The sequence below is a fragment of the Lycium ferocissimum genome, chromosome 7 (genome assembly GCF_029784015.1).
Source record: "Lycium ferocissimum isolate CSIRO_LF1 chromosome 7, AGI_CSIRO_Lferr_CH_V1, whole genome shotgun sequence".
NCBI classification, from domain to species: Eukaryota; Viridiplantae; Streptophyta; class Magnoliopsida; order Solanales; family Solanaceae; genus Lycium; species Lycium ferocissimum.
Genome location: NC_081348.1, coordinates 24,828,949 through 24,950,539, shown reverse-complemented (window position 1 = coordinate 24,950,539; position 121,591 = coordinate 24,828,949). Strand labels below are relative to the sequence as shown.

General features: G+C 35.1%; 7 protein-coding genes across 20 annotated transcripts; 4 read left to right on the top strand and 3 right to left on the bottom strand.

Annotated features, from left to right (window-relative positions):
- Positions 1–1,398: 1,398 nt before the first annotated feature.
- On the top strand, positions 1,399–6,127 carry LOC132063983 (peroxisome biogenesis protein 16). Of its 3 annotated transcripts, none has more exons than XM_059456796.1 (8): positions 1,399–1,697; positions 3,493–3,550; positions 3,849–4,065; positions 4,166–4,440; positions 4,529–4,797; positions 5,409–5,476; positions 5,586–5,647; positions 5,760–6,127. In XM_059456796.1, the coding sequence occupies exons 1-8, from the start codon at positions 1,629–1,631 to the stop codon at positions 5,819–5,821; spliced, it is 1,080 nt and encodes a 359-aa protein (XP_059312779.1). In that variant the 5' UTR covers positions 1,399–1,628; the 3' UTR covers positions 5,822–6,127. The 3 variants fall into 3 exon arrangements, with proteins under 3 accessions (XP_059312779.1, XP_059312781.1, XP_059312780.1); XM_059456798.1 differs by having other exon boundaries at positions 1,606–1,697; positions 3,493–3,567; XM_059456797.1 differs by having other exon boundaries at positions 1,618–1,701.
- A 682-nt stretch (positions 6,128–6,809) lies between these two features.
- Positions 6,810–21,735, bottom strand: LOC132063982 (phospholipase D gamma 1-like). Its single transcript, XM_059456795.1, has 10 exons — positions 19,733–21,735; positions 16,436–16,552; positions 15,588–15,782; positions 14,191–14,439; positions 14,026–14,094; positions 13,147–13,294; positions 11,034–11,182; positions 10,667–10,831; positions 10,126–10,323; positions 6,810–7,383 (listed from the first exon to the last, which is right to left on the bottom strand). The coding sequence occupies exons 1-10, from the start codon at positions 21,344–21,346 to the stop codon at positions 7,090–7,092; spliced, it is 3,198 nt and encodes a 1,065-aa protein (XP_059312778.1). The 5' UTR covers positions 21,347–21,735; the 3' UTR covers positions 6,810–7,089.
- A 1,763-nt stretch (positions 21,736–23,498) lies between these two features.
- LOC132063981 (subtilisin-like protease SBT1.1) lies at positions 23,499–27,181 on the bottom strand. The gene is made up of 2 exons (XM_059456793.1): positions 26,869–27,181; positions 23,499–26,037 (listed from the first exon to the last, which is right to left on the bottom strand). Exon 2 carries the CDS (start codon positions 26,030–26,032, stop codon positions 23,723–23,725), a length of 2,310 nt encoding a protein of 769 aa, XP_059312776.1. The 5' UTR covers positions 26,033–26,037; positions 26,869–27,181; the 3' UTR covers positions 23,499–23,722.
- A 5,075-nt stretch (positions 27,182–32,256) lies between these two features.
- On the bottom strand, positions 32,257–37,014 carry LOC132063980 (subtilisin-like protease SBT4.14). Of its 3 annotated transcripts, XM_059456791.1 has the most exons (12): positions 36,271–37,011; positions 36,079–36,173; positions 35,880–35,971; positions 35,647–35,790; positions 35,463–35,568; positions 34,795–35,015; positions 34,502–34,719; positions 34,262–34,359; positions 33,965–34,189; positions 33,765–33,873; positions 33,472–33,685; positions 32,257–33,014 (listed from the first exon to the last, which is right to left on the bottom strand). In XM_059456791.1, exons 1-12 carry the CDS (start codon positions 36,367–36,369, stop codon positions 32,470–32,472), a joined length of 2,166 nt encoding a protein of 721 aa, XP_059312774.1. In that variant the 5' UTR covers positions 36,370–37,011; the 3' UTR covers positions 32,257–32,469. The 3 variants fall into 3 exon arrangements, with proteins under 3 accessions (XP_059312774.1, XP_059312773.1, XP_059312775.1); XM_059456790.1 differs by having other exon boundaries at positions 34,502–35,015; XM_059456792.1 differs by having other exon boundaries at positions 32,872–33,010; positions 34,502–35,015; positions 36,271–37,014.
- A 2,985-nt stretch (positions 37,015–39,999) lies between these two features.
- Positions 40,000–46,204, top strand: LOC132063978 (CRS2-associated factor 1, mitochondrial). 7 transcript variants are annotated; one of them, XR_009416477.1, is made up of 6 exons: positions 40,000–40,596; positions 42,488–42,615; positions 42,832–43,057; positions 43,129–43,256; positions 44,856–45,179; positions 45,824–46,204. XR_009416477.1 is itself a non-coding variant. In XM_059456789.1 (5 exons), exons 1-5 carry the CDS (start codon positions 40,050–40,052, stop codon positions 45,884–45,886), a joined length of 1,092 nt encoding a protein of 363 aa, XP_059312772.1. In that variant the 5' UTR covers positions 40,000–40,049; the 3' UTR covers positions 45,887–46,204. The 7 variants fall into 7 exon arrangements, 3 of the variants coding, with proteins under 3 accessions (XP_059312772.1, XP_059312771.1, XP_059312770.1); XR_009416476.1 differs by having other exon boundaries at positions 45,821–46,204; XR_009416474.1 differs by having other exon boundaries at positions 45,741–46,204.
- Positions 46,205–51,021: 4,817 nt separating this feature from the next.
- On the top strand, positions 51,022–62,665 carry LOC132063984 (lysophospholipid acyltransferase LPEAT2). Of its 2 annotated transcripts, none has more exons than XM_059456799.1 (14): positions 51,022–51,586; positions 52,812–52,992; positions 53,214–53,273; positions 54,202–54,365; positions 54,455–54,518; positions 55,281–55,349; positions 56,532–56,627; positions 57,339–57,383; positions 58,468–58,538; positions 59,776–59,842; positions 61,356–61,406; positions 61,635–61,745; positions 61,839–61,886; positions 62,193–62,665. In XM_059456799.1, the coding sequence occupies exons 1-14, from the start codon at positions 51,135–51,137 to the stop codon at positions 62,328–62,330; spliced, it is 1,617 nt and encodes a 538-aa protein (XP_059312782.1). In that variant the 5' UTR covers positions 51,022–51,134; the 3' UTR covers positions 62,331–62,665. The 2 variants fall into 2 exon arrangements, with proteins under 2 accessions (XP_059312782.1, XP_059312783.1); XM_059456800.1 differs by lacking the exon at positions 51,022–51,586 and adding an exon at positions 51,646–51,780.
- Positions 62,666–81,107: 18,442 nt separating this feature from the next.
- Positions 81,108–86,365, top strand: LOC132063977 (MADS-box protein SOC1-like). 3 transcript variants are annotated; one of them, XM_059456785.1, is made up of 8 exons: positions 81,108–81,327; positions 81,592–81,788; positions 84,733–84,817; positions 84,915–84,976; positions 85,057–85,159; positions 85,261–85,302; positions 85,710–85,751; positions 86,001–86,365. In XM_059456785.1, exons 2-8 carry the CDS (start codon positions 81,607–81,609, stop codon positions 86,127–86,129), a joined length of 645 nt encoding a protein of 214 aa, XP_059312768.1. In that variant the 5' UTR covers positions 81,108–81,327; positions 81,592–81,606; the 3' UTR covers positions 86,130–86,365. The 3 variants fall into 3 exon arrangements, with proteins under 3 accessions (XP_059312768.1, XP_059312767.1, XP_059312769.1); XM_059456784.1 differs by having other exon boundaries at positions 81,109–81,342; XM_059456786.1 differs by lacking the exon at positions 81,108–81,327 and adding an exon at positions 81,468–81,486.
- The last annotated feature ends 35,226 nt before the right edge of the window (positions 86,366–121,591 follow it).

Here is a 121,591-nt window from a genome sequence, read left to right as displayed (position 1 = left end):
GGGCATACTTTTAATTAAAGCATAACCAAAAGTATCCTTAACTAAAAGTGTGCTTGAAAAGTTAAAAAAAAAAAAAAAAAAAAATGTCTCAAGGCAAAGTTTTCCTATAACTTTGGTTTTCCTTAAATTGTATCTTGATCCGGCATACCACTCTCCCGGCCACTGTCTTGCGAAATTATTTTTTTATGTTATGCCCGAGCGGGGGTTCGAAAGAAGTGGTGGATTTGCTCGTGTATCCAAGCAAGCGGCAAAACTTAAATCAAACGATGAAATATGATGAAAATTTAAAGACCACCCCAAAAGAAGGGCAATCCGTGCAAAAAAATGGTACTAAAAGGGCATTAAATTACTTAAAAAAAATAATGTGAATTCAGTTGATCCGTATTTATTTTTGCTCTCTCCATTATATTTTACTTTGTTTGTTTAGTTTCCAGAAATAATATTTTTGAATGTAGAAAGAATTTTCATGTTTTTAGATGGGCGTTGACATTCCATTAAAATTGACTGGCATATTCTAATCAACAATTATAAGTGATTAAAGTAAAATTAATCTATTCACATAACAAGCTCAACTTGTTTTAAATTGAGACATAATCGTTATTATTATTTTTATAAAAATATAACTGTTTGAATAAATATTTTAAAACTTCACAATAAATTTGTCAAAACAAAAAGAATTTTAAACCACAATTTATTTAAATAAATGTAACACACAGCACATAAAAATATTACTATACGACAAGTATTTAATAGTATTTCTTCTAGTTCTAAATAAGTGTTCACTAAGAAAATATTAACTCCCATAAATAAATTGGTATTTTGACTAATTTATCTTTAATTAAAATTTACATATAACTATTAGGATCTAGCTGCTTAGTATTCTCTGTGTCCATTTTTACTTATCATGTATTGATTTGGCCATAGATAAAATGACAATTTTCCTATATAACCCCTAATTATTACTAAGTTATCCAATAATCGAAATCAATCAAACATGCTTTAAAAGTTGTGCAGCACTAACATTTAGTTAAAGTTTCTCATTCAACAATTAATAATAAGGGTAAAATAAGTATGGAATGATAATTGTCTTTTGATTTTCTAAATTGGACAAGTACAAGTAAATATTTTTTAATTTTAGTATACTGAAAAAGTAAAAATAAACCGAAGGAGTACTTATTTAATAAGAATAAATCTGAAAAATAAAATTAATCTTGTCGATTACGTAAGTGAACACTTATTTTTCGAATCAAAATGAAAAGTGTAAGTGACCACTTAATAGGCACGAGAGGGAGTATTCAATTCAATATTGTTTTAAAAAATAAAAGAAATCAAAGAGGAAATAATAATTAAAAAAAAAAAAAAAAAAAAAAAAAAAAAAAGGTCATAACAAAACGACATTTCTCATCACAAATTTCTTATTTTCTTGCCAAGTTCTTGTTCATCCGTTCGAGACGCGGTTTTCTGTGTAGGCTCTTTATAACCATACTGTCATTTGCAGTAAATTTCAGCACAAAGGGACAATTCTTGAAAGACTTTTTTTTTTTCTTTTTCTTTTTTGTGTCAATTGAGTGCTGCTAAATTTAGCTACAACTTTTTTGTTGGAGTAAAGATTCAAACTTTCTGGCTATATGGAGGCTTACAAGAGATGGGTTAGAAGGAATCGTGATTATGTTCGTCAATTGAGTTCTCTAGCCAGTGTATGTATGCCCCTTCTTATTACAGTCTTTCAGATTTATTGTTTTTTTAATGGAGTTAGTTATTTGGAATTTGTCAAATTGCAATCTTGATAATAGTTTTGTTAGTGGGAATTGTGTGTGTGAGAGCTGTTCTTGATTCTGATTCAGTTTGGGATGATACTTTCAAGATTGGAACTGATTGTGGTATATGACTAGTTACATAGCTAACTTATATTTTATGATGATTATTGATGAACCATTTGTTTTTTTTTATTATTGGAATGACATGGTTTGAATAGAAGGAATGGATATAGATGAGCTGACCCCAACTAGTTAGGGATTGAGCAGAGTTGAATATTCTTAATTTAGCCAAAATACTTGTATTAAAAGTTGCAGGCTTCTTTAACTTTTCTTTGGGGGTTAGATGTTTCTTTTGAATATTCTTCTTTTGCTTTACCCTACCTCTCCTTCCCTCTATTTTGGGGCTGATCCAATCATCAAAAATTAAATGAATAGCATATATTTGTGCTGCCCCTATGTTTGGGATTGAGAAACTCAACATTGTAAAGACTATCATTTGCTCAAAAGTTTTTGGGTTTCTGCAGCTCAGATCTTGAATAGTTAAAGTAGAATTTGAAATAGGAAAGACGTACCTTTGTGGAAATTATTAGGAGCAATAGTTTGAACTGTGTTATGTTATTCAAAAAGAAAAAAGCAGCCAAAAGGAGCTGTCCATAATTATTTTTTTTTAGATATTATCATAGGTATAAGATTGAGAATCTTATCTTTAATGAAAGAGGGGTTCTGATGCCCTGGTCTTATTACATTTGTCTTTTCCTAAGACAAAATATGGGGAGAATTACTTAGGCTCTGATTTTTCAAATGGCAATGAAACAGTCCAAAGCTCACACCCAGCATGCTCCTAAGGATTTTAACGCTTATCATGCAGCACAAGTCTCATGCTTTTATCCATTCTTGTTGATGCTCATCTGCTTAATGGGATTTTAGCCTGAACCAACATAAAAGTCTTATTGTCTTACACCCCCCCCCCCCCCCCCCGAAAAAAAAAAAAAAAAAAACTGAAGTAGTGTTGGATCATCTTTGGTAAATTAGACTATTGGTCTATCAACAACAACCACTATCGGTCTATCATACTGAAGAAATATATCACAACATGTCAATTTTTTTGCTAAGGCAATATTATCATTTTTCTGCACTACTCTCCTATGATGAGAAAGGAAATTGAGCATGCATCCTGTCAGTCGTGACAGTTATGACACTTCTGTTATATGCCTTTCACTGATAACTACTTTTTGCGCTAAACCTTCACCATTAACAGGTGGTATGAAGAAAGGGCCAGAGAGGTGGCAAACATGGGACCCCTATCTCTGCTCCATTCTTTTTATAGATTTTCCTTGTGCACAAAGGAAGCAAATGTTTTCTTTCTTAATCTTTTACCAAAACATATACTTTAGCATTAAGACAATCATTAACAAATGATATGTATTCTCGCACTTTACTTGTTCCATTAGATTGGATGGAAGGCTTACTATGCTCCAATTTTGTGTATTACAGTTTCCTGATCAGAACAGAATGAAGAGATGACCAAAATTTGCCTAGCCTCCCTTTTTAAAAACATTTGTTTGTTTTTTACTTTTGGTTCCTGCAATGATACATGTAGTTTTTTTCATTATTGTCATTCACTTTTACTGATGAAAAAAGGTTTGTCATTACCTTCACTAGCAAGTTTGATCATCAATTTGATGAAATCTAGTAGGTGTTGATAAATGATAATCTGGTTTGCAATGTTGACCAGGGAATGACATGGCTTCTTCCAGAGCGGTTTGCTGCATCAGAAATCGGGCCAGAAGCAGGTTTATTTGAAATTTTGGTAACATTGAGCTTCTTCTTGCTGCTTATAAAACTCAGAATAATACCATTTTTTCTTTTTTAACTACGTCTACCATTCTTATCTTCTTAGAAAGTAATGCACAAAAGTATTGGCAGTAGTTAATCTCTCTGCTTCTGTTTTGTGAAAGTTTTGCAATTTTAACCAATCAAATTGAATATTGGGTTTTCTGACTCGCATAATATATTGAAGTATTTGTTTAGCTATGTTGGTTTTCCAACCCAGCATGGTTATGTTTATTCATTGCGCCCTATTTTTGGCAGTCTCCTCGATCCTTGGAATGGTTACCACCGTAAATGAGCATATTATAGATACAGCTCCAACTTTGGTGCATACAAGTTCTGCGGAGACTTCTTTTCTCCCTTTGTCATTGTGCCTTACTTTGTTGAGAGACCTGGAAACGTTAATTGAAGTAGTAGCTGAGCAGCTTTATGGCGAAGACAAAAAATGGAATTTGATTGCTCTTACAGAGGCTGCCAAGTAAGTGATATATTTAACTACAACGCAACTTATTTACCTAAACATTCGGTAATTCATGACTAAATATTTGTACCACAATTTGTTTGTCAATGGATGCCAGGGTGTGCGTTAGGCTGGCTGTTTTCAGAAGTAAAGGATATAAAATGCTTTTGCAAGGTGGGGAGACTGAGAACTTGGAAGATTCAGATGATTTGAGTCCCCAAGAAAGCATGGGGCAGTTAAGGAAGCCTATCCAAAATCCAGGACTGGGTCCCAATCACCTTCAAGGTAGGGCGATGTCTGCCTTAAGTAGCTTTGGTCAGAATGCTAGGACGGTTTCTGAGCCAACTTGGTTGCGCAGGGTTCAACAGCAGCAAGCAATTTTGGAACCTCCAGGTAATTGTTGGTTTCAGCTAAATTAAAACCTTTTACTTCTGATGATGAGTCATTTTCTAATTATGTTAGCTTCCTTATGTTATTACAGCTAAGGTGATCAGAAATCCCAGTCTTTCAACCTTCTTATCTGAGAAGGGTATTCGTGGAGGGTTATTTGTGACTGGGGAGGCTATGTTTGTTCTAAGACCTCTTATTTACGTCTTGTTGGTAAGGAAGTATGGAACACGATCGTGGTTTCCTTGGTTCATCTCCTTGGCTGTGGATCTCATAGGAAACAGCATTCTCTCAGTCATAACAACGTCCCAAGATAGCGGGAAAGATCAGCATTTTCAATTTTCTAAATCCGAGAAGGATGAGGTTAGAATATTATAGATCATTGCACAAAATCTATGAAGTAGTTTTGAGGTTCACTTCTATTATCGTAACAGTACCTCACCCCCCCCCCCCCAACCCCCACCCCCACATAAAAAAAGCCTCTATCCCCTTAAAAAGGAAAATAAGAGGTGTACTATCCCGTTACCAAATCTCATATTAAGCATTTTGCATTGTGGCTTGATACACGTTTCTTTCAATGCTACATGGACCAGTGTGTTATTTGGTATCTCTCACTCTTTGTCTTGAGCCTCTTGGAAATCACAGTTCGTGAACCAATTTGCATATCTTATGTTTTTGATATGGCAAATACCCCACCTCACTGGGGCCTAAAAGTGGCTTTTTTCCAATCCCCCTTGGTGACTCGCACATCCAACTGGGGTGGAGGGCCCTTTCCACTAGGAATCCATCACTCGTCAATCTGCATTTATATTTTGTCTTGTGGAAATGTGGATTCTCATTCCATTTCTTGCTTTCTTTCAGACTAGTTCCCCCCCTTCATGATTCATCTGATTTGTCCAATAGCTTTTGAATTTATCTATGCAGCAATAAAATTTTGAATCATTAAATGATATGTTTTACTCCAAACACTGCAGTTAAAAAGGAGGAAGCTGTTGTGGGTGCTTTACCTCATGCGAGATCCATTTTTCTCCAAATACACCCGGTAAAGATACACTTTTTCTGTCATTTTCTGTTAAGTGCTTCATATAAGAAACGCAGGAAAGAGAATTAACAGAGATCATAGCAATGCTAATGCCTTAAAATTGTTTCAGGCGCAGACTTGAAAGCACTCAAAAGATTGTAGAACCTGTTCCTGTAGTTGGATTTTTCGCAGGTATTTTTTAACGCATTTTTGTACCTAGTTTCAAGAGTTGCTTCATTTGACATTGTTGATGTGAATTTTGACATTTTCCTTCCTTACCACAAAAAATTCCTTTGATGTGCAGAAAAACTTATTGAACTCCTTATTGGAGCCCAGACTAGATATACCTACATGTCTGGTTCTTGAGGGGAAGCAACTGAATGTTTGATACATTCTTTGTTATTTGACAATGGAGATCAATCTTTTTCTCTTTTTTCAGTTGTAGCATTTTGATATCATAATCAAGAAAAGGTTAGCATTTCGAAATAGAATTAAGAAAGGTGTATAATTTTTGTTTTTATCCAAAAGTGCATTGAGGTTCAATGCATCAGATGTAGCAGTAATTAAAGCCCAGTGCTGGCTGTCTATTTAATAAGGATATAAACTATATAGACCTGAAGTCTGAAATATATCTATAAGATCAGTAGTAACTTAGCTTATTTTTCTGTTAAATTCCATTTATTATAGACGGGTCATCTGTAATTATTTTTTTAGTGATTTGATAGTGTAAAATAACTTTTTACGCTATGCATTAGACTCAATTAATGAAGGGGTGAAATTCATTTCTTATATCAACATAATATATAACCAAACAGATTTTGAAAAAAATGTAAAACAAAGCAAGAATTTCTTATCTTATATCAAGGTGGACCCTAAGTACGTCCAAGTTTGAGTTTGGTATTGTTTCACCATGGGTGGGTACCTTGGAATAGCCCGACTGGTTAATTAAGAAGCAGCTTAACCGTGCGAATGTTGTTTACATTGTTATAATCTGTAATAACATGCAACTGTTCAGGCACGCATTGCATAAAATCTAATTTTTCATAGAAATTGATTGTCACTTTATTCGAGAAAAGTTGCAATCCCGGATATTGTGACTGCATTTGTTAGTTCAAATGATCAACAGGCTGCTATAACATCCAGCTTGTTACAAATATATTCCACTCTACATTTAAAGAAAGTCATATCTATACATAGAAATCATATACAGTTGCGATTAGGATAGGCTAAGAAAATTATTGTATAAACCGCTGACAAACAGGAGACTCGGTGAAAAAGTGAGAAGGTGGTCGTTAAATCTGAAATTAGAAAGCCCTCCAATTCTTATGTACAGAATAAAAGAAGTTGGAGCCACTTTTTCATGAAAGATGCACTTATTTCCTCATATTGAATAGTCCAATCTATGGCCAAAATACACAAACTGTTGTGAGCTTATACAGACTCAAAATCATCAAAAAGAAGTAGCAACTGTACAAATTTCTACTATACTCAATGTTGTAACCGTCTTCCTCTGCCTAACTGTTAACTGTATGAATGGATCGAAAACTGCTTAAGATACCAATCAAGGATGTATAATTTCCTCAGGGTTCAAATAATCTCTACGTACGGATGATATAAAGAAAAAAAATGGGAAATCAAATGGTAAGATTTTCTTGAATTGCTAAGAATGATCCTATTATGTTTCCACCAACATCTGGGAAATTTGTACATCCCGGAAGATTCTTCACCTTGCCTTTGCAATCGACTTTAACTGGGTATTTTAAGAGGTGCCCTCTCATTTCTGTTACTTCATCAGCTGCGAATTGCTTCCAGTTATATTCACCCATGGACCTAACTCGTCTTACACATTCTAACGACTCCGGCTGTCTGAAGCAATCCTCAACAACTCCAAGATGCTCAGCCCACAGAGACATTCTATATCCATGAATCTGCAGAAGATAAATTTGCACAGACGAAGGCAAATGGATCAGATGCCCGCGCGCACACACAACCAAAAAAAAAAAAAGTTTTAAGCTTCCTAGTATACATATACATATAAGCTGTCATAGGGAGTGCGAATGCATATGCAATCACTGCTTATATGTTGAATCCGGCTCGAGGTGATTTTATCGAAGTAGTAAATACTCCTAGTAGCATGTAATTACGTTTTCTAGAGCACAAATATTGCAACAAAAATTTACTCAAGGTAATGCGCAGAATAAGAAAATGTAGGAGAGATGGAGCAGCTTAAGCTTTGTTCCACATGTTAAAAAGCAAAGCAGAAGTCCAAAGGCTTGGCCTAGTAAAGAAACGCTAGCAGATACATCTTTTTTGTCTCAGTTTGATATTGGCATGGCAGAAGAAATGGGCACTTTACAGAAAACTGGATCATTTATTTAGCAATTAAATTTGCACTATGCAAGAGAGATGAGATTGTGGGCGGTTAATGCAGACAACATATCCATACTCAGTTATTTTTTCCAGGAGAATGGCATATTAGACTAACACGTAACACAAAAGTAAAATAGAGAAGATGAAAAAGTCAAATGCTATGAGAGTGCTATGTGGTAGGAAGATACTACTAAAGAGAAAGGCAAATTTTGAAAAACGGTTATGGCAAATGTTACATTGTAATCAATGTTGGACCTCTACGACTCAAAACATCCACAAGATGAGTGTCGTTGAATGAAACATTAATATGAATGAGGCAATGAGCAGTCACGAAAGATTTCGACAAAATTAGATGATCACACCCGATAGAGAATGCAAGTAACACGCATAGAGGATAACATGGAGAAAGTCACCCAAGAACGAGCAAGTCTAGTTTCAAGATATTTCTAATAGTCGGTGTATAGTTTATGAGTGAAGGAAAGCCCAGCTATATATGGAATATACCAGCTGCTAGCAAGGCGAGTGCCCTATCAAGCTTACCTGCTCAAGAGCAAGGGTAGAAAGAAGATATAGAAGAACAAACCCCCTCCCCATTTCTCCCACTCCCAGTGGTTGGTCGACTGTCCAGGATAAGTTTCGTTATGCCCTAAGTGTACCTCCAAATGCACCAGTTCATAAGTGCAATACCATGATGATTTTGTTTTATGCGCTGCTACTAAATTTCATTACTGTCATGTCTTAAAAAGAATAGCATAACAACCAATATTATGATGATTCTAAAAAGGGAAGATTCACATGAAAGGAAATTGTTTCAAAAGACGTTTAATCTCTTAGAATCTATCTGGATTTAGTTAAGGACAAAAAGTCAAACTTCTTGAGCAGCCGAGATATTGAACAACGAACATTTGAAGCAATTCCTTGCCTCGCCCTGAGATGAGAGGGAAAGTCGATTTGACACGAATCCTGGACCTGATCGTGAACCCGACACTGGTTGATGATGCGATGGGGGAAGTTTTTCTTTTTTCTAAATACACTGGAAGCAAAAGTTGGCTCTATATATGATACATAAAAAAAAAAAAAAAAAAAAAAAGGGCAGCCCGGTGCACTAAGCTCCCGCTATGCGCGGGGTCCGGGGAAGGGCCGGACCACAAGGGTCTATTGTACGCAGCCTTACCTTGCATTTCTGCAAGAGGCTGTTTCCACGGCTCGAACCCGTGACCTCCTGGTCACGAGATTAATATGTATATATGATACATATTAATCGGAATTAGGATAAATTCTTGTCGTTACACTTACATTAAATCTCGTGTTTGCCAGAAGTCTTTTTAGAGTGACAGATATTTGTATGTCAATGTAGGAATATTGTGAGATACAAGAAAACCTCTAGTTTCATAGAACACTTAATTCGTCGAGAAAGATAAATTTTGGGTCATTATATTGAAAGGACCAAAATAGAGCACAAGCCGACCCCAACTATTTTAGGTCAAGTATAGTTGATTGATTGATTGATTGAAACTAGTAGTTGACTGATTGGTACTAAGGCACATAAGCAAGCACTGTTGCAATTCCTCTTTCTTTCTCAGAGTGCATATGCTGGCTCATTTCTATCTACAATATTAGCTAGCACACAAATCAACAAAGTATCATGTGACGTTTAGGTCAATGTTTTTCCTGGATTAATAATGTAACCAAATTATTCAGCACATATATCGAATTTGCTAATCACCGGTCCATATGGGCTTGACTGTTTTCTTGCACATGTATGATGAGGTTGGTATAGTTAATTGATTGATTGATTGAAACTAGTAGTTGACTGATTGGTACTAAGGCACATAAGCAAGCACTGTTGCAATTCCTCTTTCTTTCTAAGAGTGCATATGCTGGCTCATTTCTATCTACAATATTAGCTAGCACACAAATCAACAAAGTATCATGTGATGTTTAGGTCAATGTTTTTCCTGGATTAATAATGCAACCAAATTATTCAGCACATAGATCGAATTTGCTAATCACCAGTCCATATGGGCTTGACTGTTTTCTTGCACATGTATGATGAGGTTGATATAGTTAATTGATTGATTGATTGAAACTAGTAGTTGAATGATTGGTACTAAGGCACATAAGCAAGCACTGTTGCAATTCCTCTTTCTTTCTCAGAGTGCATATGCTGGCTCATTTCTATCTACAATATTAGCTAGCACACAAATCAACAAAGTATCATGTGATGTTTAGGTCAATGTTTTTCCTGGATTAATAATGTAACCAAATTATTCAGCACATATATCGAATTTGCTAATCACCTGTCCATATGGGCTTGACTGTTTTCTTGCACATGTATGATGAGGTTGATATGCTCCCATTGCGATCTCAGTGTCCCTAGTACCCTCCAGAGAGCGCTGGTTGATGTTTGCAGATCCCAATATCACATACTCATCATCCACAATCATGCCTTTAGAATGAACATAAATCATGAATCTACGGTGTTTTCGACTGAACGCCTGCAACAAGATAGTCAAACCATTAAGTCTGTAAGTGATCAATAATTTGCAGTGCATGACAAATCGAGGGCACAGTTTTACAACATAGGAGGAAACTTAACAGACAAAACTGGTTACCTAGTAATTTGTTTTTAAACAAAACCAGTCCTTCAAAAAAAAAAAAAAAAAAAAAAACAGAACCATCTTGCAAAGGCACAACTAGGAAAAAGAAAAGAAAATTTTAACAATTACGAAAATAGAGAGAAACTTCAAAGAATAGGTAAGTGGAATAACTGGTAGACATAAATAGAATTTCGGAATTCTTCAGATTCTTTTTTAGGAGAATGGAGGTAATTGCAAGTACCTGAGGAGTGTTTGCAGTGCCTGGACTCTCATTTTCAACCTTACCAGCCTCACGGTTACCAAGACAGAAGAAGTTTAAATAATCTTCTGGAGAGTATGAATTCTCAAGCCCAACCTCCTCTAAAGCCTTGTAAATAGTTTCATACATCATTTGCATTGTCTTGTTCTGCAAACCAACGTAGAGACGTGAGGTTTCACTTATACAACTTGTAACAATTTGAAAACAGTTGATTATTCGATAAGCTGGAAAGAATATATATCCACGCTTTGTTTGTCCAAAAACACTTCAATCGCTTATGAAGATATGTTGGCATACTTAGTATGGCCCGATTTTTTGCCATCAATTCAAGCAGTTTAACTAGCTTTACCTGCCAATAAAGAATTCTCTGTGTAGCAGCCCCAGTTGGATTACCCTCTGGCCACATAGGGACGACAATGTATGCTGCAAATCTCTCATGCGCTCTTATCTTTTCAGCTATTTTAAGTGCAATTTCCATGGGAATTAGATTATTTGCACCTGCAGCAGACAGATAATTTAGGTATTGGAATTGCTTTGACTACCAGAAGATAGCTATATAACTATCCAAGATATGTAAAACTGTTAAAAAGGTAGAATCAATTTTCCAAATAAAGATGCACCATTAGTGTTGGAATAGCGGATTACCACCTTTTTTATGACGAGAAATCTGTCTGGGGACAACTCTTAGGACCAACCGCAGCCTTCGAAACTCAGGGTAATGGCCCCACCCCTGTACCCTTCTCCATTTAAATACCAGGCTTAGTTCACATGGCGCAGGGCTCGAACCAGTGACCTAAGTCACAAGTCCCTCAACCTTTGCCACTTGAACTAAGCCCTGGTGGATTAGCGGAACACCACAATACTCTCTTTAAAGTTTTTCATAATAAATGAATGGTCAAAAATGTAAGATAATTAACGGGATAAGGAATGCCACTATGTTGTATTTAAAAGACTTCAAGAACCTAACCTAGGGCTAACTAAACCCTCCTCCAACTCCCCACCCACCCAAAAAGGCATATGCCTCTTATCATGTTTCATTCATCTATACTGGAATGCCTTCTCAGTTGTCTTTCCAGAAAATATTACTTCCCTGTCTTTAGGATTATGCTCAAATTGCTAAGTTATATACATATATGAATCACAAATTTCATAAATAGAGTACCAAGGAGGTACTCCAACAAGGAGTTAGAGCATTGCTTGTTACAACTACACTCCCAAAAAGTCAAGAAAATCAAAATAATGAGTCAGACTATGTATCATACTACCGCTACACCAAAAGTATGGATTCCATACGCATCTGCCTTATAAAAAAAAAAAAAAAGATGATGTTTTTGATCTTCAAAGCATCTCTTATTCCTCTCTAACCAAATTGTCCAAATGTTGCAAAGAGGAATGGTCTTCCAGATCTGTTTCCACCTTTTTTTTTTTTTTTTTTTTTTTTTTTTTCCAATCTTATGTTCATACCAACATTCCATCACACCTCTTATACTTTGTGGCTTCACCCAATGCACCCTGCAAATGCTTTCGTATAATTCCCAAATGTTAAGTTATATCCTTATATGTGTCTTTCACTTAGATACGGGGAAGCCTGAAATTCTATTTAACATGTTAATCTATCTGATCAGATTCTCACAGGTATCCGGAATTTTTGTCACTTCCAGAACTCCCTCAGCCCAACCCTTCCCAGCCCGTCAAAATAAAGAAGACAAAGTATACAAAAGGATTAGGAAGAAGATGATATACTAACCATAACATAGACCTGGTTATATCAAACCCAAGGACATAAGTTATTTATGTGATTCATGCAGGTGTGTCCATAAGTAATCTTAGTGGATCTAAATGAACTACCAAAAAGAGAGAACTAGTGTATATGGACAGTTAGACGCATAAGAATTTACTGCGCATAACCGTCTTTCTGCAACATCAGAGAAAAAAGTTGTGGAACCTATGCACGAACCCTCCTTGCAGTGTCCAAAGGGCCTGTATCTCCCACATAGAGAGCTTCCTTCCCAAAGAATCCCTTATATGCAGTTGGTTGGACTCAAAACTCAGAAATGAGCTTGACATTGAATCCATTAGCGGGTAACAAGGATGTAAAGGTACCATAAAAGCTATTGTGGCAAAGAAGGTCTGGCCAGAGATGCAAATAGGCCATGAGTGGTACTCTTTTTCTTTTTTGATTACAGTAGTGTCCGGGCCAGCTTGCATGCACCTCGACTATTCTATTGAGTGCCTGCTACCTCCACCAGCACAAGTACCGAGTAACTCTGCCCACCAAGGCATGGGCAGATGGGAAGAATTTACCTTGTATTGTTGCCTCTGTTGGGCATGTATGGTAAATTTTTAAATCTACTCCGACAGGCTTTTCTATAGCAAGTAGCAAATGACAATTATGGATCTGCTTATTCTATGTATTCAGACAATGACAAATGTTTATACATTGCATGAAAATAGCTTCTCACCAACATCTTTATGTTGACTCCAATTGTACGAGGAGCCAATGAAATATTGATTTTCAATGTAAATGAAGTGTTGTGCAGCACGAATCGCCTTCACATATGCTGTGTGTATGCTCATATCAATAAGTACATTTTTCCCACACACTAGGTTCTGCAAAAAAAAAAAAAAAAATGAGTATACTTTAAATAAGTAAACAAGTAATGCCTCCGTCCCATTTTATGTGATACACTTTGACTGCGCAGGGGAGTTTAAGAAAGAAAGACTTTTGGAATTTGTGGTCTAAAACAAGCCATAGATACTTGTGTGGCTATAAATCATCTCATTAAGGGTAAAACGTAAAATTTTAAGTTAACTTGTTTCTAATATATAACGAAATCGTTCTTGAAAGAGTTGGTTTTTGGTTATGTGATAGAAAAACTCATGTGCCAATTTTAGTTGGATGATTTTCTACCACTTGGAGACAAAGAATGCTCAATTACTTGGAGCCAAAGGATGCTAAGATGTGGAGGAGAACTGAAAGAATGCACACTTGGAGCCCAAGTCACTGCTTGCCTATAAAAGAAGAGGCAATTCTTCTTTGTTCATCATCCAAAAAATTCATAAATCCTTTGTAGTGAGTAGAGAGTTGAGAGAGCAATTCTCTTAGGTGTAATTGGGATCTCTCCCCTTTCTTTGTTAATAATATAAAGGCAACTGTTCTCTGGTGGACGTAGGATCATTTTGATCCGAACCACGTTAAATCTTGTGTTCTTTCTTTTACGTTTCCGCTAACATTTCTTTTTGGGACACACTAAAAAGGAAAGTGCATCACATAAATTGGTACAGAGGGAGCATATGTTTTGGAGCAGACAAAACACTCCCCCTCCATCTATCTTTCTCACCTTCATTGTAGCTTCTTTAGGATCCTTTGGAAAGCCTTTGACCGAGTTTGAGTCGATCGAACGAAATATCTGTTATAGTGATTGGAAAAGAACGTATTACTCTAAGATCAAGGACAACACACGAATTAAATTTCTAAACTGTTGATATTAAGTTAATCATTCAACCTGTACATGCCAACCGTTAGGGTCATCACCGCTCACAGATGGAGCCTCAGAAATACCAAGAATTTCAGGCATTCTTTCAATTCGGAGCAAATCATCATCATATGACGTCTTCAACTTCTTAATGCCATGAGGCTTTGAAGCCTTCAACCAGCGCTCCTCAAAGTTTGTGAGAACATCATATGCTGCTGGACCATCAATTTTAGAGTGCAAGTCATGCCACGGCTCTCTTGGACAACCAGCTGTACTCCCCTGTTAAGTAAAGATAAGGATTACTATCTAAGAAACATTTTACTTGTAGGAAGGAAAAAGTTCATTGATGAGAAGAACTTCTTCACCCAAGAATATCCGGGGGGAAAAAAAAACAACGAAAGGTAAGTAACAATTCAAAAATTTCATCTGAAGATGCATTTTTCAACTTTAAGAATGTGATTGTAAGCCTAAAATAAATTAAGTTGATACAGTTCACTAATGATCAGTATGTAAAATCTTCTCCTGGTGCAAAATTCAATTATGTAAGCTAAGGATAAGTACTAAGGCAAGAAACTGAATGTCAACGGAGGAAACAAGTCTCATTCTCTTCTTTTGGCCAAATTTTTTAGTCTGTTCCAAAGGTTGAAAATGGTATAAGCTGGTCAACAGTATTGGTCTAAATCACAGTCTTCCAGTTTCAAAACTCTACACCGTACTTTGACCAGATAAGGTTATTAAGATGATAGTCGAAAATGTGTTTCTAATATTATTCAGAAATAAAGACGAAGAGTCAGATCTTGAATCATTCCAGTGAAAATGGGTTCTCATTTAACTTGTTGAACAGGGGCATCAAAATAAGGGAACATTGATTTTCATTTCGAAATCAGGAAAGAGATTCTCCACTAGATGGGAACAGTACAGGAACCACAAATGACAATAACCTGCTCTCTGATCATTATCAGAATTTATATCAATTCATATCTTTTAATAAGCTTTTAAAGAAGACGAGACTCACTAGTTGATAACCTAAACTGCTTCAGTTTCACACAAAACACACACACACACACACACAAAAAAAAATAAAAAATACACACACAAAATAAGGGAAGTTCCAACTATTGTAGATGTGTATAGCCATTATTCTACACTAGCTAAGGTCGGCAAGCTCAAAGATATTGAAGAAAAGGTACTACTGATACCTCGGGGTAAGAGAATCCTAAAGAACTCAAAAGTAACCAAGTTTTATACTGTACATGTTTCTGACAAGTCACATATACTTAGAAATTGCAAGTAATCAAGAAAAAATCATTGCGAAGATTGTCATACTAGTTTATATAACTACTATATGTGGTGGAAAATCAGAAAATTAACAACTGCAGGCAATGTCTCTGAAAACAAGCTAAGAGATATTAAGGAGGATAAGTTACAGCATAAGTAGGGTTATGATAGTCCTCAGAGTGCACTGTCTTCAGTGATCGAAATAGAGGATGCTCCGGAGTATCATATCGCCCGTCACACAAGTCAAGTCCTCCAACAAATGCCATGATTTTTCTTCGATTGTTGCCAGCATCAGCATCCACTATCACAGTTTTCTGATGATGTGTATAAATTACTCCAACTTCCTGCATACCAGAACTCACAAGACGTTAGGCTTATGGAGTATTTTAAAAAAATTAACTTAATTTTAGTAGTCTAGCAATAACAGTATAATGTAAAAGTTTTGCACTAAACACGTCATCAAATGTACCTTAGTGGTAAGGAGCAAAAGTTTTCAACTCTTTGGACATACTTAGAAGAGGCATGTCATAGTCATACAAAAAAGAATCAACAAAACTGTTCTACCCACATGATAAGGGGCTCGGGGCATTCAATGATTGGTAGACATGATAGCAAAGAAACATAGTGGGAAGGCAGAAATGAAATGCAGACAATGAGATTTAATGTCTGAACAAACTTTACTTTGTGGGGATCATTACTTAAATGGTCCTCGCATAGAAAAGGCATATATGGGATTGATACTAGGACAAACTATAAGCTCAGTAAAAACTGTATTGCAAAAGGAAGTTATCCATCCACTGTACAAGGAAAGCTAATTCAAAAATAATATGCAAGTATAAGAATTTATAAATGTATTAAAACAGTGAATGATGCTCAATGGAAAGAATTCTAATCTAGAATTCTCGCAGGGTTACTGATCTCAAGTAACTCTTTTTGATAACCGGTCTCAAATTATCACATAAAGAACTATAGCAAGAAATGTCAAAATCTAACTTACCCTCTGCTTGACCCAACTGAGACGTTTCCCTGCCACTCGAGGACAAAGCAGCACTTTCACGGAAGAATGTTTGAAAAACCTACGAGTCTCTTCATCATGGGTTGCCATAACACCATCCTGAAGCTCAAAGTTAAACATAAAAAACTACATTTACATGATGCCTTTGGGCAATCTAGAACAAATAACAAGAAGATAAAAACAGAATTTGGCTAGAGTGCCACCATCTATTAGCACTGCAGAAGAATGCTAAAATAGAAGTCTGTATGAGTTAATCTTATTGAAATAAATGGATATCAAGATATGCATAAGCCGTAAGTATAACAGAATCACAAGCAATCTTGCACGTACAGGACATGGATTCTTTCTAGTTGTCTTAGTTGACGCACTAGTTTTACAGGCTACAAGGAGAGTTCAGAGTTACTGAAGAGGAAAATGTTTGGCTACAGAGAGACTTTGAAGAACAAGAGGTGCTCGACTGTCTGAAATCATGTGCAGCTGACAAAGCTCCGGGTCCAGATGGCTATTCTATGGGATTTTTCCATTGCTGCTGGGAGATTGTGAAAGAGGATCTGATGAACACTGTTAGGAATTTCCATAGAAGTGAATTCTTTGAAAAGAGCTTTAATGCAACTTATATTGCATTAATCCCTCAGAAGAATGGTGCCAAGAGACTAAAAGACTTCAGACCCATTAGCCTGATTGGGAGTGTGTATAAAATCATCTCTAAGTTGCTCACAGAGAGGCTTAAGAGAGTGATCAACAAGTTGGTAAATGGACACCAAATGGCTTTCATAAGAGGCAGACAAATTATGGATGCAGCTTTGTTAGCAAATGAATGTGTTGATTCTAGACTTAAAGGACAGAAAGCAGGCATATTATGCAAACTTGATATTGAGAAGGCATATGACCACGTTAATTGGAACTATCTACTTAAAGTTCTAAAAGACATGGGTTTTGGGGTGAAGTGGATTAAATGGATTTCTTTTTGCATAAAGACAGTAAAATTTTCAGTTTTGGTGAATGGTTCACCAGAAGGTTTTTTTGCCTCAGAAAGAGGTTTGAGGCAGGGTGACCCTCTTTCACCTTTCCTCTTTCTCATTGCCATGGAGGGTATAAATCAGATGTTTCAGGTAGCAAAGGACAGGAGTTTTGTGAAGGGGTTTAGAGCTGCAGTTGGGGGGAACAATGGCACTGAGATCACACATTTACTATATGCAGATGATTCACTGGTTTTTTGTGATGCAGATATCAGCCAGGTGGAATATTTGAGGTCTATTTTGGTGATTTTTGAAGCAGTATCAGGGCTACATGTTAACTGGAATAAGAGTATGTTGTTTCCAGTCAATAAAGTGGATAATATTCAAGTGCTAGCAGAAATTCTAGGGTGTGAGGTGGGAGCCTTACCCACCATTTACCTAGGACTCTCCTTGGGTGCAAAAAGTAAAGCTCTGGAAATTTGGAATCGTGTTTTGGAAAGGTGTGAAAAGAGGCTTGCTAGTTGGAAGGGGCAGTATTTATCATTGGGCGGCAGAGTCATTTTAGTCAACAGTGTACTGGATGCCCTCCCCACATATGTCATGTCTCTGTTTCCTATCCCATCTAATGTTCTGAAAAGAATAGATTCATTGAGGAGAAATTTCATTTGGCAAGGCAACAAAGAAAGGAAAGCAATTCATTTGGTTAAATGGGACTGCCTCATCACCAGTAAGAAGGATGGAGGACTTGGCATTAGGGATCTCAAAATCCATAATCAAAGCTTACTTATGAAGTGGTTGTGGAGATATAACATGGAGGCCAATGCATTATGGAGGAGGTTTGTGCATGATAAATATGGCCAAGAAGAAGAGTGGTGCTCTAATACAGTTAATAGCCCCTTTGGAGTTGGTGTTTGGAAAGCTATTAGATCATTGGGGCCATCTCTGGCTGAAAATATCAGTATAAAAGTGGGCAATGGAAGGAAAATTCTCTTGTGGCATGACAACTGGCTTGGGCATGGATCCTTAAAAGATTTGTTTCCTGAGTTCTATAATATTGTTACTCTTCCAGATGCAAAACTTGAATCAGCTAAAGGAGTACATGGATGGAATATTACTTTCAGAAGATTACTTACTACATGACTGGGAATTGGAAAGAGCTGTGGAATTATTCAAGACCTTGGAACAATTTCAAGGTTTTAAAGAATCTGAGGATTCTTTGTACTGGAACCATGGCAATAATGGTGTTTTTACTGTCAAATCAGCATACAATTATCAGCTTAGGCAATATACACAATCCGATCAGTGGCCATGGAAATCCATTTGGAAGACTAAGGCCCTGTATAAGGTTTCATGTTTCTCTTGGCTGGTAGCAAGAGAAGCATGTCTCACCCAGGAAAACTTAAGGAGAAGGGGTTTTCATCTATGTACTAGATGTGTTCTGTGTGATGCAGCCAGAGAAACTAACTCCCATTTATTTATACATTGTCCTTTCACTATACAATTGCGGCAATTTTTCTTGAACATGGTAGGACTAAGTTGGACTATGCCGGCAAACAGCTGTGAGCTATTGAAGTGCTGGAACTATAATGGGGGAGCAATAAGACAAAAGAGTTGGTGGAAACTTGTCCCAGCAGTTATTTGGTGGATAATTTGGAAGGAGAGGAACAATAGAGTTTTTGAAGACAAATGCAATTCTGTGCAGAAAATCAAGATGAATTGTGTCATTTTGTTTCACTTTTGGTGTAAAGAAATCTATGTAGAGGAGGCTGAATCACTAGTTAATATGATAGGTTCCTTGTGAAACAGTAGTCCTAAGCATGGTGGGGTTTTTGTAAGTATGGCTGCACTGTTATGGTGCAGGTTTAATATATATATATATATAAATATACATGTTACCAGTCTCAAAAAAAAAAAAAAGATAAACTTACCCTTGACTGTAATTTGAGGTGGCAGTCATAGAAAATTAACTTAAAGCAGGCTTCTGATTTACTTTATTAATAAATTGTCTATTAATGTATATATTGGTACTTTAACTGATAAATGATTGGAAGTCTGAGTAGAAGTGTTCAATAAATGAGTAACCAACAACATATCTGCAGATGATGTGTGTATGAGAGATATATGTACGATTTCACATAAAATTTTCTCCAGATATTTTATATGATCATTTGGAAAAGGAAAAAACACAAACCTATATTTGAGGCATGTTTTTAACAACACCTAAGACACTGAAATTTAATTTATATCTTAAATGATGCTCGAGTATTCATTTTATGCACATAAAGAAGTCAAAAGTTCATTGAAATTATATATCATTTACCGTTTTATAGCCAAGGATGCTTCTTGATGTAGGGTCATCCCATATTAGAAGCAGCACTCTAACACCTTCTTGTGACTTTGACTTTAAAAGATCCCCTAGAGTGTAACCATCAACAGAAGCATCATCTCGAACAAGTTTGACTTTGTGCCACACTGACCAACCTGTAATGTAGATCAAGCGTCGGGCTTGGCGTATGGCATCAAAGATGTCACGCCAGCACTTTCCATGTACATATGGCATTCCGGAGTCAAGCATCAAATTTGGAAGGCATCCATCAGGCACATGAGCATCTTGATACAGAGTAACTGTTCCACCCATCCTCAGTGGAAAATAAGTTCCAGGAACCCCATAATACTCAGGACCAGCACCAACTCCATGATGGTAAATACTTAATTTATCCATTGGATAATATTGGACTGATATCCTCAAAACTGCTCCAGCCTTGCAAGGTCTTCCACTACTGTTCAAGATCGGAAAGAACCCCTCTACTTTACCCCCTCCATATATCTGTTCTAGCGGGACAGCCACTGTCCCCATAAGCTGAGAACCTACTATATCATCGTCCTTGACAAGAAACTGTACTTCCGCAGCATAGTGTGCTACGGGTACATTAAAATGTTGCATCCACACGGGATTTTCATTATTTCCTATGACATAAGTCCGGCCAATCACTGCATCAGCTACAGTAATTGAGACGTAAGGATCACTTGTGATCTTATTACTCATTTGCCCAAACATATCCCCAATGGTCTTGTGGAACATGTCCATGTTTGGCAGATCTTTCGCTTCGTATACCCAAATATCCAGATTTCCGTGTAAGAGCAAAACCTTTAAGGAGCTTTTAGAAGGCGAGAATGGCACAACCTGCATAGCCTGATTATTACTCTGTGGTTCAGCACAAGGAGTTGGATAGGTTGGTTTTGGAGACTCCGATTCCCACCTTGAAAAGGAATTAGGGTGCCCATAGGGAACAGGATTTGGCCCTGGGTGATAAGTTGCAGGGGCAGGAGGAGAAGCCGGTGCAGAAGGGTTATTATCAGACAAATTCATGTTCGCTACCAGATCATGGATTGGTGGATAAGCTGAAGGGCGAGTGGAAGAGTCACTACTAAACGACGAAGCACTATCTTGGTGATGGAGAGAGTTGGATGATTGGCTCTCCAAAGGCCTTTCTGGCCAGGAATGTTGATAATGCTGAGGAGGTGCAGCAGCATATCCAAAACTGCCTTGATGTTCAGGAGTAGGGACAGTACTAGAAGATGTCGGGGGAGGCGGATATGCATGGGGTGGACAGGGACCGTGTGATGGTGGAGGGTACCCATAGTCTAAAGAGCTGGAATGGTGAAGAGTCGGTGCTGGTGGTGCCGATGGAGCTGATGGAACTGGTGGATAGGGTTGATAGTTATAATGACCAGAATGTTGAGTGTTGTAAGGTGGAGGATATTGAGGGGATTGATGAGGAGGATATTGAGGGTATGCACCACCAGAACCTGGTGGAGGATATGCACCAGAACCTGGTGGAGGGGGGTATGGTTGATTTGAATTAGGTGGTGGAGGGTAACCATAACCAGTGTTATATGGATATGGATATGAAGAATTGTTATAATTGTCCATTAGTATGCACTACCAGAATTGCAACTATTCTTATTCTTTGGTGAACATTAACATGCAAACTGATCAAACCTAACAAACAAATCAAGAGGGTCTGTCCAAGATCCTGAATTTTACCTAAATTCAACACACCTCTAAAAGAAACAACCTTTAACAATGCAAAAGGATAGATGTTCTAGAGGAAACATACAAAATTGATCATGTTAAGAAGACGATAACAAATAGGGTCATTGAATGTTGAAATATATTCATAATCTGAAAGAAAAATAGTGGCTAGGAAATGCAAAAAGATCAAGAAAAGAAAGTACCTTATAGAGGGTGATGACTAAATACTTAAAAAAGAAAAAGATCACAGAGAATAACTGGATCAGGTGACAAGAAGGAGATTCCAAATTGAACTTTTGTATTACAAAAATGGCAAAATTGTGTGTGAATGTAACGCATTTAAGGTAGAAAAATGACAGAGCCATTATCTTGACGGAAATAGAAAGCTGTTTTGACGGTGACGGACTATAACTCCCTCCGTCCCAGTACCAATTTATTGTGATATAATTTGATTAAGCCTGAAGTTTAAGAAATAAAAGAAATTTGGGGAGTTTTAAGTTAATTTATTTTTAAATATAGAAATGTATTATTATTCTGGAGATAGCCTAAAAATGAGAGTGTATTATATAAATTGGTACAAAGAGGAGAATGCAACTTTGCAGATTCCATTTACTTAACGGCGTCTATTTCCAAACTTTTTTTGCTGGCAGTTTAATATAATAAGAAATTACAGACGATTAAAAAATTAAAAATCAAAGATATTTTAGATTTTTCTATGAGTTTGAGATTTTGGCACGGTATGTAAAATCTTTGGTTTGTCTTGTAATGGCGTCACTTGCTCAAGAATCTGGTAAACCACTCTAACGTTAGTGTGCCAAATATAGCTAACAATAATATAATCCGTTTAATTCATCTTGAACTCAATAAAAAAAGTTAGATTATATAGTCATTTTGTTGATTCAAACCTGTTTTAGACTTTTAGCTCGTACTTTTGGTAATAAAATTGTTAAGAGTGTGGTGTAATAGAAACGTTACTCTATGAATTGTATTTATTTTAGTCTAATCATCGGTCAATGTGATAAAGAAAAATAGTTGTAAAAGCTAAACTAACGTGAATTAGGCTCTGTTTTTTTTTTCTTTTCTTTTTAAAGATTAAAGATGTAGGAGTCTAAATACATATCTAATATTGAGATGTTTAAGATTTAAACTAAAGAAATAAGATCGTTTATTTTCTCAATTAAAAAAAAGTTATTTAAAATTAACAAATAAAAAATTTAAATAAAATACTAATTAATCTAATCCTATATCAACAACAAAAAAAAAAATTAGAAAAAATTAATTTATATGGCAGTTGGTGGTGGTAATGGCTAATAATGGTAGTTGTCAGTGCTGACTAGCAATGGTAGCTAGTAGACATTGTGGCTGATGATGGTGGTTGTGGGTAATAGTGGTGATGGTGGCTAATGGTGGTAATTGTTGGTGACGACTAACAATTATAGTGGATGATGGGCAATGGAGATTGATAGGAGTGGTGGCCTGATGGTGATTAGTGGTGATAATTGTAAATGGTGGCTAGTGGTGGTGAGTAATGTCGATTATGGTGATTGGCGGCGGTGGCCTGATGGTGATAATTATAAATGATGACAAGTAGTGATGAATATGACTGACTTGGTAACCGATAATGGTGGTGGTTGTGGTCATATAGCAGAGGCAGGATTTTCACCAAAGGAATTAGCCAATTGTTAAATGAATTCAGGGAATAGTTTGCGAATGATCATTCAACTTTTACTTTACTGCACCAAAATTACTAAATTATCTTTTGCTAAGAAAATATCGCCCAACTTAGCCTAAATATGTGGAAAATGTCTCATTTGTTTTTTCCTAGTAACTCTCTATGATACTTGGCAAAATTATATCTTTTTTATAAAAATTACTCCAGTTTAGTAATTTCTGCGATACTTAGATTAAATAGAGTGACCATACAGTGAAATGGTAGGAGCTCTGATGTCAAAAATAGAAAAAAGAAAATCCCTTGTATTTTCAAGAGGTTAGATTCCTTCTTTGGCCAGTAAGGTCAGTATTTTTCTTTCTTTGAAACTGAAACACAATATTTGCTTAACAGCTCAAACATCTCTCCAAGGAGACTCATCTATTCAATATTTATGCTCTTCTTGAAACAAGGGAAAACAAGAGTAATGACTAATGAGGCCTATGAACTCAAAAGTAGTTAAAGCAAATAATATTTTGATTCAACTAGCTAGTTTATTCAGAAGAATACATTCTAGTAGACAATTTCAAGAATTGGATGCTGTCACCAAATTTACCCTCTTTGATTCACTGCCATGTGATAGCAATGGGACTTCTAACTATATGTGTTCTTGAAATCCAAATCAGTGATCCAAATATTGAATCACCAGCACTCCTTTTTCCCTTTGCAACAAACCTCACTTTATACCTCAGTTTCTGACCTTGTTTCTGAAATTTCAGAATTTTTGGCTTCACAGTGACTGATACTCCATAAGGTGCCTTCGCTTGTACAATATAAGTACCCCTAGGGGTTCCAACATTTGTCACAGTTCTTTTAAATGTCTGGATCATATTTCGACTCTTGCTGTCAAAAAGTACAGCAAAAGAAGGGTAGTTTAGATCACCAGGTGATCGAAATGAATGACTAGTAGGACAAGTAAAATTTTCTCTCAACAAAAGGGCTATTTGGGTAGAGTTGTAGTTTAGGCTACAGATATAATGCAGGTAATCCTTGGTTGAGATATCGTAGATAAGGCCTGGATCAGAAGCCCTTTCAGGATTAACATGTCCCGAGCCAAAGACAAATGGTGTAGCCGATATTGAAGTCTCTGAAACAGCATCTGCAATTGGAGTTCTTTCTTTGTCAAGGGTATAAGCAGTTGTCATTAGTGCTGACTTGATTGCTGCTGGTGACCAATCTCTATGGACAGATTTAAGCAATGCAGCTAGTCCACTGACATGAGGGCAAGACATGGAAGTGCCAGAAAGAATGTTGAATTGCACGCTTCTTTTATCGCTCTTTAGCATTGACGGGCTGATATTTGGAGGCCAGGCAGCTAATATGTCCACTCCTGGAGCAGTGACATCCGGCTTGATAATATCCGGTCCAGCTGCACTAGGTCCTCTAGAGGAAAATGCAGCTACTATTGGTGCGCGATTGCCATAAACTGTCACCTCAAATTTGATTGAAGCTGTGGCTATTTTTGTTGAGTTAATGTAACCTTTGATAGCAATTCCAGCTGAAGCAGCCAAGGATGTGGCAGGCAAGACATGAGCATCGGCATAAAGTTCGTCGCCTTCTTCTTCTCGATTTACCATAATCATTCCAGCTCCACCAGCTATTTTCACTTGCTCTCCCTTTTCAGCTCTGGCATTGATTCCTTTGTCACATACAACAATCTTGCCTTTGACTAGTCTTGAAGAGAGTGTCCCATTGGTGCATAACTCAGCTCCTTCCACACCTGCTGTTCTGCCATAAACAAGTGGCAATTGCTTTGTAGGTTTTCCTGTGTACAATGAAGCCCCCTTAAAAACATGTCCATTTCCAAGCTGGACAGTAGTTGGAAAGCTCCTGTCCAACGAGCTAGCGCCAACTGTCATAATCCAAGGTGCTGCATTTCCAACACTTGAATTCAAAGGCCCTGAATTTCCTGCTGAGCATGTAACAAAGACCCCATGTTGGACTGCACCAAATGCAGCAATAGCTATATTATCTACATAAAATGGCTTTGGGAATCCTCCTAAAGAAAGTGACAATACATCCACCCCATCAATAACGGCTTGATCAATAGCTGCTAAAACGTCAGAGCTTGAGCAGCCTAACATGAAACATGCTTTGTAAACTGCAATTCTTGATCCATAGCTCATACCACCAGCCATGCCTTTACCCAAACCGAAAAGGTTAGCACCATTAACATGATTTCCAGCAGCTGTTGAGGCAGTATGTGTTCCGTGACCTTGTGAGTCACGCGGCGATCTATAATCCTCTTTTTCATTGATTTTCCCTGCAGCAGCTTCGTAGGCTTTTGAAAAAATCCTTGCACCAATAATCTTCTTATTACAATTTGATGGCGCGAATTTTGTTCCAGCCTCACATGTTCCTTTCCAACGAGAAGGCACTGGTGGCATGCCAGAATCGCGGAAACTTACATGTTCAGGCCAAATTCCAGTGTCGATCACGCCAACGATCACATCAGAGGTCAAATTTTGAGCACTCCATAGTCCTCTTCCACTTTTCAGCCCAAGAAACTGAGGTGAATGAGTTGTGTGTAGGCTTAGCATTTCATCTGGCACAGCTGTGAGGAACCCATCAACTTGTTTTAGTGATTCGAGCTGTTTTTTGGAGAGTTTTACTGAAAAACCGGAAATGGCCTTTTCATATACATAGAGAAGTTGAGGAGATTTTTGTTCTTGTTCCTCTTCACCATCAGCAGAGAGTACAGTTATAGAACTAATAACATCTTCATACCATCTTTTGGAAATTCCAAGATTAGTACTGTCTAATGATCTGACTTTGGTATTGTCCATGTGAACCACATATATGTCTTGTTCTGCTAAAGTAGATGAAATAAATGCAGCTATACATGCTAACAAAAACATGCAGTTCCTGGAGTTCATCTTCACTGCCAAAACAGGGGCAAAAAATAAAGTAAACAAATGAGGGAAAAAAAAAATCTTGCTCTTTTTTTTTCTTTCTAGTAAAATAACTAAAGTACGTACATGGAACACTTCATTTTTAACATGTTATGGATACTAGTGGGGATTTTACTGAACAAAGGTTGGGAGAAATGGCAGATGGAAAAATTAAATACTCCGTACCATAGCATTAATATACTTGAAGGATTTACATGGACAGGCTAAAACTGTGCACTCTAAAAGTGACATGACAATGACACCATCTGAATATCCGTGACAAATTTTAATACGAGGAACTACGTGGGGGAAAGGTTACCCAATTCTTGTACCGTTATGATGAAGCCATACTCGTGAAGCGATAACTACAGGTACCATGGGAGCCAACCACAAACCACTACATCAAGACTTCTAGCTAGCTATTTAAAATTAAAGCTCATATCTGAGGCTGGAAATGTTAATCCATTAAAGCAAACCAAGTTGTACAGTACTAACTATAAGGTGAAACATTTTATATTTTACGTATTTTAGACCATAAAAGAAACTGCTACCTGTATTTCTACCTAAAAGGTCTATCTAAAGTTGTGTACCTTGGTGAATCTAGAGTAGATGCAAGTGTGCAACGAGCTAGCTTATATTTGTGTGTGAAAAAGCTATATATAAAATTTGGTACATACAAAATAACAGAACCCACTCATTTTAAATTTTGAATCTGCCACTAGTACTCGTGTACATATGTTGAGTTGCTATAATGTTCATGGTGTTGTAAACATACACAGAGAGGAAGAAATTATTATAAAGAGTATAAGGAGAAGACATACCTCTGTGTTGGGATTCAGCCCAAGTGAAAGAATTAACACTGAGGAATGGCTAAAGGTTGATGGAGAATTTAAATAGGCCAAGAGAAAGAGTGTGACAAATTATGGCACTTCATTTACTAGTTATAGCAACAAAGAAAAAAAGAAAAACAATCTTCCCATTCCCACTAATAATTAGTTGCCTTTTTTGTTCCCAAGAATATGCACGCCTCCTAAGATAGCATACATAAAAGAAGAGGGAAGAGTATTTTTAATAGAAAGAAAGATAGAAAAGCTGCATAAACAATTGAGAACAAAGAGAGATATGATGGTGTAATGCTAGCTTTTAGGAACTGCTAGAGTGCTATATATATAGACATGATGCAATGGAAGTGGTTTTGGACGATAGCTTTCGTGCAATCATAGTTCAAAGAAGTTGTATTTCTTATTCATTGGGTCACTTAAAAATGGTGATTCAAACATAATTAATAATTACACTCCACCAAAAAAATGTTACTTCATCTTGATCATGTTATTGACTTTTAAGATTCTTGCACATTACTTAAGAAAGACGTTAATAGTTTTAAGGCATAATAGATATATATTTCTGAACTTGACACCTTTTATTCAGTATATAATTAAATTATCGATAGCTAATTATTCGCTATACTTCACTATTTGGTGGTTTTCACCCCTGGACACTTTGACATGACAAAGTGAGTGGATACACTATCTTTTTGGGTGTGTCAAGTTGATGAACAATTGACAAATTAGCTTCCAAGTGGAGTATTTTTCAGCTGTTAATTGTCACATAATCAAATAAACTGTGTATTTGTTCTTACTTCTTCTTAATATACTACATGTATTTTACCTCAGCTTGTATTTTTTATTTGTTCTTTAGACATGGCGACTATTTATTCCCAATTATATGTCTTTTCTTGAACAACGAGGCTAGATTTGGAAGCACAGTAAGTAATAAATAATCTTGTTTTTCTAACGTCAATCATGACTAATATTTAAGGCCGGATGTAGTACTGTCTTGAACATGGGTTAATTAACAGTAGTATGATCTTTTTGCTTAATGACCAGAAACATTCAGTGACGGCCCTCATAAATGTGGCGATCTAATTGCTGTTTCGTAACTGTATGTGTTTGACTTAGAGGTGTTGCTTCTTTTTTCTTTGTTTTTCCTTGCGTTGTGACCAACCAAAATGTGAGATATAATCATGTGCGGTGGCAAATGCTTTTAATGTTAGCTTGGCGGAATTTAGGTATTGGTCAGCTCCCAATAACTTGCATTCTTACTTGTACCAATTTATCAGGCTGAAAATGTGAACAATAATTGTTGACCTCTGTTGCTTGAATTGTATTTTAATATCTTTTGTGTGGAATTAATGGTGATTTCAAGATTTCAATTATATGGACAGCAAGCAACAAACCGTGTTGCCTGCCTCTTTGGGTTGGTCAAAATTTGTTGTGATGCTTTAATAGTAATTTATGCATATGCTAGCTATTAACTGTGACTCTGTAGATTGTTTTGCACAAATATATCTATATCATTTTTATGCTAGTGGACAATTCCTGAAATTTACAAAATTTCTACTAAGAGTGAGTTTGGTCGTCAACCCACTCTTCCATAATAGTAATTGAAAAAAAATTAAAAAATAAGGTGAGATCCACGTAAATAATTAGAAGACAATTGCAAAAAAATAAAATAAAAAAATAAGGTGGGGTCCACATGAAGAAGTAGGAGGCAACTGCAAAAAATAAAAAATAGGGCATTTAAATAACGATAATAAGTTCATAAAATAGTAAAGGTCCGCTTAGAGAAAATTTAAAGAAGAGAAATTCAAGAAAAAAGAAATAACGATTTAAATTGAACACAAAAACCGCTGAAGAAGTCATAAAACCAAAAGATTTAAAACTTATACCTTTGGGTAAGGATAAAAATGCACTAATTTTAGACACATACATCTCACACAGATAATTAGGAATAACATCAAGAAGACCAACCCACTCTTCTATAATAGTTTAAAAAAAAAAAAAAACTAAGGTGGGGTCCACGTGAAGAATTAGGAGACAATTGCAAAAAAAAAAGGACATTTAAATAATGATAATAAGTTCAGAAAATGGTAAAAGTACGCTTAGAGAAAATTTAAAGAAGAAAAATTCATGAAAAAAGAAATAACAATTTAAATTGAACACAAAAATCGCTAAAGAAGTCATAAGACCAAAAGATTTAAAACTTATACCTTTGGGTAAGGATAAAAATGCTCTAATTTTGGACACATACATCTCACACAAATAATGAGGAATAACATCAAGAAGACGAAATATAAACAGTCAAGAAAAGTATACACATATTTTCTGAAAATGATGAAGTTGGTCTATACTTAAAAATTTAAGACTACAACAGATGCTAACACATGAAAGCGCTTTTCATTGTTGTTGAGTAGAAAGAGATGCTAACACATAAAAGCGCTTTTCAGTGTTGTTGAGTAGAAAGAGATGATGGCATAAGCTCAGTAGGAAAAGGTGTATTTCAAATCTTTCAATTGGAGAACCAAACCAGGAAAGTCATATATGGGAGAAGCGGACTAAGTAAAATAATTTATTGATATATTTAGTTAATTGAATTATAATACTTTCTATAATAAAAATTCCATAATTATATTACTAAAAGGTACTCTCTCTATCCTAATTAATGTGACATAGTTTGACTAGGCACGAAGTTTAAAAAAAAAAGGAAAGATCTTTGAAACTTATGGCCTAAAACAAGTCATAGATATTTGTGTGGATTTAAATCATTTCATTAAAGGTAAAAGGGAAAGTTTCAAGTTAAATGATTTCTAAACATAAAAATATATCATTCTTTTTTAGACAGACTGAAAAGAAAAATGTGATACTATTTTTTGTGTTGGGTCCGTGCTAGCACGGACTTTCATCATCTAGTTTCTATATACATATGAGTAGTATTTGGATACGCTTGCCACACTAATAAATGAATTTGTGCAATAGTAGCAGAATAAAAGCAACCTTAATATGAATTGAAGTCGGAGTTGTTACTCCTACAAATGGTTGAAACAGCTGTCAAGCGAAACTATGTGAAGGGAGTCACAAAGACAAATTTTAAATGCAGAGTTAATGTTCAAAATAGGGTCTTTTTACTATATACATGCATAGGCGAATTCAGAATTTAAATTTTAGGGGTTCAACTTTTAATATTCTTGGTATTGATTATTTTAAAGTTATGAGTTTATATCTATCATTTGCTACAATTTATTTAAGTTTTTACACATATATCTATGCTTCGCGTTAAAAGTACTGGTTCAACTGAACCTGGTAACATAATGTTGCATTCGCCCCATACATGCATTCCTTCTAATTTTCTACATATATAGACGTGTTTATTCTAACCGTTTAGTGGGTCCAGGCACACTTAAACAGCCAATTTTTTCACAAAATAATATACTCCACATAATATTCATTATGAAATGATCGGTAACAACCAACCAAACAAGCTGTTAATTAACTTTTGATGATCGCATGGTTCAGCTCAATCAGAAGAAGATTTCTTCAAAATTAAGTGTGAACTCTAAGGCGTTCTATCACCTTCACATAAGAATTCTTTTTAATTCCCTGTTTAGATTTCTAGCTCCGCCACCGACTCTAGCATAGAGATCTTGTAAACACGTTAGGACTACCCTTTCTTATATTAGAGAAATTAGCCTTCTAACACCCACTAGCTGTTATCAGCTAATACTAAAAGATAGATAGAAAGTTGCTTAATCACCATGGTGATTATTCTTATTATATGCCTAATGCTGCCTAATGCAAACCTCCCATGGCTTGGTATTGATTGGCCTTTTGGCACCGAAAAAGGTTGTAGGATAAAGTACAAAATTAACGCATGCTTGTTCGGTTACTCTGGAGTTGATAATTTGAGTGCTGCCAAAATGAAAAGAAGTGTCTTGATTTTTGGACCATAATTTTGTTTGTGCACCTAAACCTAACCCTGCTTTTGTTTTCATCATTTGCATGCTATCTTTGGCACTTTTCTTGCACTACACCGGTGCCAAAGCATGTCACCCTTTCTGCCTTTCCTGGGGACCAAAATTATAGCTCATCAAGGGAATATCCATAAAGAAAGTACTAACTAATTATATGCTATATATACTAGTGTAATGAATTACATGTATAAACTAGTGTAATGAGTTTTTACAATATTGTCAGCGTACTTTTGTTAGTTCTAACAGGCAGTCTACCTTATTTCTCAGGTTATTAGTTTCATTTATTATGGGCAGTTACTCGTAGTTATCTTTTCATAGTGTGAAAATGTAAAAATTCTTTTACACTGTCAGTGTATATAGGTAAATTTAATTTACTATAAAATACTCCCACTTTCCTTTTTTATAAAACACACTTTCCTTTTTAGTCACCAAAAAGAATGACACTTTTTTTTATTTGGCAACAATTTAACTTTTAACTTTATTTTTTATGCTTAACGAAATATCTATAACCACATAAATATCTTTAGCTTGTTTTAGATCACAAGATTCAAAAGTTTTCTTTTACTTTTTAAACTTCATGCCCAGTCAAACTACATTATATAAATTGGGACGGAAGGAGTAGCGTATAGATGATACCTAGCACTAGACATCATAGTGGGCTAGCTTGTTTAGTGTTGCGCATTTGGACACAATCATTCTGTTCAGGCCACTTTGAAATATTCCCATTCTTTTATGCTGAAAAGAATCTACACAAACTTTGTTGCGTTCAAAAGATGTGCTGAGCAAAGAAAAGCATAGAATTGGATTAATGTTCAAAATTCAGTATTGGTTGTGGTGGCCTATCAGCTGTGCAATTGCTCTCATCCTTTTTTTTTTTTGGTCCGTCCATTTATTTTTGTTGAGATTGTTGGGAGGGGGATGTGGAAAAGTTGAGTATAAGTCCATAATTGATTTGATTAGTTACTTGTCATGTTCGCTTTCCGAAAGTCAAGTGGACTAATACTCAGAGCTAACTTAGATTAAATTAATTCAATATTTTATAATTAAAATTAGAATATTGAAAAATTATACGAAAAGTACTCTAAGTTGCAATATTCTCATATCAATATATGATGGAAAAACACATCTAAAAAAGTTGGTCAAAGTTCATGTAGTTTATAAGTATTTTGGGATGGAGGGAGTATCTCTTAATATATACTCAATCGGAGTCGGCTATACGAATTTTCTATATTCATTTATTCAGGTCTTGTATAGATACAAGATTTATTGTAGGAAAGGGATCATGCGCAACTTCAAATTGTCTATTATATCCTTTAAGGAAATCACAAACTGGTTGAATGAAATTTTGACACGGACTTATTTCTTGAAGTCATTAGTAACTAGGAGTATAATGTTGCAGAAGTGCTGATAAAATTAATTAAGTATATGAAATGAATATACATGTAGATTATTTATTCACAGATGTAACATTCTGCTGTTCTTCAAATTCAATTCTTGTGCACCCCTACCCTGCCTTCACCTGTACATAAATTAATTTCATCAATCATCTCTATTTTTTTGATGTTCTTTTGTGCCTCTTCTGTATCATATTCATTGGAGGCTATCATATTAACAATTAGTCAAAGACCTTTGGATCATATATGACGATAGGACTTCTTACAATGTGCCTGGAGCTTTTCCAAATGAGTGAACCTGACAATATTATAGCATTTGACATTGGTTTAGCCTTAACAACAACCTTGAAGCTTCTCTTCTGCATCACGCGCGTGAATGAAAGTGTCATCGGTTTTACTGTGATATCCACTCCCTTAGGAGCTCTGATAGTGGCATTATAAACAGACTTAGCTTGGCCAACATTGGTAATTCTCCTCCTGAAAACGCCTACGGTTGGTTCTTGATCACTCTTTATGCCAAGCTGCATTGTGGGATAGTTGATAGCATCTTCTCCATTTGCAGGAATCAGTGTGGAGCAATTTACCCGTTGTCGAAGTAAACTGGACACTGATGATGAATTGTAACCTTCATGACATAAGAATTGGATATATGACATATCATCCATGTCATAAATTAATCCAGGGCTTCTGGCTCTCGTCGGATTAACTTGTCCAGCACCATAAGCGAACTCTCCCTCCCTGTCCACCTTTGAACTCATAGGTCTTGCTTCAAATTCATAAGGAAAAAAATCAGAAGTTCAAAAATTACAGTATGAATCCAACTTGCTTGGGATTGAAGCATACTTGTCATTGATGTATAGTCTTAGATTATCTAGTGCTCGAGTTGATTAACTCTTTGGGCTTTTATCATTTTTGGCCCGTCGGCCGAAATTAATTATGGGTGCTAGCATCGAAATATACAGAACCTATACACTGATTGTGTGTATTATATTTATATTTATGTATGTTATATGTAAATTTGTATATACAATGTGTATATTATATGTTTATTTATACTTAATATATACAAACCTATACATTTGCTGGCGATTTTGCAACTTAGATCACCTAAGGGCATTGGACTGTAATTATCTCTAATTGTTTTTGCTACATTATCTATTTGCTTTAGGGGTATTGAGTTTTTAGACCAAATGACAGTGGAGAACAAGAATTTTTTGATTTACCAGTAGTCATGAGGGCAGACTTAATAGCAGAAGGAGACCAATCTGAATGGAATGACTTTACATAAGCAGCTGCACCACCAACATGAGGGCAAGACATGGAAGTGCCAGACATGAGGGTGAATTCTGAATATTGAGTGTCGCCTTTCAAACCGGTGAGTGATTTCAAGGGGGTGTAAGAAGCCAGAATGTCAATTCCAGGAGCTGCAATATCAGGCTGTAAAATGCTGCATTAGAAAGCTAAATTTGGAAATTAACATTAACAATATTGAACTCAGGTTTCCATCTAAATTTACCTTCAGAAGGCGTTTTGTTCCCGGATTTGGACCTCTTGACGAAAATGATGCAATGAATGGAGCTTTGATCTTAACTTCCCGTGATTTGTATATTACTGCTGAAGGTAATCTGCATTTTTCAGAAGCACCACACAGATAAGTATAAAACTCATTAATTTCAATTCTGAAATGGACTAAATAGGTTATAATAGCAGTTATACCTTTCTGAATGTATATAGTTATTAATGCTTTTCCCTATGCTGCTGTTAACTATTGTTGCAGGAGCCATGAAAATTGAGGCAGAATCAAGAAACTGATCACTTTCGATGATGGTTCCAACGCCTCCAAGTTCTTTTATAGCAGAATCAGCACCCCAAGAACCCAACTGGCAATAAACAAGCTGTCCCTTTACCTTTTTAGAGTCCATTGATCCTTCAGTACAGTACCTGTGACAGTGTCATATTATATGGAAGCCTGCTTTACCAGGAAGAAATGCCTAATAGCAACCTAATTAATACCTTGAACTTTCTCGAGTATCAGCGCTCTTGGCTATATCAACTCCCAGCGCAAGAGGATACAATTTTTGCTTTGGATCAAATGCGCTTACGCCAATCCCCTGCACAGTGCTGCTATCAGTGAATGCATAATAGTAAGGGATACAATACAATCACCACTAAGACTGTAAAACTTTGACTAGCTTTTGCATTTTCTCATACTTGAGCTTTTTTTATATCAACAAGCGGCTAGAGAGGACTTACTGAGACTATTCTCCCACTTCCCAACTGCACGTTACTCCTGAACTGCCTATCAATGCCACTAGCTGCCACAGTAAGCACCCATGGTGCATGGTTTGCGACAGTGTTGAGGTTAGGTCCATCATTTCCAGCAGAAGCCACAGTAAGAATTCCTTTTCTCATGGCATGAAAGGCCCCAACGGATATCACATCAGTTGTATAACTACCAGTAAGGCCACCAACTGAAATGGATATTATGTCCACACCATCACTAATGGAAGCTTCAAAAGCAGCTAAAATGTCAATATCTGAACAACCTGACGTCGCCCAACAGACTTTGTACATAGCCACTCTAGCAGAAGGAACCGCTCCACGTGCAGTCCCTCGGGCTAGACCAAATAAGCTTGCATCAGGTACCAGACTACCCGCCAGGGTGGACGATGTATGAGTTCCATGGCCATGCACATCAATTGGTGACATTATGTCATTTGGGTCAGGAACTTTGTCCAGCTTGAAGTATCTTGCCCCTATAAGCTTGCTTCATGGTCACAAAAACAAAACATGCACAAAAATCATCTCTTGCAGTTCCATTTATGAGAGTAAAGAAACTATTTGAATCAGAAAAAAGAATAAGCCAATGGCTGAGGCTACGTTTTCAATCCTAGTAAAACAAACAATAACAGTCTAGTAATATGTGCTACATGTGAGGAACAAATGCAGGCTAGGATATCATGTGAACAGCACAAGAAGATATTAACTTTAAAGTTCTGGCACACTTATGTGCAAACTATAGTAATTATTCTATTTGAGCTGCGGCTGGTTGGTTAAGTGTGACTGACAACTATCTATTATTTATGCTTAAATGTTGTCTTATTGTACAAAAATTACATGTATTCTGTTATGCTTCTGGATAAAAAGTAGATCCCAAGATGGATGTCAGTGGTGTATAAGATAAAACTGATGACAAGGGTATAATTATATTTACTTGTTGCATCCAGTAAAATTGGCAAAATGGTGACAGCTTCCTTTCCATTTTGCTGGAGGAGGACCAAGACCATCATCATTAAAACTTTTTGATTGAGGAGTTATCCCTGTCAAAATGTTTTCAAGAAAATATGATTTCTGCCTTTTAATTCTTGGCAAAATGAAATATCCGAATGATATTAGACCTGTATCAAAGACGCCCACGATGATGTTGCTCTCCCCTTTCAATCTTCTTTTTGCTGTTGCAGGCAAACCGATAAATTCCCATGATCTTGTAGTATGTAGCCTCCTGTATCTACTTGGTATGACAGAAGCCACTTCATCCATGCCTAGAGAAGAAGAACGCAATTATAAGCATATCAAAGAAAATTAACCAAAGACTTACTAAAGTCATAGTAGAGGCATCCTAGCTACTTACCGGATAACTTGCGAACTTCTTGTTGAGATAGCTTTGCTGCAAAGGCATTGAAGATTTTCGTATAGCTATAAACATGAGATTCTGTTGCATCCCTATGAATGTACAAATTACAACATAACAAGTCAAGAAAATTCCTTATTGAAACTGCATTATTGCTCTTGGATCACATGAGAGAATGACAAGGACTAATTTAACTAACCTTCCCTTTAAAGATGACAGGACATTAATGTGTCTCCGAAATGCAGATTCATCGTTCACCACCGGGTGATCTTTCAAGAAAACAATGTAAAAGTCCTGCAATGGAAATGGTCAGATCAATACAATGCAACTCAGCAGAACAAAAAACATGATTATGAAAATACATAGTACGATAGAGAAAGAGTAGTAGTACTTCTTTTCTATCTACTTCAGCAGCTTCAATGCCAATCAAGATCAAGATTAGAAGTAGATGATAAGGTAGAATCCAACAGAAGTGATTGTTCCTCAACATTTTCACAAGACACAAAATATTTGTGTCAATAATAATATGGAAGGTTAGGTGTCATGCAAAAGTAGAAAGAAAATCCAGGATGATACAGAGTATTAGATACAATGATATTAGCAATTAATGAGAAGAAAGATGATCTGAAAGATACTTTAACTTAACTTCATTTTGAGGATTTTCATTGGTTGTCTTGGAAGAAAGATGGATAGAGATAGGTTGATTATTATGTGCATCTTTTTTGAGAAAGAAAGGTAACATTTTGTTCTAGTTTTTTTTTTTTTTTTTTTTCCCTTCTAGTTGTTGATTCTATTTGTTAGTTACTTTGTAGAAGGACTGAGTAGAGCTGAACTAGTTAGAGTCTTAGAGATGCATTATGCCTAACATTTGCATGCCACCATACCAGTACCTCGATAAATTCAGTGATAGATCCAAAGCAGGTTCTACGGGTTCAACTGAGTCATTACTTTCGACTCAAATATTTATTTCGAACCCACTGACTCTAGAAACTGCATTCGCTTCCATAATACAATATGCTCAATGATTACTGGAAGCAACAGCAATGGTAGTAAACAAAACACACATAGAATAAATCAACTGGTGAAAGTAGCTAGACTAGCACAGTAGCACTAAGTTTACATATTAATCTTCTTCTTCTTCTTTTTTTTTTTTTTTTTTTTTGGGTTGTTTTTGTTGTTTGGGTGGGGGGGGGGGGGGGGTTGGGGGGGGGGGGTTAGGTTGGCTTTTCAGAAGGTTAGTATTCATTTAGTTAATTGAAATCTTGAAGCATTTCTATACAATGATACAAAAGAATAATATCCATGAGAGAGATTATATTGTAATTGTAATTGTATTGCATGGAAAGATGCGGCTGATATCCAAAAGCCATTACATAAGGAAGCCTCTAGGTAGCTTGGACTTAAATGCAAGTCTTTTACTTTGTTTCCATTAGTGGCAAAGTTAAAAAGCTTGTAGTTTAAAATGATTTTTATCTGACTTTTAAATCTATTGTTGTGAGAGTATCCCATTATCCAAGGGCAGCCAATTTGATATACACATATTTTAAGATTAATTTTTTGTTCACTTTATTGTTAATCTTTAGGGACTTTTCCCATTAATTGTTGAGGTATTTAGATCATTCAAGAGTACTTAAAAGTTAGTTATATGATCAGCTTATGCAGTTTTCATAATAAATCCAAATTCATCGACGTCTAATGAATTTATCACACCTAATTTTGTTTTCCAAGAAGATTGATTAGTCCTTATCTGACCAGACAGGAAAATTGTGATCAAATTGACTCCTAATAAGGAAAAAAGATTGAGACAGCATACAATGATATCTCCCAACATTTTTCTTTACTTTCTTTTTTTTTTCGTTAACTTAGAGCTTTCTTTATTTTTGTTATTTTGTATTGCTTTCTCGGCCCACAATTAATGAAATTTTATTTTTCTTAGTGGTACCAGTTCCAAAGTTTTTCATTTTCAAAAATAGCCTTATAAATTACGGTTTGTCAACAGAAAGTTAGGAAGGCTACTTGGCTTTTGCATTCAAGAAAAGGTCTACTCCTCTTTACACCCTTTTAACTTTTCCTTAAAGCAAATATTATCCACTAAACTCTTAATCAACTCTGGTTGTCTAAAAGATGACAAGTAATTTTTGAAAACATAAATATATCGAATTTATTTTCTATGTCTAAATCTCAAGCTAGTTGTGGTCAATTATAAGTAGAAAAAAATTATCATTAGCTATCTGACTAGAAGCTTAACTCTGTCTATGTAAATATGGACTTGCTTGATTAAGCTTAATGGAAAAATATACTTGAGTGCGAACTACCACCATAGATTTGTACTCTAGGTTTGGTTGGATAAACTTTGGACAAAAAGAACCATTTTGAATATTACTACAAGAATATGACAATTTCTACTGTTGTGCTAGCTGTAACTGTTAGTACTTACAACAGCTGCAAATTTGATGGAGTTTAGAATGGCTTTGATGTCCATAAGACCATAACTGTATACCCCAAAGCAATCACATTGCTTATATTTCCATAGGTTAACACGAAACTAAAGTAACTTTTTTTGGTTTGTCATCTTGTGTTCGACACCCTCATTGGAGCCCGACTAATTCGGATTAGCGTTGCGTAGGGCCCATTCGTGAAAAGTACTCCCTATCAAGAATTTTTCCATATCCAAAGCTCGAAACCTAGATCTCTAGTTATGGGACACGAAATTGAAATGAATGTATAGATAAATGAAGTTGCAAGGAATATTTATATATGTTCAGAGCTATGGAACTCTACCAGGAAGAAAGAAAATGATAACTAAATATGAGGAATATTTTCCATTGCCCGTTTGAGTACAAGCATACAAATTAGTTTTACTACTTTGTTTTTAGAGGTGAAAACAAAGAATATATATACCTATAATTTAGACAAGAATTCAAAATTAATTCATATCTCGTCAAACTCACATTCTAATGGATTAATTTGGCTAAATTAACCTGTTAATTGTTATGCCAAGATTAATTTGGCTAAATTTGCTCTCCACTCTTTTAGCTAGGGTTGTTCACGGTTTGGTTGAAAACCGATCCAACCCGAAAAATCCAATTCGAAAATCAAACCAAACCGATTAAATAAACCGATATTTACTTGGGTTGGGCTTGGTTTGGTTTTAAATTTTTGAAAACCGATAGTATTTGGTTTGGTTATGGTTTTACTAAAATCAAACTGAAGAAAAAACAGAACCGAACCGATAAAATTTATAAATACTTTTTTTAATTATGCATATGCAAGATATTAATTTTGATAAATACTTTTAAATAATTTATATACGTTTTAGCAAAATTTTGTTTATCTCTAATAGGCTAATGAACTTTATACCTTAAACCCGTTTTAAAAAGAAATTCATGAAGTCAAACTCATTTATTCAAAGAAACAACTATGATATTTACCCAGATTTATTTTTTGTATTTCTTATAAACTTTTTCTCACTTAATTAAATCATAAATCCTAAGACATTTTTTCCATAATGTAAGAAAACTATAGCTATCACAATAAAATGGTAATAACGAATTATAAGTTAGAAAATGATAGAAAATTCTCTCCTAATTGTAGGAAAAAAACATGAAAGAGAGAAGTACGGTTAGTTTTCTTAAAAATCGAAAAATCGAACCAAATCAACTACAACCTTTGGTTTTAATAATTTTAAAAATCGACTATATTGGTTTGGTTTTGGTTTTAACCCAAAATCGATGCAAACCGACCCATGAACACCCCCTACTTTTAGTAATCTTTTTTATGAAAAACGATTTCTATTTGTCCTAAACGTTAATTAACGAGAAATTTTCATAAATAGCTATAGTTTAGAACGTTAATATGAAACGTACCTACAGTTTGCGTATTACGAAATGCAACTATAATCATTGTATCATGCGGAAAAATTGTATCAGGCGGCGGGTATTAGTTGTATCAAGGGGGTATCAATGGTATCAGCACATGCTGTATCAGGTGAAATCACGCGAAGTAACTGGACCAGCGCATACTGTATCAATGCATGCAGTCACGGGTGTGAATTGTGTATTTGGTACAAAACCCAAAATATAATTATGTTTCACAATCCTTTTCCTTTTGAGTAGAACACCTCACCTGTATTCGTATGGAAATTTACCCGAATTCCTTTACCCCGTCACAATGCTCCGCTTCTTCTCCCGCCACAAAAACCAAATCCCCTCACTCTCCTCCACGCGCCACCTCTCCTCCACCGGCGTCACCCCCAACACTTGCTCAAATCTGTATTCAAAATACTCCTTCATACCCCCACCTTCCCTCAAACCCCAAAACCCTAACTCCACCCAACCCGCACCACCCAACAAGCAGCCCAAACCCCGTTACCGGCCACCCTCCTCACTAGACCGGACCGGTTCGAAACCGGTTCAGTCCAAACTCCCCTTCGACTTCCGTTTCAGTTACACTGAGAGCAGTACGGATGTTCGGCCCATTGGGCTTCGAGAGCCCAAGTACTCACCTTTCGGGCCTGGAAAGTTGGATAGAGTGTGGACTGGTGTGTGCGCACCTGTTGTTGACCCTAAAGTGGGGTCCCCTGAAGATGAGAAAATGGTGGAAGAGAAGAGAAGGGTTGAGAGAGAGAGGATTCAGGGAGAGAGTTTGACCAATGCGGAGAGGAAAGCACTTGTTGAAAGGTGCCAGAGGCATAAAACCAAGCGCCAAGTCAATTTGGGTATTTTAAAAAATCGTTTCTTTTGTGATTAGACAACTTATTGGCATGTTGATTGATTGATTCATCATTTCTTCGATTTCTGTTACTGTCTGTTGTTTCTTGTACTCGTACGGTCGTACTCCTGTCCCAAAAAGAGTTCCTTTTTCTATATAACAATTCAAACATTCTACGTGCCAAGTGTAATGTCACAAGTTTCAAAGGACATTTTAGTATGTTAGACACACTTTAATTGAGGGCCATAAGATTCAAAAGTCTCTTTTTATTTCTTAAACTTTATGCCTAGTCAAGCTAAGATACTTAAATTGGGATGGAGGGAGTATTATATTTGTTGCTGTTATTGTGTTTTTTTTTTTTTTTTTTTTTAGAACGGTTTGTCATGCTTTCCTTATTATTTGCCCTGGCTTATTCACTTCCGTATTTCTTTTTCCAAGCTGCTTTGAAATGCTTTTCCTTGAGCTAAGGGTCTAGTGGAATCAACCTCTTTGCCTCTCAAGGTAGGGGTAAGGTCTGCCCAAACCCCACTTTTGTGGGATTTCACTGGGTGTCTTTGTTGTTGTTGATTTCAGCTAGTTTAGGATTGAGGTTTAGGTGATTAATTGATCATTTCTTTGTTGATTAGACCCAAAGGTTTGGTAGTGGTGTTGGATGAGATGAGCTTTTATTTCTTGTCTTTCACTGATATTGTGTGGTATTGCAATTTTTTAAAGTATTTAAGTGGAATTGAGAAAGTAAAGATTGGTACTTTGCCTTTGCGCTATGCCGCTATCTTGGCTTATGCCACGGTACAGATGTCAAAGACCTCTGTGGTATTGCTTTACATCATTGCATAGTGTAATTGTGTTAAGTGAAAGTGAAGTTCTGCATAAAGATTGGGCTGGTTTGCTGACTTAAAGATGGTACTCAGCTGGATTTGGTATGATCTCTTTATTGAAGTGCCATGATGGTACATGTATGACTTGAAAATTAACATTATTTCATAATGATGTTGGGAAGTTTGACAATTCAGGGGTATTCTATTAACTTCTTGTTTTTATTTGCCTTTTGTTCTTGTCGTGAAGATGTATTTTACAATCTAAACGACTGTGTGAAACTCATTTGCCAAGCATACATAATTAGGTTATTCAAAGAAATCAATGTTGATATTATTTTGGCTGTAGTACTGTGACATCTAGATGCATATAAAAATGTATTACATAGAAATCAGCTCACCGTGTATCTAGCTTGAAGAAAGGGAGTAAAAAAAAAAAAAAAAAAAGAAGGATGAATCAAATGTGTTATTAGGATTAAATTTTAATCCTATATGGTTGGACATTTTAAATAGTAACCACCTAAAGTTTTTTTTGTGAGTAATGTTTTTTTAAGGAAAACATAGAGCAGCTCTGAAAAGCTATGAATTGCCTAATATTTTAGAGAGGGCATTTGGTGAAACATTTATTAATATAGGTACTACGCATAATCCTATCAGTAACCAAGTTGTCCTTAGTTCTTGACTTCTCGTATACAACTGCTTGTTACACATTACATCATGGTGTTCTTTTAGAATGCAACCATGCTTGACTTCTGTTATTAGCGTTGAAATTTACTGTCATGGACTGGGAAAAGCTTAGTGATGTGGAACAACAGAACATCTTGTGTTCTTTTATAATGCAAAGCATGCTTGACTTCTGTTTTCTGCATTAAAGTTTTACTGTCTTGGACTGGGAAATTTAGTGATGTGATGTGCTCCATGCCTCCATTTGGTATTAGGGTTTTAGCCTTGTAATGAGATCAAACACTTTTTTCCTTCCCTACTTTATTGAGAAATATGTTGAATATCACTTGACATAAGCGATCATAGTAGCACATTATCCGAATGTCTGCTTGCTGATTTCCATCATCTTTTGTTTTGCAGGGAGAGATGGTTTAACGCATAACATGTTGAATGATATTCATAACAACTGGAAACATGCTGAAGCTGTAAGAATAAAATGCATGGGTGTGCCTACAGTTGATATGAAGAATGTTTGCACTCAGTTGGAGGTATCTCCATCCTTCAAATTCAATCACATCCACTTCATTTGCTTCTTCATCCCGTCTTATTATTGTCATTCTTCTGAATTAAGTTGCTTGAAGTGGCATCTATTTACTTCGTTCAGGGGCTTTATCCTCTAAAATATGCTTTGCTCAATTTTGAATTTCTTTTTTATGTTTTACTGTGTCTTTGATCAGTAATATGGGTTCTCGTATGTCTTCTAGGATAAGACATTTGGTAAAATCATCCACAGACATGGTGGTTTACTTGTGCTCTACAGAGGAAGGAATTATCATCCCAAGAAGAGGCCTGTTATCCCCTTAATGCTATGGAAACCTCACGAGCCTGTATATCCCAGGCTTATAAAAACTACTATTGATGGCTTGAGTATCGAGGAAACCAAGGAAATGAGAAAAAGAGGATTAGCTGTTCCTGCATTAACAAAACTAGGTATTCTTTCTCGTCAACTGTGCTTGGTGAGGCCATCTAGATTTGATATTGACATGTATGCTACTATGCAGCCAAAAATGGTTACTATGGCAGTCTTGTACCGATGGTACGAGATGCTTTTCTCACTGAGGAGCTAGTTCGGATAGATTGTAAAGGCCTTCCAAAGAGTGATTACAAGAAAATTGGCTGCAAGCTGAGGGTAAGAATTTTCTCCTTCTATATTGTGTTGGACTTATACTTGTTCATATGGATTTCCTTATTGCTACTAATGGCGATAGTTTTTCTTGTATATTTCTTGTGAATACTATGATTTACGAGAAGAGATGCAATTTCTGTTTCTCTTTAAATACAATGAATTACTTGCAGTGATAATATGTTTGTTGAATTCTAGGCACTCTGTTTTGCCAAAGCTCCAAACCTTTTTGGCCCAATTATTTAGAAGTGGATGGGCATGTGATTTAGGTTTTATGTGGTGGGGTATGGGGCTCATTTATGGTTGCAGTAAGAGAAGACCTGGGTTAGTATCCATTGGGGTTTGAATGCTGAAATTTGAATTTTAAATCTCCAGTCAGAGATTGCCTGATCATGCGGGTCCCGTTTATTGAAAATTCATGGAAAGAGGCCTTCCCTGTGCTTCTTGAATTGAGCGAAAGCTTTTGCTTTTGGTAACTTCGATGGCGTTGTTGGCTGCAATATGTGAAGCTGACCCGGAAGGAATTTTCGAGTGTATGGGACGTGATTCTACCAGAACAGGGATGGCCATATAGATCTTCCAAATTCGATCTCAACAAATTTGAGGATTTTGTGAGGGAGAGATATGACTTGGATCCTGGCCCATTCAATATACTTCAGTCACTGGTGTAGTGGTCGATAGCTGTGAGTCCCCTGAGAAGTTCCTCAACCTCGTGAAAGAAACTTTCCGATCAGATATGAAGAGGAACACCACTGAGTCTGACCCGAGTGTTTTCTTTTTCTCCCGATTCCACTCTGAAGCCAGTTTCCAGTGTCCACCATAGCAGATGAGAAGGAAGGCCCTTCTCTCCTTTCCCGTTTCATTGCTGAGGTCGCAACCTCAGAAAAGGGACATGCGATGAGAATAAGTGAGCCTTTCATTTCTCTAACCAGTTCGGCGAACTTCCAGTTATGCAGGGTCCATGATTGAATTTCATCTGAGGAGGGTGCGGCTGTGGTAGGGGAACTCCCAGCCAAACATCTCTTGAGATACATTTGTCTGGACTTAGTAGACCAATACTAAACTACTTTGTGTGAAGTTCTAAACTTAAGAGATGACTTTGGGCGTTTTTCCTCGGAACATTATGATTCTGTTGGACTAGATGTTCACAACTTTTGAGAACTTGGAGGACTATCAGGGAGAAAGTGGTGAAATACCACTCTGGGCCCCATGGGATGGGGGGTTTGGAGGGGTGGGATCTACCAAATCACAGAAAAACGGAAGAATAATCATGTTCTTGTTTAATCTTAGAGCTCTTTGCCTTGTGTGTGGGTGGGTGGGGGTGGGGCGGTTAATATTCCTTGAACTGCCGTTAACTGCATATTAGTTTGGTTGTCTACCTCCTTCAGTTTACATTTGCTGTTTGAAATAAAGACCTAACTTAGAAAGCTAAATGTTTTGAATAATCCATTTGGATGATATGGTGATTGGCATGCTACTAAGACTAAGATTTAATTGATGTTCAAAGATTGTTCTGATATCCATGTAGGCAATATAGTGATTGTCATGCTGCTAAATACTATGTTTGTTAACTTGTGTGTGTATGTTAACTTGTGTCTATGGCAGGATTTGGTTCATTGTATACTCGTGACATTCGATAAAGAGCAGATTGTGGTATGGAGGGGTAAAAACTACAAACCTTCCGAGGACGGGTTCTTCCTTACAGAAAGAGAACAATTTGATCATTCCAGTAATGATTCGGATAATCATGAGGATGAAAACGAAAGCACAGAAGGAATTACTGTTGACAGTGATTATGATTCTGGCGACAGTGATTAGATCATCTATCAATGAATTAGCTAAAATTCTTGTTGGGCTTCAAGCAGTTATAGTTGCCGCAAGTCTAGCCGAGGGAAAATAACAATATACAATACAATGACCAAATACAAGGTAATGGTTAGATGTACATTCTACCTTCATATACTTATCTCGAGGTGTATTTGACTATACTTCACTTATTGGTACTCCATCTGGATCAAAAAGAGTGTCCACTTAGCCTTTTTTTCTTGCGTCGAAAAAAGTGTCCACTTATCAAATCAAGAAAAAATTAACCTTATTTTTTCGGATTTGCCCCTATTAAGTGCTATGTGATCAAATTCCCATACCTATTTAATTGGGGACAGTTTAGTCAAATTACTTATTTTTATCTTGGAGTTAGTATTTTCTGAGGTGTGCAAAAGGCTAAGTGGGCACTCTTTTTTGATCCGGAGGGAGTATTATTTACAGAGACCACTTGCACAGCTTGGGAAAGAATCAAGAAATGTATGATTAAAAGAACTTCACTGCTCTGTCATTCACTGTATATAGATTAGCATGTATTTTTGTTGGGCGAGACCCTCATGTCTTAACTATTGGCTCTTCCAAAACTTGGAAAATTACCAGACCCTGCATCCATCAAAAGGCAGGGGTTGGCATAGCTGTAATTATATTGATTCGCACATGGTTTGCCAGGAATTCAGAACGTAACACGTGCTTGCTACTTTTGGTGAGTGCCAATCTCTCTTACCAACTTAGCTGGGAAATTTCTGCAGCAGTATTATACTAGCCTGACAAATGTTCTTGGTGGATCTCAATGCACCAGATCCCAGAATCACTAGTTTATTTTGCACGCTTCTCAATGTTCCCGTGCCTTCCATGCACGTTCGTCTGGATAATAATTAATTCGCTTATGATGTTACACTAATCCGTATCGACTTATCATGTTTCATTAAATAAATGAGGTGAGAACGTAAATGAACCCACCATGGTTATGTGTTAAAAGTTTATTTGCAATCACATGTCATGCATATTTGATTTGGTGTGGATATTGGGTACATGTAATGAATTTACCATAACTCCTTGGGGAAAACATGTCTTGCTCTTTTTGCCAAAAAATTCATTTACCAAGATTTATCGTGGTTATTTGCTTGCCTCCACCTTAGTATTGTGAATCTGTGTTATGTCCTACACTTCTGAATGAATCTCTCCTGTGCTTGTATTTAGATTGGATGTTTTGGACGTGCTACTAGCTTATGGTGCTTGCTTAGCGAGCTCATTTTTCCTTCAATTTGTAACATGATAGTAGATGTCGACGTAAGACGAATGTGAAAAGGCATCGATGAGCTTTTCACTGATCCAACAAGAATGAGAGGATTGGAGTATGAAAGTTAACACGTTTAGTTCTTGGTATAACTAAGTGTTAGTGTAATAGGTGATTTTTGATTTGAAAAGTTAATTGACAAACCACATATGTGTAAGTTCTTATATCCTTTGACTCTCTAAAAATTTACCTATCCTGTCATTTTTGGACGATCAAATATTACAATATTGATATGTATAAGTTAAAACTTCTAAAATACAAGTAGATTTGTCTATTTCTTTTAACAAGTCGAGTACACTTATTTGCTTTAAGCGCGTGGTTTTCTCATTAAGTTTCTTTTTGCCGACAAAATTGATTGGTACTATCAAAATTTGCGGTGAGATGGATAGGTTTATTTTTTAAAACAGGAATACGTGTTTGAGCTCTTAGAATGGAACAAATTTTAGGAGGGAGTGCTTCCCTCTTTATTGGGTTTTACGCGGGGTGAATTCAAATGGATCAAACCCCAAGCATGTATCAGACACCGGAAAAAAAGTTTTTTTTTTTTTTTTAAAACAGAAAGAGAGAAAAGACAATTGCTACGTGTGAGTAACGTGACAAACGTGCAAGTCCAAGGGTCAAAAAATGATATGAGCTGGTAGGTTAACAGTGACATATTGATAGGACTTTGAATTTCTGTTTGAAGTTTGCTGATGCCAACATACAAAAATTGTACAGTATCATCAATTATAACGTCCCTTTTAAATGAATTTTTAGTTGAACGTGTTAACATTAATCAAATTCATATTGAATGAACACGACCACCTTATTTTTGGCCTCTGTTGTGTCATTCCAACGTTTTAATCAGATATTGCTAGATGGTGACATAACAAAATTTGATGTTTAAAATGGTTAACATGTTCTTATTATAAATTTAACATATTATATTGCCAATCATAGTAAATAATGTATTTTGGAATTGGTGGTTTGATTAAAAAGACTAACAATTGATTAATCTTTCCTCTAAAGATGCTAATTAATTTTCTCAATTTAAAAGTTGAGAAATACTAAATAATCTTTTGAATAGGATAAAAGTACCCTTGAATTAATAATCTTTTTGGGTGATTTTCTCTATGTAAAGCCAAGGTCGTTTTTATTGATTTGATACAGAGCTGAAATATAAATATTTTCCTATCAAATGCCCTCTTCAAAATTTCTCTAACAAGCACGTCAATGTGCATGTGGCTTATTAAAGTAGGACAGCTTTTGGTGTACTTCCGTAGCGTGGGCTAAATATTTTTTTATTTTTGTCAGTTTTGATTGGTCCAGCATGATTATATAAATTTGTTAAAAAGTTTAAGATCTTGCTCAGATTCTTGACAATCAACAAGAGCAAAACTAATTAGTGCTGATTATTTTTCAATTTTAAGTCCAAACTTGATTTCCTCGTGTTATCCTATTACAGTACTAGGCTATTCACTGCTAATAACGATATAATTAATTGAACTTTATCCAGATACTAAACTTCTCCAGGGGCATAAGGATATAGGCATTTTTCTGAATTAGCTACAGAAAGAACAATATCATTAATAACTCATATTTATTTATAAAATAAATATTTCTAAAATCAATGACTCAAAACAAAGGTTGATTCAGAATTTGAAATTCATGAATTGTTACAACGACTCAAGTGAATATTTACAATAATTAAATCCAAAAGCAAATATTTATAGATAGTTAATAATTTTTTTAATATATAGAATTAATGAGTTCACGTAAACTCATAATCATCACTATAAATTCCCCCAGACCCAAAAAAAATGTTTTATTAACATGTTATAAGTAATTACAAGAAAAATGATGTGTTTTCCCCTTTTTATTTGGTCAAAAGGACACGATGTTATATAAGCTAGTAGTAATTAATTAGTCGATGGCCTGATCTTCTAGGTCACATGGTCCCTCTTTTTAATTCTCAATCGAGTAAATTGATTTTTAGCAGTAATTGCTATTATTTTTTTATTTTTTTTTAATTTTGCTTATTTTTGCATTGTCTAATATTATTAACTTATATACTTGATTACCTTTTACATTTGTTTTTACGTCAAAAATAAGAATTGATTTATTCTACTACGTAAGTCCATAGCATGTATTTTATAAAAAGGTCATGATATTTCAAAAAGTAAAAAAAAGAAAGATGAAAATTGATGATCTAGAAGATAAAGTAAGCTTTCACGGTTCGTTTGGTACGCGAATTAAATTATCCCATCTGGGAGATGGGATAAAATAATCCTAAGATTAATGAGATAAGGTGACATATCTCATCCTTAAAATTGTGCTTCATTTTATACTTTGTTTGATTTCTATCAAACATGGTACAAAATTAATACCAAAATTAGTGATGGGATATCCCAGTTTATACCATGTCTGAAATTGCTAGGGAAGTCTAATTTTTTAAAATAAAATAGGAGGGAAAACATGATCGTCACGCATTAAAATGTACGAAAGATTAAGAGTTAAAAGAAAACTTAAATGATAATCAAATTTGTGGTGTTCTATGCATTTTTTTTACTTTCTGTTTTTGGTTTTCCATCCAAAGACTCAAATTGGAACGGGCAATTTGCAGGATTGCCCTTCGCTGGAGTGGTCATTAATTTTTGGCCCTCAAATTGGTGGTCTTTAACTTTTTGCCCTTCAAATTGTGCCATTTACCTTGGCACTTGCACATACCCGCCTTTTTTTTTTTTTTTTTTTTTACTGAGCTGAAGTTCGAACCCACAACTTCGGATATTAGGCGAAGTGCAAAACCTAAAGACCACCAATTTGAAGGGTAAAAATTAAAGACCACCCCAAATGCAGGGCAATCCGCGCAAAAAATAATTGGAACTCGACTAATCCAAACTTGCGCCGCGTAGGCTCATTAGGGTAAGCGGTCCCTACCGAGGATTGTTTCATACCAAGGCTCGAACTTGCGACCTCTGATTACTTTCGACCTCTTGCTCTCATAGAAAAAAGAATTTAGGAGATTTCATCCCAATTACATTACGGCTAAAATTGGATTTGAAAGAACAAGCCATAGAAAAGAAGTGTTGAGATAATATACCTTGAATTCTAATCTCATCTACTGATAAAGGAAGCCCCGATCACCAGATTTGAAGGGTAATTGGCATAATTATTACTGTGTCGACCATTACCATATGTTTTGGTGATCTATGCAGCTTTTCTGTACATTACCCATTAGGAAAGAACAAAGTACCCGATCTGTTCGCATAGTATAACTACATTAAAAACGAAACTTCATAAGACTAATTTCGTAGAGTATACATTATTATTTATAGAGACGGCAATGCGCCCTTCATATTTGAAATCTAAATTTTGCTCTTCAAATCCCATAGGTTTCAAGTTCGTTTAAATTTCGCTATGCCCCCATTGATATACGATTGTGAAGAATTATAAAAAGTTATGCCGGACCGATACTTATTCCTTATGGGCGGCATTCTTGACATAAGTATGTTTTCTCGATAATTCCTTCATAAGTTTATGCGAGTATGCCCACCGCATAAACTTGTTGGGATTTACCAAACTTACGCGATACTTATGCCTTTATGGGCAAACTTTTGCCCTTGAAAGATATATATGTATTTTTTCAAGCATATATACCAAAGTTACATGGAAAAAATTATGCTACCCAAATGTCCATCCCGCAAATTCACACTTTGAAAAAAGATTAGCAAATTTGATAGACTTTAGATTTCATCCCAAAGAAATATTTTCCACTAAAATTGGATTTCAAAGAACAACGTATCGTTGGTATAGAAAATAGTGTTGAGATAATATCACCTTCTCAATTCTAACACAAATCTCATCGCTTCCATTACTTCGTCGCGATTTTTTGTAAGGAAGCCTTGATCACCTGAAGAGATTTATTACACAGAATTCAAATGGCATAATTATTACTGTGAGGATTAAAAACTCATTGTTTTTTTAATGTAATAGTTGCTCTAGTTTGACTTATACAAGTTAGTGAGTAGGAATTTTACCATTACCATTTGTGCTGTATTTTTGGATGGAATAAAATTTGGTGAAAAAAGTTTGCCTTATAAGGCAAAGTTTAAATTTTATATCTTACTGCAGCTTTTCTTTTAGTTATCTTGATCCGTATAACTTTAACTTTTTAAATATTGTATCTTGTACATTACCCATTATTTTTTATTTTATGAAAGAACAAAGTATTCTCTCATCTTTCCAAGCATAGTAAAATTTAAAGACTACAAATTAAAAAATTTAAACTTCATAGAAGTGGCAAAATTTAAAAGCACCCCAAACGAGTATATTAAAAATGTTATTTATACAAGGTAAATTGTTTTCTCTGAGAACTTTTCTGGTAAAAAAGAAGTTGTCTTGGAAAATAATTTTATAGATGTTTCTTAAAAGTGCATAACACAAATTTAACTTATTTATAATTAAGTAAAAATTAAATTAAATTATTTAATTTAACATAAATAATCAATTCAGAAAACTATTTACCCCTATCTCTCACTATTCACGGCCCACCTATATATTATCCACCCAAAACAAATTAAAATTACCCATCTGTCCGGCCTTGTCGCTAACCCTTTTTTTTTTTGTCTATTGAATAAAAGAAACATTAATAGCCACATAAATCTCGTAATTTTGTCGCCTTTTTTTCCCTTCTTTCATCGTGTCTTTTTCCCTCCCATTCTTGTCTCTAAAAAAAGAAAAAAAAAATAGTCCCAACTTTCCGACCACCGGCAATCTTTTTTCCGGCAATGTCGGACCAGAGTGTATCCGCTCCTCTGTTACAGCACGCGCCTGAGCCTCACGTGATCCTGACCGTCGACGACGATTGTGAGGTCCATCAACAATTACCAAACGGAGATATCCATATTTCTGATGTGGATGATAATAACAACCCATATGTGTTTCTTGGAGCGGGTTGGTTCGATATGCCTGGATCCAGCAGTACTACTCTTACTGTTGACCCTTTTAGGAATAATACGCCTAGAGTTGAAGGGTTATATGAATGGTTGAAGATTGTCGTGTGTGTCCCTATTGCTTTGGTCAGGTTGTTGCTTTTTGGATTGTCTTTGTGTGTTGGTTATGTTGCTACTAAGACTGCTTTGTATGGTTGGAAAGACAGACATAATCCTATGCCTAAATGGAGATCAAGATTGATGGCTGTTACTCGCCTTGCCACACGCACTATCCTCTTCTCTTTCGGGTGTGTATTTATTCTAAGAATACTACTCTACTTTGATTAATTTGCTTGAATTGTGTTGACAAAGATCCTTTCTTGAGCAACATAGACGTGATTTTCTTGTGCAGAAGGGTGAAAGAATGAATATATTTATTTATTTCTTGGTTACTTGTGAAAAGGTGAAAGGGCAGTAACTTATCCACCTTTTTCTCTTTCGGGTAACTACCATTTGCTTGTAAAATTGTTTATTCAAAGAATACTACTTTGTTCTTGTTTTGCTTGATTTGTGTTGATAAAGGTCCTTTCTTGAGTAGATAGACGTGATTTTCTTGTGAAAAGGGTGAAAGAATAATTTGTTTATTTCTTGGTGTATCTTATCCACCTTTTTCTCAAATAGAGATGTTGAGTTAACTTCATCTCTCTGTTTGTGTCATTCAACAACCACCTTTAGCTTTCAAACTTTCACTTGTAAAATTGCTCAGTCAAAGAATGCTACTTTGTTTAATTTGCTTGATAGAATAAGATTTCTGTTAATCGCCAGCTAAAGGAGTGGGATTTCTTGATTTGTGTTGATAAAGATCTTTTCTTGAGCAACATAGCCTTGATTTTCTAGTGAAAAGGGTGGAAGAATACTTCAACAACAACAGCATACCCAGTGAGATCCGAAAAGTGGGGCCTGGGGAGGGTGGGGTGAACGCAGACTTTACCCCCTGCCTTTGCTGTTTCTGTTAGACCCTCTGCTCAAGTAAAAAAAAATCATTTTTCAGAACAGTCTTGAAAAAGTGTGAAAGAATAATTTATCTATTTTTTGGTTACTTGTGAAACGTGAAAGGGAGTCAAGGGAGTCAGTTATCTGCTTTTTTCTCAAATAGAGGTGCTAAGTTGACTTCATCTCTCTATTTGTATCATTTTGATAGCACCTATGTTACATTGAACCTTCATTTATAACATCGATCCTTCTCATATGCCTTGAGTCCTCGACACAACCGGTTGGGGACAGGTGTGATGTGGGTTCGAATATTTCCTGTGGAATTCAATGTGAATAGTAGCTTGTTAATTGAAAAGTCAGGCATTTTGTGCTGTCCAAGCGAAACATTTAGTAGCATGTTAAAAGAGGTCATGTAATGGTCCTATTAGTACGTAAGCTGCTGTCAAGTTAAAGGGATTTGTTTTATTAGATTCGCTTTCCAAGCATTGTGGCTGATGAAGTTTCTTTTGTTCCTCTCTCCTTTCCTGTTTACTGTTCCAGGTACCATTGGATAAGACGAAAAGGAAAACCCGCACCAAGGGAGATAGCTCCCGTTGTTGTATCTAATCATGTATCATACATAGACCCTATCTTCTTTTTCTATGAGTTGTTTCCTACCATTGTTGCTTCTGAGTCCCATGATTCCATGCCTTTCGTCGGGACCATCATTAGAGCTATGCAGGTAATGGATGGGCACAACAACACTATCTCAATTTTTTTTTTCCTACTTGTTAGTTTATTGGTGCTATTATGTATAACTTATGTTTTTTCCTATCTGGGCAGACCTTCTTCATTTAATTCTAGCTTCAATTCTGGATCCAGTTTATTCTGCCTCAGCATGCCTGGGATATATATCTTTAATTAAGACACTAAACTTTTTTATCCCTTTTGCCATTTTTGCAGGTGATATATGTTAATAGATTTTCTCCCACTTCAAGGAAGCATGCTGTTGATGAAATAAAGGTAAATAGTATCTGTCTTTGGTCTCTTGTTTTTTCATTTTTATAAGGTAGTCTCTTGTTTTCTCTATTGATACTATCAGATGATAAACTTTTTCTTGGCTATCATGTTAGAGCATTTCACTCTAAGGTTACATTAAATCTACTTTACAAGTGGTATGGTCCATCGTCCCTTGTCGTATAAGTGTTTTCAGAATGCGTTGTTGAGGTTTTCCCTGGAGACATGAAATGTTATGTTCCATCCCAGGCAAAGCCTGCTCCTTTAATTCCATGTCTGGAGATCTAAGTTTGGGCTCTATACTACATATAGATGCGGATCAGTTGAAGTCTGGGTAGTGTTTGTCTTTTTGAACAAATTTTACTTGTTCAACCGCTTGCGAACAAGGGCAAAGAATTGTAGAAGTCGGCAAATTAAAATCTCTCGTCCTTAAGAAACTCTTGATCCTTTTCATCAACAAGCATTTTTCCATTACTAAAGCCTTAAACTTCCAACCAGTATATCTGACTGCCATCATGGTAATTACTTATTTTACTATTATTCATTTGATCTGAGGTGAACTTTTTTTTCGAATTAAACTGACACATGAGAAGGTGCCACTTAGACAAAAGAAATGTCAGAAAATTTTATATTATCTCCAAAATTTTATGAAGTCCATGTACTCTCGTATTTACTTCAATAAAAAGGTCTGTAGAAGTAATTTCACAACCATCTATTTAGCTCCCTTCATGAGGAGTACTTGATGCATATGTATATGCATAACTACAGAAGTTTCACTATGTATTCCACTAGTGCATAAGAAATAGAATTAATGAACAGCCTGGTCCACAATTTGTAAGTAGAATCTTTCCTGAATGTATAAATATGAAGATACAGTGTTTTGCAATATATAGCTATTTGATACAGAAATATGCTTTCAAGGATCTGAAAACAGAGAAAGGCTTCTTGCGATCAATTTCCCCGAGTGCTTTTATTTCCTGAAGGGACTACAACCAATGGAAGAGCGATTATTTCATTTCAACTTGGTGCATTTATCCCAGGATATCCTATCCAGCCTGTTATTGTGCGCTATCCCCACGTACACTTTGATCAATCATGGTACAGTAGTCCTTTTTCATCAAGTACTTTGGGGCTGATATGTTTGTTTTATTTATTATGCTCTCATGTGGGGTTTCATTGTCGTGCAGGGGGAATGTTTCCCTAGCAATGCTGATGTTTAGAATGTTCACACAGTTCCACAATTTCATGGAGGTATGTATGACTCGCAGTAAGGAAAGATGTGTTCATAGACGTGTGTGCACTGCTCGATGTGGTGATTTCCTCCAGCGTCTCAAGTTTCAAATCTATTATACGCTTTTCTGCCACTAGTCATATGTCCAGAACTCTGCTCCTTTCCCTGCTGAAAGTCTACTTCTGTACATGCATATACATCTCTTAGGGATCAGTATTTTAGCAGATTGACTTATCAATATGATGGTGTATCTGACTGCCAATATTTAGCTGTTCATGACCTTATCAAAACAAAAGAAAGAATTAGCTGTTCATTAGAAACTATAAGCCCGTTTAGATTGGCTTATAAGTTGGTCAAACCAGCTTATAAGCCATTTTTTAACTTATTTGGGTGTTTGGTAAAATAGAAAAGAGCTTTGGGATTCCATAAAACTTTCTCCCCTAAAACTTTTTTGAATTTTGCTTCAATTACTTTTCTGGTTTCATATGCTTAGTCTATTTTGGCAACCACTGGTAAATTCATGTTTTATTCTCTTCTTTAAAGCATAATTACATAATCTAGTAGTAAAATTCATTTGCACCCAAAAATTGCTCATGGCTTTTCTCATTTACCTTCCAATTTCCCTCTCCTTCCTTGCTTCCTCTGTGTAGTGATCAAAATTGGGCTGGGGAATGGATTTAGTGACTTGTGAATTTTTATCCTTGGAAATACCTAGCATTCTTTTTTACTGGTAAGGATATCACTGTTGAAACAATTGTCTCACTTTGTTTAGTAATGTGCAGGTTGAGTACCTTCCTGTTATATCACCTCATGAGAATCGGAAAGAAAATGCTGTACGGTTTGCTCAAAGGGTGAGTCGACTCTGGTAACAGAATTTATTCTTCTGCTAACTGGACAAGATTTTATTTTTCATGTGTTGTGTCTGTTGGTGTATTAAAACTTCTTGAATGAAAAAATATGCAGAATTCATGTTTTAATGGATGTGCTTGTGCTTTCATGGTCAGACGTAGATTTATGCTTATGTTGTGTTACGTGTATCCTTCATTAGCCAACAAATGCTAAACTTGGATGGTGGTGAAAAAATGTACAATGAATAAGGAATGGATTAACACAGGTAGCCAACAAATTGTCCCAATCATTTATACAAATAGAATTTTCTCTTTACACCAAATATTTCCACTTCACCAAAAAAAAAAAAAAAAAAAAAAAAAAGAAGAAAGAAAGATATCTTTACAAGCTGTTCATGTTTCTCTCACTAGTCTGGAGTAGTCTTCTGTTTCTTTCCTCCCACACCGAAAAAAACCGCAATGGCATTGTTCTTGCGGAGTTGGGGTGTGACATGGATGAGTATTTGATGCAGGATTTTTTAAATACACTAGATTTAGCAACTTCACATACCCGTACCAGATGTTACATGCTTGTAAACACATCCATGTAGGAAACGTGAAATCAGTGATTATCCATTAATGTGACACTTTGAGTTTTTTTTTTTTTTGGCAGCTCTTCACCCAATTAACTTGTTTGTCTGTCCATAAAGTTAATGTCCATTTATACTTATCAAAAAAAAAAAAAAATGGGTTGATGTCCACTTGTTGTCTCGTTTATGGCCTCTCTCCTTTGGGGGTACTCTTCGAATGGTTTTTTATATAGTTGGTATAGCTGCATCATGAGGTCACTGTAAAGGGACAAGAGGGCAGAACTAATAATTGTTGAAGCTGTGGACTTCTTTTACAGGCCTTATTCATCTAAATTTTCTCTTGCTGCTTCTGTAGTGTGGTTCACATCTTTTTTATAGGTATATGGTGGTTCACATCCGACGAATAGGTTATGTTTGAAAGTCTCTTATATTGACCCGACACTCGCACACAAATAAAAGAATAGATTTTGTGTGCTTATGCAGTTAAATGTCATTTTTGTTGATAATGTGTGGTTAAATGTTACTATACGTATGGGCTTGTCCAGTCAGCTATCATCCTTTATAGATCCTATTTACGAAAGCTTGATCCTTAAATTTAAACCTATGATTAATACAGACTGGAAATGCTATTGCAAGTGCGCTTAATGTTGTACAAACATCTCATTCTTATGGCGATGTACTGCTTCTTGGTAAAGCATTGGAGGCCAATCAGGTATATGGTTCTTTCCAGGAGCCTGCTAACAAAATATCATTTAAATTGTTTATGTTGATGTATCGATTTTCTTTTCTTCCTCTGTGGGTATCTTAGAGAAACTCATGTTGGAATCCGACTTCTTAGCAATATTTCTGGGAGTGTTTCTTCCTTAAGAGATATTTGAAACTAATATGAACCTCATATGCTGTTAGAATTTCAGCAAATAGATGTTGATGCCTGCAGCGCTGCTTATAGTACTCCTCCTGTTGCCAATCTGCTACATGTCTAGTCCCAAGTGATGTATGCTTGCCTGCAAGAGTGCCCTCTTGATATTGTAATATCATTTTTATTATCTGGGTTACTGATAGCATTATGGGATTTATGGCCCTGAAGCGTGCCAAATTTTCCCTGCATTTGGAAATACCTGTGATCTGCCTTAATTTTAATGCCATTTTAACAAGGAAAGTTCATATTTGACGGTGGAGAAAGAGTTTTAAGTTCAGTCTCATGAAAAAGGCTACTTCTTTCTCTTGCTGATGTTCAATGTTGGATCATTCAGCACAGGTGCAATCCGTTGGAGTTTTTTCTGTGTTTTAGTCAGTGAATTGCTTGATGAGGATACGATGAATACTTTCCACTTGTTAATCATATTTGATTCGTAGTATGCTTGTACAAGGGATTTCAGTTGAATGTATCACTCTGGAGTAATGTCTTTTTATCGGTTTCCAGGAAAATCCCTCGCTCTATATGGTTGAGATGGCAGCTCTCGAAGCGGTGAGTTGACTTTAATTACTTTATCTCCTGAAAAAAGCAAGTTCACCTTTTTTTTTTTTAGCTATTTCTTGAGTATGATAATTTTGAGACTTGGTGTGTTTGTAAGTTATGTGTGACAAAACTGGGCATGGACAAGTACAATGACATCTCTAGAAATGCAAAACCTTTAGCCTCATTGCCCCTTGTATTTGGTTTAATGGTCAAATGCAACCTTTACTTTGCGCCATAAGTTTAGAGTAAACTCAGTTGGTATGTAGTCGCTTCAGACACTACAAGGAGGTTGAGCATACAGTAGCTCAGATTGAGAATACTCCACTACTAGTTGTTTAATCTACTTTTTGGTACAGATAGATTAATATAGGTATTTGATGACTTTTATGGAGAACAATACATTGTGTAGCTCCACTTTGTTATGTACGTTTTGAATACTGGGATTTTTCCCTTTTTGCTACTAATGAAACTATTTACTTACCATAATATTTTTGCTTTGGGTCTGATGCGGAGCTAGTTTCTGTATTTAGTTTTAGGACATTTGGTGACCTGGTATCATTATTATTATTATTATTATTTTTTGATGAAGACATTTAGGCCTGCTATTTTAGCATTTGCCTGTTGAAGTTCTTTGGTTCCTTTACCTAAGAGATATATTTGCATTGATATTTGCTTTATTTCTTGAGGATAATTGCATTTTCATTGTGGTGTGATTTATTGTTGATAGAGATTTATGTTGGGAAAGGGTAGAACAAGGAATCTGAGTGACGTAGAACCTGGACAAAATGGAGTTGACCTTTGAGTGAATTACAAACGGAGAACATCATAGCACCACAGATTTTCATTGTTGTCAAGCTAATCTTACCTGTTGTAATTAAAAAGGTATTCCTCCCATGAATGAACTACCATTTTCTGAATAAGCAGTCCAAACTTGCGCTGAGTAACAGAATTCTTCAGTGGATTATTAAGATATTTGAATCAGTATTACAACCTAATTTTATTAGACTTTTGTGCCTTTGCGGCGATGTTATTTTTCAAAATGTGGACTCAACATGGTAAAGGATATATGATCCTTTTCATATCTTGTTTTTAGGAATTTCATTTGAGCACTTTGGAGGCTTTAGATTTTCTGGATGTTTTCCTTTCAATGAACCCAGACTCCAGGTATGTCATTTTTCTTGTTTTTAAACATTTCGTTTGAGCTGTTTGGTGGCTGTAGATTTTCTGGAGGTTTTCCTTTCTATGAACCAGATTCCAGGTTTGGTGTTTTGGTTTGTGGGTAGAGCATGGAATTTTCTGTCTCAAAGAGTGTCCCCTTTCTGTCTGATACTGATCTGGTATTGTGAATTATTGTCAAGGAAGTTAACACCAGTTGGGGTTGTGGACTTCCGGTAATTAAGTGAAGCAAAACAATAATAATAATAAAAGTTAATGAGGGATTGAACTTGTCCTTAAGCATTGTGGCTTTCAATTAAGAGTGCTATTGGTGGGTCACTCCGGTTCATTCTTCACAAGGCTTTATTAGGCATTTTTCCAGGGGAGCACTTGAAGTGATGATGCTAAACTACACAACTTGTTCAATTTTTGAGATCTAGTTTTTGACATTTTAACACTTTAATACATTATTACACGGAATATTCAACAATTTCAAATGCAAAGATTGACGGGGCTGAAGGCTCTGATAAAATTAAAGCTATTGAAAATATTGGATTTTATTTTGGCGGGATATCAAACCTCATTAGCTATGAACAACATACATGTCTTCATATCACACAAGGGACTGCGAACTGGACAAATTTCTGGGTACTGGCCTGGTAGCAAGGGGGTGGCTGTATGCATGTATTTTGTTGACTAATAACTTTAGATGTTCGCTGGTACAAACGTGGTAAAATTTAGATGGCTGTCTTTAATTCTTTCTGTATTTCTATTCATATACATAATGAAAAGAACCATCAGTTTTGGTTATTATTTTTCCTGACTCTGTAAAAGATAAGTTATAACATGTCCTGATTTATTTGTGCTCCTCATGCTCTTTGTGTGGTCAAGTGTTTTCTTTGTTAGTAAATTAATTTAAATTAGATTAAGTCTGCATCTCTTTGCTCAATTTCACTGGTTTCTCTTGTTAGGTGACTATGTTTAAACGTAATCCTCTCACTCACAATCTCTATACATTGTGTGAGTTTTTCGCTTTCTTATGCTGTACGGGTGTTCCATGCGATCGTTCTTACTCCTTCCAAGTTTATCTGGTCTCAAGAGAAAATATGAAATTTGTGGCTTTCATAGTATCACAATATATCATGTTTTTTCTCCTCGCGTAACTAGGTTATTGGGATTTGTTCTGCTTTGATGCAATTTTTATAATTGTAAATTGTATTTGCTGTAATATCCATTGTGTCTGCAGGGGACAGGTCGAGATTCATGACTTCCTCAAGGTTTTAAGACTGAAACCGTGTACTCTTTCTGAAAAAGTAAGGAATATATTGATTCTGATTTTCGTAGTTTGGGACTCTGACATTTTTTTCTCTTATTGCTGCTTTCATCATTCATGCTCATGCCAGCTGTTTCCCTGACAATTATGGTTATGTTTTTCATTGGTTACACAGTTCTATACGCTTTAGGAGTTACTTTCTTGGGCTTGTAAATGTCTGTTCTGACTGCATCATTGTGTTTGCTGTCATTTCTTATCAGCTTTTGAAAAGACTACTCTACTCGGTATCTTTTTTCGTTTTCAATGTCTCTCAACTATATAAACAGGTGGTAGGTGGTAAATAGAATGCTAAGGACTGGACTAAACTTTGGATGCCAAGTTAAGCCAATGTGGGATTATATCATCAAGTTGCAGGTTGGGGTAGGATTATACTATCCTTAATTACAATCTCACGGGGTTATATCCTGATAGACCACTTTGATCCTCAAACATGAGAAGAGAAGGGTCAATTTTCACCATAACAATTATGTGAGCCGCCTCATTAAAAAGCTTAATTGTTAGAGAGGGATCACTCTTTTTTGTATCTTAGGTATGCAACACACCTTCTCACGTGCAGGTCTAACTCTTTTTCTTCAAAGTGTGTGGCCAGCTAATAGGTCGCGTGAGACTCAAGCTCAAGGACCAGGATCTTTGCCTACTAGATACCATGTTGTGTGAACTGCCCATTGTAAAAAATTAAGCTGAGATTAAGTAGCTAGAGAGGGGTCCGCATTAGATTGAAAGACATTGAAAACTAATAGGTAGACAAAGTAGAGTAGCTGCGAGTTTGACATCCGCCCTTCATTAGATTAATGTCCACATGCTTGGTCCACATAAAAGATTAGGCGGGGCACATGAGGGGCCGTAGTGACGACTGACGACATAATTAAGTAAATAAAAGTGTCTCCTCGCTAGTAGCTTAAACTTTTAGATTATGAGGCTCACATACTTCAACAATCATGATCAACTGGGCACATGAGGGGCCGTAGTGACGACTGACGACATAATTAAGTAAATAAAAGTGTCTCCTCGCTAGTAGCTTAAACTTTTAGATTATGAGGTTCACATACTTCAACAATCATGATCAACTTAACAACAACCATACCTAGTATAGTCCCACAAGTGGGGTATGGGGAGAGTAAGATGTACGCAGACCTTACCCCTACCTTTGTGGGGTAGAGAGGCTGTTTCCAAATCATGATCAACTTGACATATCAAATATGAGAATCTGATTGCGATTCTGCCAATGATCACTTCATTACAGTCCTATAGTCTAAGATTCTCAGGATATCCAGCTTTCTACTAAACGACACATAAGAGTGAAGAGTATTGTTTCTGAAATTCATATCAGTTCCTGTCAAATAATAGGAAGCTTAAGATATGTCAGTGAGGTCAATTTTATTGGTGAAGTACAACAATTTGCTTTAAAAGAAGTCTATTTTTGTTGAAAGAAATTGCTTATAAGAAAGTATAATAACGCTTCATCTCCATGAGCTATTCTTCTTGTATTGCAGATATTTGGCTTCATTGACGTGGAGAAAAATGGTAAAATAACATTCAAGCAGGTGCTCTTCCTCCACCAATTGCTTCTGTTATCTTCATACTAGTTTTAGGAACTAGATTCAAGCAGGTGCCACTATGGCTTCGGCTCCCATTGTATATTGAATGAAATTAAGCTATTCACTCTCATAAAATGTACAAAAAGGGGGTGGGATGGGGGTCGGGAGCTGATTTTGTCTTATGAATGGAGCTGTAGACGTAGAAATCTTGATTGATCTGTCTGTCGTCTCCAGTTTTTGGTTGGGTCAGCTCATATCTTGAAGCAGCCATTATTTCATCAAGCCTGTGAATCAGCCTTTACTTCATGTGATGTTGATGGGAAGAACTACATTCTGGAGCAAGAGGTAGTATCACTTTCATTCGTTTTGTTTGATAGCTCTTGTTATCAGCTTACTACATATATGACTTGTCCCTATAATTTCCATATGCTTTTGCAGTTTGGGAGTTCTCTTATGCTATTGATTCCTGGCTTGAGTAACAATGAGGTGAGTTGTGTTGTTTTTGGCTGGTCTTGGAAAACTCTAAAGTCACCCAAACCTTGTTTGAACTGGATATGTAACTGTACTATCCTTTGCATGTAAAATCGAGCGGTTTGTTTAACCTGTAAGAAATGTTTAATGAATGAACTTAAGTGGAGATTCAATTGGCCAAATGACTGAGTGAATTACCCTGCTTAAATACTATAGCAAGCTAACACTTCTCTAGAATTTAGGTGCAAAGATTGTAAATTAATTTACGTTTTCTCATTGCTATACATCTTATTTAAGCTTCTTTATCTTTGACTGTTGCAGATACGTGGAATCTTCACCTTATTTGATGCAGATCGCGATGGGAAGATCAGCAAGGACGATTTTATCGCCTGTTTAAGAAGATATCCTTTGTTGATTGCGCTTTTCTCACCATGTGTATTGCAACAAAGTTGCCCATAGCAAGGTCACCAGTATGGAGAAGTGAACTAGGTTGATGGGCATAGGCACCATCAATTGGTGGAGAATCCTCTACCACAGATGTCTAAGAAATTTTTGTTGCTTAGATAGTGTGTTTATCCTTACAAACATGACTTGGGTGTTATTTATATCCCATTTGAATAGTAAAGTTCTTTGGCCAATGGATGCAGTGCCTTTATTTTTTCTTTTATTTTTAAGTTTCGCTTCAGTTGCTCGAGGGAGGTGAAAGTAAAAATCTAGGTTCATGACTTGTATTAATTTGTAAACTACACTGCAAAAGCAAATGAAATTGTGTACTATATTATTCACGTTCGTAATATTTAGTATATGACAATGGTATCTGAGAGCTTTCAATTGAGAAAGCTGACGAGTTTCAAGGACACTAGGACAGTGGGCCTGCTGCATCAAAACGGTCATGGATTACTGGTGGTTAGAGACAGATTCAGCATTTAAATTTCTTATTACTAATCTATTATTACTCTTTTAAAGTTATGTGTTCAAAATGGAATGTCTCTTAAAATTTAATGCTTTTTTCTTTTATATTTATACTTTGTGTTTGAAGTACTGAATTCAATTGAACTCGTTACTTATACCCTATTCGCATTGTTGGTATAGCGAGCCTAACGTACCTTGCATCCCTTCAATACAAAAGTCGTAACTTCTTGTCTAGAAACTCCAAATGACAAATCGTTTGAACACATTACACTACATATTTCTCACTTTCCATCATATAATATGGTTTATTTGGACAGCGTAGAACATATAATCAAGTGAAACTTAGCAAAAAAATATACGAGGCATAATAGAGTGTCAATAGCATATGCAAAAAGAAAGAAATCAACCAGTGGCAAATAAAACTTTTGAACATTTTCGTTAATCCATGAACCTGATCTATTCGTCTTGGCATTAAGGTCAAGGCAGGCTATCTCTTCCATTTAAAATGTGAATGAACATTATTTCTCTACTAAAATTAGTTGGGATAAAACCCGCAAGGGTAAGGTCGGTTGGTTGGTTAGGGGTTTTCGTAATGGAGGTCTCAAGTTAAACCCCCGCCATGACAAAAGGATTTTTTGCGCTTAGGTCGAGCTCGTCGCAAGCTTGCCTTAGTACGGTTACCTCTCTGTGTGGTTTGCGAGGTATTGCATGAAGCCGGTTTACCCGCGCGCGCCCAAATGGGTAGCGGCTGCGGGTTTGTATGTCATCAAAAAAAAAAAAAAAAAAATTAGTTGGGATAAGTGATACTTATGCAAATCTAATACTGCAGGGCCTTTGAAGGACTCGATATTATGAGATCTCAAGGCTCAAATTGTAATCAGACTGCCATCACAATAGCTGCTTATAAGAGAAAATCAGTTTTAGTGAGTACGACTTGCGAACTTTATATCCAAAAACAAGATGTAAACTTTGGAAAATATATATATATATAATTTATTTTTTTGATTTTTTTGTGGAGTTGTCTCTTCACAAGTTCTTACTAGTCAAGGAAAACTAAGTGATAGTTCATATTTAGTTTTGCTAGAAAGAAGGGGATGCAATAAGAATTAATTCATTCTAGGATTCCCATTGAAAGAAAAGGCAAGAGGTAAAAAAAAAAAATTGATAATTAACGTGTAGTCTTATTCCTAAAAGAATTAAATTTCATTTGACAAAGGACATATATATATATATATATATATATATATATATATATATATATATATATATATATATATATATAGGTAAAAGAAATTGAGGGTGAAATAGTGTTTCAGAAGTTTTCTCTAGTCAATTATACATGTATAGAAAAAAATTTGGGGGTCAATTTGTGCATCAAAACTATTGAACACGATAAGTTTCCAAAAAGAGTACGCATCAACGAATATTTTCATACCCTCTCTAAATCAATTATATTACCTAAATATTCACCTAATTTTGATCAATCAACAAAATTAAGTGATTAACTGGTCCCGGAGAGAGAATGATACTTAATTAAAATACACAATAAAAGCACTGGCTAGCAGGTATTTGGAATCCTGAAGCAATTGGCCAGACAAATGGACCTCTCGAGATTACATATAGCCTTTTAGGATTAGTGTATGAAGTATAAAGTAATTAACTGTACTAATCACACTATTATTTTACACTAAATGAGCTCATTTTTTAAGTAAAGTTGTAATACCGACATCTGTCACCCAGCGCACCCAAAATGTGGTTACGGCCTGTTTGGGAACCCACGTATTGTGGGCATGTTTTTTATTTTATATTCGTAACGAGTTTTATTGGTTGTATGATTTTGGGACCACTTTTGAGCATGACTTCAGCTTTTCAGTTTTAGTTTCCGCACAACACAAACTTTGCATAATTCTATTTCAACTGCAAGCCCTCTGTCTATAAATTAAATAGTATTTTTTTTTATATAGTTTTGAGTATATTTAGCAAATTTATGATTTAGTCATAGCGGAGCAGGGAGTAGGAGATAGAAAATTGCTTGAATGTATTTTGAAGTCAGCCATTCTTTTCTTCAAAAAGTTTTGTTATTTACAACTCTATATTGTCTAAATTTACTTCATCATCACATTTGAGACAACGTAGTGTTTCAGGAAAAACTATTTCAACACCTATTACATATATAAAAAGTATTCTTAATATCTCGTAATTTTCAACATGTCATATCAACTTCTATTATTAGAGCGTGTGAATATGATAAATTGAAAATTTTAAAAATAAAGAATTTGCAAATACAAAAATATGTTAGAATGATATACATTAAATGAAACATAAAGAGTACATTCATATTCTTCTTAATTTGCTTTTCCCCTCAATTTTCAAGGTTTAATTGATTAACTTTCGAAAAAAAATTGAGGAGAAACTAGTCCACCTTCTGAAATAAAAATTTGAATACTACTATGAATAACTTTTCTTAACAGTATGGACAAAAGAATAAAAAGATAAACTTTTTTTTTCATTTTTTGAGAAAAAGAGAGCTGCAACTTTTTTCTTTCGCCCCTTTGCTTCTCCTTTTTTACGTCAAGAATCTAGGGCAATAATATTAGGGTTGGTCAGGTGACGAAATTACCGACGGATATTTCGCTTACCTGAATCTAGAGCAATCAACTTTTAGTCTTGACATGTTCACAAAATTATTAGTTTAACTTTTTAAAGAAAAATAGTATAGTATTATATTTGAGGAACTTACAAGAGGATATTTACTTTTACCATATCCCACGTCGTGATAGGATTATGTTTGAATTAATCCAATGATCCCTAATAGCATGCGTAATTCCTTTCTAATATATTTTTAATACTTAAAATAGTGTAATCTTTTTGTTTTTTTCGTTGAAAATATGATATTTTATATATAAATGTCAATGTGCATCCATACAAAAATTAAAGATCAAGAACGATCTAGAATTGAATCATTTCCCAGTATCCACATTTCTCTTTTTTATTTAGAAAATCCGATGTGTTCGGAATAGCAGAAAAAACTCTCAAAAAATGCTTGGCTGCAACTATTTTAACTTTAATAACATCAGTGAGTGCAATCTATCCTGTCCTTGTGCCAAACAAGAAAGGAAGGAAAAAATTAAACAAAAAAGGGTACAAGTAATGGCAGAGCCACATAAATTGGACGGTGGTCAGTTGAATACCCTTTGTCGAAAAATTATAATATATCTAGAAAATTATAGGAAAATTATAGGAGTACTTCTTATATAGGTAGTAACCACTAGTATAAGTAGTGACCTATTTCGGATCTAAATTTAAGAAAGTCTTTCTTCTGGAAATAGAAGTATCTCCATCAGAAACCATTGTGTTACTATTTCAGGAAGAAAAAAAAAAATAGTACTATTTCATATAGAACTCAAGAAAAGAAAGCAATATGAGCAGATGTTCATTAGGTGAAGAAATGTCTGCCATGGATACTGAACATAGTACAATTTTCTTACCTCCACAAGCCACAATGAATAAAAAGGAAGCTCAGAGAGTTTTCACATCACAAAAACAGCTACTCCATATAGTACTAAATGATCATTAGAGAACCAATGCGTTTGCTATATGTCATTGGAACGTACTCCTCTTGATATTGATTTTTGACCCTTTCTTTTTTGGGGCTTTCACGTATCAATTCTGAGCCTGATTAATTTGGAATTGCGTAACATAAGACCTATTAAAAGACAAAACATTTCATATTTATCTCATTGCAATCCTTAACGATATAATATTTGCTATCCGAACAGGGTTTTATCATTGCACTCTTTAATTTCCTTTTATACATCCCATTTCCCTATTTTGGGGTAAGTTCTTTCTTCCTGAAATAAAAGTAATCTCCATCAGAAACCTTTGTGTTACTATTTCAGGAATAAAATAGTAGTTCATATAGAGGATATTCGAGCAAAGAAAGCAAGATGTGCAGACGTTCATTAAGTGAAGAAATGTCTGCCATGGATACTGAACATAGTACGATCTTCTTACCTCCACAAGACACAATAAACACCGTAAAAAGAAAGCACAGAGAGTCTTCACATCACAAAAACAGCTACTCCATATAGTACTAAACGATCATTAGAGAGTTCGGAACCAAAATGCCCCCAAAAAAATCACTTTGAACCAAAATACCCTAATAAAAAAAAAAATTACAAAACTATCTTTAGCGCAGTAATTTACTGCTCTAAAGCAGTTCACGGATACGAGCTGTTAATCGCTTACATGCGCAACATTTTTCTACGATATAGAAGTCGTTAAAAAAAAATCTATAACGCAATAAAATCTTGCGTTATAGAAACGATGACTCCAAAAAAAAAAAATTGGCCAACTTTATTTTTTGCAACACTTAGTGTTTTTTTTCATACTTTGACCAATGATTGGTCGTGTGTCAAGATTCCGAAACGTCAATATTTTATATAGAGCCCGATATTTTTTTATGCGTACAATAATGTAGGCTCAATACATCAAGGATACGTAAACGTTCGGATCGTCATTTACGGATTGAAAAGGTGCCCGAAGTAAGTTTTATTTGTAAATTTTACGTTTAAGTGCTCTATATACATAGACGTCCATTTTTGTTTGAAGACTTGTTGTCATTAGCTTAAGGTTTTTTATTTTTAGGGTTTAGATTTATTGAAAATAAAGCCGTTGCCATAAGGTTTTTAACTGCTTTAGCGCAGTAAATACTGCGCTAAAGAATATATATATTTTTTTGTATAGCGTAGTAAAATAGCGAGCACTAAAAAAAAAAATTTGCTAATTTTTTTTTTGCAACACGTAGTGTGTTTTTTCATACTTTAACCACAATTAGTCGTGTTCAAGACTCCGAAACGTCAATATTTTATATAGAACCTGATATTTTTTTCTGCGTACAATAATGTAGGCTCAATACATCAAGGATACGTATACGTTTGGATAGTTATTTTAGGGGTTGAAAAGGTGTCCGGCGGTTTTGTTTGAAAAAACTTAGTGTTTGACCTGTAGGTTATTTTAGTCAACTTTATATGTCGAGAAAATTAGTCAGCTTTATTTTCAAAAATTGAAATCGCAGAAGTGAAATTGACATTTGCAGCTACATTATCCCGGGATTTTTACGTTGAAATCTATCGCGTATCATCATCTTATAAGTAAATAAAACTGAAAATTTCAGGCCAATTTGGGGAAAAATTGAAATTGAATGAGATAAATGTGTTTTTTTAAAAATCGGCTCGGCCAAGATCTTTGGCAAAATCTCAAAAAATACGCAAGTTCAAAAAAAAAAAAAAAACGCTCAAAACGGACATCCGAGCAAGAAAGTTATAGCCATCTAAAGTTTGACTACTTTACAACTAGTTTTTCTCCTATATTTTTTAGAATTATATTTATATTCAAAATAAAGTTATGTCTTGATTAAAAAATAACACGCTTAAATCAAAACCTTAAAAAATAAAACATTTAAACCTTAAACAAAACTACCTTAAAAAATAAAACACTTAAACCTTAAACAAAACTTTTCAACCCCTAAAACGACGATCCGAATGTTTACGTATCCTTGATGTATTGAGCCTACATTATATTACTCAAAAAAAAAAAAATCGGGTTCTATATAAAATATTGACGTTTCGGAGTCTTGACACACGACTAATCGTTGGATGAAAAAAACACTAAGCGCTGCAAAGAAAATATTTATTAAAATAAGATGTTGCGATCTTTTTATGGAAAAAAACACTAAGTTCCTTAAGTGTGTTATTTTTTAATGCGCAACTTTCTTTCGAATATGTTGCAAAAAAAAAAAATCGCGTAAATCGGACGTCCGAGCGCAAAAAATCGCGTATATTCGAAATAAAGTTACGCTTTAAAAAATAACACACTTAAATCTAAACCCTAAAAATAAAAAAATTTGAGCTAATGACAATAAGTCTTCAAACAAAAATGGACGTCTATATATATAAAACACTTAAACCTAAAGTTTACAAACAAAACTTACTTCGAGCACCTTTTCAATCCCAAAAATGACGATCCGAACGTTTATATATTCTTGATGTATTAAGCCTACATTATTGTACGCAGAAAAAAATATCAGGTTCTATATAAAATATTGACGTTTCGGAGTCTTGACACACGATTAATCATTGATCAAAGTATGAAAAAAACACTAAGTGTTTCAAAAAATAAAGTTGGCCAATTTTTTTTTTTTTGTACAAGCTACGGCAAAGAATATTTCTTGCGTTATAGATTTTTTTTTTTTAACGAATTTCTATAACATAAGTAAAATATTGCGCTAAGGCGAACAACTCCGTCTCGTGAACCCTTTGGCAATGTAAATTACTATGCTAAAGGTAATTTATTAACATTTTTTTTATTGAGATATTTTGATTCAAAATAATTTTTTAGGGGCATTTTGGTTCCGGACTCATCATTAGAGAACCAATGCGTTTGCTATATCTCATTGGAACGTACTCTTGACACTGACTTTTGTCCCTTTCTTTTTTGGGGTTTTTACCCGTATCAATTTTGAGTCCCCATTAATTTGAAATTACGTGGCACAAGACTTATTAAAATACATAGCACTCCATATCAATCTTACCGCAATCCTTAACGATAGAATATTAGCTATCCAAATAGGGTTTTATCATTGCACTCTTTAAATTTCTTTTTACATCCCATTTTCCTATGTTGGGGTAAGTTAATAGGATTACCAAAACTAGCAGAAAAGAGGTTTTGGTCTTACAATAACAAATGATTACTTCCCTTGCTTGACTATGTCTTCAGTCCTTTCAAGAAGTTAACAAGTTAAATTTTAATAAGAACTTGAATGTTTACATTGGACTATATTAACTTATGATGATAAAGCGATTTAATGAGGTTAAAAATGCAAAAATTAATCATGATTAAGTGACAACAGAGTATTGACAAACTTAAAAGAACAAAAATTGCTCTGAAGTATATTTAAGAAACTATATTATATTAGACCTACTTCATATACAAGAGATTTTTTAGAAAAATATCTCAATTGTTCATGTGTTTGCTGACATGACTCTTAAATTACATATGTCATTTATTTGGGCAATGACTAAAAACTAGTAGTACTATGTTTGTTAAGGCGGAGAAAAGTAACAAATGCTATAATACAAAAGGATAAAATGGTGACACCTTTTCCCTGCTTTTACGGTGGATAAAATCAAATTATTGAAATGTTAACCCACACTTGACCAAACTTTAAAGGTCCAAAGTAAAAAAAAATTGCATGCAAAGTTTGTTAAACGTGAAATTTTGTTCATGAATCGAAAGTTCAAGATCACTCACCTTTAAAATTACTCTCATAAATCACCAGTTAAACTGATTACGAACTTTAATAAATTAGCAACGCTTGTGATAACAATCTCTCCTGACCTAATTGTGCCAAAGAAAAAAAAAAAAAAAAAAAAAAGGTAGAGAATCAAACATAGGGTATAAGTACTAACCTACTTCGGATCTAAATTTAGAAATATCTTTCCGCCAAAAATAGAACTAATACCCCAATAAAACCTTTCTGTTCCTATCTCTGAAAAAAAAAATAGCATTCCCTACTTTTCATAGTGAGGATATATTCGAGAAAAAGGAACAGAAAAAAGGCAGTATATGTGTAGATGATTAATGAAGTGAAGAAGTGTATGCCATAAACAAAAAAAAAATAAAAAAAATAAATTAAAAAAAAAATAAAAAAAATATATATATATATATATATATATATATATATATATATATATATATATATATGCCATTGGTCATATTCAGAAATAGTGCGCTTTTATCTCACCTCCACAAGCCACAATAAAGGAATTAAATACTCCAGAATTTTCACAAGTCAATTCCTCAAATAGTCATTGAATTTGTATAAAAGTCCCACTAAATTAATTTTTGAATTTTTTCAAACTATGCTCATGGAAAAAATAATTTATTTTTGGACATAAGACCCCTTAACCCATTTTTAAATTATAAAAGTCATTTGAATACTTCTACTTTATTTTCAAAATGTGAAGAATATTAATTTGAATGGTAGTAGAACTAAGCACGGTGCTTAACTGTAGATTTTTTAACTGGTTGTAAATAATTTTCCCTGATATATAAATCTTTCAATTATCTAGAGAAATATTTCTTATTTTTATTTTCTTGGAGATGAACTTGTAGTATTTTGAATTAATTTAAGTTTTATAAATAAGTTATTACAATTAATATAAACATTTTATATTTTTTGAAAACATATATATATATAGCTAATTGTAAAAATATTTTCATTTTTACAAAGTAGTTATCCAACACGATTTTTTTCCTTGAGAAAATTTATCCAAATATTCCACCAATAAAGAAAGCTTATTCTACTTTTTACAAACTGGATATATTCTCATTTGTTTCAATTATGTCCAAGCACTTTCATTCAAGAAATGTTTAACTTCCGGCTTTGAGCAATAGAAAAATATCAAAATAATTCAAAAGAAGTTGATGTAACAAAGAAAACCTTATAGCATACTTAAAGTTAGAATGATTATATTGTTTTATAATTATAGCTTGAAATATTACTTTGAATATTGCTATTTTATTGTTAAAACATGAACAATATTAATTTGAACAAGAATTTTGGAGTATCGAAAAATTGAGCCCATTTAATAGGTTTTACAATGTATATATGGGTTAAGGGGCCTTACGTCTAAAAATGGATTGGTTTACTTTATTGAAAACAAGAACATAGTTTAATGACCTTATTATCGTAAAAAAAAAACTTTAGTAAGACTTTTCTACGAATTTAATGGTCATTCGAGGAATTGGCTCAATTTTCACATCACTAAAACTGAGTCAGTATATAAGAGAAGCAATAGTCCGCAACTTAAATGATCCAAAAAGTGGGTGTGGGTACCAAAATAACCCATTAAAAAAAAGTGACCAAAGTGCCTTTTGCTCACTAATTTAGTGCGCAATAGGACTAAACTGTAACTTTACAGTTAGGTCCTATTGCGTACTAAATTAGTGCGCAAAAGGGGTTATTTCATTTTCCCCACACTTCTGTAATTTCAAAGTTTTGAAGTTTCACGTTTTTTCTATATTTTGACCAAAGATTAGTCATGTTTCAAAACGTCGGAATATCAATATTTTATATAGAATCTGATATCTTTTTCTGCAAACAATAATGTAGGCTCAATACATCAAGTATGCGTAAACGTTTGGATCGTCGTTTAGGGGTTGTAAAGGGCCCCGAAGTAAGTTTTGTTTGTTTGGAAACTTGTTATCTTTAGGTTTAAAGTATTTTATTTTATAAGGTTTTGATATAAGCATTTTATTATTAAGTCAAGGCATTACATTATTAAGGATATGTCGAGATTTTTTTTTTTTTGCCGTTCATAATTCAAGACAATTCGAATACATCAAGAAGAATTAAAATACATTGATAATTCAAGGCAATTCCAATACATCAAGAAGGATTAAAATACATTCATAATTCAAGACAATCTTCAACCACGAGAGGCTCTTCCACTACGAGAGGTTCTTCCATCACCAGAGGTACTTGCACCACCACGGCCCCGTAGGTGACACAAACGCTTATCATGGCCAAACTCCTTACACGTCGAGCACCTTCGAGAGTATGTCCTATCCAGAACATCCATTTATTGGGAATCCGAGTTCGTGCGTTAACATGAATTTTATGGATATACTCCTTGTTAGCATCATTGAAATGGCTCGTTTGGCCAATAAGATTGATCACCAAGTGGGTAGAAACCTCCGGCATATGCTTTAAGATAATTTTCGACATTGTATTCGGATGCCACATAAGTGGATACCGTTTTTCCCATTGCCTCGAAACACTTGATGGCATGAGAACACGGCATGTGGTATGATTGCCACTTACCACAATTACACATTTTCGTTCTCTCATAAACGGTATGCAGGTTTCCTTAACCTTGGTAATAACCTATCCAGACTTCATACACACGTTCAAAGATAGTTATACTCTACCATATGGTGTAGCTCACATTTTTTCCTATAATGCTTGAATATTTGTGCAGGTTTTGGCATCAATCTCCCACCATCTGCTAATATGGCTCTGGCATGTCTTGTTCTAGTGGCAAATCGCTCCACAACTTGCTTGAAAGTCATTCTCACCATTGCAGTAACGGGCAGTCCCCGAGCAGATTATAGCAAACCATTGAATGACTCCAAGTTGTTTGTTGTTATCATCCCCCATCTCCTGCCTCCATCCGTATGTAATGTCTATTTCTCAACCTTGATATCCTTCAACCAATTATAAGCTATTGGATTCACAGTCTTGATTATCTCCATCCGTATAAGAAACTTGTTATGTTGATGCTCCATTGTAGCCACCCACATCAATTTGTTTAGTGTGTTGTTTCCAAATTTTGTTTGGAAATTTACTTTTATGTGCCTTAAACAAAATCGATGGTTAGCAAAGGGAGGCTGCCACCCTGACAAATTAGACATACTGCGTAATATGGGTTGATGTCTATCAGATAGCACCCATATGCCCATACGATCCTTAATAACATATCGCCTCAAATGTGTCAAAAAATCCCCCATGTGTCGTTGCTTTCGTTAGGGCAATGGCGAAAGCAAGAGGGAATATCGATCCATTAGCATCCATCCCTATTGCAATCAGTAGCTTGATGTCGTATACCTCGTACACATATATGCCATCTATGGATATCACTGGCCGGTAATGAGCAAAACCATCAATGCATGGTTTGAATGTCCAAAACACAAAATTGAAAATATTACCAGCAACGAGCTTCCACTCTACAACAATACCAGGATTGAATTTCTGTAGAGCTGCCATATACCTCAACAACTACTGGAAAGAGCCCTCCTATATACCATAAATCATCTCAAAAGCCCGCCTACGGTCCGAGATATCCCTTTCTCTTGCTTATTATTTTACGATATGTTTCCTTAACGTTTCTAATGCAATCTTTGATGGATACATGGAGAAGTTTACAAATAACATTTAGCAATGATATGATAATTTAATTGATGCCAAAATTATAATGAACTTGATCGAATAGCTTACCTTGGGGTTTCGACAACGTGAACAAGAAACACTTGAGCAATCATATTTGTATCTAAATTAAAATGGTCTGCTTGATTCTCTCCCATATCACAAGTGTGACGTGGGTAGAATTTTGTGATAATCCACATCCTATCATGCTTAACAATACCATGAAGCATCTATTGACAACCTTGATACTGTCGTCTGCAAACCAGTCTCAAGATCTTTCGGGTTGAATCATCAACTTTAAACTCCCTCATTCCCTGGTATGTATAAATTTTGACCACCCTTTGCAATGCCTTTTTGGATTCGAACATCATGCCTTTTGCAAGGTCAACTTTATCCCTTACAAGATCGATCGGTTCTTTCCACAATTTATGGCGAATTAGATCATCTTCTCTAGTGTAGACGAAGGCATTAGGACGACCTTAAAGATTGTCAAGATATGGAATCATGTCAGAATGCCACTGCATTGGGCTTTCGGCCATCAGTTCTTGTTAGTTAATTGGGCTTTCGACCATTGGTTCTTGCTGGTTTGGCCGACTTTGCATCATTTCTACTAATTGTAGTTATTGCATATTAGGAATAACAACAACCTCATCATCATCATCACCGTTGGACTCCTCTGCATTCGGTATATCATCGCTATCACTCGATGATGTTTCCATATAATTAGGATAATCATCACCATCAAGTAAAGGGCTCTTCCTACACGAAAAATAAGTAATATATTTTAAATACCAACATCAAAATAGATATGGATTATTTAATATCAAGGTGATGAACCTACCGATAGTGTTCACTATTGTCAGGGTTTGAAGAAGGAACAACTGCACCGAAATCAACATTTGGTGCCACTGCCGAGTTTTGTGTGTAATTTTCACTACAGAGACAGTTCAAGTATTGTAAATACTAAACATCAAAACACCTACGTTATTTAATTAATAAAAAGTATACCAATAATCAGCAACTCCGAACTGAGGGGATTGCCCAATATTACTTATATCAAGTGTATAACCCTTAAAAAGAGACAAAAAAACATTACTATTACCATAAATATAATAAAATAAACATGTGATACTACACAAAATTATAATTTGAAAATGGATTTTTACCAATTTTCACCGTAATTTTGATTAAATTGCTAGCTTAGAGTCTCCAAAGGGCACTTGACCACTCAAAATGTCTCTATAAGAACTCAGGTCCGTATAAGTGTTAACATGAGTAGGCTGGACTTGAGGGACTTCCTGACGACTGTGAGGTATCCTTTTAACATACATTTCAAGAACATTGGTGTTGACTAACTGCCTATATTCTTCCGGCACCATCAAATAGTTCGTCAAAGAGTCATCATCATCGATAGTCCACTCACCATAAAGCACTAAACCTTGTGCTTATAGGGTTGTTGGGTATCTGCCTACTATAGATAAGTCACATTCACAATCAGTTTTCATTCTTCTGTGTAAGGCATTGAGTAATGTTTGGTAATCCAATGTAGTTGGAAACTTAACATGGGCTTTTGGTTTATTACTGTAACGAACAATATTATTTTCACAAAGTATCTCTCCATCCCAAAATAAAGAAACCTTAACAGTTGAAGGGAGAGAAAACATTTTTTTATGAACTTTGGAGTTTGGTTTTTTTTTTCAAGAATGTGAAAAACGATGACTTAAACTTATGAAATGGATGAGTGTTTACCTCATCCAAAAATAATATTAAATAGAAAAAACTTGAGCGTTTGAAAGCGTCTGAAATCTCAATATTTTGCGCATATAAATGCTGCGCAATATAAGTGTTGTCACATCAAATATCTGAAATCTCAATATTTTTGCGCAATATAAGTGTGTCATGGTGTTGTCACATCAAGTATCTGAAATCTCAATATTTTGCGCATATAAATGTTACGCAATATAAATATGTCATATAAAGCGTCTGAAATTGAGCATGGTGTTGTCACATCAAGTATGTGAAAACTCAATAATTTGCGCAATATAAATGTGTCATATAAAGCGTCTGAAATTGGGCATGATGTTGTCACATCAAGTATGTGAAAACTCAATATTTTGTGCATATAAATGTTGCGCAATATAAGTGTGTCATATAAAGCGTCTGAAATTGAGCATGGTGTTGTCACATCAAGTATCTGAAATCTCAATATTTTGGGTATATAAATGTTGCGCAATATAAGTGTGTCATATAAATCGTCTAAAATTGAGCATATATGGTGTTGTCACATCAGGGAGTAGTATAAAACAGGAATGATGAACAACTAGCATTCACAGTAAAACAAGTTATTATGGCATTTTGGAACCAATTTTCTGATATTGGTTCTATTACATGTTTTACCCCAAGAACATATTCGAAGCAATGGTTAGGACATAAGAACTGGATAAGGATGATTTTAAATACCCAAATAACCCGAACCACAGATACAATCAAGAATACAATAGTACAATGAGAGCTGAGTGGAATTGGCGTGTTAGGGAGGTTGAAATGCTAGAACAAAACTTGAGGGCACTCGGACTCAAACGTCCAAAAAGTCGTGCTACGTCAATGCCTCGTGGTACACCATAAGAGTTCAATTTTGCTCTTAACTGTTTTCGCGAAGAGAACAATCGGATGAAAATATGTTGCCTCAGGGTAGAATATAGTCAATAAGGTTACGTCAGATTTAGATCCAAGTGGGATTCGGACTGTGAGATGTCCGATGAAGATGAATCCCCGTGATCCTATTAATATTTTTTATAATAAAGTAAGTAGATAGGGTTATAAGGAGGACCCCAAGTGTACTTAGGGTTTTTCAACTATATAAGTAGCATTTCATTTGTTATTAAACTACAACATATTCAATGTCGAGTAGTAGAAATCTATATTGGTCGGTATTCCTTCCAAATGATTCGAATAGTAGTGGTGATGAAAGTTCAAATCATAGCAGCTATTCCGATGAATCGAGTTTTCTTGATAACAATGAATTCGTGCTAGACGATTTGAAGCCCCACCTTTTAATAGAGCGTAATGACGATTTTTGCAACGTGAAATATTCAGATCCACGAGAATATTATTGCGGATTACGCCGAGAATGGGCATATCGACAAGCCGAATCAGAACGTCTTGTTCGTGACTTGGAAAATCTCCACGCTCAAATCCCAATAAGGTTCTCAATGACCATGCTCGAGTAGGTACACACACTTGCGAGCTTGCCGTACAAAGGATTAGAAAAGAAAACAACAGAATACTAGCAAGACGTTGCATATTTTACATGCTAAAGTTGGCCGATGAACAAGCATCGTCAACAGGTAGAGAACTAACATCTACAGAAAGAAGATATGTCTTAAGAAATCCAAAATATTGTTTTGAGGACGATATTGAGGACTTATATTCTGATGATGATTAGGGGTTATTTTGGTTTAGTATCTTAGTTTGTGGGTCATTTAAGTTTCGGACTCATGAGGTTAATTTGTATTTTTAATATATTATGAAGTCATCAATTTAAAAATTTTTAGTATGTTTTTAATCTTCTTTGATTGTTATCGTCTATTATTAATTTATATAAGCTTCTTGGAGTTAATAATACATAAAAAGTTCAACAATTCACATTTAAAGAAAATACAGATAAATTAGTACATAAAAGGTGCCGATTACATAATACGTGAAAACGTACAACTAGTAAAAACAAAATATATAAAAATAACAAAAAAATACATAGAAGTAATGAACTTAAAAAATAAAATACATAGAAATAATAAACAACAACAAGATAACACAAATAATCTTCCAAAATTTCAGTTTTTCTTTCAAAGCATTTTTCTCATGTTGAGTGTCTCTAAGGTTAGCCTTGAAAAAACTTTATTTTTCTTTGGATTCTTTAAGCAAGTCTCCAAAAGGTCAATTTTTCTTGAGCTTCCATAAGCTTAAACTGCAAGTCAAACTTCACGGTATCTTTAGTGATACGTGAGATCGCGGTATCTCTATCAACATGAGGCTTTTTAAACTTCACCGCCACCGTTTTATCCACGGGAATGCTATCTTCCCATCGAAAATGTTTGCAACCATTCGTATCATATAAACATTACAAGAAAATCAGTTTTTGAAAGTAAAATATGTAGATAATGTGAAAATAAAATTAAACCCTAAAAACTTATAAAAACACTTACTTCGAGCACTTTACAACGCCAAAAATGACGACCCGGATTATCTTGGGTCTTTGATATTGTCACGCCCGAACCTAGGCACGGACGTAACACGACACCCGTGCACATACCGACCGTACGTGACCGAGCGAACTAACCGGGCCGGTCGAATCAACATGTGATACCAAAACATAACTGACTTATAAAATAAAACTAACACATGCTGATTAACTAAAAGTCTGACTGAAATATCATAATGCGGAAATACTTAGACAATCTGAAAATATCTGAAAGTAGCCAACATGGCTAAACCAAAACAACTGAACAACTGAGTATAATTGTCAACAAGACTAACATAACAAATATCTGACTATCTGAACTGTGTCTATGAAGCCTCTAATGAATACAAAAAGGTAAATCGTCTAGAAAACGTAGTTAACCGTATGACCGATATCGCCCGGCGAACTCGTGGCTCACCACAAGAATCGATACGAACACTTCTAAGTAGATCGTCAACAGAATAATGTCGTTACCCTCGCATCGCGAGATGCGGTGCCCCCAAGCAATAAAAAGGGACATCAAGACATTTGAATTGCATCTTGGTGTGTAAAGCAATAAAATACCGAAATCAAATCAAATCGATAACTCAGAATCGTAATGTGAATCGTAATAGCAAGGAAGTAGAGATATGAATACTCCCCTTTCCGTATCCGAATCATCCGTATTATCCGTATTTGTATATGTAGGGGCCTCGACCCAATAATAAATGTACGCTATGGCCTCGGCCTAGTAGTGCGTCATCCAACGGCCTCGGCCATGTATACGTATACACAAGACCGTGCCGTTTGCCCTTGGGCAAAATCACATATGTTTAATTATGGTTAATTAATAAGGACCGAGACCATAACAACAATGAACAATCTTTGAACCGAAATAGACATCTTTCGGATCGAATTGAAAACACTGACTGTTTCTGAGCATATTGAATTTCTAGACTAAGACTTATGTGGTAACAATACATAAGTCTATAAAGATTACGTGCTGAGTTCATGATATTCAAACTGACAACCATGAACGAATTTCAGAATCGCAACCCTAGAAGATAACGATTCGCAACATATCATAAAACTAGGGCTAAACTCGTATTCCGAGTCAAATTACTAACAAGTATGAAGAAAGAGGCATAGGAGAATCATGAACATTCCCTAACGTAGATAGTTAGCCTCACATACCTTAATTCCGGCCTTTGAGCATAATACAATGTTCGTCCACCCTTTCAACTTTGATCTATATCAATACAAGTCAAATGGATTCTATATTAGCAATAATATTCATGCTTTTGGTTATCTAAGCATTTTATCAAACACTTGGTGGGCATGAAGCTCCACAACCTTCATTAATGGTGTTTTCTTCACCCAATCCCCATTCTATTAATTCTAGCTGATTCTGCAATCTCAATTAGGTGTAATTAACATCATTCTCTATCACCCATATGATTATAACAATCTCAAGTCAACAATCCAAAACCCTACTATAGTTCGTGTACTTCTCTTTACTAAACCTATTTACTATTCTCCCAAGAACTCATCAATTCACTATTATGAATGATTAGAGTATAGAAGCATTACCTTTTTGACGTTCAATCCTCTTGAATTTGGGTTCTAGGGTTTCCACATCCAACAATAATGTTCCAATCACAACTCTATGGATTAGAAGGGTTTACTCAAGTTAGAAAGCGATTAGGGACTCGAATTTAACCTAGAATCATGATAAGACTTACCTTGGAAGGTTCTTGAGGTTTGGGACTTGTTCTCTACGGATTTAGGGTGATTTTTCGGAAATGGGGTGTTGGGAAAATAAACCCCAAATCTTAAATATAACTTAAAACGCGTAAACCCAACTCTTGACCCGAAACCCGACCTTTTGCGCGTTGGGTCTGCGATGCACTGGCATCACGCGACATCCTGCAGGTCAATATTCAGATTTTGCGATCGGCCCACGATGCGGAGCCATCGCACGCACCCGCACGCGCGACACGTATCGATTCTGCACAGTGTTCGGTAAAATAGGCATAACTTCTTGTACATAGCTCTGTTCAAGGCCCATAATATACCGTTGGAAAGATATTTCAAAGTGCTACAACATTTATGTTTTAAGTTTCCTCAAATTCCCAATGGATTTTCACGAAATTCGACTGGAAGGCAGACGTATCAAAACTTAGCCGATTCTATAAACTTTTAAACGCCTTACTATTAGCCATATTGAGACGATCATATCTCCTTGCTCCGATCTCTGATTGGCCTGGTCCTTATATCGTTAGAAAGCTATTTTTACGTACTACAACTTTCATTGAGGGTACTTTCCCAAATTCCCAACTAATCAAAGAGTTATCACTACCCGAAGTAGGCCTATCAACCATTTTCGCAAAACGTTCAAACCTTCAATTTTTTTTCACTAAAACTCTAATGATATGAGTCTAACCTTAGTTCTAAGATACGGGGTGTAACAGATATTTTTAGCTTACAATAATAATCGCATTCACAAACATCGGGTTTTATAGCAAAGTTTGACGTTTCGGAGCTTTGAGACATGATTTTCGTGAGGGTGGAGGGGTGAAGTATATTGAAAGAGTGAAAATGAAGGAGGTGAAGAGTGACTTGAAAATGGCCAGCTGGGATTTATATAAACCCCTTTTACGCATTAATTTAGTGCGCAATAGGAACTAACTGTATTTAGTGCGCAAAAGGAACTTTGATCACTTTTTTTTTAATGAGTTATTTTGGTACTCAAATTCACTTTTTGGGTCATTGAGGACTCAGTGAAGCAATGCGTTTCCGATACCTGATTGCCTGATTGGATCGTACTCATTATCTTGTTTCAAACATGTGTACCAACTTTCCACTTTTATACTCCATTATACTCTTCATGGAGTATAAAGGCTTTATCTTTAGCACTCTTTAATTAATCTCCTTTTACATCTCATTTTTCTGTTTTTGGTTAACTTTGTAACATTACCAAAACTAGCTAAGGACGAGGGTTTTGGTAGTACTATTGCATTAAATTATTATAATATTCGTTCAGATCTTTTTCTTTTGCATAGTGGGGTAAGGCCCCCCCCATGAAGAAGACTTCAAGAAAATGAAAGAGAGAGAGAGAGAGAGAGAGTGAACAAGAATAAGGCAAGAAATAGAAGTCTGTGGCTTTGGCCCTTTGTTGCTTTTTGATGATAGATACCATTAATTGGGGTTGAGAATCAAGCAACAAACTTTGCACTGTACCCCTTTCAGCATTTTTAGTTCTCTCTCTCTCACACACACCACATTTGTGTCTTTCCTTTTTAGCTTCAGTAGTCACTTTGCTCTCACCTGCAACCAAGGTTTTTTCTAAATTTGTTAGTCCTAATTGCTACTCATATGTACTTGTTTGACCTCTTGCCTTTCTTTCTTTAAAACTCTGTCTTGTTTCACTTCTTCTATTTGATGTTTTCTGTCTTCCTTAAACTTTCAAAAACATCCTTTCTTGTTTATATATACTGGTACTAATTGGTACTTATAACACAACCTTAAATTCTTTATTTCTAGGTGATTGCTTCTTCAATCTTTTCTTGATCTTTGTTTTTTTTCTTGTATGTGTTGAAAAGGGTTGAATTAAGAAGATGGTGAGAGGGAAGACTCAGATGAGGCGTATAGAGAACGCCACAAGCAGGCAAGTCACTTTCTCAAAGCGCAGAAATGGTTTGCTCAAGAAAGCTTTTGAACTTTCAGTTCTTTGCGATGCTGAGGTTGGATTGGTTATTTTTTCTCCAAGAGGAAAACTCTATGAATTTGCTAGCTCAAGGTAACTTTATCTTTCTTCCTTTTAATTCTATGCTGTGTTTCTAGTTTTTCATCTCATTTTTACATCAGCCTTCATGTTAAAGATTGCTTTTTATGGTCAAAGAAGCATTTTTCTGTTGAAGATCTTGCATTCTCGCAAGTTTGTTTTTTGGGGCTGAAGATACAGTACTGTAGTGTGATTTTCTTGTAGATCGCATCAGATCTCATGATGTACATAATCTAGATATTTTTCCTCATCACCTAGATATACATAGATGTAGTAGATCCAAGCCCTTTCAATTACTACAGTTGTTCTTACCTAATGCTTAAACAAGAGAGTGAAATGCAAATTTTGGGAAGTAATATTGAGTTAACTGACATTCTGTCTCGTCTCCTAGTTCAGAAAGAGGTACTACACTTGATTTCTCCAAGCTAAGTAGTAGCACTTCCCATGAAGAGCTTGGTTCCATTTAGCAACCTAACCCTAATTAAAAGATTCTTCTTGAATGACCTTTTATTTAAAACATAGCGATCATATAGTAGTATTCATTTATCCATGGTACTTTTGTTTCTATAACCTTAAAAAGAAGACAGTTTTAATGTGTTAGGATCCAAGTTTTTGTTAAGTAATTAGAAGACACCAGAAAGAGAGTACAATATCTTGTTTGAGTGGGAGTACTAGTAAAAATTCTATCTGCGCTCTTCATCTGATGCGGGATTTAAAGTCTAAATACTTAGTTATTTTCAAAATTAAAACTAATCTCGGTATTGAATTTGGAATTGCATTTATCCATCATTAGCTAATGCCGACCAATATAAATTTTATATCAAAATCTTGGTATTATCTATCCTATATCCTGGTTTTGAAGCAAATGACCCCGAGTGTTTTCGAAGTTATTAATTCCCTATAAACTTGATAGAATAAACATTCATCAACTGACTTAAAGTTAATAAACTGAAGATTAGAGTAATTAATTAACTGACAAAGGCAAACGGAAGCCAAGTCTACCTGATTTATTTGTTTACAATAAATGGTAAAGAGATGTCTTGTGCACTTCAAAGTTTAAGTATGGGAGCCAGTTGTCAAATTAGTACTAGTTGATTTCATGCTTAGTAAAGGCTACACACTCTTGGTCTGTTCCCATTATAACACACCTTAAGAATCTTTTGGGCAGACGTAATTTTGTACGGAGATCAATACTCAACGTTGCAGTCTTGCAGATCCCAAATCACTATGTGCCTTGTCAATATATTACTATTATGAATACTACCTCTGTCAGTAAATGTTCTGTCTTCTTTTTCTTCTTCGTTCATTATATTACTAGTACTATTTAAATGGTTGAGCATAATGCCCATGTTATTACCCACTATTTACTGTAACCTTAAACAATGTTAAGGAAACATTAACTTTGCGAACCTAATAAATGTACCTACCCCAAAGGCATGCTTCCATAACTACAAACAAAGAAACAAACTGGTAGTTGTCCCGTCCTTTTATTTTTTCTATAAAATGGTGGTTGTAGTGTGGGCTTGCGATTGTTCTAACTAATGTTTACTACCTTTCTGTCCTAATTTGTTTGACACTTTTCGCTTTTCGAGAGTCAAACTTCTTAATTTTGACTGTGTGTTTGAAAATAAAATCTTTTAATCTTTTGAAATAAAATTTAAATATTTGAAAATTACGTAAAAAGTACTATAAGTTACCATAATTAATGATCTAAAATATTTAAAAGACATGAAAAAATTATGGTAAAAAAATAACTCGTTTGATTCTCGAAAAGCGAAAAGTGTCAAAAAAATTGTGACTGAGGAAGTATCTCCCATCAGTAAAGGGCAATTTTGACTCCGTCTACCAATCTTTTATGTTGTTTTTGGTAAAATTTGATCCCTAATACAATTAATTCTACGGAATATTTATTACCTTTTGTTTTTTCCGGTGGGTGATAAAATTATGTGATTTTAAGATGTTTACCTCATTTAAACAAAGTGTATGAAAAATAAAGAAACAAAATATCCTTCCTATAACTTATATAACAATATAATACCCACTATCCAATTTCATTTGAAGGTGTTACTGATTGGGTGTCGAACTTTTTTTTTCTTTGACTACAATTTTCTTCGAATCCCTTTAGATAAATCAGGACAGAGGGAGTAGGACTAAAGACCGGGCCTTGGACCTTTTTTTCCTTTTTAAAAATATTAAATCAATCACTTAGGCTTTCACTCTCCTATAGTGTTGAGAGGTTTAGCTTAAACTTCTACCTTGTATAGTATTATTATTAAACATGCAAGGACACAAACCTTACCTCCAGCGCAAACAACAAACTACTTAAGGGGGACACCCTTATATACATATAAAGTCACAAAAAGGTATGCTGACCATATGTAGATTTGATGTAAGAGTCCTTGATATTCAAAAACCTTAATTTTTTTGTTTTTTGTTTTTTGTCCTTGATATTCAAAAACCTTAAAACTTTTTTTTCTTTGTGTTCTAATTCTAAAGTTAGCGAAGACTAACGTTGTCCATTGTATATGCTCCTCTCACAGGTCCAGTTTAGACATCATAGCTTGGGTTATTTTTCCTTTGAATCTACAGAAAACTTCATAAAGGTCATAGTTAGATCCATTTCTGTGTCAAACTGGAGAGCCCCTTGCACATATATATCTAGGCATGAACTTTTGTAGTGACCCTCAATCACATTGGATCAGCACGATGAGAGAACTAAAGAATAGACGGGTTGTTGGCATGCGGTTCAGTCATTTTCCTTCACAGGATAAGAATTGTAACTTAACTCACTACTATTATAGATTAAATTACATAGGTTTTATATAAAATCTTTTACATTGTTAATGTATATATCTTATATAAATCCATGATAGAATTTTGGCCTCCTTGTGAAAATGTATCCCAATCATCAACCACCTGACGGGTGTGAGAGTTGCTTATATATGTTCAATACTGGCAGCATGCAGGAGATAATCGAACGCTATAAGAGGCATACTAAAGACAAAGTTCAACATGAAAATCAATCTGCGGAAGTGAATATGCAGGTAATTATGCCCTGTCTTTATGTCTACTTAATATGGACTTAGTTTCTTGCAAAAGGTAAATAAAGGCTTACTTTGGCTTACGCTATAATATATGCAGCATACGAAGCATGAGACAGCAAGTTTGATGAAGAAGATAGAGCTCCTTGAATCATCTAAAAGGTTCCCCATAAAGCAACTGCTACTTATTTCAAAGCAAGTTTGAAAGCCCTTCAATATTCTAAATGCAATTTGCAACACAGGAAGCTCCTCTTGGGAGAAGGTTTGGGGTCGTGCAGCCTTGAAGCAGTACAGCAAATAGAGAAACAGTTGGAGCGCAGTCTCAGCATCATCCGGGCTCGAAAGGTTCAATTTCTTCAGACAATTGCCTAATAGCTGCAATGATATCTCTTATGAAGTTTAGGGCATTATTTTTGACATGGATTTGGTTATATTCTTCTTTTCAGATGCAAGTCTTTAGGGAACAGATGGAAAGATTGAAAGAAAAGGTAAGACTAGCTGCAATGTTACAATTCATGGATGCATGATGGCAACCGCGTTGATAGTGAATATTGCAAGACAACTGCGATTGTAAATTTTAAAGAACTTATATATGTTATGTTGCTCGGACTCTTAAATATGCCAACAGGTCCGTCCAAGGAAAGACCTAGAGGGAGAAAGAGAGGTTTCATCAGAAAATTACACTATATAGGGTCAATTTTTTTGTGTACTATATATAGTAGATGATAAACCCCTTTGGTGAAAGTCCTGCCTCCAAAGACTGGATATTTTTTTTGGGTCCAAGCAACACAGCCTATATGTGGACATGATTTTGTTCTTGTTATGCTTATTTCCAAGAATTTGCAAGTAACTTGCTCTAATTGTTTGTTTCATGCTTTCTTGCTAATATATCCAGGAGAAAGCCCTTGCAGCTGAAAATGCAATGCTGAGGGAGAAGGTATGTATCTTTTCCTTTTCCTCTACTGTGGGCAAATGTAGTTTGAGGGCACCTATATATTGTTCTCTGGTTTTTGAGTTGTACATATAATTGGACTGCCAAATCAAACTTCAGACTCGCGAAGCTGAAGTTGATTCCTAAACGGTTAAACTTGCAAAAAATTATGAACTTAGATTATGTCTTAAATAAAGGTCCTAAAAGTCAGTATCAGTGCACTTCACCCTAATTTGGCTTCTACGTTTGTTTCAGTTTGGAGGGCTTCAACAGAGACAAAAATCAAGTGGGGAGAAGGATGGAGAAGGCGGTAGCGATAAATCAGATGTGGAGACTGAATTGTTTATCGGACCACCTCATGAATCCAGAATAAGGCGTCCCTAGCTGAATTGATCATACATCAACTATCCCTTTTTTGCAGTTTAAAAAGATGTATAAAGTTTGATCAATCTGCTAAATGATTTTGCATTCAAGCAAGCAATATATATGGTGTGTGTTTTCTCTCTTCAGATGGAATTTAACTTCGATCCCTTCTGAGATGCAACTTGTGTACTTGGAATGTATATTAAGTACATTTCCTTTCATATTATTAAATAATTATAATAGAGCTCTTTTCTTTATGATGTTCAACAAACTTTCATATTATATTTTTCTTTCTCTACTTCCAACAAAATATACATAGAAGTTAAAGGATTCCCCTTGGTCAATAACGACTTTCAGTCAGCTTTCAAAACATTACAAACAAAAGAGAAAGGTGAAAGAAAATACAACACATCCTCATTGGCGATAGCCTCCTAAACTAATACACAACTAACAAATCGACGACTTCAGAGAATATCACAAAATTCACAAACAATTTAAATAGATGAACTTTAAATACAATGAATATTCATTTACTCTATTTAGCAAATATTTTGAACTGTTTAGAATTCTATAAATTATGATATTCAAGAGTTAAAATAAAATTTGAATTTATTGTTTAACTTTATCGAACAATTTAAAAAACATTAGAACGAAATACATTAATAAATCTAGCTAACACTAACTTTTTTAAGTTTTAACAACGAGGTCAGTTACTTTAGCTTAAAAAAAATCGAACAATTTTAAAAACATTAGAACGAAATACATTAATAAATCCAGCTAACGCTAACTTTTTAAAGTTCTAACAACGAGGTCAGTTACTTTAGCTTAAAAAAAAAGTAACTAAACTAGCCAAATACTCATCTAATTTTAGGCAATCAACATAACCGTCGTGATTGGACCCGGAGATCGAAATGAAATCTTTAATCAAAACAATCACATACATAAATGTTACAAATGCAATTATTTTGTATAATTATTTGACATTCAATATTTATTGGCCTAATAATCCAAATACGCCCCATGCGTATGATCCATTAGTGTGGAATCACTCCCAATCAAAGATTTTTCTATTCTTATTAGAATTTAAATTCGAAATTTTCAATTATGGATAGAGAGATTTCATTTGTTCCATAACATGGTGACAGGGGCGGAGCTAGTTGGGCCAGGAAATATCCGAACCCCCTTCAGTGAAAAATTATACTGCATATACAAGGTTAAAATTATGTTTTATGTATATATACGTAGTAGATATTAAATCCCCTTGCCCTTTTCGTGTGTTTATTTCTTTATATTTTTTTAACTCCCTTCGTAGAAATTCTGATTCCGCCACTGCATGGTGATACTAGCTACAAAGTACAAATGCACTAGCTTAGCAGGCATGTGGTATCCCTGAAACAATTGGCCAGATTTTAATGTAGCCTCTCGAAATGATATTTTATCATAAACTAAATAGTTTTGGATTAGTTTATAAAAGGATAAGGAAATCTATATATAATATAAATTTAGGCATAGACAAGGTGATGTGACACCTCTCTATGACCACCATTCATATTTATCTTTTTTCTCAATTTTTTAACCTTGTTTCTCATATATTTCCCTCAAAATATTTGCTGAAAATTTAAATTATTCTATCAATAAGTCTATAATTGTCTATATTCATTACTTAATTAATGTATAATTAGTGAAAAGAATCCGTTACTTTGCTCTGCTTCATTTCTCCATTTTTCTCTTTTGTGATATGATGGTGGAGTTTGTGAAGATCCGTTCACTTTCCATTGAAGTTACATTAGTTACAAATAAAATATGCAAAGTTCAAGTGACCTATTAGTAAACAACTAAAAGAAGATTTTCTCTTATTTCTAAGCATTATCATTCCGGGAAGAAATGAAATGGTCTGCAACCTCCTACAGAAAGGCTCCTTGATAATTTTAATCCTTGATCAGTTTTGTCTCAAGGGAAGTGACTAGTGAGTACAGTTTTTTTTACTTACAATTGCAAAGTAGTTGTATTATCTATCACTGATCATCATTGGTATATATATTGGGTTTATAGACGTTATTTGAGTTCATCCATTTAAGGGCATTTACAGAGCTTATACACATATATTGTCCTTTTCCTGAAATTTTGCTAAAAAAAAGTGGATTTTCTATATCAAATTCATGCCACGTTAGGAAGATTTGTGATTTATCTAATCGAATTAATCGTCAAGCGACACGACTTGTATTTTATATATACCCTAAATCCTAAACGAAGTTCATTTCTTATATTTTACTTCATTATATTCTTCTCTTATTTGGTTTTCTTTTTTGAATTTAGAAAATGATGTATGTTGTTTGACCGATAAAATAAATGAAGACAAAAATTCAACTTTGTATTTCTGGCTTTTCTCATTTCAACTCATAGTTTCAGTTTGATTCGGACATTCTATCCCCTACAAAGAGATTGAAGGTCACATGAAGGTATTCTCGATATTAAATTGATTGGTTTTTGAATTTTTTTACCAGATGAATGCAATCGATAGTAAGGGTTCATTATCAATTTTTTTTTTGGTAAAATCAATTTGCATTTTATGCGCTAATCTGTCAACAAAAGACAAACGAGAAGATAAATAAATATCAACATTCCTATTAAGTTAGTTATATAAAGCTTATTTTTATTGTTTTTATTGAGATCTCATGTTTCTCTTTTTATTCTTACTTATGTTAGTTACTCAAGTAGACGAGGAATTCTTAGTAACTTTTTTGTATTTGAGGAGTCAAGTCAATTGTGAGAATTAAATAACGAAGTTTTTACTTTTAAGTTGTTCTGCTTTTTTTTGTTCCTTTTTTTCTTTTTGGTGTTTCATTTAACTGCCTTCCTTAGATTATTGTTGGTTAGATATTAGTATGTCTGGAATTTGTGTGTATATCATACCTGAAATTTCGTTGAAGATGAATATTTTTACATTAATATATGTGCTATATAAATGATGATGTTGAATGTGTAGATAGCCAGGTAAAGCAATAGAAAGAGCAATAAAAAGAAGACAAGTAGAAGTTTGTAAGGCATAAGACTACACTCCGAATGAATTATGAGGTTTTCAACAAATTTTGATAGGTTCCTAAATAGTGATCTTAGTCATTATTGAAAGTAAAATTATTTTTTTATTATGTTATTCTTTTTCTATTTTTTGTTTCTGTAATTGCAAATTATTTATTTATTTTTGTGTTTCAAAATTTTGTATTTTTTTTGTTTTGGCATCTAGTCGATGCACGAGAGAGGTCGAAGGCTAACGAACACATGTTATATTCTTATTCCTTTTCAGTCCATATTTCCTTTCTTTTGATTAAGTCTATCATTTTCTCTTTATTAGCATGTTTGTTTTAATTTTTATGCTTTTATATTGTAAAATTTCCTTTACTTGCAAGAAACAATATTTTAAACTAAATTTAGACATAATACACGTACCTTTATTTAATTATCTACAACAAAAGAAATTATATTCGATTCTCATAATTGGGAGAGAAAATATATTTTATGGACCTTTTCGCTAGTTAATCGTAATAACCCCATAAGTAAATTAGGCTTTTCTTAATTTAGTCGTACTGCTGAGTGCTGACATCTGTCGCCATAAACCCGAAAATTACGGCCTGTTTGGGTATCCACTAACTTTTAGCATTTATTTTTCTGATTTCGTACAAATGTTTATTTTTATTTCTTTCACAGTAGAAAAACTTCTTTAGTTATTAGTTATAGTACTATATTGTTTTTTTTTTTTCAGTACAAAGGTTTTATTGGCTTTGTGATTTTGGGACCACTTTCGAGCATGACTTTTTAAAATTTTAGTTGACCACACAGTACTAGTATTTTCATCAAATTTTATTTTATTTACTGTAGCATATCATAACATTCTGAAAATGTTTTCCGATAACAGGTTTGTTTCCCGGATAAAATTGGAATAATGCTATGATTGATTTACTAATTTTGTCCTAATAGCATGCTAAAATGAACAAAAGGAAGAGAGAATTTTTTTTGGAATAAAAGTGTTGTAACATTTCTTCAACCCCCCACCCCCCATGTTCATGGAGTTCATGAATCTCGGGTAATTTACAAAAGGAAAAAGAGTCAAAAATACTCTTGAACTATTTGAAATAGGTTAATTTTACTTCTGTTACGTTTTTGGCTAAAGAAACGCTCTGGCCGTTAGTCAACGAGCTCAAAAATACCATCCAACTAGCCAAATAATTCAAAAAAAAAATATTCTTCTTATTAACGGTTGCTACAAAACATGGGTAAAAGGGTTCAATTTTGCTGTTGTTCCTTTAATTTTTATTTTTTGGGGGGTGGGAGGGTGGAGAATTGAATGTGTGAGAAATACAATAACATAAGAAATAAGTACTATAAAGACTCCCTTTTTAACAAATAAAAATGATGACATATAGTTTTTTTTCTTCTTCTAGTTCCTTACGCATTGCATGAGTTAAATTTCTGAACATAAAATCATACTATAACTTTCCTAAGATAACTATATAAGAGTTTACTTTTCTACATTAGTAATAATGTTATTTGTTTTACTAACTCTAAGAATGACATGATAAGAAAATCAAATTCAATTATACCTTGATACGTTATATTATTTATGGTAGTTTTAAGTCATTACAAATTACAGTCAAGGTTTAATAGTTTTGAGAGGAAATAATAGAATAAACGTTTAATTGAAAAGTTAATGTTGGTAAGTAAATTTTATATTACATAACATTAACTTTGTGTAAAAAATGTCACTTAAAATAATCAACGTAATCTCATAGTTTCCCATACAATTTTTTGCTAAGTATTTACAATTAAGAGCACATATCTTGAATTTTATATGAAGGGCAAAATTGCTCTATTTCAAATAGTTCAAGGAAAAAATTGGCTCATTTCCCCTTGTTCTGAAGTACTAACGGTTAGAATGAGGGATATTTTTGAGCTATTTGACTAGTTAGAGGGTATTATGAGCTCGTTCACTAATGGCGATGACATTTTTAGCCAAAAACACAATAGAGGGTAAAATTGACCTATTTTGAATAGTGCAGGAGTATTTTTAGCACTTACTCCCTTTACAAAATTAAAATTAGGGTTGACAAGTTAATTTGTTGCCGTCACAAAATTGTCTTGTAATTGGAAAATGAGGCCACAAAAGTTCATCTCTTAGCCAAATTGTGCGGACCATACAATTTTGTACTACATAAGTGAGTTCAGAAACCATTAGTTCTGCCTTGTTATGTGAATCTGCACAAATAAAGCATGGTCCGCACCTTTATTTTTCAGCTCCGATGCTTTCTTCTAATTAGCTCCACATTTTCCCCTTTGTTTCAGACTTGGATTCTGCCAGCAAGTAGGGAGCCCCATAATATGTGTCACTCATCCAAGCAAGAATTTGGGGAAATGAAGAGGAACCAAATCCCAAATCCTTCATTTACTGTATGAATTAAAACATACATAATTTATCCAAATCATTCCACTCGTACCGTCTTCATCTTAAGAGGCTCACCTCTTGCACCATATGATATAAAAATAAAAATGCTAATATTTTTTGCTTATTTACTAAACACCATAAAATAAATAAGAAACCCACAAATTTTCTCAAAAAATATTTCTCGTGAAAAATATTTTTCTTTACCAAACGCACCCTAAATCTTTTAACCCGCTCTTTTTACTTTCAACTTCTGTCTTACCAAATTGCAAGATAGGTAATGTCTCAAGTTTCAATTAAGAGCGTGTTTGGTATGAAGATATAATCTATTTCATGGAATGTGTTCGAGGGGAAAGAGACAATAAATATGAAATGTTGTTTATGAAACTTGTTTTCCCTAATTTTAATAGGCAAGTTATTTTTTTCATTTCTTTAAAGAACTTGTTTTTCTAGAGAAATATTGTTTCAAAAATTTTGACCAACCAAACATAAAAAATTTTAAGAACATTTTTCAAAACTTGTTTTTCCTCAATACCAGGTAACCCCAAATTAGCCTTTGACATGTCAATATGGGCTCTTACATGATATTATTAGTATGAAAGTTTATAATAGAGGAAAGCAATTGCTGCAACTGATCTTCTCCTGGTCAAAGTTTTCAGAAAAAGAAAAAGATGACAAAAAAAGAAAAGAAAATAAACATCAAGAGCGGAGAAAGATAAAGAGGAAAACAAAATTCTCCTTCCTTTTTACTCTGCTCGTCAAAATAACGGGTACTTTTTCATGTCAAGATCATTGAACTCCTTTTACCAATAAAAGAAAGAAAGGGGAAATAGGCAAAAAGAAGTTAATAGGGCGGTTGGACATTGAAAAAAAAGGGGGGGGGGGGGGGTGGGGGAATACATTAGAGACACAGGGTAGTAATGTATTTTCCCTAAAAAAACCATGGTATTTGAGAAAAATTTTGAGAAAAAGAAGTTAAGAAAGGTAGTTGGAAATCAAGTTGCATTCGGATTTTCATTTAACTTGAAAAATGTTGAAATTTTGTGCATGGAAAAAAGAATTTCACTTGAAAATTGGTTTTAAATTTGAAACTCATCTTTAATTTATTTTTTTTTCAAAAAAAAAAAAAAAACCAATCCAATGCATAGCTACACGTTATTTTAAAATTTGTTCCGAAAGAAGTGAAATTTTTGCATGGAGTATGGACAAATGGGTGCTTACTCTTTATTCCTCTTTCCTTTTCATTTTTTTATTTTTTTATTTTTTTTAGCCATCACTATGGTTGTGATCCCATTGGTGTGGGGGGTTAGGCTTTGACCCCTACCATATCCATTAATCGCAAAAAAGTTACATATGTTAGAGGGGGACATGGACCAAACCTCTAACCATAGGAGTATTTACTAACAAAAGAATGAAGGATTAGCATACAATATCATTCACTATACACTAATATACATTAACTTACAAAGAAGTTACACTTCTCGAGATCTTCTTCTCATGGTAGGGAATTGCCACTTATCTAGTTGAATTAAACCTTTCACCTTTTGAGGAAGATGTTGACAAGAGGACCAAAAAGTTTCGTTTCCGCTCTTAGAGGCCATTTTAGCAGAAAGATCTGCTACCATGTTTGCTTTTGTGAGACAGTGATCAATACTGATTGAGCATTTTCCAGTTTGACTATTGATATCTTGAATAAGCCTCTTCAGGTTGAGGTTCTCTGTTGAGTTGTTATGTAACATATTAACAATAACCAAGGAATCCATTTCTAAAGTGAAGCTGTCGATTCCTTTTGCAGCGATACCTTTATCTCACCGTACAGAAAATTGGCTGCAATCGGCTTCTCGTCCGCATACTATTTGCACTGTCTGAGCTTCGAAAAATGCCATGACAAAGTTGCCATTATGATCTCTCACGCGATCCTCCAATACCTTGTCCTTGGTGAAACTCCCATCCACATTCACCTTATATTTTCCAATATCCGGTTTACTTGCCGTATGAGAATTTCAATTTTTCATTCGACGAAAGGAGAAAATGTAGGAGTTAAAGAACAAGAGGGTAAAATAGTTTTTCAAAAGTTTTCACCAGCCTATTAGACGATTATTAGAAGCGAAAAGGATCAAATTTACCCTCCAAGTATGGTTTATAGCTTGAATTTGTCCTCCGTCAAAGTTTGGGATCAAATTTGCCCTTCCCGTTAGAATACTTGATAAATTGCCCTTATATGAATGGAAGTCTGACTTGGACTCCACAACACAAAAAAATTAGCCACGTCGGCATAGGCTCCCAAACCCAATTATCCTTTTAACCCATTTCCCAATCCCAATTCTCTTAACCCGTCTCCACAACCCTACTGGTGTTATGGTGTTTCTATACCAATGGTGCTATGCTACTGGTGCTATGATAAATGGGGTTACTCATAGGCAAAGAACTCTTCTTGCATAATATAAATGAACAATTAGACATTTTTTTATTGCTTCTACCTTTTGATTTCACAGAGACAATAATATCTTAGCAAAAAGATGTATATATGATTTGAGTTTATCTTCCCCATTTCTTCTCTAACATACCCCTACCCGTAAATGCACGGCTTCATCAAGTGTTTTGTAATACTTGCTAGTGATAGGGCCGCTCTATTTGGTCCTATAAAACATTATCCCAAAAGCTCAACAAACATTTAAGCGACGCCACATTTGATTGAAAAAATATTCAGTAATCTATGTTATAATAAAGTGTAACACCCCGTACCTTTAACCTAAGCTTTGTTCATGATCCTAGACTTAGAAAAACCAGATAAAGAATGTGAGAATTGGAAATTTCCTCTTCAGTTGTAAGATGGTGGTTTTACGCCATGAACGATTGATCGTATTTCGGATACGTCCCGTATTTCAAGTCGTAAACTGGTACCAAAGATTTCTGAGCATTCTGGAATTTGACACTTAGAGGTTACATCGTCAAAATACGGCCCGTATTTCAAAACATATTTGGAATTTGGGAAAACTTCCTTGATGAAATTATGTAGCTTTGAAATACCTTTCCAACGGTATATTATGGGGGTCAAACGGACATCTCACCAAAGAGTTATGGCCATTTTGCGAAGAGACGTAGATGCAGTCCATACGGAATACGGACATTTCAAAATACGGCCCGTCTTTCAAAATACGGCGGTATTTTGCTTTGACGTAAAGTTCAATTTTCAACGATATATATTCGTCTATATCGATTCAAATCATTATTTTTCATTCCTTCAAGCCCTAGAATGACCTCCTACCCTCCTCCATTATCAAGAACACCAAAATTGTCACCTACTTAATTATTCCAACTCAATTCTAACATATACTCTAATAATCTAAACAAGAAATCATCATTCCTAAACTAGGGTTTTCAAGAAAACCCATCTCAAAGTTCAAGATTTTGGAAATCTTCTTCAAAGTTCAACTCTTTAATTCAAGTTTTGGAGCATTACTAGGTATGTAGACCTACGTGTGGGAACATCATTGTTCTTCCCCACGCCTCCTAATCCATGAAGTATGAAACTTTACAAAACTAGGGTTTCTATTCTATACTATGCTCATGATAATCCTAGGTCCATGTCTATGACTATATTATGTTTGAGTTGCTATTATTCTATCATTGTGTTCTTAATACTCATTATGATTATTGAGAATCTGTCCGTAATCCATGAAAACCCATATTTTGTATTCCATGGGTTCTTGCATGCTTGTTTTTGACTAAGAATGATTATTTCATGAATATCCTATATGTCTACAAGTTTTCATGCAATTAAATCATATAATTACTTTCATGCCACGATACGAAATATACATGCTAAATACGAAGTTATGTCACAAAAATCATGGGCTTCTTAGCCAACTATATTATGTTCATGTTTTTTGGGAGTTGCACGGAAATGCAGAAGACTCGGATGCAAACTACGTAGCCACGGACAAGGATACGATACCTTAATTTTATTGATGGATCCATCCAGGACACGTTACCACCTTATGCCAAGGTATGAGGGCTCTTGTTGACACCCAATTTTGTCCCTCCTTTATTCTAATTCATTTCCTCGGGCTTCTAGATTTATTGACGAGCTAAACACTTTATTTTCATTATTATTAATTTTCACTATTTCACTATCAGCATTACTAGCATTATCTTATCACGGTTCGTCGAAGGATTTTTGTGCTCGTTAAATTAATTATACTTTTATCAAGTATTTATTTTTACGTATTAATATCACATAGTATATATTGGACTAGTTATTAAATTAGAGGCCCAAAAATAGTATTTTCGGACCAACATTTGAGAATATTAAATTTAATAGCCCAATTCTCGGCCAATTTTATTAGTCCATTAATCACCATTTTCGGACCAATCCACCAGCCCACAAAACCTTCCCTCATCAGACCAGCCCAATTAATTTGTACCCGACCCGACCGGCCCATTCGTTATTTCCCCTAAAACCTAAAACGCACCTCTTCCTCTTCTCTAATCCCTTTCTCTTTTCAACCCTTCTCGGTAGCCGAATGTCATCTTTTTCATCTCTTCTCCCATTTCCAAAAAACAAACCCACTTTCACCATGGCGAGCCTTATCCATTTTCGTGCAAACCTTCTTATTTCCTCTTCCACAAGAAACCATTTTGTTTTCGGCCTGGCGGTTCACCTTGCCATTTTTATACACGATTTGGTCAAATACAAAAAATAAATGCGAAAAAAAAAAGATCGGCCTTAGGATTTGATTCGATTTTCAAACGGACCACTTCAAATCCATGAAATCGAACTCCAATAAACCTAAATCGACCTATAAATATTCGGATTTATCATCCATGAAAAGATCTTTGTTATGGCTCTTAAGCATTTTCTACATTTTTCGATTGCGAGGTTTTAAAAGAGGAGTTTCTTTTCAATAGCCATAGCATCACTCTCAAATACAATCAACATATTACTTTACTTTCATTATACATTTGAAATTCGGGTTGTTTAATCGGGTCGGGTTCGTCGTGTTCGATTGTGGGTTGAAATATTGCACCTCTACGTATCCTTCTTTAACTAGTTACGTTTCAAATTTTAATAATTTAATAAGTATTTATGTGTTTACATGTGTACGTTTCAAGCAGTTGGTCGTTCACGTATATTACATTAGTCAATACGTTCTAATCGGTAGCTTGATAGGATCCTACATATCTTTAAGTAGCGGTGGTAATCCGTTTGGTTAGAATGTGTTAATGTCTCAACTTGTTATTCTTGCTGCATAGATAGTCATGGTGAGTGGTTTAGTTGAAATAGGATTAATATTAATTCTGCCTAATGTTACACTTATTTAGATAATTATCGCGAATCGTTTGGTTAAATAGGTAAATGCTAGATATTAATAGATTTTACGGTTACATTGTTGACGTATTTGTGCACATGCTTTTGATTGTTGTTTTTTAGAGTTTTGTTGGTATGAAAAATCATGTTCTAACGTTTGGTTGTGACCTGTTGTGATTCAAAAAAATATGTTTGCATCTCTTATTTCGCATAGCTGCTGTAACTAGCGAATGGCCTAATTTAAATCCTCAAATCTGACTGCTAAGTTCGTATGTCATTGGTATCTTGCTATCAGTTTTGTTAATCTGGGATCACGACAAACGATTTCCATGATAGGTAGGTATACCATAGAAGAGATTAAGTATGTGAAAGTCTTGTTTGAATCATGTTGTTGCCCGACAAGTTGTTCTATGATTGAAATTATCACTCTACCCTGTTATGGCTCATGTTTCTTTTCATTCGACATTTCGGGGAATTTCAGAATTTGTTTTGGGTTTAAATGAAGATCTTATAAGATTAAGTGTCAATTCTGGTTTGAAATATGTTTTACCTCTGCCCAGATTTTGCTTTTCTTGAAGTGACCACATTCATTTATTAGAGGTTGATTATTAGTATAGTATGGAAAATTTCAAAGTTTTAAATGCTTAGTTTCTCCTTATTTGAATGTGATGTGCGAAACATTAGCTTGCTAAACATTCTAGTTCATTAGATAATACAAAATTCCTCGAATTAGTTGCTACCTTCTTGTTCGTATTTGTTGTTATACCCATAGGGCTATGTGTTTAAAAATCGGGCGAGTGCATTTGATAAGGTATAATTGAAGGTTTTGAACTCGTTTTGTTCTTTGATACATTCGGATGGGATAGGGCCAAACTATCATTATAGCATTTAAAGCTAGAAACTTGTTATATCGTAGTGTCTAGATGAGACTTTCCCGCCCTTGAGTTCCTGTTATGTCTTGGTGATTGAGTTTACTGTCTATTTCAAAAGGAGTAGATGTTTAGTTGACGAAATAATTCTTTACATATAACGTAACTTCGTGGCACGGCACATTATTGCGATCCAGTGAGTATGTTAAGAAATATGATCATCACTATGTAGGCACTACGCGCGATAAAATGTTTGATGTTTGCTGCTGTTGGTAGCTGTGCTATTGGTTGCATTTAGGATATTGATGCCATCTCGAGTTAATGCGTTATTGTATCCATCCATTAGGCTTGGCTTGTCATTTTTTTATTTTCTCTTTGTCCGTTATTTTCCATATTGAATCTATTTCATACTAATCCTTTTCCTTTGTTACTTGTGATACATCGCGCACGAGTCGAGGACTCATCATCTGCATTCGGCATTGGGCTGGGCCCAACAAAATTTCTACCCTAAATAAAATTCACCACCTACGGCCAAAGAATGTATTAACCGGGCTGGGGCCACATGGCGATGGCGAATGATAGTTTCACGATGGTGAGCCCGTTAATTATTTTCTCCCCTCTCTTATTTACTTTGTGTGTTAACTAACATTTTTATTTATTTTGGTTTTCTTAGTTAGAATGAACCTTGTTAAATTAGTAGATTAGTGTTAGTATAAGGGTGGTTAATTTAGAAAGGGAACCAACAATTAATCCCATAAGATTCAATTTCTTCTTTTATGTTTAAGTTATTTATAGTATCCATAATATTCACTTCTAGAATAATTGACGAGTATAAATTCATATTTTCGAATAAAGGAGTCATATTCTTATTATCTTAATTTCAAACATCATTAATACGCAAACAAATTCAAGTATATTTTATAAATAACTCTTCAAGTTTGAATCAATTACGTAGACTTTTAGCTAAGCATAGTTAATAAAAAAAATAATAGTAAAAAGGAGAAAGAAAACTCACTTCTTTTTTTTTTGAATCTATTTAACACCCAAATTTTTCTACATTGCTATATTCATGTAATATGGTTTATCCAAAATTCAAAACTACTAAAATTTCATCTCAAAAACTATTACTTATATGTAAATTATCATATTTTCTACAAGTTTTATTTTAAATAACATTATCATATTTATAACTTTAGCAATACTTATAAAGCTATTTTCTTTTCTATAACACTACATTTACACTTAGCTTAATTAGATCTAAGTACGAGTCGGATTAACAAATATTAATGGAACTTAGAGGATGCCTATATACCTTGCCTCTAGGTTAGTTTGAACCGCCGCCTAGAATCAACTTGGTTTCGTAGACTTTAAAAACAAATCAACTTTAGATAATAACTTTAATTACCTTAGGTGCCCTAATTCACCGTAAATAATTAGGTGGCGACTCCATTACCTTAAATAACCCCGGAATTATCCGGATGTTGTAAACTATTTTGACTTAGGTTAAAATAAGGTATGACGAAACTCTCTTCGATCTAAGGTACCAGGACTCACGTACCCACGTGGTGATATTATATTGTCGGTTATGAAATGCTCTCCCTACCTACCATGTTTTACTCGTGCTTTATATTAAATATGTATTCATGTTCATGCTCATAACTTGGCGGTTTCACGTTCGATTCTTATCTTTATTACTTTATGTCCCGTATTATTTCGTTTCGATTCTTTACATACCCGACATTCAATGTCTTCCGTCCCCTTTATTGCCCGGGGGCTGTATTTCACGATACGGTGCGATATACGGACGACACGTACCGCTCGATGGGGCGACATTCGTATCGGCTTATTGGTGAGCCATCTCGTTCGTGGTTTGCGATTTATCTTTATTTTACTAGTCATGCATTTAAAGGTATCTTTGAAGGCCTTGTCGTGTTTTCCGGTCAAATTCACGATTAGAGGTTTCATAGACTAGTCGGTTTAGTTGTGTAGACATGCAAGGTGTTTAGCCATCTTTGGCTCAACTCATATTATTTCCGCATTTATGATTTAAACAAGTATTTCATTAAATTATTATGACATCTATGTTTTATAAAAGCTCATCACGTTCATACTATATTTCGCTCATATGCCTCGCGATGATTCGACAAACATTAATGTTTCGCTCAGTCACATGCAGTATGGCATCGAGTGCCGTGTTTCGCCCAGGTCTTGGTTCGGGGCGTGACATAAAGGCATAGGTAAATAGATGTCTTGGTCAATCTAAATATGCCATATTCACTGCATTTTCATGTTGATACTACTTAGCAAAATGAAAAAAGATGTTCCAAGACCGCAAATTGACAACAATTTATAAACCAATTGATGTCCCTTTTCGATAGAGAACACTATCGTTGATTGCCTTTCTGTTCTCTCTTGAGTTCCCCCTCTTTCTAAAATAAAATGACCTAGGGTTGTGGAAACGGATTAAGAGAATTGGGATTGGAAACAGGTTATGGGTTAGAAAGAGAATTGGGTTTGGGAGTCTAAGTGGAGCCTACGTGGCTAATTTTTTTGTGCTGTGGAGTCCAAGTCAGACTTCCATCCATATAAGGGCAGATTTATTAAGTATCCTAACGGGGAGGGCAAATTTGATCCCAAACTTTGACGGAGGTCAAATTTAAACTATAAACCATACTTGGAGAGTAAATTTGACCTAACAACAACAACAACATACCCAGTTGAATCATGATGTGGAGTGCGAGGAAATTAAGCTGTGAGACCTTACCCCACCTTGGAAGATAGGGAGGTCAATTTGTTAAAAGACCCCGGTTCAAAAACAAGGAAAACAAGGAAAAAGAGTCAGATACGGACAAGCAAATCAAAACCATGTGAAAATGAGAAATAGCAAGAGCAATAAAGTCATGATAAAACAGCAAAGATGACTATTGAAAATGTCAATTAAACCTCGGAGAGTAAATTTGACCCATTTCCCTTATTAGAATATAGATGTCAATTTGTGCCTTAAAACTATTGAAGGTGATAAGTTTCCAAAAAGGGTACGCACACGGAATATTTGCAATCCTCCCTTAAAAGGAATTAAATTAGTCAAACACTCACCTAATTTTGGACAATTAACATAATCGACTGGTCCCGGAAAGAGAAATTAAAATTAAAACAAATATTATTAAAAAACTCATACACACAAATGCGCTGGCTAGCAAGCACGATGGCTTCTCGAGATGATTTTTTTCTTAATTTATAGAAATAAGGTGTTTTTCGTTACTGTATAAAGGATGTATAGTACATAAACTATTGTAATAAACGAGCTTATTTAAAATAAAGCTGGCGTGCCGACACCTGTCACCACCATCCACTAAGTGTAGCGTCCCCCTGTGGTTACGGCCTGTTTGGGTACCCACCTACTTTTGGCATGTTTATTTTCCTGATTTTGTACTAAGGTTTTGTGATTGTGGGGGACCAATTTTGAGCATGACTTAACTGTTCAATTTTAGAAACCCAATCAAATACATAAGTATTATTACTATTATGCCCTTTTTTTTTGTCTAATGGACAGATGAGATTAAAGCCAAAATAAATCGTATTAATCTTTTTTATTTGGGTTAAAATAGCAAAGATATTCAAGAAGGTACTATTAAACTTTATGTCAAATTTTATAAAGACCTTTATTTTTATACGTAATAAAACCTTCATTTTTACACTTTAACAAATTTAAAAATGAAAATACAGTTTTTTTATAAATTGTCTTTTTTCTGTTCAAATTATAATGACTATATTGAACTTTTTTCTCTCGCATTTATAGATGCTAACAAGAATGGCAATTTTATTTTTTATTTTTTTTATTTTAAGCCAGATTCACCTCAGGTTAAGGTCCCTATAGGTGCTGGGATGTTTGGCAATGGCTCCTACCTTGTATATTAGAATCCAATGTGTAAAAGCATGTAGGAGGGGCACATAGCACCTTATCTCCACTGGACCTATGTTAGAATTTGTCAAGCAAATTCCTTTACGAAAGCTTTGCTAAAAACAAAAAAACATAATCGGTGTTTACCTTGCAACTATGAAGGTTGGGTCCTACAGTTAAACTAATTACACAAACAACATTATATAACAAAAGATGGGACTGAAGTTCCCAGATCAGATGTTGTGCCATCATATTAACCATTTGAGATGATGGTGTTGTTCCTCTTGGCCAGTCTAATTCTGAAACTAGGCCTGCCAATAGAATCCATTTTGGTAGGGCCAATAACATGCACAGGAAGGCTTTGGATACTGTGATAAATGGTAGTAGCTTGATCAAGTGGAGTAGTAGCACCATGTTTGGCAAGAGCATATGCAATTTGATTAGCTTCTCTGAAACACTGCTGAATGATGCACTGTTTTGATTCGAGGTTTCTTCTCATTTTCATAATACTGTCTTCTAGCATCTAAGGAGGTAAAATATTGCCCTTTAACATATTAACCACAATCATAGAATCCAGTTCCGAGATGAATTTATTCCTTTCATTATCAATGCACCACTGAATGGCATGAACAATAATGGCAACTTGCGGTATATCATGGTCTGTTTATGCCATCGTCTTTTGTTGCGTATACCCCTACGCCTACTGACATAGATACATATGTATAAAATTTTGTTGGTGCATTAATAAAGCTTTTCGTTTCAAGTAGTTACGTACTTCGTACTTCAACAACTTTATGATTTATACAACTTCATATCTCTTTGCATTGTAAGTTAAAAACATTAGTTTAATCACAATCCATTAGATATATATTCAGTATATCTTGTATATATACTTCGTATAAAAACATTAGTTCTGCATAATCACAATATCATTAGATATTAGTAGTTCAATACTACGTGGACAGTGCCATTTACTCTGTCTATTGTGTGGGGTAAGTAGCATAAATTTTTGAATGGTGATGTTCTAACATTAAGAATGTGTATTTCATGACTTCTTGATATTTACTTATCCGTCATGGGTGAGTTTTCGAACTACCCCTGAAGCAGAGTTCTGTGTGTATATGTATAACTGCCATCAACACCAAACCAGTGCAGTTACTATACAAGGTAATACTAGTATTAAGAGAAAAACGAAAGAGAAATACTACACAAAAATTAACCATTAATATTATCACCACATTGAATTAGAGTAATACCAGTATTTAACCATCTTGAAACGAGAGCATTGTTTTGTGTAGATATTATCACATACGCCGCAACCTTCCGGCGTTTCCATTCTCCTCCGATTACCAAAGCTCAGCGAAGAAGAAGACTCAAAATTAGAGGGGGTGGAAATTTTAGTGGTTGAAGAGAGGAGTAAGGATTAGGGGTGATGAGGTGTTATAATCCACGAGGGTAGATGTTAAGTGGAATAACTTTAACCTTTTGAACCAATAGTATAACGAGGGAGATATTTGCGAGGGTATATTTTGGTATATTTAGCCCTTTTCCGTATATACTTTAACCTTTTTAAGAGAAAAAATGTCAAGGCTTGTGACATATGTACTTTCAAAGTAATACTTCTCTTTATCCACTTTACTTGTGGATTGAAAATTACCACCGAGTAAGTAAGCTTTCATGTTATTATTTCTCATTAATTAGCAGTAACTTCATTATTATAAGTTATTTAAAAGGAAAGCAGCAGTACAGTTGATCTACGATTTTTATCCTGCCTACTGTTGCGACAGACTGGTCACATCTCTATAATTTAATTGTGACCAATGGGCTCTTCTATACAGCATTTTTCTTGTCTCATTCGTGCAATGCCACCTAATTCTTTATTCTTCCCCTGTGAGTCAAATATACTCATTTTTCAGTTTCCGTTGTCTGTACCAAGTCCCCTCTGCTTGGAGCTATGCTCAATTATTAGGGTAAGAAAGAGTTTGTAATTTTATTTACTCCTCCACTGTATTCTTTGAACAGAAACTGACTTATATTCTAGAATTAAATCCAAGTTTATACCACTTGAGCTGGTGTTTCCCTTTCTTTAGTGTTCAGTGAACAATAGTTTCTCTATTCAATTAAACGTGATAATGCCATTGTTGCTGGCATTTCCATTGGTGCATTTCTGAAACCGGCTCTGACTACCCCTGGCCTAAGTTTAAGCTGAAATTTGTTCCATAAATGGTGTTGAGGCCATTAATGCTGGTACTTATATTACTTAAAGGGAATATGGATTCTAATCCTACCGCATTAGTTACTTTTTTTTCCCAAACACATTACATTAAACTGGACTTGAGACAGGTTAGAATTGAGCTGAATTGTGTATCTTGGGCCTTACACTATCGGTGAGTATAACCTAAACCACGTATTAATTTAGCTAGTGGGGGAACTATAAAAACATTACTTAATTTACGAGGCCTAAAAGCTTCTTGTAAAATAAATTCTCTCGGATTTTTTTTTTTTTTTTTTTTAAAAAAAAATAAATTTATTGGTTGGTTAGTAAAGAATACAACCCTAACAAAGCCAAGCTCAGTGTGATCATCATGCGAGGATAAGATAAGAATAGTTGGCAACTAATTTTAGGTGCAGTGTGGGATTTTCTTATCCTTCGAATTTGCGATACCCATGATTATATATCTCTTGTGTTTTCGTGGTGAACAAAATGCAAGACAAATTAGTCTATTTCTTGAAAGATAAAACTTTTCCGTACCAAATAATCCAAAGTGCAAAATAGAGTATTGCTTAGTCAGCACATATTTGTCCATGTGATATATTTGCATATATGTCACATCATCTATGCAATGGGAGGGAGTTAACATGGGCCCATTACACTAAAAGAGGTTTTTAGTAGCAATATATATATTTTTAGTGCGATAGTTATTCGCAAAAAACATTTACCAAGAAATTGGTTAATGCCATTAGATCCAAGGCCGCTTTAAAGCGCTTTAGCGGCATTTATTATTAGGGCTAAAGTTTGATATTGCCGGTAATAATTGATTCTAGAATAAATTAGCGGCAATTAAGTTATTGCCGCAAATTAATTGCCGCTAAAGCCATATTTTGTTGTAGTGGTTGTTGCCTCATTTCTGTTTCTTATATATCTCCCCCATGAAAATGTACTGCTCTGTCCTTAACACATGCTAAAATCGGAATATAATGTTTTTTGTTATCATTTGGCTGAATCCGGAGCCAAAATGGCTTCTTTTTAAAGCCATTACACAAAAATGGCATGCCTTTTTTTTTTTAAACCAAAATGGGTATTTCGTTGGATAACCAACGAAATACACCGCGTCTTCTGTTCATGCCGAATTATTTCGGTCAATTTTTTTTTTTTTTTTTTTTTTTTTTTGCATTTCGTGCGAATGTTGCACGAAAATGCAACAAAATTTCTTTTTTTGTTTTATTTCGTTTTTCATATAAAAAAAGCGAAATAAAAAAAAAAATTTTGTTGCATTTAAGTCTGTAATCCAACGAATGCAACAAAATTTCTTTTTTTTTATTTTATTTCGTTTTTCATATTAAAAACGAAATTAAAAAAAAAAAATTTCATTGTTTTTTATATTAAAAGCAAAAATAAAAAAATAAAATTTGTTGCATTGTCCTTGAAATGCAACAATTTTTTTTTTTTAATTTCGTTTTTTATATTAAAAACGAAATAAAAAATAAAAATAAAAATTTGTTGCATTTCGTTGGACATTGCACGAAATGCAACAATTTTTTTTTTTTGTTTTATTTCCTTTTTTATATGAAAAACGAAAAATTCTTTTTTTTTTTATTTCGTTGACACAAAAACGAAATAGGAAAATATAATAATATTTTTTTTTTTTTTTTTTGTATTTCGTGATACTACTAACGAAATAGCATTAAATTTTTTATTTCATTTATACAAAAATGAAATAGGAAAATATATATATATATTTTTTTGTATTTCGTTTATATAAAAGGAAATAGGAAAATAATTTTTTTTTTTTGCATTTCGTTTATATTCATCGTATTCGATTATCTAAATCTCAAACTAACTAACTTTCAATTTTTTTTTAACTTAGAAGAAGCATTGTTGTACTTTGATATTTCGTTGCATACTTTGCGAAATGCAAAGTTAAAAAATTGGTGGAAACGGATTCCATTGTTCTTTTTTTTATAGGGACAATAGCTTTCAATTATTTTTAAGAATCTTGTCAAGAAAATTGCTTCCAAGTCGAGAAGCTAAAAAGAAGCTAATGAATAGCTTTCAATTTTTTTTTTGACTTGGAAGAAGCATTGTTGCACTTTAATATTTCGTTGCATACTTTAAGAAATGCAAAGTTAAAAAATTGATTTTTCTTTTATATTTAGTTGCATATATTTCGTTGCATACTTTGCGCTTTTGTATACATTGCATACGGAAGGTAGGTTTTTTATATTTTGTTGGTGACCTTCTCCATTCTCCATTCTCCCTTCTTCCTCTTCCATCTTTCTTTTCTTCTTAGTTCTTCATTCTTTTCTTCTTTTTCTACTAATCCTATCACAAGGATTCCTCAACTTTTCTATAATCTTCTTCAAATTGAGGTAATTTCTTAATTTTATAAGTTTTTACATATATTTTTTGATTTAGTACTTAGTGTAGTAGACTATAATAAAGAAAACAAAAGTTACAAGTTTAGTTAATCAATAATTGGTAATTTGATCGTTGCTTCAATTAAAAAAAGCTTTAAAAAATGTTAGTAGAGTTTATTGGTCAACGAACTACAATTAAAATACTAAAAAGATCGTCGAAGTTACTGATTAAAAAGGTATAAATTTATATTATAAAATGTTCTTTTAGTTAGTCATTTTCATAGAACAACAGTTAAAAAAAAGATGAAGAAATTATGAGGAAAGTAAGATTGTTAAACATAACATAAAGATATTTGTATCATTTGTTGGGTCATTTTCTATGTTCAAATTGTGACTAGTCGTTGGAGATTATTTTTGTTGATAAGCATGAAGAATTTTTACTTTTCAAATTAAAAGTATAAGATCAAGAAACTGTGAGGAAGTTGGACTTGTTTATGAAGATAATAGAGAAAAATAGCATGACCTTTTTTTTTTAATGCCAAAATGGGTATTTCGTTGGATAACTAACGAAATCTTGTTACGATCTGGTAAAAAAATTGGTTGACCTTGCATCCCCTCCCAAATCATATGGTTTGTTTTAAATAGAAAAGAAGTAGTTATATGTAAGATGAATACTATTATGACAATTAATTATGAGCTTAACCAAAAGTTTAATTACATTTCGTTGACCACATAGGGAACTGCAATTATTTTTTGACAGTTGTACTCTTATTAATTTTTTTCTTTTCTCGCGTGATAATATATCTTATAGTTTGACCTTTGTTGACTTTCCTATTGAATATATAGTAAACAATTGTGTAAGGTGTTGTCAATTATTCTAACAGCAGTGGCTTGGTGTTGCAATGTTATAGATATGGATCGCCCCAGAGTCACACTTTGTACATCCGAATCCACGAGAAAACTATGATTTATTAACACTAACAACAAACATCGATCCCGGTGTGTGGGATGGAACATTGGCTGACGAACGCGTGTTTATTTATACGTCGTGCGGATCATGAATTCGAATCACGTAAGGCAATACCACTTTACATAATCGCATCCTCGATTACTTTGAGAGGTGTGGATTTGGGGAGTTTTAGCGATAGGTAATGTGCGATATGATGAGGAATCATCACGCCACTTATTGAGAGATGGCGTCCGAACGCGTACATTTCATATGCGGATGGCGAATGTACCATCACACGGGATGTCGAGGTGTTATATGGCATTCCGTGGATGGCCAACTATTGGTGCGAGGTAATGTTAAAAATATAACTAAATCGGCGTGGCGGGAATTGATGTACGACCTTGCGGTTGGTTGCCGGGAGAAAAGCAATTATAGGTAATAGCTTGTTGGTAATAACACATTATCTAATCATTTGGAAACCTTGATTGCGGGAATGATATTATTGATGAACACAACATTGAGGGTAGAGGTACAAAGAGGGTCGGGTTGTACACCTCTTTGGTTGATTGGTGGTACGATATTCACGATAATGCGTTCAAGGCTTAGTTTACACTTTTTGCTATGACACAGGACTTGATACAATAGGCGGTAAAGCTTGGGGGGCAATTTGCGTTATCATACTTGTACGATTGTCTATGCGGGTACTTACGATATCTAATAGCCATGATGTTTGTGGATTTATTGCTTTGTTCGAATGCGTGAATTGCAATATTATATTGCTCTACTTCGATAGAAATAAGAATCAAGCGGCATTCTTATAACCACCGTTACCCAAATTTTGAAAAATGAAATTAGGAACCGAAAGTTGAGCTTTATTAGAAACACTAAATGTACCACTATATATAATGCAATACTGGATTATTAATATTTGTGTACATATATAAATGTCAGCTAACCATATTTCCTTGAGTTATCACGCTAACAATTTAAAAGTATTGCTTGATACACGTTTATATAGTCAACTTCTCTGCTATCTTTTAAATAATATTTTAGATTTCCTAGTGTTATAATTTGTATAATAAATCATTAAAAATTATAATATTGTCGAATGACTTGCACGACAATATTAGAGCATTATCGGAACCAACCATAACAACACAATTTTCATGTGTATTTTTGGTTATTTTTATTTAATTAAAAAATATTTATATATTTAAATTTACTTATACGAGGTTTGGGCTTGGGAGCGAATAATCCCGATGCAGCCATTACTTCGTCCTCGAAGAGTAGAACGAACGAGATATTGTATTTGCACGGAAGTGGACTCGGCGTGGAGCTCGTGAAAGCGAGGCACGGTGTGCTAGTAATTTGTAGAGATGTTTTAGACAACCTAACTGATGATCGAGGTATTTTTCCTTTTAAATTTTTTTGATAAGAAATGTAGAAAAATATAACAACAATAGAGTTTTTATAGATTTGTTCATTTTTTGCTAACTCGTCCGTGATAATGGGTTGATTTTGTTTTAATTTGTTATAGCTAATTTGCTACAACTTGCTACCGGTTGTGATATTTTTTTATTAGCTTTTCTTCTTTTAGCATAATTAGTATTTTGTCTAGGTTTATTTTAATGGCTAGAAGGTTACTAAACTATTTTATTTTTTATTTTTTATTTCCATCAAAATCCATTGTAGCATGTTCTTGTTATGCTTTGGGCCGAATAAAAAAGAAAGTGCTTCTAGCAAGGATTTGGTCATGATACGCTTTCTACTATTGAGTATTTTTGATTCGTCATTTGCACGATTTGGAAATGATGAAATTTTGTGTATTTGGAAGGAAGGAAATTGCTTGAATGTTCTAATCTTTACTTAACTGAAAATGCATAATGGATGTTTGTTGTAATGACAAAATGTATAATTTGTCTTATAAATTATAAATGACTGTATAATATTTTTGCTATCATAGTTTGTGTGGGAGCCTTATACGAGAGGCCATCGATGATGGACTTCGGAGTGGTGCCGACGTGGTCAAGACATTTGGATGGCGCGGTTGGCACTCGTTTGTGGAATTACCGAGAGTGGCACATGGTGGGTCGGGTTCGGCCAGACAATTTGGTAGGGAGCGGTACGATGGGACCCGCTCCCCCCCGCGTAGACCATTTCCTTTTCCTTTGGATAGCGATTTACGATAAGTCGGGAGATAAGGGAAAGTTTTGAAGGCGGTGAATATTGGTGGGAACGCCGTCGGGAACTAATAGTTGAAGCACCATATCCTCGCAAGCTCCCGGACCGAGATTACGAATATTTTCATTGAGTAATTACGGAAGTGCTGCCGCACTACGATAGGAAATCCGGGAACATACGGTGGATAGGGGATACCAACACCTCGCGGGGAGGCATGAAGCAGCGGTATGTAACTTTTGGTGCATATCAAGTTAAATAGGCAGTTAATGATGTACTATATAGTTTTCTAACATTTGAGTAGAAACAAAATTACTGCTACTACTAATTAATATATCTTGATACATATTAATTTCTTTTTGCCAATAAATGGCTTTCTTACGTCACTGTTTGTTATATATTTTTTTGTAGGCGCGTGGAATTCATAAAGTTAGACATTTGGCTTACAGTGTTCAGGAAGCTCGCGTCGGTAGCCTTCGATTTTCGGGGTATGAATGCATTGATGCAAAGGTTTATTAACATATCGGCGGGGTACGAATGCGCTGCCCGATGAGGACGAGGTTGACATTTGATCCGATGCATACCACCGAGTTTATGTGGCACGCACCGTTTTGCCAACTAGTCGTCGGGATCGTGCAAATGTACGTCGTCTTGGTAACCCACGGGAGTGGAGGTCGGGTGGCGAACCGACGGAGTGACCGATCAAGTTGACGATCTAGCGCCACGCCGGACCCGGCTCATTCGTTACATTGTAATGTCGGCCCGTCGGCTGCTTCCTATCATCCACCTACGAATTTACCCACCTCATATCACCCATCTGTCCCATGAACCACGTACGAATTTACCTAGCCCTTATTATCCATCGATGGAATTTCACCGGCCCGTCGCAGATTCGGTCGGAGACTCGCGTATAACTCGTCTAATATGGTCACTCCTGACTCGGGTCAACATTACAAGGTTTCACCCAATTTAGCGAGTTCTCACAACCTTGGAGCCCAACGAGGCTTTGGACAACCTCCTTTTCAAGTTCCACGAGACTAGTACCTCGTCTCGACCTCCAACTAATTTTCCCTATGATGGAAGGAGGCTCGGTTTTAATGATGCATATGCACTACGCCGGACGTTCGGGACTTAGAGGCACGAGTTCATTTTGAATTTAAATTTTTATATATATAATTTAAGTGTCGCATTAAAAAGTAACTTTTATGTTGTATGATATTTATAGGGTGCGGAAGGGATGCATGAGGCTGCTCGTCCGCGCAGATCTCGTAGGGATCGCCGTCCAACACAATGTGGCACTGGTGGGAGGAAAAGATGCACAAGTAGGGATGCATGAGGAGCTTTAACAACTTATATGAAAAACGAAATAAAAAAAAAAAGAAATTTTGTTGCATTTCGTGCACTGTCCAATGAAATGCAACAATTTTTTTTTTTTTAATTTCGTTTTTAATATGAAAAACGAAATAAAAAAAAAAGAAATTTTGTTGCATTTCGTTGGACGATTGACGCAATGCAACAAATTTTTATTTTTTTTTTAATTTTGTTTTTTATATGAAAAACGAAATAAAACAAAAAAAGAAATTTTGTTGCATTTCGTGCAACATTACACGAAATGCAAAAAAAAAAAAAAAAAATTGAGCGAAATAATTCGGGTATGAACGATAAGATGCGGGTATTTCGTTGGTTATCAACGAAATACCCATTTAATTTAAAAAAAAAAAAAGGCATACCATTTTGGTGTAATGCCTGTAAAAAGAAGCCATTTTGGCTCCGGACTCTCATTTGGCTAGTGTAGGGTAACAATGGCATATCTTTTAGAGATATTTCAAGAAGAACTAAGCTGGAAAAAATAGAGTTTTGTGCATCTGAGCTATATTTTGTTAGGTTACATGGTTGCAATCTTTTTTATTGGCTATGCAGATGAAATACAATATTGTTAATATATGGATCTTGAGCCTAGCTCAACTACAAAAGCTAGCTTAAGGAGAGGATTGTCTAACCATATAAAGAGACTATCCACCCACCCCCCACCCCCTCGCCTAAATTTGAACATCTCGAGCGTGGATAATTGTTTTAATATGGGGGCCTAGCATCAAGTAACAAGAATTCGGATGGGTGGTGTTTGAAACGTGTTAAGATATGGACCTTATGGACTCCTTATGAGCTATCTTTTAAAGTTCAGTAACGGCCAAGGTCCATTTCTTTGTCAAGCACACCGGACCGTACGTTTCTGCAAAGCTCCCTTGTTTGTATATATAATTATTTAACCAGAATTCATAGACAAAGTGTGCAGGACATACAGTAATCAAGTATGAAAAGAAGGTGAGATGTCTTAATTCGAAAAAAGGCGATTCAAATTAGAAGAAGGTGAGGTGTCTTAATTAGCTTGATGTGATATATGTCATGTCAATACTATGTTTAACTTTCTGTCTTTTGTTTTTCTTCAAACCTATAAAATGAAAATATGGAGCGAATGAACAAAACACAAACAGGAGGCTTTGAATTGTCATTACTATCTTTGTATTTATTTCTATTTTGGCAGTACAATTTTTCTTCATATCCCGGTGGTACAAGTATTGTCCTCGAGTATTCTTAAAATTGCTTTTCCAAAAGCCTTCTAAAAATCGAAGTGGACAAAATCAAACTGTCCTGCAAAGTGACACCCCTCATTAATTTACACGATGCAAGAGGAAGGCTAGATATAAGCACGTCCATGAAAATAAAAAACCATAGACAAGGACTATGGTATATCAAATGTAGCTAATTGCCTCCAGAGTTGGATACAAGATTTGAATTTTATGACTTCGTGTTTGAAGTCTATTCAACACTTAAATTTAATTAGTAGATTTTTCTAAACACGTGCATAGGTAAAATTTGAATCAAAGTTATTGGACGAATTCATAAATAATATACTAGGTCCTCCCTGGTTGACCTGATTGATTTGATTACATGTCCGAGGACGGCTTCAATCAAAGAAAGCGCTATAAGAATTGGAATTAGTAATTTTGTTCTCAAGTACTTGGTTAGACTTAACGAGGAAGTCCAACGTGTGTTATAGGCGGAACCTTTATTTTTCAAAAAGGTCCAGCGTGTTGACATAGCACGCTCAAGAACTACTCATGACTCGCATAAGACTTTGTACACATATTGGTCAAACCATCGAGATTAAATGTATAATAAAATCTTTACAGTATAATATAGACATAACTTAAGTCCATGGACAAAGTCAGAGACGTTGCAACGGTGATTACTAATTACTATACTATATATTGTCTCAAACAAAAGCACGAATCCCACATTGTCATAGAGAATTAGTCAGATGACGAGGTTTAAGTAGTCTATACATGGAATGTTATATCTACGAATACAATCAGAATGATCATGGACTTAAAAGTATAAATATTTGTAATATAATGAGGATATATACATTCATTCCAAACACACGTATGGAGTGTTGAGGACAGAGATCAGGACTTTATACATAATATACAGGATACAGATTTTGCAGAATCCATCTTCGGATCAAAGTCCTAGTCTAGGGTCGGTTACTTGAGTTGGAATTGTATTCAATCTCTTGTAATGTTAAGGATGAGTCTAAGACTAGTATGGTTCAACTAGAATAGAACTCTTCTATTACACTTGTAGTAGGAGGCTTCTCATGTATTCATTCCTATAAATGGAGTCTTCAGTTCATAATAAATAACACAAGTTTTCCCTAAGCTAGCTTGAGAATTCTACATGGTATCAGAGCATTAGAACTCTTCTCGCTGCTTAAACTGTGAAATCTCAAAACCTGTCTCTTTTATATTCTTGTACAATGGCTCCAACAACACCTACTACCAATACTCTCTCAACTTCATCACTACACCATCTCATTGCCTAAAGTTCTATCAAACTTAAGCCCACAAATTATCTGATTGACATATCGTATCAAAGAAGTTCATATGCACCAAATGCAGCAAGAAAGCTACTAGAAAAGCGCACGAAGGCAAGTGAAACTAGTTCTGAGAAAATTGCTGACAGTAGTAGCGAAGAAGATTGGGAAGAGAAGGATGCCCTGCTTAGGAGCTTGATCTCAGGAACATTGACAGAAGAGAGCATGTATCTCATAGTAGGTTGCTCTATTGCTAAATTAAAGACGTAGGAGTGCTTGGAGGAGGCTTATCTTCAAGCAACTAAAGACAAGGAAAAAGAGTCAAAAATACTCTTGAACTATTTGAAATAGGTCAATTTTTACTTTTTGTTACGTTTTTGGCTAAAAACGCTCTTGCCGTTAGTCAGCTAGCTCAAACATACCATCCAACTAGCCAAATAGCTCAAAACTATTCTTCTTATTAACGGTTGCTTCAAAACATGGGTAAAAGGGTTCAATTTTGCCGTTGTTGCTTTAATTTTTATTTTATTTTTTAGGTTGGGGTGGGGGTGGGGGGTGGGGGGTGGGGGATTGAATGTGTGAGAAAGACAATAACATAAGAAATAAGTAGTACAAAGACTCCCTTTTTAACAAATAAAAAACGATGACATATAGCTTTTTTTTTTCTTCTGGTTCCTTACGCATTGCATATGAGTTAAATTTCTGAATATAAAATCATACTATAACTTTCCTAACATAACTATATAAGAGTTTACTTTTCTACATTAGTAATAATGTTATTTGTTTTACTAACTCCAAGAATTACATGATAAAAAAATCAAATTTAATTATTCCTTGGTACGTTATATTATTTATGGTAATTTTAAGTCATTCCAAATTTATCTCCGGTGTTTTTCTTCTAATTAGCTCCACATTTTCCCTTTTGTTTCAAACTCCGATTCTGCCAGTAAGAAGGGTGCCACATAATATGTTTCACTCATCCAAGCAATAATTTGGGGAAATGGAGAGAAGTCGAATCCCAAATCCTTCATTTACGAATTAAAACATATAGAACTTATGCAAATCATTCCACTCGTACAATAAGAGGCTCACATCTTGCACCATATGATAAACTTATCACTTCTCTCCAATAGACTTAAGCAAAACTAAAGAATTTTTATGCGATAATAAGGTACTAGCATTAGGAACTAAAGTTAGGGAGCTCTATAGAGTCCGAAGCCTAAAGGGCATAAAAATACACGGTATAAACTAAAAGGGGGCTGCCTTTTAGAATTATACCAAAACAGGTATAACGTGGACTCCTCCACGTTATACCCCAAATTTTTTCTTCATGTCAGACATCACAACCAAAAAAAAAAAAAAAATTATTTAATGGTATAACGTGGACTGATCCACATTATTTGTATAACGCGGATCAGTCCACGTTATACCGTTTAATTTTTTTTTCTCCCCAACGTTTTACAAAATAGTTTGTAAGACGTTGCCTCTATTTAAATCATATTCGGCTGTGTTTTTAATAAAAAAAATTTATTGATTTTTTTAATTTTTAAAGCATATAGTTAATTTCAGTGATTAACTGAAATAAATACTGAAATAAATATTATAACACATGCAATAATTAAATATGTGTTATATATGCGAACATAAATAAAAAATAAAATATAAGTTAAATAAACGTCACACATTAACTGAATAGTAAATGTTAAATTACATACTAACTATTAAACGGCACAAGACATGTTATATATTCTTGGAAGATTACATAAGGAAACAACGATCGTACAACTTAAGAAAAAACATAAAAACCAACAAGCAACAATAACTACTGATCTCTGTTGGGCGGGCGATTCTTGTTATGACTTGTTTGCTTACGTACTACACTTTCTAGCCATGCGAGCGGGAGCTATATCCATTTCATTCCTCCTTCTAGTTGTATTCCGCGCTCCACGAAGTTCGCTGGTATTCAGTGTTTGCAATTAAAAGCGAAGGAAGAAGGTGGCCAATATGCCTCATCACCCACGGTGAAAAATTTCCTTTGTACGTTTGCTTGTAAAACACTTAACCGTAGTACTTGCTAACATAGGTCTTTGGTTGAATTCCGCGGATATCACAAAATTTAATTGCATGTGAACATGGCATATGGTAGTTTCTCCACTTCCCACACGAACACTTTTTCCCTTCGGCAGAGACTTTATGGATATTTCCGCCCTTACCTTCGTGTGCAAATGTTAGAATCTCAAAGACCCCTTCAGCTGCATTGTATTGCTACATGTCAGTATGCTTTAGGGACCTCTCCCAGTATTCATCAAACTTCTTTTCAATAGCGCGCGACCAAAGCTTTTTATCCGCAACCAACAAATCAGCAAGGGTGCTTCTCTCAACAAACCGATCAACAAGATTTTTAAACGTATAACGGACCATGGCAGTAACGGGCAATACACGAGCTTTCTTCAATAAATCGTTGTAAGACTCGGAAACATTCGTTGTCATAGCCCCCCACTTATGACCGTTGTCCTTATAAAATGTCCATTTCTCCTCTGGAAGAGCTTTTTGTTATATCCCGTATTTTGTAAATTGGGACAATCCGAGTTAACCACGAAAAGTTAGGGACAAGATTATTCCGGGATACGAAGTAGAGACTTTTAACCACGATCTTCCTTTAAGACATAAGTTGCTTATGATTTTGTTGGTATGGAATACTAAGGAAAATTTGGGGTTAAAAGTGAATTATAGAAAGTTGTTAATTCATGGAACAAAAGGCCAAGTTGGCCGTCCATGTGGTGTGGGCCAAGGGCCACATGGATGAATTATATGTGTATATTAGATGACCATTTAGTCATATTTATCATCCTTCACCTTAGAAACTTATAGAAACTTGGAGAAAAAGAATAAGAGAAGCCATTCGGCCATGGCTATGGCCGAACAAGGTCCATGAACAAGTGATCAAAAAAATATTTTCTTCTAGATTTTCTACCAATTGGAAGGTCCTCTATAACGTGGAGTGGTCATTGGAGCAAGCAAACCATTCATTTTTGCAAGCACAAATCCTAGCCAAGTTGAAGAACTAAGTGATAAAGGTAAGGTTCAATCTCCTTTTATATGTGTTATGGATGGTTTGTGCATGTTGTAGTATGTGGAAATGAATGAAACTCATGAAATTATGGTGTTGATGTTGTGGTCGAATATGGGCGGATTTGGTGAAGGCATGCTGAACTAACTAATTTTATGTAGTATTTTGGTTGTTGTTATTGTGGATTCTATGATGATAATGAAAGTTTAATGATTCAAGTTGAAGTTGTAATTATTGTGGGCTGTTTTAGAAGCCAACGTGAATTGTGTGTAGTTTTTATATTTATGAGAATGACATTGTTAAAGTGTGGATTGTTGGTGTAATTCATGAATTTGGGAGAGAGGAATGTGTTGTTGTTGTTGTTCTCGGGTTTTGGAAGATTACGGGTGGCATTGCATATTGGTTGGGTTGTTTTGATTATTGTGCGGATTGTTTGAAATGTTCTTGAAACTTGTTTGAATGATCTCGGATTAGTACTTGAACGTGTGAGCGTTGACGTGGGCTTGAATGTATGTAGTTGAATTGAATATAATGGAATGTTGTTGAATTATGTAGTCTAATGTTGTTGAATTATGTAGAAAAGACTTACTAATGTTGGAATGCGTTTCGAATTGATTGTTGATGTTGTAAACATGGTTGTTGGTATTGTTGTTGATGATTTGGCCGAGTTGAATTCTCGGGGTTGTTGGATTTACAGGGGAGATGCTGCCCAAATTTCTGTAGAATTAAGTGCTAGTGTGGGATGGAATCCCTAAGTATCTGTAGCTAATGTTTGGTATTTAATGATGTTACTGTAGATCTTGGGGAGCCCGAGACTTAAGTTTGGATTAGCTTAGGAAGCGGACGAGGTATGTAAAGCCTAACCTTTCTTTCTTTTGGCATGTCTTAGTTGTAAGTAGGCTATGATACGAGCCTCGGGGTAACTCTATTCTCACGATCCGAGCATGTCTACGATTTTTATTCACCTCTTAATGTTAACATTCTTAATATAGTCGTATTATGGTTCTTATGTCTTTTGTATGATTGGATAATAAATGTTGCATAAAGAATTTTGTTCTTAAAGGATTCTGTAACTACGAACGACCGTAACTTTCACAGAAGGGCTCGGATCGCTTCGAAACGTTCGTAGGAGATTCTACAACGAATAATATCTCTAACTTTCATAGGCGGGCATCGGACTGGTTTGATACTTGTCCGTGGGTCCCCGGGACTTTTCTATGTTCGGTTCTAACGACTTTCTGAAAGAACTTAATGTGACTATCATCTTAACCCCCGAGTATGATTACTTACTTATACGGTGAGTCCGTAATGATGTCTTATATGCGGTTACTCACGATTCTTTCGTGCATTCTCGTTGTTACATCTTTCGTCGAGTCTCGGGCCGGTTATGTCATCGTGCGCACTATGCTATATTCTGAAGTATGATGTGTTTTCGAAGTATGATGTGATACGAAGTATGATGTGATACGAAGTATGATGTGTTACGAAGTATGATGTGATACGAAGTATGATGTGTTACGAAGTATGATGTGATACGGAGCATGATGTGTTCGGAGATATACAATATTCCGAAGTATGATGTGTTGTGGCGCCAAAGATGGGGTGGCGACCACGTTCTGTCCGCCGGGTCCCCATTGCGGACCGCATGTGTTATATGATATGATAATATGATGACATGATGATATGATGATTCTATTCACCGAGTCCCTCGCTGTAGGTAAGGCACGATATATATATATGTATGATGGCTATACATGATGATTATATGATCTCATTTACCGAGTCCCTCACTTGAGGGCGGGACACGTTATATATGCATTTGTACATGATGATTATCTACTTATGTTTCTAAGTCCCATAATGAATTGAATATGATATTGACATGCATGATTTGTGTTTCCAAAGTAAGTATTTTGATACCCTGGATATTGTACGCATTTTCTGTACTTCTTACTTTGGTTATACCCCGTCCAAATCGTATTTCATGTTTTACATACTCAGTACATATTCCGTAGACCCCTTTCTTCGGGGTTTAACGTTTCATGCCCGCGAGGTACGGATACTCATTTTGGTGATCCGCCGACTTAGGACATCTACTCGCTATCTTGGAGTGCTCCTTTGTTCGGAGCCTATATTTTGGTACGGACTCTTTTGTTGTATATATGTATGTCTATTCGGGGGGTACGGCGGGGCTCAAAATCATATGATTCTGTTGTTACTCTTGAGGTCTGTAGACATATGTGTGGGTTATGGGTAGTCACTGTTCAGTCGTGTTTGCGTTCTGAGTGTTCCCAGGCTTATGTACGATATGTATATATGTGTACGCGACGCCGTGCCTTTCTGTATGTATAAGTTCTTATTATGTTTGCTATGGTCTGATTATAGTTAGCAGATGTGTACGGGTGCCCAGTTCGGGCACTAGTCACGGCCTACGGGGTTGGGTCGTGACATTTTTAACCACAGATGCACTGGAGGTGACATTCTTTTGATTTGTTCCATCCTCATTTTATACTTCTTCTTCATTGCTCTATAGCCGCCAACCACATTAGCTTCTCAAGGTCACTGTTGAGGAACTTTTTATTAAAGTTGCTTTTCAAAAGCCGAACGCAAAACCTATGGTATGTGGATGGTGGTTGTAACCAATCATGCGTTTGGACACATTGCAAGATGCCCTGATGACGGTCAGAAATAAGTCCAATTCCTTGTCTCTTACGAACAATATGTCTCCACAACAACACAAGGAACCACGTCCAAGACTCAAAGCTCTCACGTGCAACAATAGCATATGCAAGTGAAAAAATGTTATTGTTCGCATCAATTCCAACAAATTAGCGATTTCATCTCATACTTCTTGTACGATGAGTACGAGTCTATGAGATGACGGGCACCGCAACTTTTGAATCCATAGATGCTTGGTTTATAAGCCCAAAAGAAACTTGAAGATGTGTTCACCTTACATTGTAGTTGATTGGTGCTCCCACTCAACAACGGTCCCCGGATTGAAATATTTTAAGGCAGCCATGTATCGGGGCAATGTCTTGAATCTTTCAAAATCACCAAATACCATTTCAATAGCTTTCTTACGCCCCTTTTGTGCTTTTCTATAACTAGGAGTAAACGTATGCAATCCTTTTATTTTTTGCTGAAATGACTTAATACTGATGTACGGATCGACCATAATATATGGTATCAACGTAGTAGCAATTAGGTGACTGTTCAAATTGGAATGATCCTTTCTGTAATCATCCGTGAGACAACTGTGGTGGAGATCCGCTTTGCCTGCCTTCCACATACCACTTGAAATTTCTCTAAAACGGATCATCCATTCACATCCCAACATATGACGCTTGCAAATAACCCTCCAAAATTTACCTTTGGACTGATCACAAATGAACTCTTTCTTTTCTTTGAGACAATATTGTCTCACTGCGCCTTTCATTTCCTGCTTGTTACGAAATAACATACCTAATTGCATAATACAAGGAAAATTATCAACCCCTAAAAATGGGCCAACAAAAAAAAAAAAAAATATTCATTGCCACCATACTAACCTCGATCGATAAATTCGGGTTTTTACAATCCTAAAGTGCGAGATCGAACTGGACCGTCATCTCTCATGAGGGCAAAATCATCCGGGCCTTCTTCTGTGTTATCCAAATATGGAATCGCATTAGAATGGTAGCTAACGTTACCATCACTTCGAGCAGTAATGTCTTCATAAGAATAACCATCATTATCAGACGAGTGATCATCGTCTGTTTCTGTGTGATCTAATTGGATATCACTATCTGACTCATCGGAGTGTTCATTAGCTACATCATTATTGCTCACAATTTGTGTGAGCTGAGTTAATACGGGTTTTCTTCAAAATCGTTACACCTACAAACATAGGAAAATTCAAGGCGTTCAAATCTCAAAAACAATTAGTTAGAAGTCTCCTAGTTTAAGCGAAAAAAACATCGTTATATTTACCTTTCCGTAAATGACTCCACTTGAGTAGGGCGATATCGAACTATACTCCCGCCACCTAATTCACTTGTATCTGGAGCACTACTCGGTCCAGGAATATCACAGCTCTGCATGGTCCAACCAAAGTTATGTGACTGGCTACCAACTCCTCCCATTGTTTCTTGTTGAAGTGTACCTATTTGAAGCTCAATATTCATAGCGGGAAGATACGTAGTACCTCGAATATCAAACTCATCGTCAGTGGGTGCTTCAACATTAGTAGAGCGTTGAACAATTGCATACATGTCAAGTGTCGCTATGCTGATATGATTGCTAAATATATCAGGACTTCGAAGAAATAACGATAAGGAGTCATCGTCCGAAATAAGAGTAGAAATAACATAAAATTACATGATAATAAAATAAATAAATTACACATAAGCGTAACTATTATATCAAAACGCCATTAACAACCATAATTATGATAAAATACCTGACCGTCTGTTAGGTTGTCCAATACATCCCTACATATGGGTAGCACAACACGTGCCTCATTTTCGCGAGCTTTACGATGAGTCCACTTTTGTGCAAGAGCCGTGTGTGGCTGAAGGGCCTTGGGTGGTGGCTGCATTGGTATAATTTGCTCCCAAGCCCAAACCTATATAAAAATGTAAAATAAATACATAAAAACCTTATAACTATCAAATAGGACAACTAAATAAAATTATATAATTTTAAAGGTCACGTACCTGCAATAAGGAAATGAATCCACACACATCCTTGGCTTTCTTCAACGAAGCACGGCATAAACAAGTATACAAATATGACAATGCAGCCGCTCCCAAGCTTGTCTACTCATTGCTCTAAGGTCACGCATGTCAAGCAAATAGTCTAAATTAAGTAAGTCACCGAACTTATCCGGAAATATTGTGCCGCCACAAAGCCATAGCAAGTACAACCTAACCCGCTGTTGCACAACAATTTTTGGGGTCTGATCTGTAATGTCATCTAAGCCTCTAATATATTCAATTAATTTATTTAGTTCTAACCTACTAACACCATTAAAAAAATCCAGACCGGGTGCCCAACCAATAAGCTCATGGATTAATTGTTGCCACCCAACAATACTTATATTTCTAGCATTAACATCATTCAAGGGATTACCATCAACAACCATGCCAAACATGAGCTCAATATCTTGTAATGTGATGGTCGCCTCACCCGTACTCAGATGAAAGGTGTGCGTCTCAGGACGCCATCTCTCTATAAGTGCAGTGATGACTGCCCAATCATATGATACACATCCTACCTCTACTACTCCCCTAAATCCACACAGGCCAAAGTAGTCAAGGATGTGAGGATGAAAAGGAT

Excerpts from the sequence above, each read along its gene's own strand:
- LOC132063984 (XM_059456799.1), top strand. The coding sequence starts at position 51,135 with ATGTCGGACCAGAGTGTATCCGCTCCTCTGTTACAGCACGCGCCTGAG. Across the intron at positions 52,993-53,213 it reads CCATCATTAGAGCTATGCAG|GTGATATATGTTAATAGATT; the intron begins GTAATGGATGGG and ends CCATTTTTGCAG. Across the intron at positions 55,350-56,531 it reads CTGTACGGTTTGCTCAAAGG|ACTGGAAATGCTATTGCAAG; the intron begins GTGAGTCGACTC and ends TGATTAATACAG.
- LOC132063983 (XM_059456796.1), top strand. The coding sequence starts at position 1,629 with ATGGAGGCTTACAAGAGATGGGTTAGAAGGAATCGTGATTATGTTCGT. Across the intron at positions 1,698-3,492 it reads AATTGAGTTCTCTAGCCAGT|GGAATGACATGGCTTCTTCC; the intron begins GTATGTATGCCC and ends AATGTTGACCAG. Across the intron at positions 4,066-4,165 it reads GCTCTTACAGAGGCTGCCAA|GGTGTGCGTTAGGCTGGCTG; the intron begins GTAAGTGATATA and ends AATGGATGCCAG.
- LOC132063980 (XM_059456790.1), bottom strand. The coding sequence starts at position 36,369 with ATGTTGAGGAACAATCACTTCTGTTGGATTCTACCTTATCATCTACTT. Across the intron at positions 35,016-35,462 it reads AATTTTACTGGATGCAACAA|CAAGCTTATAGGGGCAAGAT; the intron begins GTAAATATAATT and ends GTGACCATGAAG. Across the intron at positions 34,360-34,501 it reads GAAGTGGGAGAATAGTCTCA|GGGATTGGCGTAAGCGCATT; the intron begins GTAAGTCCTCTC and ends AGCACTGTGCAG.
- LOC132063977 (XM_059456785.1), top strand. The coding sequence starts at position 81,607 with ATGGTGAGAGGGAAGACTCAGATGAGGCGTATAGAGAACGCCACAAGC. Across the intron at positions 85,303-85,709 it reads TGGAAAGATTGAAAGAAAAG|GAGAAAGCCCTTGCAGCTGA; the intron begins GTAAGACTAGCT and ends TAATATATCCAG. Across the intron at positions 85,752-86,000 it reads ATGCAATGCTGAGGGAGAAG|TTTGGAGGGCTTCAACAGAG; the intron begins GTATGTATCTTT and ends CGTTTGTTTCAG.
- LOC132063981 (XM_059456793.1), bottom strand. The coding sequence starts at position 26,032 with ATGAACTCCAGGAACTGCATGTTTTTGTTAGCATGTATAGCTGCATTT.
- LOC132063978 (XM_059456787.1), top strand. The coding sequence starts at position 40,050 with ATGCTCCGCTTCTTCTCCCGCCACAAAAACCAAATCCCCTCACTCTCC. Across the intron at positions 43,058-43,128 it reads TCCTGCATTAACAAAACTAG|CCAAAAATGGTTACTATGGC; the intron begins GTATTCTTTCTC and ends GCTACTATGCAG. Across the intron at positions 43,257-44,855 it reads AAATTGGCTGCAAGCTGAGG|GATTTGGTTCATTGTATACT; the intron begins GTAAGAATTTTC and ends TGTCTATGGCAG.
- LOC132063982 (XM_059456795.1), bottom strand. The coding sequence starts at position 21,346 with ATGGACAATTATAACAATTCTTCATATCCATATCCATATAACACTGGT. Across the intron at positions 14,095-14,190 it reads CTAACGGTTGGCATGTACAG|ATATTTCGTTCGATCGACTC; the intron begins GTTGAATGATTA and ends TCACTATAACAG. Across the intron at positions 13,295-14,025 it reads CTAAAGAAGCTACAATGAAG|AACCTAGTGTGTGGGAAAAA; the intron begins GTGAGAAAGATA and ends TTTTTTTTGCAG.